Source organism: Scleropages formosus, chromosome 12 (assembly GCF_900964775.1).
Source record: "Scleropages formosus chromosome 12, fSclFor1.1, whole genome shotgun sequence".
In the NCBI taxonomy this organism is placed as follows: Eukaryota; Metazoa; Chordata; class Actinopteri; order Osteoglossiformes; family Osteoglossidae; genus Scleropages; species Scleropages formosus.
In genome coordinates, this window is record NC_041817.1 from 11,656,388 (window position 1) to 11,774,034 (window position 117,647).

Sequence of the window (117,647 nt, forward strand, 5' to 3'; positions counted from 1 at the left end):
CTGAATAAGCCTTGTGATGAGAAATATTAAGCTCCAATCTGTTATTTTAAGCTCTTCCTAAGATGCTACTGAAAGGAGAGGCAGACGACAGTGCGGTGCGGCTTTGATACCGGGTTTCTCACATGTCGCACATATGAAACGCTCCCACTAACCAAAGCAAGGCCCCAGTTACACAGAGAAAATTGGAACAATTTGCTTTCTCGCCTCTCCTTGTTCACCACAAAGAGCACTACCGTGGAGGAGGCGCAGAGCCTTATGTGCACCGACCAAATAACTGCGGGCACGTATTAGAGATGCCCTCGGTAATAAAAAGGGCTGCACGGCATTTCATGCGACCTTTCACTCCATCAAGGAGGTTTTTGTTCACGGAGCGGCCCGCAGTACCGAAATACAAACAGTTCTGTTTCGCAAACATTTTTTCCGACACGGTACAGTCAGCTGGGGGTTGGCGTGTAACTGCACCACTCTGAAATACAAATCAGGTGAACTGGGCCGGAGCGTCCATCAGGCAGGCCCCTCGTCCTCGCCGGCCGTCCCGGGCTGTACAATGGCGCAGTGTGCTCCGACCCGAGTGCCAGCCGCCCCCCTCCGCCATGTTATTCCTGTACATGATACCGTACGCTGGAGCAGGCACTGAAGGGCCGCCCGATTGCCTAAGGAAAGCAGAGGAAGCAGAGTGGTGGAACAGAGGGATGTTTATACAGCCCCGGTGAGGAAGGCTTCAAACACAACACCCCCTTCATAAACCCAGCCCCCCAAATCTCTCTCATCTGGAGCGCAGTTTCCATTTAAAATGTCACGTCCCAAACTGCACATTACATCAAATTGTACTTAATGGCATCCAGACAAACTTTTATGTCGGTCCAACATTCTTTTTTTTTTTTTCCTTCTTCCCCCTCTCCCCCTTCTCCTTTGGCTTCTTCCTTCACGGCTTATATAGCCGAAAGAGCGATCTTACTTGCTCCCCTTCGTTCCTTGCTGCACATCTGGACTCCATTCCAGGTGGAAAACAGAAAGAGGGAAGATGGCAGGCTGGGAAAAGGTGGAGGAGAGCTGCAGGAGATCTGGGGTAGATGGGGAGAGCAGTAAGAACGTCAGATTGCTCCAGAAGCTTCCCAAAGAAGGCACTTATCTCAGGGAAATGTTAGAGTTGGTGCACCACTATCACGCCCGAGGAGTCACAGGGGTCAAGGACGCGGTTATTTCGGCTCACCGGTGCCCCCCGGTTCGACAGTTGCCCCACAAGGAGAAACAATTGGATAAATCGGAACTGAAAGGTGAATCGCAACAGAGACAACCCAGAGCCCGGAGTGCAGAGTGCAGCACATTTCTGAACTTTGATTTGGCAAAAGGCGGGAAACTGCAAAGTGAGGGGACGCTTGAACGGAAGCGCCCTTCTCCCGCAACAGCACTGACATCTAGTGGACGTTTGTGTAACTGCAGGTGAGCCGACGCTGCGATTTACCTTCTGCACACGCGCCTGTTTGAAGTCGTCATTTTTCACACTCATGCTTGATCCTGTTGTAGTCATTGTTTCCCTTAAAATAATAAAATTAAACTTTTCTCCAGAGTGACTCACAATGTTAAGATACAATTATTTACCCATTTATGCAGTTTGGAAATTTTTGCTGGAGCAGTTAGTATGTTGGTGAGTTGTACTACAGCAGGGGGTGGGATTCAAACCTGTAACCCTTGGGTCCAAATATAGCAGCTATAACAACTACAGTAGTGGGGTTACCCTAGTATGGCACACTTCATACCTGTACCAGGGTGTACTATTTATTCATTGTGCAGGAAGACTCTCAATAACTTGTGTTTGAAAGGGATTTAAAACACAGGAACCCTTAAGTTCTACACATTTTGTGCTCTGTACCCACATAATGAATAAAAGCTTTATACATGTGCCTCAATTCATGAGTAAGGGTTGATATAAAAACAGTGTAATAAATCAAATGCTTTGAAAGTAAAATTACATTTGAGCTACATTAAAACTAATTTAAAAAGATGAAAATGAAAAGCAGTTATCTACAAACTCTGACCACTGACTGTTGATGGATTCCTTGCACAATGCAAGGCTTGTCATATTGATTTATTCATGAACACGACATTAGCTGTAAACACTGTGGAAGCAAGTTGAATTATGGGAGCCCCAAACTCTTAATTCTGTTCTGTGCATTTTAATGCAAACTAAGAGCAAAGCATGAAAATCCAGGTGACTTCTGCATCGCAACACATAGAAATTCTGCAAAATACCATGTTGCAGAAAATTAAAACTTGGGGGGAAATGTTCTCCAAAAACTTGTAGTTCAATTATTCATAAGAACAGGAACATTAGTGTTTTTTGTCCATGTCCTGAACAGTTTGTGTTAAAAATGATTATGAAAAAATACATTGTATTATGTGGGCTACCCTTGGTCTGTATGATAAGGTTTATATGGCAAACTGGTTCTACCCATTATGTTTTTGTGTGTCACTTTATCCACCCAGTCCTTAAATAAACTGTCTTACCATAGCAGAGATTTAATACATCATTATGCCAAGAGGGGGTGATGCGGTGGGTTTGGCCAGGTCCTGCTCTCTGCTGGGCCTGGGGTTCGAGTCCTGCTTGGGGTGGCTTGTGACGGACTGGTGTCCTGTCCTGGGTGTGTCCCCTCCCCCTCCAGCCTTGCACCTTGTGTTGCTGGGTTAGGCTCCGGCTTGCCACGACCCTGGTCGGGACAAGCAGTTTCAGTCAATGTCTGTGTGTTTACTGTGAGACATCCTTACTAAAACTTTTAATCTTTTCTCATGTTTTGCTTTATGTATGTATGTATGTGTTGCCGGGTTAGGCTCCGGTTTGCCGCGACCCTGCTTGGAACAAGCGGTTTCAGACAGTGCGTGTGCGCGCGCATTGTGCCAAGAAAAGGACTGAGTGATGAAGCATTGGAAATAAAACTTGTAACAGGAAACAGTTTCAGTGCACGTGCAGGACTTTGCTTCCTGCAGTAGGTCTTTACCAGATCAACAGGATATATTTACTACCGTACCTTCAGTTTGGCTTCCGATAATTAGTTGAAGGTTTGTGGACATTATTCACGATTATGTGGTTTTCAAAGGCAGTCAAAGCGTACGGTTTCCTTAAGATACCTGATCAAGTCCCACAATGCCACAGGTGACCCGGAGGACATAAAGATGAACCCTAAAGGCATTCCGCAAGAAGAATTTTTGCCTGAGGCCAAATCCGAGACACGCCAAAGCAGAGCGCGTCTCACGGCTTTCCCCGCTAAACCACGCTAATCCCAGTAAGAGAGAACAGCTTTGCTGCAGTTCTTTCAAAGCACAAGTGCTGCAGTAGGTGGAATATATCTTAACGCTGTATGGATCTCAAAACGATTGCAGCGCTGAGGCATTTAAACTGTACTTGTTCAAGTGACCACACCAACAGAAGTCCATCATAAGCACTTTATTAAAGTTTGCATAATTAACTTCTCATACTGTGAGTTACATACAGAATATATTTAAGTGTTCCTGCACTAAGGACTGTACAGAATGGACAGTATCAATCCCGTATTCACAATCAAACAAAAGGTGCAACTAACATGCAGTCCTGTACAAAAGAATTCCACTGGGCATTTAACTTACAGTTCCATCTGAAAAAGAATGTATATTTACAAAAGATATTTTATTGCTGCATTCAGTTGATATATTACCTTGCATAATATGCCAACAGAAAAAAAAACCTGGAAAACAAATGTTTACATCAATTTTGGGGGGGGGGGGGTGGGCAAAGGCTGTTTAAATTTGCAAAGATGAATTTAGGGGATATTAAGTTTCACTGCTATTATGTTTGGGGGGGGGGGACAAAAGAGCTTCAAAACTTCACAAAAAAAAAAAAGGAAAGGATCACACAAAGGAAAGGCTATGGTATAATGGCAATAAAGAAGGCATATGAAGACTACTGTTCTGCTGTAAATCAGAATAAATTTTAAACAAGACGTTCGTATTCAGAAGGAATACCATAGATCACACCACGGGGGTCCCAGTTCTCCCAACTCCAGACTTGTAAGTTGTTTCAGCAGTTTCCCCATCACAGCAGTTCTTTGGGAACAGTTAAGGAAGTTAACACCTTCCTGCAACCCTTAGAGAAGAAAAACAGCCTAATATGTGATATATGCACTGCAAATATCAGAACAGTAAGGCTTATTTACAACGATACGCCTGTCCTGCGTAAAGGAGATCACGCAAACCTTCGGAAAGCATCGTGTGCAAGTCTACAAAACATCCTCAGATTCCACCGTAAAGAAAAAGCAGAGCATAGAACGACCTCTCGAACCCAGCGTGTGGAAACCAGGTGAAGTAAAACAGTAACACGACAAAGAACGCGGTGTGGATAAGCTCTCCATCTTGCACGCCGCGATTCCCACGGCCCCGTCGCTCAGGATCCAAACCCGGGAAGCCCGTCCGCAGGGTCTGCGGGGGCGCGGCTTCAGTACGGGGGCGAGATGGGGGCTCGGTAATTGCAGCCCGGACCCTGGTACCGCTCGCGGGCGTGCTTCTCGCAGAACATGTCATCGCCCACCCAGAAGTGGCCGCGCATCTTGAGGTTGAGGCCGCACTCGGTGCAGGTGTAACACTCCGGGTGGCGGTAGTGGTCGTCTGTGATGCGCACGGACAGAGTGCTGTGGAGACAGGCACAGCTCACATGCACACTGAGCACCGGGAGACCTTGCACTTAGTTGTCCACCTTTGACCAAGGTATGAAACTAACAGTTTCGATAAAACATCTGGCTGAACACATGAGAACACAAATAAGCTCTCTCAGACACACACACCTGAAACCGCTTGTCCCACACAGGGTCGCGGGGAGCCGGAGCCTAACCCGGCAACGCGGGGCGCAAGGCTGGAGGAGGGGACACACCCAGGACGGGACAGCAGTCCATTGCAAGACACCCCAGCGGGACTCAAACCCCAGACCCACTGGAGAGCAGGACCCGGTCAAACCCACTGCGTCTTCGCAATCCCCACAATTATAAGCTACACTGGATAAATGTTTGTGCACCTGCACACACATGCATACAGTGCTGCTTGAAAGTCCTGAGGACTGCATGGATGATCTTCATTCTAGTATAAAGTATGGGGGGGAACCCACTTATGAAATGAATAAATGATTGATTTACACACCTCACTCGACTTACCTCCTTGGTTTCATCAACTCAACTTGGAGTTCTCTTATTTTCGCACCTGCACTACTTTTGCGTTTCTTCTAAAGCAACAAATGGAATTTACTTTCACACACCTGTCAGACAAGAAATACTACTTCATTTAATAATGCTTTAATGGCAAGACTAAGGGATAAAAGGACTTCACATACTTTCAAGCAGGACTGTACAAACGCGAGCGCACACACCTTCTCCGAAGGCCTCGGCATCATCGGAGCACACACCCAGATGCCTTCGAATGAAACTATTCTCTTAATGCAGAACACCAGGTACCCTTAAGGTAAAGCATCCCATAACATGAAATTCCAGTGCCTAATATGGTCCTTTAGACGTTTATTTGTCAGCTACTCAACGATGAGCAAAAATACTTCCTTAAAAAGGTGAGTGATGTGCAAGTGATGCGAAAGTAGCGCATGGCAACTTACACAATGCTGTTGCCACACTTCGCACAGGTGTGGAACTTCTGCACGCCAGCTACAGAAGGGGTGGGCTTGGCCGGGCTTGGCGACAGCTTCCCTGGGAAACGCAGAGCTGCCTCTGTGAGAAAAGACCGGATCACCTGTCAGCACAGCACAGCACTCCTTCCGGAAACCCGTTTATTGGACCTGCCTGAGACTCGCACCTATCCTTGCCGTACACGCCACTCTTATTCTTTAAAAGACCACCAATTAGACAAAAATTACCACCTTGTGTCAAGCCATTAAGCTCAATCTGTAGTGAATTATTCTGGCAAGCAGATGAGGGCGAGAGAACAGTAGGCGAAACATCCTAAAAATCACATGCAGTTATTGCGCTTGGCCTTTAAATGAGCATCCTGCTAATGCGAGCCCAGTCTGTCAAGTGCGCATTCAACAAAGGGTAAGCATCACTGCCAAAAAAGCAGACAGATGATGCGGTGGGATGTACAGTTCATATGCAGGTTCCCATTCTACTCATAAAATGGCCTGAGTTCGTAGTTCATAGGTGAGGTTTGGTGTAGGCCAGACCTGGGGTGCGTAAATCCGTGTTTGTGTGTGTACGCTCACCTTTCTCATCAGCCTCCAACACCTCCTGCAGCATACGAAAGGTGTTGGACTGACGGGGGGGTGTGCGGGATTCCTTGTTCTCCTGAATCATCTTATAGACCTCCGAATCGCGGTCGAATCGCTGCATGGCAAAGTCCGAGCTGGAGAACAAGAAGGACGGACAAGTCATGGAGCAACTCCAACTTCCTTCGCTTCGCAAACTGAAGGAATCAGGAATGCTGTGCCATTCCTAGAGGACACGACGTTTTATTAGACCCAGGCGCTTTATGGATTCTGTTTGGTTGTGTTAACCTGCTGTGGGAAAGAAAAAGAAGACTAGACAAGAGTGGTTTGGAAAGCGTCCCTTAACATAAATGAGAATTCAGGAGAAGTCAAACTCATAAGCCTTTACGTTTGCTGCTTGTGGCCATGAGTTTTGCGCTGGCAGAAAACAAGTCTACACCCCCGGCATAACCGCCACGCAGGGCCAGTCAAACGTGCTACTGCAAATAACATACGTCACTTTTGGCGTATGCATGCCCAACGACAATCGTGCGACTTGACCCCATGCTGCCAGTTTGAAGGGGTGGCAGAACCAGAACAGCCCGAGCCCTGAACTGGGACCCAAACGGCTCCTCTGCTACACTGTGGCTGTCACTGACTATATCGCCTGTAGTATTTTGTTTTTTTTTTTTTTTTAAATGCAGTTTGAGCGATTGATCTTCTGAACGTTTAGCTCGACCTAGACGGTCGATCTTGGGATAACCACAGTAACACGCTTCTCTCGTGCGATCGCGCCCATATGCTCTCAAAAGCTTCAATTTCCTAAAACAGCCCATTCTGAAAGTAGCTGTGGACAAAGATTATCAGCGACATAAAAGTTAACAACAATGCACCCAACCATTTCTCAGTCTTGGTTGAATTAACTCCCCCTATCCCTCAGAAATGCACATTCCCTCCCAGCATTTAGGAAGGGTGTCAAAAGTCGCCTCTTCCAGACCCGCTTCCCTTCCAAGCACCGGACACCTCCATAAGTCAATCCTTCACTCCCCGCTACGACAATAGTGGCCTTCGTTAAACAAGCTTCGGCAACCGCGGGCGGACGTACGTAAACCCACGGTATGTACGCCTGTTGCCGAAGCACCTCCGTTTACTCCGAGCTCTGCGTTGCTTTAGGAAAGCACCTGCGATTGTGGATTTTAATGGTTGCTTTGGTTGTGTGTATTATTGATAAAAGTTAAAAAATGCAGAGACGTAAACTGGAGGGAAATCTCTGCACTGCTGGGCTTATTCATCCACACATTCATTTTTTCCACAACCAGGTACTGTGTATGAGCTGTGCAGTATGGGAGGAAGACGAGGAAATCTGTACTTTTGCATTTGTCCATTCCACATGGGGGGGTGGGGGGGTGGAGACTGCGGTTACTCTTGCTGTAGGCATCCTTGCATGGAAAATTTACTGGGACGCAGCATTTCTGTGGTATGCGACAACTCCCCAGTGCCGTTTCACGGACGTTTCGTCCTCGGCGCGCGTCAGACATAGATAGCTATTCGCGAGGATTAAAAGCATTCCACTGGTGCGAGTCATTCAAATTGAGCCTCACCCCAATTACGCTGACTGACTAAGGTGGATCTCATTGCTTATCGTCACGTTTCTCTCCCTGAAACTCGGAGCAAAGGTTGTTCGAGAGCCGAGTAGCGATTCGGGAACTAGAAACTAAACACGCGCCGCGCTCCCTTCTCATCTTGCCCCCCCCCCCATTTCCACATGAACACAATCTCTAGCAATCGGGTTTGTTTACTTCTCGCTACGCAGAAGAACATGATTGGTAGAATCTTCCGGAAAACCCGTTTGTCCAGAACAAGCCTCTCGGTCTCCAGGTGCGGTCCGCCGCTCACCTGAAGCCGACCGGGCGAAACGTCTCGGCCCGGGAGGCCGCCAGCCAACAGGAATCACCCGGAGCGCGTACGGAACTGCAATATCACGCGGCATTTGCCAGCACCGCATAACTTTCACGGCGATGGTCACGGATACCCGCATTCCGAGTCTCCATTCATACGGGTTCTCGCCTTCAGATTTCAACCGGACAAAAATATCGGGGAAAAACGGAAAGGAAGCGTCCGACTTAAGGCCTGCCAGACGGCGGCCCTCGTCTTCACGCTCGCTGCGCTGGGCTACAGGAGCACGCCGAACGGAGCCGTCTGGGCTGTAGCCGAGGGGACCTTCACCAGCGGGGCGCATTCGCCTCTGGATCGGCGCAACCAGGGGGCCGGCGATAACTAACACGTGTGCGCTCGAGTCCCACGAGCAGCATTTGGAAGAGCTTTGCCTTCCTCCCCAACCCCTCCAAATGGGAGATGCCTGAAAGCAGAGATCACAAGAGACGCAATAAATCTCCGCAATGAAACCGATACGGGTTCCGCTCGCTGGGTCACGTGAAGGAAGAACACCGTTCAAATTAAAACCAGACCAAGGACGTACTTGCACGCCTACCTCTGGATAGGCGGTTCCACCCATCACCCCCAATTTCCTTTTATAATCGGTCACTCTTAGGGCTGTGAGCAGTCAACAATGGCTCAGACTCAAAGAAAAATGCATCAGGGCATAAGAACACGTGTGCCAAGCCCATCAGAACGCGTTTTTTTTTTTTTTTTTTTTTAAATATGTACAGCAAGAACAAACAAGAAAGTCATTTTCTAACTTAAGACCCTAAATTAAAACTAAACCCTTTCCAGGCGGCGCAACACATAATATCCTCAAGTTATGTTACATTTTGTGGTTTAAAGTACTAAGAATTAAGTGTAATTTTGGAAATATTTAATTAAATTGTAGGGTTTGTTGCTTTCAAATACAGATGGTCAAAAAGAGTGCAGAATAAATACTTTTACATGCAGCGAGATGGCTTTTCATACCTATTTGGCAGTTCGAAGCTATAATTATGATCTAGCAAAAACGCTCCTTTGAAAACGAGCATAAAACCGCAGGAGGCAGAAGAGCGAGTGCTGGATGACGTGACTGAATCGAAAAGGCTTCGCTATCACGTGGATCACATCCAAACGGCTGGATCCATACAGAAAATCAGAACTACGAGAAGCACGGCGGTGTGACCTTTGACAAACGGCTGTCGTGAGATCACAGAAACGACCTTTAGACCAACATTTGAAAGGTCTTACCTCGTTACCAGTGTCAGAACAAAGACAAATCCCAGTACAGCTATCCTTGAATTCCTGTGTCACCTGCCCTGGCAAACTTTCTAAATATGCATCCTCATGCAAACACATACTTTTGTGTGCTGCCTCACACCCACACCCCCACACACCCACACCCACAGAGCAGGGATGAGTTCGGCTGTAAGGCGTGTCCTTCAGCTGTTTCCCATTGGCTGGCAGAGAAAGGGGCGGGGCATGACAGATTGCACATTTCTGATTGGACAGGTGGGGTTAGGGGGCGTGCCGAAGGACTCTGTGTGCAGTGTCGGGAGGTTTGTCCAGGGCATGGGGGGCCAGGAGGGGTAGAGTACTGGAACAGTACATTTCTGCTCCGGACAAGAAGGGAGGCTGCACCCTTCAAGTGAGACATCAGCCCAGCGTAGAGAACCGGAGCGACACAAATTTACATTTATTCTTTTAGCGAACACTTTTCCCTAAAGCGACTTACAATGTTAAGGTTACAATTAATTTACCCATTTATACAGCTGGGTAAATTTACTGGAGCAATCTAGGGTGAGTACCTTGCCCAAAGGTACTACAGCTGGAGGTGGGGATCGAACCTGTGACCTTTAGATCCAAACACATTAGCTCTAACCACTACGCTACCAGCTGTCTGTTAAACCGCTTTACCCCCCCCACAAAACTTAGAATTATTTACCCGTTATTGTTTTAAGTACATTTGGCATTACTGAAATAATTCTTACCAATAAATATTAATTACCTATTAATCATTACTGAGACCATTTACCAGTACATTCCTTGGGGGGTTGGGTACTAAGTAGAATATGGGACATGAGCCTCTGACTTTTGGATCTAAATTTTCATCTAACTACTATGCAACCTGCTGCCCCAGCGTCTCTAACCATGCCTACGCCATCCTGGGGACGGACACACAGGAAAGGCTGACGGTGGCGACATTCGCTGGGGGGCATCATCTCCCACTTCACTTCTCCAGCAGCAGGAGCGGAATTGCAGAACCTGTTGGCCGCATTCCCATTGGCAGCCCTGCTTCCCGAGAGCCTGCTGGGAGCCAGAGTGGAGGCGGTAATGGAACTCACGTCTAAACTGCTCCCAGCCCCCCCCCCCGGGCCGGCGGGATTGTAACGCCACTGCTGGTCCTGACAGATCAGGCCAGGCTGGACTCTCCTCTCCAAGCAGAGACAAGGACAGCACTGTACTGAGATCGAGTGCAGGACCAGGGATGTGGGCAACTTACCTGCGCCTGGGGGACACGCAAGGCTCTCTGTCCACAGGGCTGTAGGGCACCTGCTGCCCTGGCGGCGTCGGGGTCCGGCTGGACCCGGAGTTGCTCCGGTAATCCGGCGAGAACTCCTGCCGAGAGAGGAACGGGAGAATCCGGGGGGGTCATCCTCTGACTCCTTAATCCATAACTCTGTTTTTACCATCAGGCACGACCTCCTGTTGAGTAAATCAGCAAGGGTCCAACGGGTCAAAGATCTCAGACTGACCGACTGTCAGAACCGTTTGCCATAGATAGATGGCTAATAACCAGCGAGTAGAAAAGCATGCCGCAGTGCTGCATTGCAACATCTTCCCAACGACGTGTAACACCTCTGGAAAAGCTGAGCGGCGTTTGTATCCTCTGCCTGCCAGCTTTTCATCCACGGGGACTTAAAACATGCTGGTGGTTTTAAAAGGGGAGAAAAAAAAAGTGGAATGGAGCGCACTTCCTGAAGGCGGGGGCGATCCAACTGGAAAGTGTGGCTAAAACCGAACTGGAACAGCAAGCGGGGGGGTGGGGGACTCCGTGGCCGAGCTAGGCGGCGCACACGGGGAGGAGGACGACGGCGAGCAGGGCGGATAAGGGAGACAAGGACACCGACACGGTACGACACCGTGGGTGCATCGGTGAGGATACACACACACCTCATGGGTTTGTCCTCACAACTACGACCCGCTGCTCACACGCTAGTCCCCGTTCCGCATTCATCGTCCACGTCCTTCATGCCACCCTCCCGCGAGACTCTTTGATGAAACAAGCCACACCTGTCCGTCCCTTCGGCTGCGACATCAAACCCCCAACAGAAACCGGCTCGGCCTCATCAGAATTGCGGTTGGAACTCTCGCTTGCTTTCGGAAACGTCACAGCGACAGCACGCCGCCGCCCGGGGCTCCGTGGGACCACGAAGGGGCTGCGGACGCTTCGGGCCTCGGTGGACAGAGACCGGGACAGTTGCACAAGAAAAGCACTTCCTCACTTTACGAGTATAAATGTCTACAAAGCTTCCTGTCAACGTTACGCAGTTGTGTCATGACTGTCAACCGCTATTAAGGTCGTTGCATTTCGGCCACATGGAGGCGCAGCAGTCGCACACATTGGGGGGGGATCTGGTGGTTCGACTGTAAAGCACCTCAAGGGGGGGGGAGAGAGAGAGAGAGAGAGAGAGAGAGAGAGAGAGAGAGAGAGAGAGAGAGAGAGAGAGAGCGCGAGACATCCTGTTTCCCTTCAGTGTACAAGACAAACAGTAAAATATAGACAAAACACCCAGCAGATTTAATAAGAATGTTACCTATACAGAGTTTTTGGCTCTTTGTAGTTAAGGCCATATGGAAATTTTCCACCCCTGGCCATTAACAAGAAAGCAGGGGAAGAATTCTCTCTCTCACACACACACAGAGCTTGAGGGTTCTTCTGAAAACAGTGCGAGTACCCACTATTGGGGGGGGGGGGGGGGTAAATAAATCACAAGACTAGGTGATTCAAATGACAGCCAATGATGTTGTGCTCAGCTTCTAGTGTATAAACTACTGTGTACAAAAGATTTCAGTAAGACATGGAGCCAGACTTCCAACCCAACAGCTGATCGTTAATATAGAACAGAAATAAATTTGGCTGTAGAATTTAAAAAAACACCCCACCTCGCATCACAAGTGCTCTCAAATTTGAGCGAGGAAGGGACAAGGGACCCGGGAAAGGCTAATAAGCACAGGAGCGGGTTGCCCTTTCCCTATAGCGCTGCACGCCGAGACCTCGCTGAACCCCCTCGAACCCTCTTAACACATCTGGCCCATGTCACATCCAGAGACTCCATCAGCCAGCCCCCCCTGCACAGAACCCCTTGTTATCCTTGTGCAGACAGCTAGAGATGCACTGGGACTCGGGACAAGGTGGCAGCAGCGTAAGCTTTGCATTTAAAATCGAGAACTTCTTGTTCCGTGGAGATGCGTCGGTTTCCCTTGGAACACGTGCGCTAATCACCGTGAGTGGCTGCTGTCCCCGGCCTTCTTCTCAACATTTCCATTCGGTTAAACCCCGAACTGCCGGCGACGATGTGCCCTTTGTCAACACGGCCTTCGCCGAGCTCTCCGCGATTCCCGAACGTCACGCGCCTCCCCTTTCGACACTGCTCTGATCAGCTGTTTACAGTTTAGGTTCCTCGAGCCTTTGATGCAAAGCGATGTTGGAAGCGTGCCGGAAATCAGTTCGCGGAGTAAATAAAAATCAAACCAATTCCTAACAAGCAGCGGGGGGGGGGGGGGGGGGGGGGGGGGGGAGAGAGAGAGAGAGAGAGAGAGAGAGAAGGTGCCCCCCCTCCACAGCTCAGCCTTAGGGTTTTGGCCGTGGCACGCAGCGCTGCGATAAAGCCGTGCGGCAGTTCCAGTGTTTTCCTTTTCTTTGTCTCTGAGCTCCTGGAGCACCGGCTCCCCCCACCCCCCCCCACCCCGCGCGCAAAGCCTCTGTTGCAACAATACCCTTTCTGCTTCTGCCCTAAGGGGCAGCGGGTCCGGTGACAAGGCCCACGGTCCGTCGGTGAGCCGAGCAGCCGGAGGAATGCGGCGGATGAGAGAACCATGAATCGGGCCATTTTTCCTGGTTCCTCTGGCTGGCGGAGAGGAAGCCCTGATTAGAGCCAAAGCAATCAGCAGCCCTGCGCTACCCCCCGGGTGTGTCCGCAAACTGCTTTGGATAGGGAGCTTTGAACGCGCTCGAAGACAGCAGCGTGTGCACCAGGCCACTGCCAAGGCAAAGTCCATTTCTCTCTCCCTCTCTCTCTCACACACACACACACACGCCGAGTACCCAGCATGGTTTTTCTGCACAGGACATCACGGGACAGGTGAAGAATGCGTATGCCCCGTTGTACGCACTTCTAAAAATCTTTAGACGCTTGTCAAATCATTTCTTTGAATGGATGTGGTCTCTATGTTATTCCTAATTTGAATGTCTGGCCTCTGCTTTTGACACAATAAGGGCGATAGAAAACAGGCAGCCCTGTAGATCACGCAAAGTCTGCTTTTCGTGCATGTTTGCATAATGGACACACACACACACGACCAGAGCGCAACCCATTTGATTACAGTATGCCATGTGAAATAAATATTAAATCAACAGTTCTTTAACATGCAGCACATGGGTTTTAAAAAAGGCAGGAACAGCAGGGTGTGGCTGTCATGTTCAGTTCAGTGCCCAAAGACTCCCTTGGAACACCTTGGACTGTGATGGAACTGCACAGAAGCTTTGACTTTCCAACTGTTTCTGCTGTCAGAGTAATGAAGCGGATGGGAACAACCTAAGTTTTGGACCCCTTCCCCACCGGGGCCATAGCAGGAGCTCACCGAAGGTAGTGGAAAGGTAAAAGTGCAGATTGTAAACTTGTCCGTCAGAACATCCACACTTTCTGGTGCCTTCGCAATGACCACAACCATCCTCCTCCTCCATTGGGGACTGGTTGTGCTCGTAGTTAGGAATGGGGGGGGGGGGGGGGGGGTTAGACATTATGATGTGGGACAGGAATCTACCAACACCAGGAACACGAACGCAGAGCCTCGAAATTCAGGGTGCGTTTTCAAACTGCAGGAGTAAAGCAAGCTGGTATTCGGGATGTGGCCGTTCCTAGCCGGCTCCAGCGAGCCAGCCAACGCACCACCATCACATCCCCATAGCTGGCCTCAATTATAGGGCACTGGGCAGCCAAGATACCCATTCAGTCATTTGGGGGTTATTTTTGGCAGGGCACGGGTCTGGCGATGCAGATATGAAAACTTGCCCCTCGAGACAACGGCATCTCTTAGTGGTTTCTGCCCCCAGTTCCAGTGACCCACTGCGGATGCTGATCCTTTACTAGATCGCATTAAGCTTAAGGCTGGATATGCGCCACACTTTCACAATACTTACGAATTGACAGATTTTATTGCTCTCATATCTTAAAAATAAGATACTGCACCTCGCCCTTTAAAACTTTGTTAAACTCAGTTTGATTAAATGTTAAATCTTTTCTATGCCAAAAGCAACCCCGGAAAAAGCATTTCTCCTCGACTAAGGCATCTGCAACCGTTTTCTTTCCTTAAAAGGACGCGTCGCTTACGATGCGCAAGAGAAGCGAGTCTAATTAGGAGGTGGGTTGGAATAAATGCAGCGCGCACGGTAAGCTCCACTGAGCCACATGCCTGCTGGGAGAGGCAGAAAAACCATACACCTGAAGTGACCAAGCTGACTTCTCACCAAACCGAAATCGCCCCATTTTCCTGTGCGATAGGATATGGGGACGGTGCTACCTGGACAGCCATAAGAGCCCTGGACAGGGGCCAGAAGTTCATGTTCTTTTGCAGCACGCAGCAGCACACGCCCCGCTCAGGTCGCCAGCGCTGAGCTTTCCAAATACTGGTTCTGAGCTACATTTTGTCTTCTGCCAGAGTGTCAGCCTTTAATCCTGCAAAGACAACAAGCAGATCATCCCACATCTTCCTGCGGGCACCGACAGCAGCGCCAGCCAAACACGACAAGTCGTACGGCCGGGCCAGCGGGCAAAATGACGAGCGGCCGAGGCCACCTCGTACAGATACTGCGTCTTACGGCAGGAGGTCCGTCCACCTTGACGCCGAGAGAGCCGAAGCGGACGGAACTTGGACCGGCCGTTTCGGCGAGAAAATGAGAAGAGCGGTGGAGAGCAGCAGCCAGGATGTGCCGCGGCCCCGCGCTATTCGCCCAGCCGTGCTTCCTAAGCACGGAGGGACACATTAAACCAACTAAACACTGATCTCATGCTACATTTAAACGTGCTGCATTCCCCCCGGTTTGTATAATGGAAACAAGAAAAAGGAGTTTTATTCCAGCACGTGAACGGTCTTCACTAATTGGTCAGTTTGGGCTTCATCGTGCATCTACGTGGTTGCGACATAAGCCAGCAAAGAGCTTGGGACTGAAGTTCTTTTCAGGATATGCAACTGGTTTTCTCACCGGCCCCAATCAGGGAAAACGGACGTATACCAGTCTTGGCTTTCAGCTCTCTGTGGCAATTATAGCCCTAGCTGGATAAGCAGTAATGCATGCAGTTTTTCTGCATGACCAATACAGAGGGAGCAGAGCTGCACACAATTTTGTTACCATGGAAATGGTCCATGTGATGCAGTAGGAACATCCACTCTTGTTCTTAGACATTTTAAAATGACAAGGGCTGAAAGACTCGAGAGGTCTTCAGTTAACGTTTAAGGTTACTTCCTTGACGGCTCGTTTTCTTGCACTCCAATTTTGACAGATTGCCACAGTAACCATCAATAAACCTCTAGACTGCCTTCCAGGGCCTCCTGAAAAACATGTCAGGGGTAATTCAGGTAGATTTTCATGAAATGTCTTATTGCCAAAAGAGACAAAATTAAACGTTACCTCGACAGAAATATTGACAAGAGTCTAGGCCAATTTCTCAAATGAAAAGTAATGATTTTTTTTGTGTCCTCGGGACAGAAAGGCCACATACCTTATAGAAGCAATAAGAATTGTGCTTTGGAGTACGGGGCTTGGAAGGGGATGCGGGGGGGACACAGCCTGGTTAGGGGGCCGCAGAGAACCCCGTTTTAAATCTGACGTGTCGGTGCGAGACGGGCCGACGCAGCCTGCTCCCAGCAAGCTCTCGGAGCAGCGGGAAAACAGGCCCCTCCTGTGCCGAGTCGGCCCGCTCAGAAGACGGCGTTTGCCGATGCTGCCAACCCAAACAGCGGTTCTGCTCACAGCAGCTCTGAAACAGCACAAGGGTCCCACACAGAGCTTCGCCATCTGTTTGCTTTGGGTAGTAGCACTGGAGGTGGAGCGGCTCAGGAGGGACTGCTCTTTCAGGTTGTTTTAGAGGATAGCTGTCATGTGTCCGCTCCTACATTCAATTTAAAAAGTTCAAGTGCACTTTATATTTTCTACTCTAACGCGCCAGCCCTACAGCTTCGTTTCATGGCAACGACCGCAGCTTCGCGCTCCAACTTGCCACAGCCCTAAACAGACTTTGGTTAAAGCTGCAGCCTACAGGAAGACTGCTGCCAGGGCGTCGAGTTGTTCACTGCAGGCCATCCCTCCACCCATCCAAGCTCCGCCTGCACTGCGGCAGGGGCTGGATGTTCCGGTCATTGAGAAGGCACCTCGGAACCCCTATGTGGCAGAAGACCCTAGTCTGGATATTTATACTTGCTGTGTGCCCAAACAGGATGAGGGAGCACGCGCGCCAAACCAGGCCTTAGGAAGCTCGAACAGAACTCAAACCATGCTTAGGAATGCTGGTCCCAACAGCGAGGAATTCTTGGTGAATGTGGGTTGGCTTTGGTACAGCTTTAGCCCAAATAGGGATGCACTGTTATACTTGCATCCCAATGTTAAAAACAAACCATCTTAGTTCCTGGAGGTGTTCAGCAGCCCAGCAAAGGCCCGATGACAGCTGGGCATCCCTGGGGGTCTCAGTATTTCCTGGGGAGCCATTCAGCCCAGAGACCAAGCCTATTCTCCAGGCTCCTCGTCTTGCCAACAGTGCTGCTGTTTTCAGTGCAAAGATGCAGTCAGATGAACTATCCAAATGCATTAGCCATCATATAAGACTGCAATTTAGAAAGAGTAAGCTATGGGGGTCTGGGTTTAGAGACTTCCAGGACCACCTAGTCTGTGTTATGGACTGGGTTAAATGAAAGTACATGTAATTTTTTTTTTTTTTTTTTTTAAAAAACATACACATTGCAAAACCTAGGGGAATGAAATGGAACTAACCCAAGAAGTTTTCCTAAAAGCCATTTCAAACTCACTGGACGAGAAGAAATGCAGATGCTGGGATATCATTTCCATGACCAGACACTTGGTGGCTGACAGCAGAGGAAACTACATTTTGCTTTCCATTTGGAAACATGATCCCACAGCCATTCTACTCATACAAGGTGAGGAGACAAGGCCTTGGACGTCTGCGCACAAATAGGTCTCACCAGTCCAGGGACAATGGTTAGCTCTGTGTACAGCCCGGGCGGGAGGCACGTCTTGAAGCGAGGTGGGGGGAGAGGCGCCTGAGAAAGCATGAGGGTCTCCTGCATCATCCCCCCCATCCCAACCATTGCACCCCACTGAAAGTCCCTGCCAACATCCCCATCACAACAGCAGGCCTTGTGAATGGAGAAAGCCAACACCAGCTTCCCAGAGTCCCTGCCATCAGAACCCCCATTGTACAGTGCGTTTTCTCAGGATATTCAACACCCCCGCCTCCTTCCCATATCCCCCACTAATGGCAGCATAAATGGGGACCCAGTCACGGATCCTGCTCTCCACACTGCGTGCCAGCAGACGGGAAAAACCCTTTTGGCACTTAAGAAGTGATGATCACCTGATATGGCAGCGAGCAGTCACCCCACCCTCCTTCGTAAGGACAGAGGACCTTGTCAGGAGAAGGTCTGCGTTCCCACCCACCGCCAAAGGACAACAAGGTGAGTGTGTGCACACAGGGCCTGCCTCTGCCCACCAAGAACGCTTATTTCACTCAACTCCCTCGTCTCCGTTAGCCCTGGGCTCTCTTCATCACTGCAAGCTCCACAACTCCTCAGCTAGCCTTGGTCCTGGCTGCAGACTTCCAGATGCTGCTCCATTAAATGAGCCATTTGTCAGCAGTGGCAATACCCTGTGCCAGACAAACTGAGCCCTGAAAACTTGGACTCTGTCAAACTTCAAATTATGGTGAGCATCGAGTCGAGCAGAGCCGAGCAGTCACGCTGCACATGAAGTCACCCAACAGGAGTAGAAATTGGACCAGATGGGAACAGCTTCCTGAAAACGCACGGCTCACCTCATTCTCAGCACAGGCTCCAGTGTTAAAAAAAAAAAAAAAAAAAGTCACCATCAGAATAGATCTATGTATGCTTAGAAAAATTAGCAGTACAAATCAATTCAAAAAACATACCTTGTTTACCTCATAGAACAAAGGGTGCATCACAAGTGGGGATGCAGAAGAGCGAGAGATGGGAACGCCAGAGTTACCAGCCCAGATGTAAAAACAGAAAACAAGTACTTCAAAATTTCATACTGGGGTGAGGGGGGCACAAAGATGGAAATGATAAACTTAATTTAGTTCCAACTACAAGGGTTTGGAGAAAAAGCAGCTTTGCTCGTCTTCCCTGCCTGGGGCCTTTTCAAAAGCTCTGCCTTCAAACCACCGCAGGCTTTCCAGCTGATATTTCAGACAGCAACCTGACATGGGAATATATCACTTAGAGCATTCCTTGGTTCCTGCTGATAAGAGCCCCAGGATCCAGACTGCAACCAATAAGTCACACAGAGGAAGGTTAATCATGGAAGTGTTTGCGGTGTCTGCAAATCACCACATACTACCTCACATGACTCGAGTTAACTATTGGACCTCTCCAACCCACTGGTCTTGGAAAACATTTTCCATGTGGCAACTCAACATGAAACACCACAGTCCACATATTATTGTCTCATTCCGAGGTTTCTCTACAGCCCGTGCACCTTTTCAGTAAAACTAAATTTAAATCCTAAACTTTACCATACAGCACCAATTTCACATTTACGGTTCGGCTCAACGTGCCTCCCATCTAGTCATTTGTTGAAGTAAGGACAGTGGCAGAGTGGAAAGTCCTGCCAGGGTCAAAGAACTACTCAGATCTGCCTGCTGGAGCTGAAATAAAGGGAAAAGCACATGCATTGCTCACAATTCCCAAGCAGAAAATGCTATACATTTCTCCAAAAAGTCTGAAACACTGGTTTGTGACTTTGCCTCCAAAGGGAATTGCTTCTTAAAGACCCAAATTGAACAAAATGGACAGTGCAAACACCTCAGTGTCTAGTTACTTATTTATTATCTAGTTAACTAATATTTGTTTAGCTGTCTATAGCAACTTACAATTATTAACCCATTTATACAGCAGGTTTTTCTTACTGCATATATTCAGGGTAATTGACTGGGGTATTACAGCTAGAGTGGTATTTGAACCAGAAACCTTTGGACTGCAGAGAAGAGCAATCTGACAATAGCTCAACCAATAATTTAGCTGCTGCCCCAGTGTTACTAGATTATGCAGAGTTCGAAATGCTTGCTGTTGAATCTACACAAGTTAATTGTTGAGTAACTGCAACATTAGACAGGGGATTACTTTGGAGTAGAGGATACAAGGAAGATGATTATGCCAAAGGATGCTCTGTTAACCCTGCAGAAGATCAGTTTCACCAAGTGCACCTTCAATGGCAAGACAATGTTGAACACATTCGGTCGTACCCACCTCTCCCCTTCCCTGTTACCAATCCAATGGTGCCCCAAAAGCTTAATCATCATCATCAATCATCATCTCTATACAAGTCTGGTTAAAAATGTAATCTTATCACAAGCAGCAGACTTCCAGTTATAGTTGCTTCCTACACGAGTCGAGTGCTCTCAAAATTCCTGACATTCCACTGTTGTTCCTTAAGTCAAGCTCTGGTATGTTTTTTCCTGTTCTGCCATCTCCCTTGTTGTGTCTTCTGGATCACTGCTGTTCAGCAACCCATGGACTCTGCATAGCCCAAATATCTCAGGATGAACTTTCCCACAGCATCCCCTTTCTTACATCTCAAGTCTTTCCATAGCCCTTTGCTTTTTGGTTGTCGCAGTCCCTGGAATAATAAACAAGCATAGCAAACCCCCACAGAAATGCTGGCAATTACTCCCAATCCCATATTTAACATCAAGCTTGCAATAAACAGACAACAAATTGAAATAATATTGCACTTCTTAAAAAGATCATATTTTCTGTCTTCCAAAGCATAAACACCACACCCAGTACCATGCTACTTTGGAGTAATCATTACCTGCTTGCATATCAAGTTAAATATTAAATACACTGAAATAAAACTCATTACGATTGACCTTTCAGTTTATATACACACACAACTCCGTTCAGGAGAACGCCTGGAAACATTTCATTTGTGTTCTCTAAGGTTGTTCAACAAGTTCTGGAAAATTAAGTCAGTTAAAATAATTCTGAAGGCCTGATTTTGACCATTATGTCTTAGGATGATATTTCTATCAGCTACAGACTGTAGTCCTGTTAAGGAACTGAACACCTGTGTGACCGTTGTTTCGTAGATGGCGGAACAGAAACTCAATTAAGCCACAACTAATGCATGCAGAGAGGTGCCCCATGAAATCCAAGAGACTTACCTGAGAGAGTGGTCTGGACAATCGGTGGCTGGATGTCTTCTCCACTGGAGACCAGGAACGCACCTGAAAGCTGAGTTAGGAGAAAGACCAATGTACCTTACATGCAGCAGTAGTGCATTTCTCACAAGGGTCAACAATTACTCAGTGCTCCGAACATCTACACCAGTAGGCACACCCAGGTCATCTACTCCCGGACAGTGCGTTCAGGGATCAATGCGAGGATATCAGGACCGCACTTATCTTCGCATTACAGCCATGCTGTACCCAACATTAAGAAAGATTTCAACAACTGGGAATTAAGTAAAACACCCTGCAGGGGCCAAACATACTTTTGCAGATTGTTATCAATTGGTCCACAATGACTTATGTGTGGTGCAGGAAGATCACAGTATATCATCAGCAGCCAGCCAGACAACATTCAAACAGTAAATCCCAAAGAGCCCAGTAAATCCAACAAGGGGAGGAAGGGGGGGAAAAAAATTTTAAAAAAATTAGAAAAATACATTCCAGGGGTCAGATTTGATTGATTGTATGTAAGCACCAAAAAAAAAAAAAAAAAAAAAAAAAAAAAAAAAAAGGTTGTGTCTGTATTTTGACAGAGGAACACAAGAAAAAGGCATGGGAGCAGAGCAGTGCAAAACAGCGACCCGGTTTGTGCAGAACGAAACCCAGCCCGGCCACATCCTATGCGACCCCCGGGGGAATTCCAGACGGTGGCCAGCGCATTGTAAGCATACATGAAAAAGGGGAATGTGATATCCACTGCACATCCTTTGTCTCACTAGTAGCTCTGGGTTTTCACCTTTCATCCTCATATCCAGCCGCAGCAGACTCTGCTGGGTGATGGGTGGCACATCACGTACCCTGCCACCAATACTGTTGGCCCACCAGCTGTAACTGGCTGACAACAGTTTCCAGTCACTCAGTTTTATATTTCTAAAAAAAGGTCACACTGCAGGTTCCTTTCAAGGTCAATAAGCAAATTTTTCAACCTTACATGAGCACAGCTACAAGCTATAAAGGAACATGCCTGTGGACTATACGATGCGACTACCCTCATTCCACATATGTCTTCTGCTCCGAGAGCTTTAGTGTGGAGATCGAGACCAATATAGAACTAGACCCTTTCAAAGCGGGTGATGCGTTATATCCTGAGCCAAAGAACCGGTTAACACAATGTCAAGTTCTGCTAGATGGGATGTGAAACGGAGATACCTCTTGGTGCTGGGGGAGAACTGTCTCTCTGTCTTTCTGTCTGGGCTAGAGGGTGACTCTGGAGAGTAGGGCCCTGGGGACAGAGAGGCTGGACTGGAGATTGAGTATTCTCTGTAGTTCTGGTTCTCATCTCTGCTAACCTGCAAAGCCTCCTAAAGGATGGCAGACCACAGAACAGGACACAAAGAAGAAAGAAGATGAAAATACACTAAAATGCAACCAGCACATGCTTGGATAAACTTTAGTACACAAAGTTGTTCATTAAAAAAAAAAAAAAAAAAGCTAAGGACTAATGAAGGAGCTGTGCTGTAAATTTGGAATAATAGGATGTTGAAGGATATAATTTGGGTCTTCATGCAGAGGCTATTCATTCGAAAATAATTACAAACGCAGTCCCCGAAAAGTGACAGAGCGGCACTATCATTTGCCATCCCTCTGGAGTTTTTGCTTTGGCCGTGCATTGCTGGGCTGCCATTCAACTCGACCGCCCAATGTACCACAGGGCAAAGGGCTTAAAAAGGGATAGTAAGCGACTCGAGAAATACTACAGCTTGTTGCATTAGCTCAATTAATAGCACACATCCAATTCTCACTGCCCCACGAATACTCATTAAATAGAAGTGGGAAGAAGGGAAAAAAAAATTTTTTTCAAAAAAAAAAAAAGAGCAATTGACTTCAAAACTAAAGATCTTGTTTCCAGGGAAAATCTGAAGTTACCCTAAATCTCCGCTTTAAACTTGGAAATGGTTGGACACTAGCCAATAAATCTTCCACCATTACTTAAATAAAGAGCAGAACAAATGCATTCAATACAATTTAAAATTAACAGTTTAAGTAATCCATGTTTTCCAATATACTGTGTGGCATTTGCTCCGTTCCTTTTAGCGTGTGACGTCAGGCCCAGTGAAAAGGGCTCTTGGCTCCAGCACCGCAGGTGGTCACTGACCTGGAAGCGAACGGAGAGCTGCTCAGTAGCGCTGATCCCATTGGTCTGCACAGGGCTCGTAGGCTCCGGCCTATGGGAAAAGGAGAAACGGTTGGGAAATTAAGTTTCATGCACAGACCCACTTAACACTTCTAGGAGAAAGGAAGTTGGAGGTGATGGGGGTAGGTTGTCTGAAGCATGGTGTGAAACAGTCTGCAGGTGTGAGGATCCAGCCCAGCTCAGGAGGAAAGTACCATTAACTCACTTTGGATTCACATGACCAGGTGCCAGCCATGGGGGGGGAGAAGAGATTAGAGACCCATGGCAGCATTTTTTCCCCAAACACACTGATCTTTCAAACTCAAACATGTCAGCCATCTTCATCTGCTGACTATTTACATTTATTCATTTAGCAGACAGACACTTTTCTCCAAAGAAACCAAGAACATTAGTTCACATGGTGGAAAGAAAAACTGCACTTAAGAATCACACGGCAGAATCTAAGCATCTCTTCCTGCTAACGTAATTCACAGTGTACTTTCTATATGTACGTCGCTTTCGAGAAAAGCCTCTGCTAACTAAACGTAAAGCTACGTACATATCACAGTAAAATGTAACTCGTATTGAACAGCAGTACAATGACAAAGTCTTCAATTCAGTTAGTGCATTATTTGACTTCTGTATTTTCTGGAGCTACGTGGAAAGATGAAACGTTTCAAGAACGCATTAGGGAACAAAATCTTTCAGAAGGTAAAAACGTCACACAAAGCACATGCCAGGTGAGATACAAGAAGCAAACTGCAAGCCTCTGGTTTCGGATGAAAGACCTGAGCTGCCCAGATGTAGCTGCCATTTCTCCCACGACGCACTCCCAGGAACCTGACAGCAGCAACCACGTATGAAGCTTGTTATATGACCCTGGATGCTGATTGTAATTTGCACATAAAGCCATTTCACAAAGATGAGATGGGAAAGGAGATATTGGCATGAACAAAAAACAGGGAGCTTCAGGAGAAGTCATGATGAAACTATAGAGCGTGAAGAACTGTCAGTTCTGTAGTTCTAAGGAGGTCCTCACTAGGAATGACATCATGTAGCATCCACATTTGGACTTGACTTAAGGTGTATTTAAAGAGTTTCGAAGGCCATGGATTTGTGGACATGGTGTAAAGAAAATACTTATCTGTCCTGCAAAGCCCTTCAGAGTGGTGCAGTAAGGGGGGTACTTGACTTTGATGCAAGTTTTCCATCCTCCCGTTCAAGTAGGACGGAGCAACAGGAATATGAGACCACAGGTCACTGCTACCGTTTTGTGAAGGGGACACAAATGACGCCGTTTAACAAGTGTGAGAACTAGAAACTAGGAGGACCCAGGGAATGGATAGTATGTCAAACGGCTTTCTGCGAGGAAAACCTGGAATCATGCAACAAGTCATGGCAAAAATGATTTTTTTCCCCCCTTTGGGGCTCGTTCCATGGAGATCTAGAATAAAGCAGGAGTCATGCAGCTACCCAAGACTGTCCAGTTTGCCAACAGGTATGATTTAGAATTTTGCTACGGGGGACCCCAAAAATCAATCAATTAATCAATGCATGTTGTGCCTGAAATCTGCTGGACATTTGAGGAGCAGTAATTAAAAACTCATGTTTTTTTTTTTTTTTATGCACAGACTAAAGAGCTCAAGCACAAACATGGCATTATGGTGCATCTGAGTTTTTAATGTCTTCTTCATGGCTCTCTGTGGTTGCAGTGATTTAGCAGTGCCGTTTTTGGATCAGAGGGACGCAGAACTTTAGAAACATCAATAGTCAGAGTGACAATGGACAATGAGAGCCCCAGAGGATGCTGGTACAAAGAGGGACTTGAAGCATTCTCAAGAGCATGCAAATTATACCACTGCCAATCTGCCACAAGGACACATGGAGACCGGCGTCTTCCCGCACTGCCCAGACCAGCACCCAACTGAGACGAACGCTGAACCAGCTACAAGTCTAGACTGTCGTGTCAAGGGGATGCTGTGGAAAACAGCCCCGGTTCAATGTGCTGAATCACGGGAATGGTCAGCTCTTTTCTGAGAAGCCAGATGTTTGATGCTCCAGTAGTAGAGATGTGCGAGGTGCAGCTGGGGCAGGCAGCACTTTGCATCTAGATGACAAGGAAAACAGGGTGTCGTCCTCTAGCTCTGCATCAAGTTTCGCATTGGAGATATTACATATAACTAGGTGAGCCTGAGGCACAGAACAAGGAAACCATGAATTATTCCTCATCACTGAGCAAGAAATGGACTAGGCTTCTTTTAAGCAGGAGTATAGGTTTCAACTAAAACCTTGAGGCCTAAAAAGCTGTAAAAAGTACAAACGTTTAGAAAGATTTTACCAGGACAACATATGCATTTGCTGCCAGCTCATGCCGCGTGCTCGGTTATATTAAGGCGAGAGACAAAGGCCAGAGTCTGCGTTGACAGAAGTGGGAAACATAGCGCGCCATCTGCGTTTCCACTGAAAACCAGCAGCAAGGGTCTGAGCGCTGCCTTTTAGCTCCAGCGAGGAGGCCATCTGGGCACACGGACCCTGGCCGGGTGAGGCCACGAGTGGAGATAGAGCACCATTGTCCCAGGAAGGGAGCTGCTGTGTTGTTTCTGGCCGGGCAGGAGACATGAGGTCAGCAGGGAAAAATCTGCACTCTCTCTGCTTCACGCACACATACTTCTCTGAAAAACTGTATGAGGTTCAAAAAAAATTTAAAAAAAAAATAGAATGAAAAAGCAAAAAATTACTGGGAAGGGGTTAGGAACTGCTTACTGAATTAAAGTAAATGTGAATTGCATTCGTCGCATAAACAAAAATGCATGTGTTTCAGAGATGGATAAGGAGAGGCAAAGGGAAAAGATAATGTGTATATTCTGAAAATATTTGATGTGATGAGAGAACCATACAATTAGAGCTCCAATAAAACAAGCCCTTTGCCTCAGGGCCAAGTCCATCTATTCAAGATCATAAATCCTAAATGAGACCACCCTCGATACGCCGTCAACAATATTAACATCATCTCGGGATGGTGAGGCAGAATCGTAATGATGGGCCACTTCCTGAAAGCTGGGACTTATTTGGTACTTGAAACAAACAGGAGGAGACTAGTAGTATGTAGGCACGGAAGATGATGGAGCAGCCGCAGCTGGAAAAAGGGTTGCGGTTGCGCTGGCGTGCGGCCCGGATGCCAGTCTGCACACGATCAGGCAGGGAGCGCCCATGGAGCACGAAGAAAGAGAGCACTTTTAATGGGAAGAGTGGACTGAGGAGCAAGTCCAGAGCGTATATGTGACACCCTTTAATTCCTTCCCCGTACTCCGTCACACACACCGTGCCAGGGTGAAGCCAAGGAACGAGTTGACCAAATGCGCTGTGGGAACCCGTGCCTTCTCATCACCGCATCTCTATACCGTACTCCACAACATGAATGCAACCGCACCAGGGCAGGAAAATTCCTGTCACCGAAAGCGATCAGTCTTCATCGTGTCTCAGCACTTAATTGCTTTAATGGAATAATTATGTGACTAGCGGAGGCCATTCCTGCCCAGTCATGCTCACCTTTCCACCAGCAGTTGAAGCTGCGTCTTCGAGTTCTTTATCTTGTTTTGCGCCTCCACGTTTAGCATCTCGGCCGTGTTCTCCCCATTGATCTCCACAATGACGTCCCCCGGAAGCAGGTTGGCCTGCTCCGCTTTGCTGTCTGGATTTACCTGCAATCACAAAACATGCACATTAGGAAGATGCCGTTCCCATTGTGTCCGACTGGCACGTATGCATTCGGTCTTCCATTTTTATCCAAGGACAAAAATCATGCTCAAGCCTTCAACCATTTACTCATCTTATAGGTCCAGCTCAACACCACAAACACCCAGACAGCACATGTCCCATGTAAACAACCTCAGTTTAATGAGGAGCTTTTTTAAAAAAAAAAAAAAAAAAAAAAAAAAGGGAAGAAGCTTGGAGACATTGTGCTTTTGATGACTGGGAAGGTTTGTCCCCCTCATGCGTTCCTCCAGCGAGAGCTTCAGTTGGTTGATCTAAGAATTCCAGTTTAATTAAGGAAAGCCTGGAGGCTCAAAGAAAGGGAAACATTTACAATCAAAAGCAGGATACGTTCAGCCCGGCCCTACAGTTGTGTCCTCGGTGGTCAGTACGCCTCAAAACAAAAAAAGGGTGGCAAGAGAAATAACCCCGGAGCTAGAAAAACACAAAGACCAAGCAACCACAGAACAAGAGGGAGACAAAGACGAAACCAATCAACGCGCAGCAGTCCAACCAGTCCCACAAAAATGGCATCACACACAAAAATGCTAGGCTAAATGGTTTTTCTCCACCCCCTTCTGCCAAAAGCGAAGGAAAAGGGCAAAAGGTGCCACGTCTGTGGGTTATTTGAGAGGCAATTAAGCGTTGCTGTGGAGACTCACAATGGCGGGTGCCTTGTTCAATCAGGGCATGCCTTGCTTCACAAAAGCAAAAGGGTGCCCCCCAATCCCTCGACGGGGACTGCGATCCAAAGAAGCTGGTCGACACCGAGAGAGGGCACCGAAGTGCGTTCAGGTCTAGCTCGATACCAGGCGGGCGCCACTTTAGACTCCAACTGTAAGCGATGGCAAGGCATGGGACCTACCAGTACTCAAAGCTTTTGAAACCATTTTAAAACAAGATCTCTAATTTCAGACCAAGAACTGGGAATGCCGTTTGAATTTCTTTGACAGTGTTTCTCAGTTTTTAAAAAAAAAAAAAAAAAAAAAAAAAAAAAAAAAAAAAAAGCTTGTTGACATGTGGGAAATGACACTTGAGATTTAGAAGAGCCACCGTGCAAAAACCTGATTTATGGAAGACTTCAACATACGTCAGGCAAGACTGAACTGTAGGGAAACATCTGCTCCTTCAATGGTGGGGCACCTTGCCCATTTGTGGTGATTTAAACTATAAGAATGCCCAGTTGCCTCCGAAAATAAATTTGGATTTAAATTCCCCGCAGCCAACGCCTCTTCTCAATGTGACAGTGGGAAACGCTGGAGACTGAAGGCTGGGGTGGATCTGTTAGCGGTTGGATGAGTCCAGCTGGCGAGACTTTCCATCTAATTTTTGGGCTTGTTTATAAAATGATGCTTTCCTTTACTCCTTGCATGCACAGGCCCCAACTCCCATCTTCCTGTTCCTCTGCCTCTAAAGCTTGGCAAAACAAAAAAAAAAAGACACACACAATGGCCAGTACTCTGAGATCACCAGCTTCCCTGTTACTGTAATCAGCAACTTCCTCCCAACAAAGGGTGCTGCAGGCGCGCCCTCCCATCACACCGAATGCAGTGGCAAACAGGTAGCAACCAGGAGGTGCAAACGGGGACAGGAGAAGGAGAGCAGATGTCTTGGCTTTTTTTGTAGTCACTGTCCCCCCACCATTCACTAGGCAGCACAACGAGTAGCGCTGCTGTCTCACAGCGCCTGGATGGTGCGAGAGAACGTGGGTTCGACCCCTGCTCAGTCTGCGTGGAGTTTGCATGTGTCTGCATGGGTCTCCTCTGGGTGCTCTGGTTCCCTCCCACAGTCCAAAGACATGTGGTTCAGTGTGTGAGTGATAGTGTGTGTGTTCCACTGATGTATGGATGAGTGACTGAGTGTAAGTAGTGTATCTAGCAGTGTAAATCACCATGGTGAATAAGGTGTGTTGGCTCATAACACTACATAGAGTTCACTGGAAGTCACTTTGGAGAAAAGCGTCTGCTAAGCGCATACATGTAAACGTAAACTGAAAAAGTCACTGAAACCACCACCTCGGACTGCTACAGAACTCATTAACTGCTCAAACAATGCGTTACCTTGGAGACCGTTATCGCCTTCTTGAAGTCCCTCCCACCGGATATCCTGAAGCCCCAAGGAGAAGGGCCAGTGAGGGTCACAGTCAACGCCATAGCGGGAGCACAGGCTGCTGTCCTCTGCCTTCGGGAAGCTCCTGCACCTGTGAAAGAGGCAAAAACAGACCCGCGACTGAGAATACGAATTACCGCAAAATAACTACTTCCACTACAGTTCCGTCTCCTTCCAACCCCACGAACTACGGATTTTCACAGATGCAGTCCGGCTGGGCCAGCATGGTGGCGCAGCGGGTAACGCTGCGGGCAGCACCTAGGCTGTGCTTCTGGGTATAGAAGCAGTGTCTGAATGTTCTCTCTGTTCATTTAAGTCTCCCCTTGCTGCTCTAGTTTCCTCCCACAGCCCAAGAAACATGTTAAGTGAACTGGGGAGTCTAAATTGCCCTTTGTGTGTGTGTGTGTGTGTGTGTGTGTTTTCCCCATGATGGACTGCCATCCCATCCAGGGTACTCCTTAGCCCAGACCCACTGCTTCCAGGTAGGTTCTGAAGGGCTGCAACCCCGCACCAGGACAAGCCATCATCAGTAGTTGGCGAGAGTACTCCAGGTGAAAAATACAAACCGAAATACATGAAGCGGTGGTACATTTAATAGGAGATTGAGCGAGTGAGGAGCAGTAAACTGCCCACTGTGCGTCTTTTTCTGGGTCATTTGCACCGTTCGCTATTAACACTTCCTATTCACAGCTCTCTCAGACTTTGACCACTGGTATGCATATTCCTTCTGTATATCATTCAGATATCATTAGTGCCAGTAAATTTAACTCTGATGAACAAGATCAATTCTGAGATCTACACTTCCCCCCCATCCATCACGGCTGATTATCATTTAAGAGCGTAAGCATAAAAGGAATTTGAAGCATTAACTCAAAATGTTGTGCGTTCCCAAAGTCTCCAGGAAAGGAACAATAAAGGGTTTAGGGAGCTACAACTCTTAATAAAAATGTTCCCATTTAAGCTACACTTCATTACATTACTTTTTCCCTTAGCAATGCTTATAATTTTACACTTAGACTAAATTCCTTCCAGCTGTACAAACAGGCCAGTTACTTTGCTCAGAGTTACAATAGGAAACCGAAGGTGCGGCGCTTTCGTCGGCACTCGAGTTCTTTAAGGCCCGAACCGCCGACTTCTGCAGTTCTACACTGTTGCAGATACAGGAGGGGGGGGGGGGGGGAAGAGGAGGAGGAAAAAAAAAAGTCAAGTTTCTCATTTGCTATCTCTGGCAAGGTCTTAAACGTCATCCTCTGGGTCTTATTTTCAGGACAGATTGGATACTGCTTTCAAACCCACAAGCATGTCAGCTCAGGCAGAGAGGAGCCCTGGTGCTTGTAAGCAGAAGAAAAAGACATTATTTGCTCATCCATGGGTTGCACAAATACAGAGACCTTCTCCAAAAGCTGTACACATCTACGTATGAGAAGTCCACCGCATTAAATTCGAAATTCAGAAGGCATTCGCTCCGTAAGGATTATGACACAGGAGGGCACCGCTGCAGATGTAAGTGCAAACATAAGCGAGTGTCTTCCAGATATTTAGTGGTGAAAGAAATCAGACAACTTAATACAGGAACATGGTGGTTTAAAATGCAGGGGCTTGCAAAAATTGAGAATACTTTAAAGCCAGTGAGAAATCAAATCCCCCCCCCCCCCAATGCCCTCAAGACACAAAAAGTTATGGAAGAGAGGTGTTTGTGGGGACAGTCAATGATGGTTATAGGTTCTAGCTCATGAGAACCTTGCCATCAGGCTTTGAACGATACATTAAACACTATGACCTATAACGACGGTTATATGGAAACATGTTAAATTGCAAATTACATTAATCGGTCTGGATAAAACCAAGTCCGCATACAGCAGCACAAAAAGAGGAGGGGGAAAAAAAAAAAAAAAAAAATCCAAAAAATCTGCTGTGAGCCATTACAATTAACTTCAACTGTTCCAGCAGATCAGCATCTGAACTTTGGTACATAACGCAAGGTAAATGGTAATGGTTTGGTTATCAGAGCCACGAGTGCTTCGCTGGACCCCACCGGTCACAATGTCACCCGGTTTCAAGAAACTAAGGACGAGGAACCAAAACACTTCATATCCAGCAACTGTTTTGTTCGCTACTGAAATCTGCCTGCACTGCAATTCATTTTGGAAGCTAAATATACAATTTGTGCAGTTCTGCCACAGATCCACTGCAATTTCGAGGAATTGAATCATGGGTTCCCTCTTATCGCTTGCAAGAAAGTCATTCGGTGTAGTTTTGTGCCTATATTGATCATTTCAGCACACTATGGTAAATCAATGAAAGGTGGGCTGTTACGCAGTAGTGTTTAAAAAAAAAGTACAGTTCAATAGCTTCAAAAAAAAAAAAATTTCCCCATTTAAAAGTATCACCTTAGCAACAATAGACATGGGTGAAAATAAATCTGTTGAAATCAGTCATGACAGCCACAGGAATGTAGAAAACCGAAGCGGCTGGATGGGAGCAGTAGCTGGTCAAACTTCTCAAAGCTCCAGTGTTGTTGTAGGAACTGGGAGTACTGGGTGACTTGACTGACACACACACACACACACACACACACACACACACGTCGTCATGTTTGACAACAGCTGCATGAAGCCACCAGGTCTGGAGCTGTCAGCAGGTCACAAGGAGGTCTCACCACTTTTTTTTTTTTTTTTAATTCACTCGTCTCTGCGTGACTGGGGTTCACCTATTTGTGACAAATTATTTAAATTGTTTCGAAGCTAAAAGGATAAAGATCATACTGAAGAAATTCCAGGCTGCAAACAGGTCTGTTTGACTTGTGGTTTCGCATTCTTTGTCTGCAATGGGCAAAGTTGATATTGTGTTGATGTTGCTTAGCGATGAAACTGCGAGACATACCTCATCCTGCAATGAGAGTTATGAAAGGCATGAGGACTATTAAGTTTGAATATCAGAATTATTCAGACAAGATGCCTCGGGTAGATCCATCTTTGCTTGAGAAGAGTCTCTTCCAAAAACGTTGCTAGTCACCCTCCCCCACAGAGCCACCTGAGAAGATCGGTTGAGCTTCAATAACCCTCAATCACAGCATGTCATTTAATGAGACGTGGAAGGAGTGTCATCATGTCGCCACACTTTGAAATGCTGAGAAGGATGTTGGGGAGGGTAGCCTGAAGAAAACTGACGCAACGGAACAAGAGCCACACCAACAAATACTTGTGAACCAGCTGCCTCCCTGTAACAGAATGAAACCAAGGGCCGGTCGGACTTGACCGACAACAGCCACATTCCCAGCACACACTGCGTGTCGCTTACACACACACACACACGGAGATGGCAGCAGTGAAGTCTCAAGAGCTTAAAAGCTCGACTTTGGCATCCAGTTTGCATGACCTCCACCCAAGACATGGAAAATGACCTGTTTATTATAGTCATGCGTGGATCAAAAGTAGTGGACGGCAATTTGGTTTAAAGAGACGCTTCCATGTGATCATTCATGGCCCTTTTTCTTTTTTTTGCTGGGACTCAAGTCCCTGTGATCGGGAGGCATCTACAGAAAGCAGGCAGTGGTTTAAGTCACCCATTTATAACCGTGAAGCTCGTACATTCAAAGCCTTGGAGAGCTTAATCGAGGCATAATAATTCCCATTAATAACTGCATAACTTTCTGGGTGGCTTACCACGGGATGTTTCCGCAAGACGAGGCGACCACCTCCCATAAATTTTCCAGAAATACATGGGAGCAAACAGACCTTTAGCAGAGTACGGATTCAGGGAAATAATCCTTCCCACCATCTATGTAACAGTAACGACGAGCTGGTGTCCTGACAAGCGGACGACTTAAAGCGATCCAGTTCGCTTTCCCTCGCTTCATCTTTTCTCCCTGCTGTCAAACGAAATAAGAGGGCAAAAGCGTTCAACGGCGCAGGTCGAACGTGCAAAAACAAGTTGGCGGAATAACGTGAAGTTTAGCCAAAGGAAACTGTTAGAACACATTCTCGCACCCTTGCATCAGTCTCGCTGGCGCACGGCACCCTCGGCGGCACTTCGAGAGCGGAACACCTCTTTCACCAACGTGCTCGAGAAATCGGGCTTCGCGGAACGTAGAGAGAAAATTACGAAACGCCGAACACTGGGCAGCACGGCGGTGCAGCGGGGCAGGCTGGCGCCTCAAACCCGCTGCGCTCCGGGTTTGAATTCGGCTTAAGACGCGGGTTCCGATCCGGCTCACTGTCTGTACGGATTGCACGTTCGCCCCACGGGTTTCCTCCCACAGTCAAAAGGTGGATTAAAAATTATTCCGAGACCAAGTTACCTGTAGCGCGTGCGCTTATCTGCAACGGACAGATGGCCCCATCACGGGCGTACCCTGCCTCATGATCCGTTTTTCCAGAACGGATTCCGGAGCAGGCTGCCCATAACAGATTCCGGCTAAATGTGGCATTTTAGAAGCCTGCTGTATGCATAATAATGAGGACAGCTTGAAAGAAAAGACTGGTCTCAGAGACCACTGAGGGAGAGGGAATCCTGGGAGTGCTGTGTCTTTCTTAGTGTGTGTGAGGGGCTGCCTTTGCAGCTGTGTTTTCCCCACTTCTGTTCAACCCTCCTATTGGAGATGCTTCCAGGGAGGAATGCAGGTATGTGGTCCCACCCAGCAGTCTCCCTCACATCAGCAGGCTGACTAATGCCTGCCATCACTAAGGCAATGAAACACACTGAACAACAACTGAGTCAATTGTAGCGCACAGGGAAGAGAAAAAAAAAAAAAATAAAAAAATAAAAACAATAAGGTCTGGTTTTGAAATGGGTGGATGAAGACAATACTAATAGATATGCTAACTATTCCGTGTGCATCAACTGTCTGGAGGTGGGGAAAAAAAAGGCACACGCACACTACAAACATCACGATACACAGGTATTTCAGAAGCATATCAGTCAGATTTAAAATATGCAGTTTTTTTTTTTTGCAATGTGTCCCCACCCAATTCTGTAGCTAAGCAGTCGCATGCCACGTATACCGAAAAGTATCGTTTTTTTTTTTTTTTTTTTTTTTTTTTTTTAAACGGAGCCACTCCGCTTATCAACAGAAACTGCAAACTATCCGGCAGTTCTGTTATCGGCCGCTGCAAAGTTCAGCGGTAGGTTTGCATGTGGCTGAGTCAAAAAAAAAAAAAAAACCAGCACCGAGGTTAAAAAGTAAGGACTATAAAAGCAACGGTAATTTTACGCAAAGTTTACGCACTTCTTGGCACAGGTGTAACAGCGGCCCGCACGCCCCGTCGAACGCTGGCAACCACCGCACGCCGCCACCACACGCTCTGCAAAAGCTGCCCCAGTTAGGAGAAAAGCAAGAACCGGAGGCGAGCGCGTCGACTCCATCCCCGCTGGCGCGTCGACACACCACATCCTCACGCGTGTCGTCAGGCTTCCGGAGTCACTGGCACCCAGCGTCCGCCGTGCCTCTTGCCGCAAGCCGTCTAGACTGCACACGGCCGAACATCCAACTCGACCTTTGAGATCTATTTCAAGTCCTGTAAAATGACGACACACCGGCACGGCTACTACACACCACGCTGGGAAGAATTTCTTGGGGGGGGGGGGCGGCATATTTTTAACATCGAAGTTGTTCTTGGACATTATTGCTCCAAGCTTTGATAATGAACAATGCCAAACACTTCCAGAAGTGTGAGACAACCATCTTTCCAGGGATTTGTGTCTTCACAAAGAAGTAAACGGGGTGGGGGGGGGGGGGGTCAGGGAAGCGCTGTGCCGCAGCAACACTCCTCAACAGACCGCCGGACAGGTGACACGTCCAGCTCGTTTCCGGAACCGTCCCGGCGCAGTCGTTCGGAGAACCCCTACGACCGAGCGCATTCGCGGGCCGCGGGCCGGTCCGAACGGGACGAGCGCGACTTGAGGTGCCCGCGGCTGTTCAGATGCCCTCGAAGAGATGTACTGCACACACCCTTAAGTAGCGACCGTGAACGATCTGACACTACATGACATCCCAGCACAACTAATGACTCATAAACACAGGGCTCTTCTGTGGACATTTCAACACATCACTCACTACCACCTCGAGAGCAGTTTTACCACACCCACATTGTTATCAGAGTACATCATTAGGTCTGGGTGAGCACCTTCAGGGTGCTTTTGAGCCACCACGGGGTTCAGATACGAGCAGAAGTAAAACGTCCCGCTCGGATGCGTGGGCAGCCCAAGAATAAACTACCATTAGAGCTGTAATAAGACGCAGTGCAGCGGACACTTTTACCTTTGAACGCGGTATACCTCATGTAAGTGAGAGTGACTGCTGCGCAAGACAAGGCACCGATATGTTATCATAAAAAAGAAAAATTAAAGCCTTCCCCTTTCGAGCAAGAACTGTAAAGCTGGACTGACACACGAGTCACACTTCCTTCCTCGCTAAAAAAACCAGAGCACCACTCCCCGGCTCCTCATCCTGTAAAAACGTCCTATAAGGCCGATAAAACCTAATCAACGTGACAAATTAAACCTGACAAAATATTGCACGAGTCCAGTAACGAACCTGCACACATTATTTCCATCATCATTATTCCTTCAGTCAGCTGACACCTTTGCCAAGGTATTTACAGAATTAGATAACCAACTTCACAGTGATTTACCCATTTGTACAACGGTGTCTTCTTACTATATCAATTCAGAGTTAACGCTCTGCAGCAGGAACGGGATTCGAACCAGAGACCTTCAGACTGCAGGACAACAGCCGTAAACACTGCAGGCATCTGGGTCATAAATAAAAGCTGCGGTCTAATGTTAAAAACATGTGTATTTCAAACTTGCTTATTTTCTTACAAGATGGAGCAGGGAAACCGCACAACGTCCATCTGCCCGAGCGGCTCCACCTGGAGCTCACGCGCCGCATACGTTCCTGCTCCGACCCCCCCCCCCAATGGGTGCAAATAAGGACCAGCTTTCATATCTGAATGGAAAAATCACAGTAAATGGAGAGTTCACCCAAAAAGTAGAAGCCGGGGGGGTCAGCTGGGATCCCCAGACTGGTCTGTACTGCTACCCGTTTGGGAGGGAGAAGCGTGACAGCGAGACACAGAAGCCAAGAGAAACACCCCGCGTCTTACAACGTGAAGGTTCTTGGTTCGAACCCCCGCGCTGCTGCAGCGCACTGATCATCAGGGTACTAAGTTACCCCGAATTACTACAGTGAGAACACCTGTTATACAGCGTGTCCTGTAAATTCCCGGGGGGTGGAAGAACTGCCAAACACACACACGCACGCAGGTGTCGGAGCGCAGACAGACACACAGCGGACAGCAGACGCCGGAAGAGACGCACTGCTGCCCACTGACCGCGGGCGGACCCCACGCGGATCGGACCCCACCCCAGGTGGACGGATGACGCCGGCAGATGTCCAGGTGTTCGCCGAAGTCTTACAGTCAAACTGCAAATGTTACATCACCACCAGTTCAAATGTGATTTTTTTATTACGCCTAATAACTGATCGATACTGACTGAACGTTATCCACCCAACGCCCTGCTCGCGCTCATTACGTTTTACTTTTTGTTGTAGTTCTCTCTTTTTTTTTTTTTTTTTAAAGCCCATCTCGTACAGAGAACTCACCTTCGGTCGCGGATCTCCGATGTTCGCCGAGCGGACACACAGACAGCTGCGGCTCGCGCACGCGAGGACTGCCGGGAACCCGAATGGGCTGCGCGCGCTCGGACCCTGACGTGCTGCAGCGAGCTGTCGGACGCGTACTTCGCGCTCCGACAGTTGCGTCCTCCTTTTATACCGCCCCTGCGCTCGAACCCCGGACACGAAGCTCCGCGAAGCCTCAGACGCGCTCCTCTCGCTAACACGCCGACGTCGTTTCCTTCGCCGCCTTGAAGCGAGACGCTGGAAGACGCGGGCGGACGGCTAAGCGCGCGCTCCAGGGTCCCCCCGCGACCACGGGGTTCGAGTTCACCCCACGTGCTCTCATCAAGGTAACAATTTGCAGCACGAGCTGCGTCGCGTCAGTCAGGGGGGCGTTTAATTGACGCGCGTGCTGCGCCCGAGGGCGATCGGCAGACCTTGTCCGATGGCGCCCCCTGCAGGTAGAAGAGCGCTTCTGCGACTCGAACGAACCCGTTTCCAGCAGGTGACTGATACACTGAGACACTGGGAAATTGGGGCACTGAGGCACTGGGACACTGGGAAACTGAGACACTGGGATACTGGGAAACTGAGACGCTGGGACACTGAAACACTGAGGCACTGGGACACTGGGACACTGAGACGCTGGGACACTGAGGCACTGAGACACTGGGAAACTGAGGCACTGAGACAATGGGAAACTGACACTGGGAAACTGAGGCACTGGGAAACTGAAACCCTGGGACACTGGGAAACTGAGGCACTGGGACACTGAGACGCTGGGACACTGAGACACTGGGAAACTGAGACGCTGGGACACTGAGACGCTGGGACACTGAGGCACTGAGACACTGGGAAACTGAGGCACTGAGACAATGGGAAACTGAAACACTGGGACACTGAGACGCTGGGACACTGAGGCACTGAGACACTGGGGCACTGAGACACTGGGAAACTGAGGCACTGGGACACTGAGACACTGGGAAACTGAGACGCTGGGACACTGAGGCACTGAGACACTGGGGCACTGAGACACTGGGAAACTGAGACGCTGGGACACTGAGACATTCGCGCCGAATTCCAATGTTTCGCTCCTTTACAACTTTTGGCTTTAATTCGGCATCTCGTAAAACCGTGAGCCGAAAAGCATTTTCATTACATGACAAACGGAGCGTTTGTTCCGTAAGAAATACTTCAGGCCTCCAGCCCTAACTCACACAGGACAAGTGGTCGGAAATATTGGTTGAAAATATTTTTATTTTCACCACAATGCTCGAGTACCTTACATTAGGATATACATTTGGTAGGTCATAAAATATATTACTTCTGTATTTTAGCAAAGGAATTACAATAGCAGTGTCTGTACTACATCATATCTGCTTTAGCTGACGTTATATTGCTCTTTTATTGAGTTGTAAAAAGAAAAGCAAAAAAATGGCCTTTTTATTATCTACCGGCCGTTCTGGTTTTGCTTGGCGTTTTCCCTTCTAATTTAAGTCTTTAGTAGGACAGTGACACATTCCGTGCTGTTCCACCTCTCGACAAACAAAACAGCTCAGTGGTGAGTATGACACAAGGAATGGGGCAGGTTGCGTTCCCCGCTCTCCACTGTGACGACTCGCGAGGGCCGAAGCCACCTCCTGTCGCTCGTGAGCTCTCCTCCTCTTTGGTTCACCACGTCTACTTGTCTGCTTGTGCTGGTTTGCAGGTGCCAAGGCGATGATCATTTTTCGGGTAGGCGTGAAGCAAAGAAATCAGTTCTTTCCATTTTTATTGCGCAGTGCAGAAATAAGTCCAGTGAAGTAAAACTGTGCGCGGAGCTACGCTCGAGTTTGACTGGAATCGCGTGCGGCGCGTGGAAGAAATGATCCGGCCTCCTCGTTAGGGAACTTTTCCGCTGTCGCCTGCTGGTCGCAGTGCAACACGATTAACAAGGTGTTCGATCACCGGCTGCCGACTTGCGCGTCAAAATTGTGGCAGATCAAGTAGCGTCACTTTAACTATCCCGTTGCGAGCGCCGAAACGTGGTAGAGGCTCCTCTAAAGTCGTACGAGTGATATTTCTCCACTCGATCGCCCTAACAAACTACACGGGGGTTTCTTTTCTGACCAACTTCCTCATTACTTTCCGTCCCAGTCTGGACCTGAGCACCGAGCTTTCTGTCTCCGATCCAACGCCACGGGTACTTCCTCCTTCGATGCATGTGAAGGCGATCGGCTTTCGCCGTCTCACCTTTGCAGTCATCGTTTTGCCCGATTCAGTCACCTTCCCTTATCCTACGGAGGGGATCCTCGCTCGCTGCGCTTCGGCGTGTGCGGCAAAGCAGGCTGTGCGAGACAAAGAGGCCTGCTGTATCGCCAGCCTGGAAAAATAGCTCCGTGGCCCCAAGCTAAATATCTAACGGTATGTACTTATATGTTAATGTTAATAAAATACTATTTTAGGTTTCTCATGTCTAAAAAAAAAAAAAAAAAAAGCTTAAAATCGCCTTTAAAGAAGCTGTGTTCCACCATTAGGTCCCATCATGTGCTTTTGTCTTAGGTGTCAGGAGGATGTCACAGATCTGAAATTGAAGGGAACAGAAACCTGGAACTCAGCTGCAGGCACTTTTCCGGCTGCGACGGGCAGCCGCTTTCTGTGCGTCGCTGTCACGCGTAGACAGATCTCTCAGATGCTGGCGATGCTTCGCTGAAACATGGTGCACGCTGAGCGTTTTGTACCGAAAAGGCACTTTGGTGACGGTGAGCGAAGCGTCAGGCCTCCGGCTGCAGCCGCTGGGCTGAAGGGACACGTGTTTCAGGACGAGGTTCGGCAGGAAGCACACGGGTGGGAGTGACAATCCCAGGACCCAGGCCTTCCACAAAACTGCCATTTTTTAAGCAAAATCCAGGGGAAACCTTTCACAGGACAGTGCTGGGGTGGTTTTACGTGGTGCGCAGTGCCCCTGGTGTCAGCCCTCTCTGGGGTCCTGTAAGTCCCCGAGCCACAAACTTTCATCCAAGCAGTGTGGGTGGTCTGGGGGGATACTTCAGGTCTGTAGCAACTAAGCCTGTTCCAAGAGCCCATCTAGGTTCAGCTGGTGTGCGTAAGCATGCAGGGTGATCGGTCGTGGCGTGAACGTGGGACAGTGCAGTCTGCAGCCTGACGCCTGTGTTCCGCGTGCCGCCGGAAATGGGTTTGTCTACAAAGTCAAACGTCTCAGTCCACGTTGAGCGCAAGCAGGCAGGCAGGCAGTCAGACGGGTGCAACATAGTTGCCTGGAAATGTCCCAAATGCATGTGTCCTCTCAGACGTACCTGCAGAGAGAAGAGCCGTTTCAAGGCATCGTGTCGCTAAAAGTAGAGCAGTTTCATCAATGCGTAAACAGTCTGTATTGTCATGGATGAGCAGCAGAGGGCAGAATCTCAATGGCCAACAAGAGAGTTCGGTTGGGCGCCGACGACCGTAAAAAGGCTCATTACCTACAAACCAGCCGTCATCACACTTCTCCATCACCTGTACAATGTCTCCCTCACGCAGCTCCAGCTCATCGCCATTCTGCGGCTTGTAGTTGTACACGGCTTTATACCTGCGGGGTCCAAGAGGCAGGCGGAATAATTCATGCGGAGCTGCTGACGATCCAGATCCAGCCTGCATGACCTACACATTCAGTCAAAGGAGCCGAAACTGGCAGAACTGCGTTGCAGTACCTTGTTTTTTCCTCTTTCTAAAACGTGACGTCGGACGTAGACTTACGGCTGCTGCTGGGCCAGTAAGGAGCTGGTCCCAGAAGGTGCCTGGGAAACTGGAGAAGCCTTTATGTGGCGCCTGGGCTGGGAGGGATTTGTGGGAAAGTCGTCCTTATGAGAGATGAAAGCAAATTAAACCTCACCAGAATTACTTAGAAAATTCATACCGCTAATTACACAACAGAAACGGCACAGTGCGAAACGAGCTGAACTATGATTTTCATCTCTGCGGATGAGCGATCGTAACGTTCTCAGCTGTTCTTAACTACTACAGAGGCGTAAAGAGGCTTCGGTTTCAGCTTTCGGAGGGAATCGGCACACCTGACTTCCGTAGACAGATTTCTTCGGACTTGAAGTCCACTGGGATGATGGGCGTGTTTGACCGGACCTCAGCGCGGCTGATGCTGCCTCCCTGTTGTGCGTCGCAGGCTGAGCTGCGCTCCAGTGGTTGGTCTGCTGGCTAGCGGGGGTGAAGCCGGGGCTCGGGTCGGGCCAGTGATTGAACACCTGGTTAGAAGGGCTGAACTGAGCGGGAGAACCGGACGCCCGCGTTTGGAAGGCCGTGGTCCCGCTGTGGGCCTGGGAGGATGACGGCTGACCCGCTTGCACCGGGGAAGTAGAGCATGGCTTCGAGGGTGAGGTCTGTGGGTTCGGGCTGAAGGGCCCAGGAGAGCGGGGGGAGTTCAGAGGCCGACCGGGACTCAGGGGCGAGGAGGGGCTCGCGGGATATTCCTCGCTGGACTTGGTGCGGGGCATCTTGACGACCTGGACATAGCTGATGGGGAAGATGCCGCTGCGTGCGGTGCCGGAAATCCTGCCCTCTAACCAGCTGTCATCTACTTGTCGCGTCACACAGATCCTTTCACCCTGGAGGAGGAAACCGCACAACTTCCCCGATGTGCCACCATCAAATGATACATAGTGACTGTACAAGCACCACCAGTGGATGCTTACTGGTCGTCAAAGGCTCTTGTCTCTTACACACACACACACACACACACACACACACACACACGTGCACTTTATGCCATGCAGACCTTGCGGAAGGACAGCTCCACAGGCAGGTCAGCAGAGAAGTTGAAGAGGGCCAGAGCCTCCCCATATTCCAGCACCTGGATGCTGGGTGGTTTGATAGGTGTGGGCTTCTCTGTGGGAGGGATCATCTGGAAACAAAAAGGCTGAATGAGATGCATGAAAGCCCCAGCAGGACCAGTATGGACCTGCTCTGCAGCCCCTGAAAAACTCACCTCCACATAGGTGGTTGGAAAGATGCCCACTCTGCCGTGATGCTCTCCTTCGAACCAGTTGGCATCCACCTGCCTGTGGATGTACACCACGTCACCCTTCTGCAGCATCAGCTCTCTGCAGGCGCAGGAATAGGAGGAGGGGCAGGAATCTCAGGCTCAGCTGGGCTATTTATGTTTGGGTTGACACTACCAAAAATGCTCAGTGAATTCACTCAATGGATCTGATGACATTTGACTCACTTGGGTGACTGTGCTTGGAAATTGAACTTAGCTCTCGCTGCTTTCATCTGCAAAACGACAACAAAAAAAAAACGGAGTTTGGCCAAAGGCTGCTCAGTACACATTTGTGCCCTACTTGTTGTTTGTAAAAATCTGAATTGGTTTAGGAGGGGGTGCAGTGGGTTTGACCAGGTCCTGATCTCCAGTGGGTCTAGGGTTCGAGTCCCACTGGGGGTGCCCTGCGACGGACTGGCATCCTATCCTGGGTGTGTCCCCTCCCCGTCTAGTCTTGTACCCTGTGTTGCCGGGTTAGGCTCCGGTTTGCCACGACCCCGCTTAGGACGAGTGGTTTCAGACTGTGTGTGCGTGATTTGGTTTACAGAAAGAGGGTGATTCCAAACAGGCCATCAATTAAACCTGACGAAGGAGAGCTCTCAGAACGGGACCAGTTCACAAACAATGCAGGCTATTAAGTCTTTTCTTCTTATTTTTGAAACTATCTTTCGCAGCGCACTCTATCAGGTGGGAGTGGGGCGACTGTGGCGATCCTACCTTCTTTTCATCCCTCTTGGGTGGGAACTCCATGACTTCGACTGCTGGGCCTCGGGTCCCTGAGAAAGAGAGACGGCAGAGTGCAGGATTGGTCACTGGGGAACCTTGGATGAGATCACTAGTGCTTTGGGGCCCCAATTTGTACAAAGACAGTTCTGGTTCCTTCTAGGAGGCCAATAAGTCGCTGCAGCGCGCCGTGGGAACGCAACAGTTTTCAAAATGCTGCCATACCAAAATGACTACTTTTTTCCCCACACGCTCAAGCGGCAGTGCAGGAGGACCAAGCGCTGACTGAAACGGTCCTTCGCTGGCAATCAGCACCCCGCATTCATCGCAGTGGGCTGTAGGAGGCACTGATGCAGCGAGGCAGGAGAGCACGGAGGAGGAAAACCTTCGCTGCCACGATGCTACATCCCCCTGCTGAACTGATGCGCGATTTGTGTGTAGTTTGGACTCGAACCTCTTTGTGCACTACAAGCCTGATCTTCATCACTACAGCTTTTATTTATTCATTTATAGGTGACACTTTTCTCTAAAGCAACTCGCGGTGTTAAGCAACTTGCAATTATTTGCCCATTCATACAGCTGGGTGACTTTTCTGGAGCAATTGGGTTAGGGTAAGTACCTTGCTGAAGGGGGGATTCAAACCTGCAACCTTTGGGTCCAAAAGCAGCAGGCCCAACCGCTACTCTATCAGCTGGTCTACAGCTCAGCACACAGCAAATGAAGGAGAATTTTGTTACTTTTGACTAAGAGACTAGGGGTTTGGCACCAGCCTGCAGAAGACCCTCTGCAATCGCTGTTGAAAGGAGACCTCGTGGAACCAAGAGCCAGACAGTAAATAGTGCTTTTACCGTATGTGGGACCGGGCGCTGTCCTTTGTGCCACGCCGGGGCCAGGGACGACCGGGTGACTGGCCGCCGCCGCACCGTGGGCCCTAGTCACAGGCTGCTTTGGGCCAGTTGAAGAGCTGGAAGGAGAAGAGGGGTGTGAGGGACCAGCATCCCGGACGACCGGCAGACTCACCTCCCATTCTGCTCTGGCCTCTGGGTGCTACCAAAGGAGACGGTCCGGTCCTGGTCCCACTTTGCGGGATGGAACGCGCAGCCCGTGAGGCCGCAGCAACACACGGCTGCGCTCTACAGAGGCTTGCCGTGTCTGTTGCGGCCGCTGGCTCGCATGACTAGCGCGCAGATGAGCAAAAAGCGGAGGAATGGGACAAAAGGCGTCCAAGGAATGCAGAGAAGGCCAGACAGGAAACACAGCAAATCCAGATGATATCCCCTTTGAGCGCTGGAAATTCACATCTGTAACCTTTAAAGACAAGTTTTTCTTACTGTCATCGTCGAGATTATTATTCACGCAGTATTCACACTTGTATTTCAAGTAATGATTCAGATTAGTGCAAATAAACCAGATGAAGGGGGAGCTGAAAGATCACGTGCATTTAACTACCAAAAATTTTGATTTTACTTCACCGTTTCGTTCTCGGTAAAGGTGAAACGCAGATTCCGAAACGGGGGCAAGAGCCGTATCATCAAAGCGCCGATCCGAACGCACGCCGTGTCTCGGTAAAGCGTGGTTCCCCCTCACAGGTAAGACCGGAAGGCCGTCACATCTCGGCACACCTGTACGCCGCATCGCCATGGCATCCAGCACACGCTTTACGTGGGTCCAGAGTCGGAATCCAGCCGGGCCCAAATCGGTCGGCCGGAAGCCAGACGTTAAGATAGCGGTTCCCTCAGTGACTGGCATCTGTGTTTGGTCCATACAGGTGGAATGTGTTCGACCCCGGAGGTTCATTTCACAGTGCAGCTCCAGCACGCAGCCAGCACCCAGGACCAAGTTCTAGAGCACTGGCGTTGTGCTCCCCGATCCCACGTGGCTCTCAGCACACACTTCCTTTTGCCTTTTAGGAAATCTGGTTTTGATCAGAACCGGCGTGCGACCCGAATCGGCGCATTCGGATGCAGCAGGTTGCCGCTAGGCCCGCGGTCGTGGATAACAAGGCTGGAGTATGACCGCAGGTCCCCGAATCGGGGCTTGGTGCCAGCCTTGCTGATACACGTAGTGGAAAGGGAGGCATACGCAACTGGATTATGAGGATTGCGGGGGAGGTTAAGGGAGGCCAGGTATGTGGGCTGCCAGCCAGAGGTTCAACCATTAACTTGCCCAAACAGCTCCGACACCGGCTTTGCTTGGGAGTGAAGCGAAGGAAGGTGTGCAGTGGCTTTAAGGATCCAAGAATGTGAGATTAAAGCTCAGGTGAGAAGAGATACCTTTACAATTGTCCTGCTGAACTGGTCAAATTCCTGCAGGACTAGTTTTTACACTTCACGGCGGCACTAAATTCATTTTTTTTCTGCTAGGAAGAAGTTGTGAAACTTACCCAAGTTAGAACCGAACACATCTACAAAATATGTCATGCACCGCTTTCTTCATTTCGGAACCAGTTTTATACATTTTCGGCATTTATAGTTGTTTTGCAAGTAGCCGGGGGGACAAAAAATAATCAGGCCATATCAATGTCACACAATACCAAATGAAAGGCATCAAGGTAGAAATTGAAATGCCAGTTTCCTGCCAATGTTTGTGGGCTTAGATGTAGAACTTGGCTACAAATAGACTAAACCACCTCCTGCCTTTGGAATCAGTTGTTCCTAATCATTATGAGACCCAGATGAAGCCCGTAGCTTTTACGGGATGAACATCCGATAAGAACAAGGGACGACACTTGACATTTGATTTGCACTACAGCTCCGGTGAAGCGCGGGATATCTGGACACGCTTCTGGAAGTTACTAGAAGGCGCTACGTGATCACACCTGTGCGAAACTGAAACCTTTTGACCCTGAGCCCTCGCCCTACGTATGTGGACACACTTGCTATTTCTCGGTGTACCGTCTCTCTGTGTGCTGTTTTGACCCTGTGCTGTGCAAAAACCAAAAAGAAAAACAAAAAAAAAAAAAAACGAGGGACACCAGGAGAGGTTGTTTTCCACTAATAAAGAATGCAGGATTGCAGCCCAGGGAGAGTTATATATTAAAAATGATGATCTGTTCAGTAGTGGGAGTTGACCTCCTGCGGCAAGACTGTAAACTCACAGCAAGGCAAAATGACCTTTAGATTTGTTAAAACAAAACAAGAATAACAAATGCTCGCCGACATCAATGGCCTTTCACATAAAATAATATCTATAAAGAAGTATAAATATTGCGTATGAAATGGCTCCTTTGTTATGAAACAAGCATTGTTTCCAGATCAGCCGGCAGATTTGACAGAATTGGGACAAATAGAAGGAATGCAGACTGGTCCCTAATGACTGTACAGTAAGACATGTCCGTTTACAGCAGGACATGGGGTCACAGCCAGGTGTCCCGCTACCTTCCTAGGTCAAAGCCGTAAACTTACGGTTCACGAGTGCTGTGTCAAACTCCCGCGTGGAAAAAAAGGCTTCGTTTCCTGGCCGGGGATGTGATTCTCCACTGAAACATGTGGTCGGTACAAGCACAATCCCTCCGACCCTCCCCCCAAACACACACACACACACACACACCTACGACATGCAGGGCATACACAGCCGACACAACCGCACCCACAACACGCTCACGTAATCGCACACAAACACGCTTCAGTAATTCACATGAATACAAACACATGCATGCGAAGGAAGAATTCGCAAACTCGGGTACTCACCAGCACCCCCCCTCCACACACACACACACACACACACACACACACACCTGCGTTCATACTACACAGCAGGCAAGCACAGGGAGGCTTACCTGGTGCCGTGTCCTCTCCCTGCTACCTGCGCTGCTGCTGGGACGGGACCCTGGGAAGCAGAAACCACACTGAAGGCTGGGCTGGCTGCTCGGCGGAGCCTGTCGCTCTCGCTAAACCACACGGGAAATATTAGAGGCATTCGGAGCGAGGAGGCGGGGCCACTGCACGCGGGGCCCCTCCGCATCCCTGGGTCCTACTCTCCACTGGATACCAATGCTTGCGCGCTGTCTCGGTGACAGATGGCGGGGTGGCGTCCCCTTTGAGAGTAACTAATCTTGAGGAGCTCTTAGGCAGTCTGTGAAAGTTAAAGTGCCGTAGCGAAGGTTTCCATCCTCTGTGAAAATCCCAGCCATGCAGGCTGCATCACTTGGGTTCGCGTCTCAAGCGGGCGGTCACACATGCACCGGCGCAGTCATGACCGCGTTCAGATTGCCGGTTCTCACGCTCAAGCCAAAGTGACAAGAAGCGGGGGGTGATCATTCGCGCTGTTGGGCTGTCGCTGGGAGGTGCTGATCTGCCGTGCAGCGGGGGCAACTCATACCTGGTGATGGAGTGGGTTGTACAAGCTCAGCTGATGCGGGCATGAGAGGTCACCTGACTCCTGACACTACTTTCCTTACAAGTGAGGCTCTCTGCACACTGTTAGCACTGCACACTCCCAAAGGGTGGGTCCAGATGGCCAGTAGGGGTCCATATGGGTGCCTAAAACTTTTAGCAGCCCGCTGTGGCTGAAGAGAAGTGATAACAGCGCAGTATAAAACCCCCAGAGAGAGCTGCTTGTGTTCCCTCCAGCCTTTTCAGAGCTTTCTCCTTCTATGAGTTAAGATCCGAACAAAGCTGCGTCAGGCGCGGCTCCTGCGTGCACCTTTCTCGCCGTCTTGATGGGATGGGCTGTGACAGGGTTAGGGTTCGAGTGCATTTCAGGGGAGTCACGGGGGGATCAGTACCTCACCCCGGGCTCTCCGGTGCTGTTTCTGAGACAGTCTCCGCTCCAGGCCCTGGATGTCCGAGTCCAGCTCAGCCTCGAAGCGACTCAACTCTGAGACCAACGTAGCCTGGCCCGGGTCACGGGGATAGGGGGACATAGGTTATGCAAGGCCCTCCAGAGTCGCACAGCACAGCAATAATGTTGCTCCCACTGTTCATGACAAACAGAAGATGATTTTAAAAGGGACCTTCTTGGGGTCAAATGTTCTCGCAATTATAAATCTAAACGTGTGAAGCAACTGAAATGCCACTGTACAGTTCTTAGGTAAAAGTCCCACAGGTCTAGCAGCTTCCACCGAGAAAACAAGTCAAGTCGACATCACCCTTGTGTTACTGCGGGCCACGCTGTCCCCCTCTAGATGGGTGGCCAGTAGCATGGCACGAGTCCATGTAGACCATGGCGGAGTCCATGTACAGAGTAGGTGCTGCCCTTGCTACCCCAGGACTTAGTGTGCTTGTATGAGGTCCGTGTCTATGTAGCTTCGGCCATCCCCCTCTTTCCGTTCTTATTCGACACACAAATCTTTGTTCACACACATCATGCACGTCTTGCTCTCTTTGTTGGGCACTCACCTCAATGGAGGGGGTATGGGCCTTTGCTGGGGGCCGGTAGGGATACCATTGATCCTAGAGGTGGGGAGAACAAAAACAAAGTCACACCATCAAGCAAATCCAACCATGCTACGGTCAAGCAGTACTCAATAAAAAAAACAAACAAAATAAAATATGGACATCTACTTATTGATATTTTATTTTCAGCATAAAACTTATGGCATGGTGGCACAGCAAGTAGCCCTGCTATCTCACAGTGCCTTCGTGGTGCGAGAGGACGTGGGTTTGATCCCCGTTCAGCCTGTGTGGAGTCTGCACGTTCTCCCCGTATCTGTGTGGGTTTCCTCCGAGTGCTCTGGTTTCCTCCCACACTCCAAAGACATGCTGCTCACATTTCCCCATAGTGTGTGAGTGACAGAGAGAGAGTGTGTGTGTGTGTTCCACTGATGTATGGATGAGTGACCCAGTGTAAGTAGTGTATCTAGGAGTGTAGGTCACCGTGGTGAATAAGGTGTGTTGGCTGGTAACACCACATAGAGTTCATTGGAGAAACGTGTCTACTAAATGAAGTAACGTAATAAAAGTCTTACGTTATGGTATCGTATTAATAGTAGCTACGTTACAAATATCCCGTGAAAAGCGTTATGCGAAACGCTGGGCTGCACGCAGCCTTCTGGCCACGCATTGGACACCCCTGGTTTAGGACATATTTTAGACTAAAAAGGATTTTCAGTGATTAATTCCAGTTGACACTGGAATTTAGTTCAAGATTAGCCTTAATCTGTGTCCGGAAAAGCAGTTCTAAATGGTTCATTATGGTATCTTCTTTAATTAATCTTGGGCTGAAACAGCTGAAAAAAAGGAACTGTTTATAACTTGTGTAGGTTCACAGAAAGTAAACTGCTCTAAAAGGGTATAAACCTGAAGTCATTGCATTTCCAGGCCTTTCTTACAAGTTGGTTGAAATACCTTTGGCAGCGTTAGACACTCCCAGTGCCAAAGCCAAACCCCGCAGCCAACATTCAACCTCCTCAGTCAAAACAGTGTAGATGGTGAGGTCATCCGTCTGAACAGCAGAGCCCGATATGGTCCGAGTGCTTCGCGGAGGGTTAGGCTTATGGCCGGATTGGGGTGTGATGCCTTAGCCGTTGTGCGGACGCACACAGAGTTAACAGCCCATATGGTGCTACAAGATGCCTCTTCACCACGCTGGTTATGCGGGGGTTTCCACGTGGGCAGGTAACAATGGCCTCCTTTCTTCCCCAACAGAGCCAGGATCCAGCAGGCGGACCCTCTGTTCGCAAGTCACGGTTCGCCTCCCATCCGCTTTGCTGGCAAATCAAGAGCCGCTCTCTCAGCCCAGGTACAACGTCTGCTTCGGGATGACATGCGTGTGGTGTTCCAGATGCCACCACATGAGATGGCTCCATGTGTTCATTCTTGGCCCTGATACCACATAGTCTGTGCATCTTTGAAGTCTGGAATTGTGTTTGAGTTGAGACCCCGCAGCATTTTACTTCACTTCAGTCAAATCGCTGCTTCAGGACCCACGTGCTGACTGAAGCTGCCTGTTCCGAGCAGGGTCGCGGCAAGCTGGAGCCTAACCCGGCAACACGGGGCGCAAGGCCGGAAGGGGAGGGGAGGGGACACACCCAGGACGGGACGCCAGTCCATTGCAAGGCACCCCAAGTAGGACTCGAACCCCGGACCCTCCAGAGACCCGGCAAAACCCGCTGCGCCCCCTGGCTCAGAACCCCACAGCTCAACAGCGGTCGCACGCACCTCCCAGGAGCTCACAAACGTTCCAGCGTTAGCTTTATCATCAAAGCCGCATCACACACATCTCAAGGGCGAGGGGACACCACGGAGCGTTTTCGAAATCAGGAAATGTGGTTTACGATCATCTGGTTTCGTTTCACACTTTCTCTCAGAAGCCAGTTCCGCTGAAGAAAAAGGTGACTGAAGATGTCACGAGAGCACTAGATATTGCAGGGAGACATGGCTGTCTGTGGCGCGTCCCCATCGGGCGTTTACGGAGTACGGTACAGGCAGCACCCAACTCCTAAAGAGAAGAGCAGGACCCACAGCAAACATCTGTACTTCCTGTGGGTTTTCGCTTAAAGCTACCTGGCCGTGCAAGCTGAGACACGCCCGGCAGTCAGATCCCCTCCGCACGCGACCGCGGCGGCCGTCCCTCGCCGCCGAGTCGGCCGCGGCACAAACGGCACAGCTGCGCTCTCCGCCGGTGGCGCTACACACTCTTTGTGAGGCAGAATAAAAGACGCCTGTTCAAGGCTGGTCCTTCCAGAGAGGATCTCCCAGTACACAACCTGTCTCACCGAGCACGTCACACGCCGGAGCCCGGCCTCGCAGATTGTCCGCGCTATCTAAGCATGGCTGGACAGTTCCGTAACTGTAAGCTTTTTAACAAATAAAGGCGACTCTGCACACCTGAGTTACCGAAATTTGGCAGTCACTCACGGAAGAAAAAATGCTTGAATACATATTTCTTTTGTCCGGGCATCTGAGGATGTGTTTCCGTTGCGCGTGCCGCTAGAGACGCTACTGCCGGAAACACCCAGCTACGCACGCAGAGGTGGCACAGTGGTGCTGCTGCCTCACAGCACCAAAGCTGTTTGGGTATAGGTTCGAATCTGGCTCAGCCTGTCTGGACTTTGCATGTTCTCCTCTTGTCTGCATGGAGTTCCTCCCACAGTCTGAAGACATGCAGTTCAGGCAGATTGGTGATGCTAAATAGCCTACAGTGTGTGAATGGGTGTGTTAGGGTGTGTGTGTGTGTGTGTGTGTGTGTGTGTGTGTGTGTGTGTGTCTAGTTAACCCTGCAATGGACTAGAATCCCATCCAGGGTATACCCCCCCCCCCCCCAAGTCTTGCACCCAGTGACTCCAGAATAAGCTCCAGACCAGGAAGAGCGGTTAACAACAATGGGTGAATAAAAGACGCAGAGCCAGGTTCCCAACCCACCTGTTTATGATGTGGTGGAGTGGTTTTGTGTGGCTTCATCGCACCACAAATGGGTCTCTCTTACCTGGGCATCGCCCTCCACGACGATGCTCCGCCCCGGGTCAAAGTCATATATGCTCTTGGGCTCTGGCTGTCGCCTCCTCCAGTCAGATCCTTTATCTCCATCGCCCAGTTGGGTCCTGAAACACCCAACCCCACAGACAGATACTTGGTCACGTTGTCTGTCGTGCTATTTTTTGCTTGGACAAAAATGCAGAGAAGGGCGAAAACAGGCAGCAAAACACAGGGCGACATTTTTCCTAACAAGTTAATTATCTACATTTGTGGTGTCTAATTATTGAACTTGCCCACAGTGAGGGGGAGGAGACAGGATGAACTTGACGGGAGAAAAAGAGAGCTGATGAACGTCCCAAGTAAAGTTCTGAAATATCCTCTGCTTCGGTAACCTGTAGACCGTGCCGTGTTTCACTCTGATATTTTTACACTCCTTTTGGTGTTTGATTTTTTTGTCACTAATTCAGTGTACTGTGATGGACTAGCATCTCATCCAGGGTAGGCTTTAGACTCCATCAACCCTGACCAGGACAAGTGGTTAAGAAAAGTGAGTAATTTAGTGCATTTTAACAAGTTCCCAGTGTCTTCACTGCCTGTGTTTCTAGATACGTAGCATCTTCGCCGCCTTTTTTCCGCTTTAACCGTGTTCATCGTCTTTCTGCCCGCCCCACAGTCACAGCCTTGTTACTGGGGAGTCTACTAGAGTGCGTCAATGGATCTTGGACCAGCTGCTCCACCTGGTCATATTTACACATGAGACTCAGAAAAGTAGCCAGCACTGGTGGCAGTAATCTGGCAGTAATGTGGCACACCAGTGGGGGCTGGTTGGGAGACCATCTCTCTCTTTCTCTCTCTCTCTCGTACCCACCAATCAGGCAGGGCTCCACGTGAGCTCAGGGTAAAGGCGTCAACCTCGGTTCTCCGGTTCTCTGCCGCATGTTTAGTGGGGGGTTGCTTACATGGAGCTGCATCACCTGGGAGAAAAAGCTGTCTCAATGGGAATTCTCCACATCTTGGTGCACGTTATACAGCAGTGACGTTCACTTACTCCAGTGCGTCTTATAAAACTTGGCAAGGTGAAGATACCACCATGCCTTCCTTCAAATCAGTGAAGAAAGCTTAGGCCTGTACCCACCATCTGTAGACCACAGCCCAGATTCAGCCACTTCCAGCTCTGCAATACAGGATGCTGGTGTGAGGCACAGGTACAAACAGAAGGTTTATCCCTTGTAATACAGAAATAAAGTAATACAATGTTTTCCAAGGTGGGTTCTTGAAACCAAAGCACTAGTGTAGCTTTGCCATTCGCTTGCAACAGATAGTTATTTGGCGCAGTCGTTCCAGCGCATCTTCATTCTACGTTCCATCATGATAGCCTTCGCAGCCTAACATTATGTACTCTCGGAACTTTAACGGCTGTATTTTCCCGCTGTGAATCATATCGACATCCGACAGGTCCTTCACGCTCAACCTTTGATCTAAATGGGGTGTTCGTGTGCCCGATAACCAGGAGAAACTATGCTGGGGGGATCTACGCATCCTAGCAGCTGGAAGACGACAGGCAAAGTGTCCTGGAAACACCTTCCAGGTAGGCCTGCATGAAGAACGGATGACTTCTGCCCTTCGCGACACTACTCCATGCGGTGACCGGTGTTCTCCCGACTATTCCAGCATAACCCTTGCAGAAGAAAACAGTCCTCCCGTTGCATGACTCTGTCAGACAGGAATCTCGGTGTAGGCAAGGGTGAGGTGGAGACTAGGCGGGGGCCTTACCTGCCGCCTTCTTGTGGATCTGCCTGAACATGCTCCTGTACCAGTCCTTGGGCTTGTTCACACTCTGTGGGGCCAACGCAGAGAGGCCAGTAAGCAGCTAAGCTGAGATATAAGGAGTATAATGCAGGAGGAATGAAGACCTATTTGTTCTGAATTACACAACACCGCAGGCTGCCAACATGGAAAATGGTGACGGTGAGCCTACCAGTTGAGATACACGGACAGACTGTTCTAGAACGCACAGATCCCGGGCATTGCCGTTAAAATGAAGGATGAGGAAAGGAGGACAAACAGATGGACTGCAGAGCGTACCCGTACATGATGCTTATATCATGCTGTATATTCACAGCCCCCACCCCTCAAACACACGCGATGCTGACCGATCTGGATGCGATGGGCATCCCCGTCTCATCCACAGGTCCGATGCCAGAGAACTTGACCAGCCGCTCCTCAGCCCTTGCAGACCTGGGCAACGTGGCGGCCGTCCCGCTCCAGTTCCCATTTGCTGGCGCGCCTGTGGGGGGAAGCAGCAGCAGGGTGTTTGCTCACTGCACACGGGGAGAGGCTGAGGCTGCACTGCAGCACATATGTTGGACAGACTATAAACAAGCTGGAATCTTTGTGTACAAATGTGGGATGAGAGCACATGGAAAATGACATCAGCTGCAAGACCAGTTCCCTTTTCACAAGTGCTTTTATCCACGGCTTTTATTACCGGCTCAACTGGCATGTAATCGTTCCTATTTCCTAATATGTTTAATGCAATTCGTTTATGATGCAGCTGCTATTTGCATCAATAATACATGAACGAGCTCCTGAATGAATGTTTTTCACAAATAATTCCTTAAAATACATGTTCAGAGTATAACTGTCAGTTCAAAACAAGCATCCTTTATTTTTACACCTTTTCTACCCCATTATTTCTGGCACTTCAGTCATTAGCCCTGCTGTGCAGTGTGAATGTGTTCTTTTAATTGTGCTTAATCCTGGTCTTGGTATGACTTTTTAATGTTTTAATTTGACCTATTGCCGAGTTAACGGGCTGGATATATCGTGTTACCCTTATTTCGTAAAATTTGGCTACCCACCATCAGTATGATTTCTCTGGCATTCCGCATCCTACTTCATTGTGTGTTGGATCTGGGTTGGAAAAGGTGTGCCCTGTGTTAACTGTGTGCCTGCTCTGCTCTTTGCAGAGTTTGAAATAAATGTGCTTGTGTTCTCCAAGTTATCCACTGCTATGGTATTTGAGAAAGACCAGTATTACAGTCATGAGAAAACTGCTGCTTTTGTTATCATGCATTTATTTATATTTTACACACACACACAGTCTGAAACCACTTGTTGCAAGCGGGTTACAGGGAGCTAGAGCCTAACCCGGCAACACAGGGCGTGGGGCTTGAGGGGGAGGGGACACACCCAAGACGGGACGCCAGTCCATCACAAGGCACTCCAAGCAGGACTCGAACCCCAGACCCACCAGCGAGCGGGACCCAGCCAAACCCGCTGCACCACTGCACCCCTTACTTTTTTATGTTAGGCTATTTTTATTTTATAGACATTTGTAAACATCACTGCTCTTTGCTGGGAAAATATGTATCGAACTATCAAGGTCTTTGTCTCTTACCGCAATGTCACAAATTCCCCCAATTCCTGCAGCTGTGAAAAAAAATTCTAAGATGACTGTAAAATTTTTCTTCAGTAAAAACGGAATTGTACCAGTACCACAAAATTATTCTTAATATGGGATTATACCCAGACTGTTTGTGCTGATAATTTGAAAGAGCCAATTGCGTTTAAATATTTCTTGACGCGATAAAAGCACATTGTCTTTGTTTCTTTTGTTTCCGCGTACACATGTAGCAGTTGGTTTATGCGCCCTTTACCTGACGACTGTGACTGGCCATAATAGGAGCCGAAGCTGAGGACAGGAGGGCCTCCGCCATTGACCTCTGAGGACTGAAGACAAAGGCAAGTGAATGAAAATAAAACCTTGTGTGGAAACAGCCGGTGTGGAAAGTAAGGACTGCAAGAAACAGCAAAGTATCATTATCCATGTAAACTGCACTGGATTGGACAGAATAACACATAAATCAGCCCATAGTAGGGATGGCTGGCAGCGTATTGGTTAGTGCTGCTGCCTTCAGATCCAGTGATCACAGGTTCGATTCCCACCTTTGGCTGTAGTACCCTTGAACAAGGTCCTTACCTTTAACTGCTCCAGTAAAATTACCCAGCTGTATAAAGAATTGAAACCTTAACAATGTGAGTTGCTTTGGAGAAAAGCATCAGCTAAATATGTAAATAGAAGGTATTTTCAATAGCACTGGTGTGATGCAAATAGTTTCCGCAGGGGGGCAGTAGGAGTAATAAAATCTCTGCAATGAATATTGCAGCTGAAACCACAGACATGCTGTGGTCGCTAGACCTACCCTCCTCTCTGCAGCGGACCGCCTGTGGCTGGGGCTACGTGGTGGTGTGGGAAGCCCGGGAGAAATCACCACCACATCCTGGGTCAGGTCCGCAGGGCTCTGGTGCCCAGGCCCGCCGGCGCCGGCGTCCGAGAAGACGATGCGTGAGCCGTTCAGGTGGTCCAGGACTTCCACGTGTCGCTGCTGCCGGAGACAGGGACAGCACCCTGGTAGACCTCCTTAACGGGACCTTCCTTCGGGTGAAGCCCCCGGCCTGGCACGGACCGCCGATTACCCTCCGCAGAGCAGGACCTCGTGCAAGAGCCCTAATTTATTTAAAGCAAATCCTGGAGGAAGTGCCAGTCTACCCTTTTCATCAACTCCCTCGCATCAGTCGGAGAGAGGGCCCATTCAGTGGAGTGAAATACGAGAGGCTCATTATGCGCCCATTGACTGGCCACTTAGAGAGGCCATTCCTTCGGAGACAGCAATGTATTACGGGGGCGGTGAAAGGGAAGGACAGGGGGACGAGCAAATGGCCGAGGAACATAACAGACCTGGCAGAGCAGCAGCGATGCTCTCTATCACTCTGCTATGTCTGCCAGCCTTGATTCTGTGGAAACCGCACCCCTCCTCCACATCCACACCACCACGACCACTCCTAACCTCTCTACTGCGGCTGGTTTATGGGCAAAAGGGGTGTTGAAGTTATCTTTGTGTGCACATCAGGGTCATGGGAAGCGCCGGGGTTTCTCACAGCCCGTGAAATTGTATCTAGATAAATCAGGGGTCGGCTTTTGTGCCGCAACAGACTGGGGTTATTTACATAGTAATTTGAGCCCATCCTTAGACCGTCTTCCCTCCCATTGTCTTTTTTGTCTGCGTCGTACGCTTGTGTTGTTGTTTCGCGCTTTTACGCTGGATCTTTCGAGGTTCGGCTCAGCCGAGATGTGCTCCACATAGATGCGGGCAGCAGCGTGGGGCTCAGAGCTCAGGAAGGAGTGTGAAGTGTTAGTGAGCGAGACCTGGACTTCCTCGCCAGCACAATGCAGCCCAGCCAAAGTCAGCCAGGAGCCGGGAGTGCACTTCAGACTCGAGTGTTTACCCCAGCGGGGCGCCGAGCCGAACGGGGGGGGCCGCAAAGAGCGCCTTGCGTTTGACAGCAAAGCCATGAGCGTTGCGTCCTGGTTTCATCCTGTTTTCTGCCTACCGCCGTGCCATCGGGGGTCATTCTACTTTCCCCGGTCGCTTCAGAGACCGCAGCTAGAATAAACCGACTAACCTATTACTACACCGTACCGTACCGTACCTGAGGCTGCATGTCATCGATCCCCGGTCACTCGTCTTTCTTGCTGAGCGTGCAGTCCTCTGTCCTCTGGTGGTGAAAACACAAACATTATTTGGAATCACAATATCTTAAACACTGGGCTCATACAGAGTCAGAGGTTCAACAAGTACAATGCTGTTCCAACATGAACCAAACTTCAAAGAGAAAAACATAACAAAATTAGTTTATTTTTAATGGGATGCCAGTCGGGTACAACAAAATGGGTAGCACAAGATTTGATGTTATTAAGGATACGAGTGGAAAAAGGAAAATATGACAAAGGCTTGAGCTCCTTCCTGCTCCTCAGGCAACGCGAAACAACAAAGCTCATTGTTCTGATGACACAGGTAATCAAATCAAGCTCTGAAAAGTACATTTCACTTGCTGCATGAAGCTAGCAATCATCCGCAGAAGCACAGTAATGAAAGTCACTCGCGATGTTCTGTCTATCTGCGCTAAATCTCTCTTGTAACATGAGCCCGCAACCCCGAAAGAAATCGAATTATTCCTGATATCGGCCGAGCGTCACGTGCAGAAATTAGACGTGAGATATGCTCAGTTCTGGCACGCTAATGCAAAAGATCAGTCTTGAAACTGCCAAAATTTCAGAGGTGGAAGCGTCTCTTTATTTGCGACAAACATTTATCTGAAGAAAAACCCTCTCCAGGTGCGTCCAGGAACAATACCTACCTGGTAGCCTCCTGCTTGCATTGTCCTTTCTTTCATCTGCATTGTGTCCTGTGTAATGCCTTACTGGCACAATACCACAGTACGCTATGGAGGCGTAGGGCGAGTCAGGATTCAAGGCCTGCAATGTGTTACAGAGAAAGCCGGGCTCTGCGGAACTCCATCGGCAGCACCCATCTAATGACCCTGAAATGGAAAGTTTGCTTCATCCAGCTCTCCGGATTGACCGCAGGAGGACAATCTGAAGCAGCACGGGTGAGTCAGCAGCTACGCCGTTTCTTCCATGACAGCAGTGCGAAGTGGGCCGGGGCAGCGGGGGGTGGCTGCTGAAGAACCGCATCGTTGGGCTGAGTTCACGTTCAAGATCGCAGCACCTTGGCTTGGCGAGCCAGATTACAAGCATTGACTGAACATGAAAGAGAAGCCAAACTGATGTCGGGGGTGGTGGGGGTGGATCACCTCCAGGAAAAATGAGAAGTGTTCAACGCAGCCACCAAGTAGGACTTCTCAAGACACTGGGGACTGTCGTCATGGAGACCGAGGACCCCCGCTCTCATAAATTGCTTACACGGGATTCCGGAGCTGATAAGTAACTCTAGGCCTTTCCCTTCCTGTTGACTAACCCTCACTTGGGTGCTGGCCAGTACTTTCCAAATCTCTTTCGCTTTGCGAGTTTTCCATGTGGCAAGCACCAGCTGGACATCAGCAACTGTAATCAATGCGATCAGAACTAAGGGAGACGGCACGGCCACCCCAAACACCCAGGGCCTGTGCCCGCCGGATTTTACTTCTCTTACTGCTTCCAGAGGATCGTGTCACCGTAAGTCAGCTGCCGTCAGTGAGTTACGTTGCATAACAAGGAAAATAATACATTGGGCGTCTAATCCAGCGCAATACCCACCCGGCGACCCTGAGGTGAGCTCGCTGTCATCAGCATTCGGGGTGGCATGTGCACTGTTTGCAGCAGCCCAAGACATAGTTTTTGTCATTGTCCCTCAAGCTCATTATTCACCGTGTACCATATTCCAAACTAATTCGCTTGTCATTTGGCACCCCGCCACTCGCTTACGCTCACGGCAATAGGGCCACTGTGAATGCTTGAAGGTCAAGTGCTGCGGGAAATGACACTGAACATTAGCCCACATTCTGAGAGCAGCAGCATGCACTCCATACCCACTGGCAGAGCTGACATTTCCTACACAGACTCTTTAATTCAGTATGGAACGAGCAAACAATTAGCCTCCTTCTTTGCCACTACACTGTCACCATTCATGGGTTCACATCCCTCGCTGCAATCTTTTCTAGGCCTTCTACTCCATTCCTTTTCCCATTTCATTGAGAAATGCACTCTACTGAAGTTTCGGGACGTCCGTACAGCATACTATCAGTATTATTATTATTATGCTGCTTACCTACAGGTGTAGTCCAAAGCAGTTCCCAGTTAAACCAATTTAAAGACCGATATAGCGCCTTGAGACAAGAGAACTTCTCCTGGGATCTGAACCCTTCGCTGTGATAGCCCCCGTTTCCCAACTAACCTTACATTTCTGACTTCACTGGCAGACTTCCGCTTCACGGTTGTAAAGGAAGCTGTGACAATTTGCATAATCTGTTCTCTTGTTCGCCATTGTCCTTTTCTGCAGATACCCTGTAACTTGAGATAATCCAGTTCCAACTTCCCCTGAGCATTCAGGAAGAGAAGCAAAACTGTAGAGGAAAAACAAAAGCCCAAGTGAAAAGAAGTACTGTACCTCAAACCCCAGATGACTAAGGAGGAGGCTGGACCATGCTTTACCTCCCCCCCCCCCATGCTCCATACCTAAAAGAGAACTTCTGATTCATGCTTTTCTTGTAAGACACACACATCAGGCAAGCCCTGCTCAACGGCAACAACAAAATCCAACCTAATAAGGTAAAATCAGTTCCAGTGTGAGGTGAAAAGGTTTCCTTGGAACCTCTCGACCCCTGGGCTGTGTTTACGTGAAGCATGTTCTCTGGAGTCATGAATCCCAGCCGCTGCGTCAGGTGGGATTCCCTCCAAGAGCTCCCAGCGTGTTTGTTTGCTGCATGGGATTAATGGGAACGTTGTCCTTCTTGCGAGGTGTGAGCTTTGCCAAGCAACCCGGCCACATATTTATAGATGCTTTTTCCCTAATATGGGCCTGAGATCCCAAGGCTGGACCAACAGACCCTGCTGACTGATTGCTGGGGCGTACAATGCCCTGTCAATGGCCATGTAAACTTGGCTGTAACATCAGAGATGATTCCAGTGACCTGGAGGCTGTCACCAGGCAGCGGAGGGCCAGCCTGTGGACACGAAATGCACCACAAACACTCCCGCGGCGACAACGGAGCTGTTGTTTCAGCTTTCGCTTGAACCGTTTTCTCACCGGGGCATCCGACGCACACCGCCATAAACGAAACACCTCTTTGCACGAGAAAAAAATCTCTAAGGATAAATATAAATCCAGAACTTCTGTGCCGTCTTCTGGCATCCCACTGACTGCCAGAGAAGGAATGAATGGAGGAGTTAACATTCTCCGAGGAGTTATGGGAGGATTCCGTGGACTCTGCTAAACAGGGGTCTTTCAGGGAACCTCCTCTCTGCGCTCCCAGCGCTGTGAACAGTATCACGCTCGCAACATAACTATTAACCCTATGCAAATTGTTTCGAAGCAGATCTAATTCCATAGCAGGAACCATGCTGAGCACTTACTTTTCTTTCAGCGTGGAAATTCAGGTGTGAATAGCACACCTCGGGTCACCTCGGATCGGAAGGGTCAGTGCCGATAGGAGTGTCCTACATGGAGCCAGTGAATAATTACAAGGTCATTGTGGATAAGAGCATCTGCCAATAAACAAAAGCAACATAAATAGTGTCAGCATCAAGTAAGCCTGGGACCCCTGTTAGCAGCCCCCCCCTCCAGTGTTATTACATTATTTTCTCAACTGTAACTTTTTTCTAAAGCAATTTCAAATTTAACCCATTTATGCATGGGATATTTTTTATATTCTGCTGCAATAATCCAGGATATGTACATTTCAGCAGGGCTCCTCCTGAGACACAAACCAGCAACGGTCCGGTTTCAAGCCGGTGCCCTTAACAGCGAGGCTGCCTGCTTCCATCTCCCTGCTGCTTTTCAGGGCTGCCCATCAAGCTGCTGTTGAATCATTTCAATCACAATTAGCAATTCTTCATCACCCTCCAACAGACCGGTGTCTCATCCAGGGTATATCCTGACCAGCTCCCGGGGCTTTCGGGATAGGCACCGGACCGCAGTGACCACGTCTTAGGGTAAGTGCTTTTGAATAGTGAGTGAGTAAGTGAATTCTCTGTGATATGTTCCTTGTCAGACAAGGTTTCATTTCCAAGTGCTGAAGAGCAGCAGTGCCTTCACAACACCGCTGATGGAGTGTTATCAGCGTGCATGAACATCTGCTTGAACTTCTCTTCATAAAGTAACTTGCTGAGGTCCTTGCGATTCATGTCCCCCTGCCTTTACTCACTGTAAAACTACCATTTCCACCAATGCCCTGAAAAATCCAGAGCAGAAGACAATCTGAAAGGGGGCGTAGCTTTGGAGTTACACCGCACTGGAAATGTACGCACATAAATTCCCACACATACCAGGAAGCTTCCGTACCCACATCTCATGTCAGTCACACAGCTTAAGGCTCCGAGCGCTTTGCCGAAGGACTCCTTACAGAAATGCTGCCTTTCGTGTTTCCTCTATTGCTGCACCTAGACCGCCTCCAGCGATAGCAAACCTGGACCAGCGCACACCGCTGTTTCCCAAGCGGCTCTCGGCGCGCAGGCTGGCATGCTGCTCGACAAGTGCTGAGAGCAGCTACCTAACAAAATCAGATGGCTCCGGAAAATAAGTGCTCCGAAAGAAAGAAGAGTTGGACATAATTTTTAGGGAACCTTTCCCCCGATGAAAAGCCTGTTTCGCAGCCTCTGTGGAACACAAAACAAAGGCCATACAAGGATGTGGAGTTGCTCTGCTTATAATATCTCTTGAGTAAGAGATACACACATGGCTCGTGAGCAGAATCGCTCCGTCTCCTTGTATGGTCGCTTCGCTCTGTGTGCAGGTCTGCAGCCAGGGAAGGGCTCTGGCCCCACCTTACTCTCCATGTTAATGAAGAGCTTCATCCGCTCCTTCCGACAGATATTCATTATGTAATTATCCGCTTCCAGCAGCAGACAGCTGGACTCTGGAAACAGGCATACAGTTTACCGTGCTCTAGATGCTGAGGACGGCGCTCACCTCCTCCCTAGTCGTCACCCCGTTTGTCCACGCAGTCTGTGGTCCAGACCGCTACTTCCGATTTACACCTCCGCCGTCGACACGCACATAATCCCGCTTCGCACCTATTCCTCGACCGAGACGCCCTACCTTTGAAACCCGGTCACAAAAAAACCCAACAGGTATCCACCTCGGTCGTAGCGTAACAACAAGTTAAGATATTGCCTTCACGCACGGTTTTTGTGGGCATATATTTTATTCTATTTGGATAAATGCAAAACATGTCGAGTCCCGCACAGAGGAAACTGCTGGCCGAACGAAGTACAGTTGCTCTTCGGCATCAGATGCTGCCCCGATTATTCCGGACTTTCACATCCTCTTTAGTAAGGAGAATATGCGTGCAGCGGATAGCAACAATACGGCTCAAGCCGAGGCTTATAAGCGTGTCCGACAGGTACGAGGAGCTGCAAGCGTGAGGAGGTGAAGCTTCGTACAGAACCAGATCTGGGGGCCACATTTCCTTTCGTCAACCGCAGAAAAAAAAAATCAACGCGACAGCACCATCCGCTTTGATCCACATCGCAGAGGAAAGCCGCTCCTCGCCAACCTGAACTGCCCCCGCCCCGACAGTGTGGCCTAAACCATGAGAAACACCCTCTGCTACTTCCAGTGTCTAACCCTAACCCAGCACACAGCAGTGAACACAGCTGCTATTCTGAGCGTCCGGAAAGCTCCATCAACACATTGCAAATGCAGCCCGGTGATCCTAAGAAGAAAATCTTAAACAGAAGCAAAATTCAAACACATCCTCGCATGATACGTGAGTGAGATGAAATCAGGCTCACTATGTAGTTCCCTTTCCCGGTGACCTGCTGAGGCCGGCGAGAGCGATAAAGAGCCCTTTGGAAAGTCACAGCTCAACAGGACCTCCGGGAAAATTTCCGCTCCGAGAGCCCAAGGACGGCGCAACACGTGCCGGACGGACACACAAACGTTGAGCGCAAGCCCAGCTGAAACCCAAACCCCGTGGTCCGTCATCAGCGCTCACTCTCACTGTGGCACTGACCTAAGTCCTCGCATTGTGGTGAGACCCAGCGCTGCCATCTCCCACCAAAACATCACTCACCAAGCCACGCGGAGAGTCCTGAAGAGCGGCTCCTTCGTACGTCCAGCCCCGCCAACTGAGAGGTGCCTGCAAGCCCTCTGCCCTCCAGCAAGTCCCTCCTCCTGCTACCCTATCCCTCTCTCCCTCTCTCCCTCTCGCTCGCTCATTCACTGAACTCGCTCTCTCTGAGAAGGACTTCCCGGTTGACAAGTGTCACCATGGCAACCTCCCAGCCTTGTTCAAAAGACACGGTCCTCCTGCCTGCCAGTGCTGGGCCCGCTCGATGAGGGAAGCTCTTTGTTGCGGCAAGGTGATATTTCACAGCACAGGGTTAAGGACGGGGGAACAAACTGTTCGCAGACTACACCTCCGCCCCTCCGGCCCCCTTAACCCCTGTCTACATAAAAAGGGTGGTGGCTCCAGAAGACCCTGTCAAAGCTTTCTGCCAAGTTCTGGAGGGTTAGCAGACTCCTGAGAGCTTCAGGTGGCACTCTACTTTCAGCCTGCTTTTAGCCCCCCTGCCCACCTTGTAAGACCACTGTGTGTGGGCACCACCCCAGCTTCTCTACAGGGCATCATTCAACTCACATTTCTGCCATCAAAGCAAGGCACAAGGTAACTGTTGGACAGGACAGGAAGCGCACACGTTTGGCTCTTTGAGGAGTAGTGCATTCGGATGATACCACGAATGGCTGAATGACACCAATCCTACAAATCATCCATGACCGCTCCAGAAACTCGCTCTTCCAGTTGGCCCAAAACATCTCCAAGTCAAGAAGCAAGAGGTGAAAACCTGCAGTTTCACTCACTGAGATAATAGTTTCATCTAGGAAACAGGTTAGGAGCATAGTGGTTCTAGCTGCTGCCTTTGGACCTAAAGATTGCAGGTTTGATTCCTACCTCTAGCTGTACTACTTACCCTAAATTACTCCACTGAAGTTGTCTGTAAGTAGCTTAACGCTGTGAGTTGGGGAAAAGTATCATCTGTAAAGACCGATTACTTAGTAATAAATGTTTCAGCAGTCGCAGGCGTGTCGCACGGCGATACGCCACGTCTGCTTCTCTCCCAGCAGCCCCATGGCCAGCTTCAGATCAGAATTGGTTGCATCAGCTGATTTTTTATTTCTTTCATAAGTCTGTGGTTGGTAGGCTGGCTGGAACTTGAGCGGCTCGAACAAATATGGAGCGCTGTCACCAGGCCCGCCTGCCCCTGATCCAAATAGTTTTTGGCGAATGTTGAGGCCCAACAAATAAAACTGGGAAAAAAACGGGTAGGTTGTCTGCTGAGAGAAGCGGGCGCTCCCGCTGTGCCTGCATTGCGCGCCCTGTCACTCCCATGTGCTGGAATGGAGACCTGATGGCAGACCTGGCACCTCTGCCCCTGGGTCTTTGTGGGGAAAAAGGACACAAACAGCAGGCCCCACCTATCGTCTGTCAGCCGTCATCCATCAGACATCACCGCTCCTGACCCCCTTCATCACAAAAGATCGACATCACTGTCCTACCTGCAGAAGCTCCGTCGTAACAGTACCGGTAGCAATAGAAAAACATGGCTCTCTGTATCTCTGCTTCTGATTCCCAAAGTACGTGGCAAGTTTACACACTGTGCCGTCTCGGGTATTTTCTGTCCTCTTCACCGGACGTCCTCCCATCTCTCAGCCTAATTCTCATCAGTGTTCTCAGCATCCCCTGCGCACACGCAACAATTTACCAACTGCCAAGTGACAGCCCTAAGGACACGCTCAAAAATGATGAAAATTAATACTTAATGCTCAAAGATGGCACAGCCTGTTATCGTTAGATTTATTATAATTTCAAAAAAAGGCATGAGGGGTTTAATTTCACACCAATAAAGAATGAATCACCAATGACCTTTATGTGTGAGAAGCGTGAGGAAACTAACATTAACGGGTCCAATTTTCTGATAAATAGTCAAAGATTTTCATTGTCAGCTACGTATAAATACAAATACACATGAAATTAATAAATCCTAAGTTGTCTTTCATGTTTAAAGATTTGCCAATCTCTTAATCTTTCTAGGACTGGTAAAAAAAAAAAAAAAACCTCTGAGTAGACCAGCAGTTGTTGGTACCATGGTTTCGAACCACATTTGAGTATCTTTAATAGTATCTCTGTCAGAGGACACCACTTGCCACTGGATGCTAAGCCCATCTGAGGTTATTCGCTGCGATACTATTTGAAGATGAGATGTTTCACATGGGCGTTAGTTCAATGGACTTTAACAGGTGTCGAAGACGCCGTAGATGATGCTCTTACAGTTCTGCTCTTCTCAGCTCTGCAGGACCTGTGTGTAGATCTGATAACAGCCCTGACTTTCAGTCAGTTCCTGTGCAGAGGAGGAGGTCTGTGGGCACATTATTCTGGTGACAAAGAGCCATCTCTGGCTGGAATAATACCACTGAAGAACACCCACTAGAAATGATTTCAGGGGAGAGGAACTCTGAGGAAACCTCCCCCTCCCACCTCCACTCTTATAAAGATGACTGAACAACGGGAACTGAAAAGGGGTGTTTCTGCTAGGCATCCCTACCGAAACAGGAACAGCCCAGACCCCAGCTGCTTATTACGTAGGAGGTAAGGTGTCCCGTGAAGAGAGGCAGCGATTCTGTCCCGAAGACACAAGGCTATGTTGTGATGGAGCAGGCTGGGTGAACACCTGGAAGCCCCTGAAGACATGATGGAGAGGGTTTGGTGTGTACTGAGAACTGGTCCCCTAAAATAAGAGCCTGACATCTCCAGCCCAGGCCATGAGAGCAACACCTGAATGGTTTGTAACCAATGGAGCTTCCCAGCATTCAGTGAGAAAGTAACTCTTGTTGAAGCAGTTGACGGTAGGACACCCTCCTTTCTCCCAGCCTTCGTTCTCGAGAAACCGAGAGGAGTGAAAACAAACATTGACTGGCTGCGCTGAGAGGGAACTCTGAGATTAGCACCGTGAGCATCCAGTGGGTACGGGTCCGTACCCGGTAGCACCCACGCACAGAATCAAAGCCAAGAGCGTGGCATACACGGCGCTTTCTGACACTCGAACCCAAAACGCTCAGAGACAGCAGCGTGCACATCTGTACCATCCCCTATCCTTGTCAAAAAGCCTTCTCTGTGTCTGTGAGAGCCACGAGCAAAAGTGCGGCCGGAGGAGCGTGAGAGTCTGGTACTTACAGGGTGGGGCGGAGAAGCTGCGCTGCTGCCGCTACCGCTTCTGCTGGTGGCGCTACTGTGTCTCCGGGCAAAGGCTGGACTTTGACACACTCTCTATCTTGGTGTACTTGTGTGAGAGTGTGACTGGTGGTGTGCATGAGCACGGGGGGGGGCAGCACCCACCCACTCCAGCCCTACAGTACATGGGGTTCTGTAATAGTTTCCACACACAGCTGGAAATAATAGAAATTCCCATGCAGGCACTGGTGCAGTGGCACCGCCCTTCTGTGTTTCACAAGCAGGAAGAGAAAGGCCCGGGGCCCCCCTTCCGTGCTGGACCTGTCGCCTTATCCCGCGAACACAGCCGCCCGAAACACACGTCGCGCAGCCTTCCCCTTCCGTGCTCCGCACAAACGCAGCCCTCGAGCATCAATTTTGGACGGTACGACGTTTCGAAACGTACGCGACGCTCGGAGAATTAGCCGAGAATTAGATGCTGCCAGCATCAGGATAGAAATCAAACAGACCTCATGAAATCTCATCTCTTCAGCGCACACACTTGGATGCACTAGAGGAAATAAAGGCTCTCACTGACTGGGACTCGCACATGTGCACGCGCGCACACACACACACACACATTCCCACAGCTGGAATAGATTGTCCACCAACAGGACTCAGTGTTTCCACAATGAGCTCCAAACACAGCCAGACATGGGGGGGGGGGGCGTCACTGAGGCACAAATGGAAGGATGGAACAAGGAGTTGCAGTTTGACTACGGTATCCATACTGGGTCTTCACCTTCACACTTCGGTTAAGGTTCCATTTGACTTGTTTGACTTTGTTTCGCTCTTTTACTGGGCATCACCTGATCAGCCTCCCTCCCCGACTTGGCTCAGTGTGGCAAATGCAGTCCCAAAGACAAGAGGAGCCCTTAGCGGTGTTCTTAGTGGTGTTCCGGGTTCTTCGGTGGTGACCCTTTCCTGCGGAACTTTGCCCACAACTCGATCAACAGCACCTGACTCCAGTTCAGCACCTACCCTTTAAAAGACATTCCGCAACTCCCAGACCTTTGCGGAATCTCGTCAGGGACAACCGTCCCCCGTGACACTTCGTTCACAAGCATCGCTAGCTCTTTGTTCACGTCCTCCGGTTTTTGACTCTTCGCTTCGTTTCCCGACCACATCCACGGATCCTCGTTCCTGTCCCGTTCGCCGTTCGACCGACCCCTCGCTAAGTCCCCCGACCTCGTCCATGGATCTTCGCTCTGACCCCGACCGCCGATAGGCCGACCCTTCGCCTGTCCCCGACACCGAGAACTCGCCTCATCCCTCGTCTCCGGTCGAACGACGCCGCACTTGGGTCCGGCCGTCCCAGGCCCCTATGTTTCGCGTGACACTCTCCTTTGTTTCGGGACAAAGTGCCTATGAAATTAATTTTACGTGCTTCGTCAGTAATCTTTTTTTGCAGTTTTTTTTTCACCCCGAGGCTAATTTATGGCATCAGTGTGATTATCTCACCATTATTCACTTACTTCAGAATAAATATGTTTAAATATTAACTATTATTAAATGCTAGCAAGATAAAGGTGTGAAGGATAAGGAATTTACGTTACTGTAGCTTTCAGTTTTCTGGGAACCGCCGTTGATGTGTCCGAACACTTTTTTATCCAAACACTTTTTTATCCTCTCACACAAAGGATTTGAAGGAAGGGAATTAATTCGGTCAGGAGCGAGAAGATACTTGTCAGACGAAGGAAAGTTTGACTCTTCACAAGACTGACTAGCGATTAAGGATGTAACAGAGCGCAGCACTGGTGCGCATGCAGAGCCGGTACACCTCATGCAGATTTGCAATAATAACCCAAATAAAGCTCTGTTTTTTTTTTTTATAACTAGCTGATGTTTTTTAGACACCAGCAGAGGCTCCACCTTGTTGAACTTCCTTTAAATATCTTTTAACATATAAATGCTCTGTGATCTTTGCTGAGACAGGAGAAACCTTTATGTGTGTAAATAAAATTTTCTATTTAAAAATACAATTATAAAAACCCGAGTGCCAGTAGAGTTAATAATTCCTTGACATTACCCTGTAGTGTCCTCTGCTCTGTCCCAAAGTTCAGCCGTGTTTCTCTCCACAACAGTGTCAAATGTAGGATAGCTTTCCTTTCTGTCTCTGTATCCACGTTGCATCACCCAAAATAAAAAATAACAATACGGCACCAGGACAGACGGTGAAAGGACACAAGTCCCACATGACGATGTGATCGAGCCAACATTTGCTATTGATGCCTCTTGCTGGTGGAAATATTTCTTCACCACTATTAACTTATAAAAGGAATGAATGATTATGATTTACTCACTGGATTCTACTTACCTACTTGGTTTAACCAATGCAGCAGTTCCCAACTTGGGGTTCACTTCTTTTTGTACCTTCACTGTTTCAGTTTTTCTGCTACACACACAATTTCCTGTAAAGCAACATATGGAACCGGTCTTTACACACCTATTGTGTCAGATGAGAAATCCTGCTTCTCGTTAAATAACCATTTTGTGGTAAAAGTAAGGGATACAAGGGCTTCACAGACTTTAAAGCACCATATATCACTCAAAGCAACGTGCTTCGAAATCATATGTTTTGTTGACAAAAAAATACCTTGCAATTACCATTGTCAAACTATGTATTCTGATGTATCTTGGAGGCAGAACTAGACCAAAAGGAGCTTTTCAAAAAGCACAGCACGTCCTGAATCGGGACTGCAAATCACATACAGGCTGAACAGTGTAAAAAAAGAGCGGTGGCCCAGCCAGCAGCACAGCAGGTAGTGCTGGTAGTGCAGATGTGCAAGTTGAGCTCTGCTGCGGGGACAGGCTCTGAAGGGCTCCGCTCGGCCTTCCTCCCCTATGGGGTTCACTTTTATGATGCTGCCACCTAGCGGCTCCAAACTGCTCACTCATCATTACTGATCCCTTACGTACGGCTGCAGGGAAAGTGCAGTGTCAGTTGACACATGTACTGACAGGTTCGCTTTACAAACCATAGAGATGCGGCACCTTAATGCACAAAACAATAATAGTATGTATAATAAAACATTTCATTCATTATCAATAACAGCTTGTTTGATGCAGGGTCGTGGTGGCATGGAGCCTATCTGGGAAGCATGGGGATGAGACAGGGTACACCCTGGACGGAATGCCAGTTCATTATAGTCCATCACAATCCATCACAGGGCCATCACGCACACTCATTCACACATTTTCTCATACACACACATTGACTCATACAGTCACACACACTGATAAAGCAATTTAGAGTCACCAGTTCACCTGAAACACATGTCTTCGGACTGTGGGAGGAAACCAGAGCACCCAGAAGAAACCTATGTGAACACAGGGATGAACGTGCAAACTCCATCTATACAAGCTGAGCTATATTCGAACCCATATCCAAACCGCCAGCTCAGGAGTTGTGAGGTACCAGTAGTACCTGCATCTTTGATAATGAACATTTAAATGAAAAACACACTGCACTCATTCATGAAAATAAGAACCTTTAAAAAGAGGGGTGAGACACGAGAGGAGGCCTGAGGCTGAGGCTCCCTAGTGAGCTCAGCAGCTTTTCATGGGCAGAAATTCATCTTCAATCCATAATCGTTTCTTTTTCCAGGAGACACCCGCATAAAGCTGACAGCATGTACACCGAGCACATGTAAGATGCAACTGCACTGTGAAGAGCGGAAGTTACGTTCATCTCTTTAAAAACCCACATTACACAGGTCAGTGTCTCAATTCTGATTGTTTCAAGTTCTGGCGGAAAGGAACTGAAAATCGGAAACTCTGGGCAGTTATCCATGGAATAAAAACAGCTGAAGTTGTGTCAACGGAATAATAATGATGTGAAATAAGATGCAGGCACCATGGAACTCACAGGCGCTGAAAGGACCAGGCTGGCATAGAGCGTAGAGGAATGGGTTTGTACTTCCAAATTAAAACCATCCCAGAGCAGCATCGGACATACAATGTGTCTGCAAATGAGAATAAATGAATAACAAGACAAATAAAAAAAGGATTGATTTATTTGATTCAATTTCAAATATTAATAATCATCTGTGCCTTTCCGGAATGGCCAGTCCAGTCGTCCATCAATTACTGAAAATGTAGTGCTCAGTTACACACACACTTTCAGAACCGCTTGTCCCATACGGGGTCGCTGGGAACCGGAGCCTACCCGGCAACACAGGGCGAAAGGCCGGAGGGGGAGGGGACACACCCAGGACAGGACGCCAGTCCATCGCAAGGCACCCCAAGCGGGACTCGAACCCCAGACCCACCGGAAAGCAGGACTGTGGTCCAACCCACTGCGCCACTGCACCCCCCTGCTCAGTTATATAAAATGTTAAATAAAATTATTTAAAATAACAAGCAAAAATAAAGATTAAAAATGTAATTAACATTATTTATTTTAAAAAAGTTCTGGAAAGGACATTCCACTTGAGTTTTTGAAGAGTAAATCTGTAAAAACTTAATTTTTAGTAGTAATGTTCACAAAAATCATTTTCCAGAAATATAGAATCTTATTCAGCAGTCACAAGTTCGCCAGTATTATGACATGTAGAGGGAGTGCAGCTATAAGCCAGGAGAGGTAGAGAAACTTGAGTAAATCAAAGCAGTTGTCCTGCTATTTAGTGTTTTTAAACACATCTTATAAACTTTATAATAAAGTGCAAATATGTACAGCAGTCACATTTAGTGGGCACCACGTGGCACAGATTTTTACAACAAAGAGGAATTTGAAGAAAAATTAGGGGCCCCTGCATAGAGCCACTGAGCCCTAATAAATCAGAATCTCTGCAGTAAAAAACATCCGGCGAGATACATGCACTAAATAAAAATTCTTTGGCATAAGAACTCTGCTAAGCAGCAAACAGCAAAACTGCTGGCTCAGTTGAAACGTGTGGAGTTTTTGCAAAGTCCAACAGATCACTGCGACCGTCACAGCTACGTGCTCTCCTTATCCGTCCCAACACACTTTCGTGCGCAGGTGTTGGCGGGCTCCCGCACCGTGAGGCCTTCCACTGTTTGACGGCAGAGAGGACACTTCTTGCACTCGAGGGACACCCTGACCGCACAGCGAAGGCAGAGGCACTGATGTCCACACCACAGCAGGATCTGGGCCTTCCGTTCCAAGCACACGACACAGTCTTCATCCGGATCTGAGGGCAGGAACACAAGGAGAGATTCTCACACTCAAGTGGACCAACAGCGTGCCAAACATGCACCAACACGTATGCCGTATGAACAAACACATCTCCTCCTGCTGCTACACACAGCAAGGATTCTAGGAACAGTGGAACAGCTGGTAGTGCAGTGGCTAGAGCTGCTGCCATGGGACCCAAAGGTCACAGGTTTGAATCCCACCCCTAAAGGTAGTTCCTATGAGCAAGGTAGTTACCCTAAACTGCTCCAGTAAAACTACACTGCTATAAATGGATTATAATTACAAGCAGCTTTGGAGAAAAGCATCTGGTAAATGTATAACGGCCTGTACGTTTCATACACTGCAGTGTGGGTGCAGAGTCATCATTTGTAATATTTCTCAGAATTTGTGAAGGGTGTGGATATATATTTAGGTTTGGGGCTTCAGAAATGTGCGATAAATGATATTTTGTATTGAAAACATGAAACTCCCTTTCATTTCTAGGTTCTCTGCCTGCGTAGCAAACATACCCATGCGTGTAACCTTTGCTGTTGGGCTTTGCTGGCAACCTATACGCTGTCATGCTGCAGCTGACTAGCAGTTGAACAGAAGAGTTCCAGGAATTTACTGAGACACCAAGGACATGTTGGACCACACAGTCCGATCTAAAGGCCAGGGCATTTTTGCCTGACTTCAGCACAAAGTTCTCCACAGAGCCTGAATGAAGGTTCCGCCTAGAGTGTAGTCCACTGCCACCTGAGCGGAGACACACATATAGTCCCGTGACCAGACGGGAGAGTGTAATATTGAATAGATGTCACCTGTCTGACATTGTTTCTAGAGCTGAAGTTTCACTATGGCATTTTAAGCCAAATCTTAAACCCCTGCTTCTTAGTGGCTACTGTTATATGGCATACAGTATATCAGCATGGTTGGGTGGTGGGATCCGGTCACAGGATGCAGTGTAGAAGGACACAAACTTCTGATACAACGCCACACGATACTCACCTGATATCTGCACGCTGTCGTACGACACGGACAAATGGACCAGCTGCACTTCTAGAAGCTTGGCCGGACAGAGGCTGCTTTGGTCGGCGCACAGACAGCTGTCCACGGGAGACACAGGAGGCGGCGGTGGGGTAGGACAGGACTTCTTAATGCAAAAAATGGACTTCTTCACTGTGCCTAGGACCAAATGGAGAGTAACAAGCATTGTCAGATCCAAACATTCCAGCCTCCATCCTAAGCGGTTGTCATCCTATGTCACCCTAATACTGAAAATATATACTATTTTTTATTATAATAAATATATCATATTTATTAATATATACTTTAAGTATTCTTTTTATTACTATTTTAATAAAGGCATTTTACTGATCATTCTCATCAGGGGTTCCCTTCTGACTTATTATCATAGATGTACTGTTTCCTGTAAAGCCCATGGAACAATGACTTAATTGTGTAGTAACAAGTTTTGCCACACCTACAAAACCAAGTTTTGCTACAAAAAATATTGCTATCATGACTGCCTACAAGGTTTTACACACACAGCTTACATCACCAGTACCCAGTACTCCCCACAAGTCCCTGGTGCAAGACCGGATGTAAAATACATACCGAGCAGAAGCACGGCAGAGCTCTGTCCATACACATCGATCATGGCCCACAAAGGCCCGGTCACATCGATCCCCTCCTGCAGACAGATCTGTGTTCTTCCCAGCACCTCCAGCATCAGTCTCCCACATGAAGTCACCCAGAACTGCAACTCGGAGCCCAGGAAGGCGTGAGCTGTGGGCACCAGACCCGCCCAGTACCCTGGTTTGTTGGTAAGGTCAGGTATGGCGAAAGGAGGCAGGGGCTGGCAGGTGGGCTTGAAGGCTGTGAATCCGACCCGGAGGGCACCGTGCCAGTGCTGGGTGGAGCGGTCCACCCGCAGGCATACCCTCTCCTTAACCAGTAGGGGCCGACTGCTAAACACCAGCCCGTTCTTGAAGGTGTTTCCGACTCGCTCGGCACGTCTGTCCCCCAGGCTCAGAGAGACTTTGGTGCCCTTGGCCGCCGCGTGGAAGGTGATGGGTCCCAGGCAGGTCGGCCCACAGACATGCACAGATTTCATCTCTGGGGGAGTAATATTGCCATACTGGTGTAAATATTGTTCATACTGTTATCTGTTTTTTATTGCTCTGTTCACATACTCTGCAAGGGCAGAAAGAGATTACCAACAATTTTCAGCTGTGTCTGCAGTGTTACATTTTTACATAAAACATGATTAAAAATGAAACTGAAAATACATTCCTACAAGTTGTTTTTATGTATAGCACGTGCGTGGTCCTTGGTTGGTTCTGTTTAATAGATTATATTGAGCGCTACATTACCAATTAAACAATAAACAACTGCATGCACTCCAAGAATAATTTAGCATAATCATTTTGCAACAGATTAACCTAAACTGGGACTGTGCCAAGAATACTATGTGATATATTAATAACATGGGGGGCCTGTGGTGCAGTGGGTTTGGCAGGGTCTTGCTCTCTGGCAGGTCTGGGGTTCAAGTCCTGCTTGGGGTGCCTTGTGATGGACTGGTGTCCTGTCCTGGGTGTGTCCCCTACCCCTCCAGCCTTGCACCCTGTGTTGCCGGGTTAGGCCCTGCTTAGGACAAGCAGTTGTAGACATTGTGCGTGCGTGCGTGCGTGCGTGCATTAACTGTGTTACACTTGGTACTAGTGTCCCAGTTCAACCACATGTAGCAACCTCACCAGTAAGACATGGAATCAGAAGTTGTGCCTGAAATGGAAGGGTAAATGGTGGTCATGTATGAGTTTGTCAACTTGTGACCCACAGCACAGGGTTATAGCCTGTTCAGGACTATTGTATCCCGCTGGTGAACAACATGATGCTTGCAAGCACTGCTGAGTGAACAATATAAAAAACCTACACACTGTTATCTACAACCCAATTATCTCTCTTTCTGTGTCCTTTCACTCTCATTTTCAACCTGTAGCAAGTGTCCAGAGTGCGCCAACACTTCCTCCTGACCTCTGTCCAGAGCTGAGATAATAGTACTCAATAGACACGTCGTTCAGTCTTGGCTGGATTTGAGCAGGATCTCCTCCTAAAGCGATCCGCTTAACACATTTTGCAATGTTTGTCAATCCCTGGCTATACCAAAAAAGCAGCTGGGTCAACACTTTTGATATTATCAAGTCTCCAGAGCAAAGAATGGTTTAAAAGAGGGGGAACAGATAAATGCCTCCCTGAACAGTATTCATCTCCAATATGAGAAAAAATAAAATAATTTTAGGGGACCGTACATTTGGCTCCTGACAACCACTTTTGTGGCTTTCGTTGTAAGACAAGGTACAGAAGCAGATTGCCATTGCTTTCTTCCACACTTGTCCTTAGATTGTGAGCACAGAAAACAAGTCAGCTTCACACAACCCGAGTCAGATTCCAAAGTAAACCCAAACTGTGCAACACCAGTGTTACTGTTGCACCACCATGCTGCTCTATGCATAAATATCTTATACTGTATTTATACATAAGATAAAAAATAATAATTAGAAAAATGGCAAAACACATTAAAAATTCCTGGAAATTAATTTTGTTTCTTTGCAAAACATCTAATTGTACACTCCAAAAAAACTTTAAAGCATTCTCTCTTGCTCTACATTCAAAATGACTGATGGTTTCATTATCATTTCTTTACTGAGCATGATTGTCATCTATTCCAAAGTTCAGTAACTGAAGAAAATGCCAAAATCCTGCATCCACATATCTATTTATAGAATTTTCCAGCTGAAACATTATGTGTCAGATAAGCTATAGAAACCCAAGCTGATTCATATTCACACACGTCTGAATGCAACCTTCACAGTGTTTATTATAACTCTACAGGAAAAAGTGCTAATAAACAGTAATTTAACATTGTACGACTGAAACCCTGCTCACTCTAATCTGTCAAATTGAATAAAGGCTGAATATAAGGTGCTGTGTAAAAATTAACTGAACTGCATAGACAGCATAATACTTAGATGTTTCTTAAGATGCTTCTTTTTCAGTGTTTAAAATCTCTAAAAGTAAGCTGTAAAGCCTGGTTGACTTACATTTATTCACTGAGCTGATGCTTTTCCCCCAAAGTGACTTACAGTGTTAAGGTTACAGTTATTGACCCATTTATTTATACAGCTGGGTACTTTTACAGGAGCAGTTTAGGGTAAGTACCTTGCTCAAGGCAAGCAAAGGGACTACAGCTGGAGGTTGGGATCGAACCTGCAACCTTTGGATCCAAAGGCAGCAGCTGTAACCTCTACCAGTTCAGTTGTCGTCCCCATGCATGTACCCACTGTAATTTACAGTGTAAATGTAAATTACTTCCTATTTTTCAGATGTGAACCCAACGCCTAGTAGAGTTTCTGCCAAAACTGTCTGAGAAATCAGAGGGAAAGGAGACGGTCGCGTGGGACCATCAGTCTTATTATTATTATTATTTCCCCATGACACATTCAATTGGACAGTTTTTAAACATGCCTATTCAATCATTGCAGTCACTGTCTGGACATATTTCAAAAGAAACCACAGAGTAACTCGTTCGGCAGCATTAAGTTAATAACCGTAACGTGCTCCGACCAGGAAATAAAGTGAGTGCATCACATAAACAAATTCGCGAATAACCAGGAGAACCGCATAGCATATCAATCATAATCATTAAATTAATTAATATCAGCGTACATTGTTTCCCGGAGACATCGCTGAGTGCTGTATAATAATAATAACGGATTTCGTGAAACGAGCGCAGAAACGCAGTCAGTCAGTAGGTCAGTCAGTGCGGCCGAAATAAACAAACTAAGGCTAAGCAGCCTGCCTGAGAAGAAGTCGAAAACGAAAGTGTCGAGTAGCCACGTACCGCAGAGCTCGCGCTTCCCGCGCTTCCCGCGCTTCAGCATTTCCACCCAGAAGGCGCGCGCCGCTCTCCAACAGCTCATGGATGCGCCGAAAGGGAGGCAGCGCTTCTTATACCTGCCGCCCATGTGCTTCAGTTTACCAACAGAACCGGCGGAGCGAGCCAAGTGTGCGTGGGTGGGTGGGTGGGTACGTGTGTGAGTGAGGTCGTGAGGGCGGAGCTACGCGCTGGAAAAGTACCTCAGAGTTACCACCCCACCCCGCGAAGGCTGCCATTCTGTCTCTGGATAAATATTCTTTGGTGCGACGTTTTTCCCGCATGCTGTCTCACATGTGATGAAAAGATTAGATTACTGAATAACATTCATTGTCAGTCCCGAAGATGGAACCACTGAAAGCAAATTTCAAAAATTACATAAACAGGAAGGGGTGTATTAGGCTGAAACAGACATATTAGTTAAGTATTTTCACTTTTAAACACCCATCACAGGCTGAAACTGCTTGTCCCGGCGAACCGGGAACAGGGCGTAACCTGGCAACATGGGGCGCAGGGCTGGAGGGGGAGCGGACACACCCAGGATGGGACGCCGGTCCATCACTAGGCACCCCAAGCGGGACTTGAACCCCAGACCCATCAGAGAGCGGGACCCGGCCAAGCCCCCTGCTTTTAAAAACAAAACAACAGTTATTTATTTAGTTATTTATTTAGAGTGGGGCAGACAGGTATGTGTGTTGGGGGCAAAAGGCTGATTTTTAACATGCCTTTTCTTTGCACCATGTGCCAGGTTATCTGAGAAAGTGAAGCCACGTCTGCAGAGATCAGGGTTCTGCAGCAAATATAACAAACATGCTCAGGCTGTATTGTCACAAGTTTCATTCCAGCCCTTCTGTATTCTTGTTGAAGCACAACCCGGATTGTGCTCTTTCATGAAGATGTTGAGGGAAGATTTATCACTGTGATGCATTTGGCAGGGAAACCTATTTTATTGCTAAGGCCCTGACCACAGCTTCCATCTACATTTATGTAGAGTACAGGAGTAGCAGCTGTGTAAAAGCTTATCTGGGGATGATCATAAAGTTACAGGTGTATGAACATTTACATCTTACGTGAGTTGGAGATATCTTGGGCAAAGTGAATCCAGAAGATGTGAGTTTTCAGAGCTTTCTTAAATTTGGACAGAGTTTCAGCAGTTCTGAGTGAGAGGGGAAGGTCATTCCACCACAACGGAGCTAGAAACAAGAACCTCCGTGCTTTACCTTTTGTGCACAGGACCACCAAGCGAGCAGAAGTAGACGAGAGAAGGGGTCTGGCTGGGGTGTCGTGGTTGATCAAGACCTGTAAATAGCTGGGAGCAGTTCTATTGATACATTTGTAGACAATAACCAGTGTCTTGAATTTGATTTGGGCAGCTATAGGAAGCCAGTGCAGAGAAATGAGTAGAGGAGATACATGGGAGTGCTTTGGCAAATAAAACACAACTCGTGCAGCAGCATTCTGTAGAAGCTGCAGAGGTTTGATAGCATTAGCAGGAAGGCCACACAAGAGGGAGTTGCAACAGTCCAGGTGGGAAGTCGCCATGGCCTGGACAAGTAGCTGGGCAGAGTCAGTTGTGAGGTAGGGACAGATCCTACGAATATTATGCAGGATGTACCTGCAGGACCGGGTTGTGGCTTCGATGTGCTGAGAGAGAGAGAAAGAGAGAAAGAGAGAAAGAAAGAAAGAAAGAAAGAAAGATAGATAGATAGATAGATAGATAGATAGATAGATAGATAGATAGATAGATAGATAGATAGATAGATAGACTCTATCCCAAGAAGAGGGTGCAGTGGTGCAATGGGTTGGACCGGGTCCTGCGTTCCAGTGGGTCTGGGGTTCGAATCCGGCTTGGGGTGCCTTGCGATGGACTGGCATCCTGTCCTGGGTGTATCCCCTTCTCCTCCAGCCTTACCCCCTGTGTTGCTGGGTTAGGCTCTGGTTCCCCGCGACCCTGTATGGGACAAGCGGTTCAGAAAGTGTGTGTGTGTATATATCTACACCAAGTTGGGTGACTCAAAGGTTCCCTGTTCTTTACATTTACACCTTTAATAATTTAATTTAATAATAATAATTCTATTGAATTCTGGAAGGTTATGGCACCTTTTAGTAAATTCTCGTGTAGTGCTGCATGACCCTCCCCGTTAAATTTGATCACCTTTCCCTTGCGCTGTAGAACGCATCTCTCTCTGTCTTTGCATGATTTGTTCGGGACACTGATTCTGACCCTGCGCTGCTGTGGCCCAGTTCTGCTCAGTTATTAAAAAGCACAGCAACAGCTGCGCTCACATACTGGCTGTAAGGTAGCGGCTGGACTTGATCACTGCGGGATTTTCTCACTTTCCGCACCGAAAAGCACAGGATGTCACCAGTTTCCCTCCTCGCACACACAGCGCTGACTTGAGCTGCTCAGCTACTGCGGGAAAAAAAAAAAAAAAAAAAAAAAACACGGTGACACGCACGGTGACAGCGAGTCCTGTGGATTGTCAACTTCAGCTGTTCCCGTTACTCACCGCGCCGCGCTGCTCAATTTCCATTCTTAGATGAAACAGGACGATAATATATAATAATTTCCTCTGCTGAGGACCTCGGGAGTCTCCACGTTAGTGTGATTGCATTTTAGGGGATTTTTAAGATACAGAAGTGAAATATCAGGGAGTTTTAAAAGAAACGGAGGTGACGAATCATGGAGATGTTGTAATGCGCTCTCGGACCCACCGCACCGGGCACCAAATTATTATAGTGTTGCTCCCGTTGTCTTGCTCCGCCGGGCTGTTCTGTTTTTCTGTTATGATCCCATAACTAAACTATGCAATTTTTCTGCTATTTATTTGACACATTTGCAGAGCACTGAGTCACACATTAAAATATTTGTCCACGCACGACACTCAACACTGATCGAATCCCGTGACACCGAGTCCTGGGGGTTGTGACCTTTTTAGCTGCTCATTCTTAGACAAAACGAAACAATATTATAATCATATAATCAGTTCCTCTGCTGAAAACGCGGAGTCTCCCACTTTTACTGTGATTGCACCTTTAACCCAGAGGTTCATAAACCACAGAACTGAAAGTGAGCGGTGTCTAATTTAACGAAAAAAAAAAAAAAAGGCGTGTAGAACGATAGATGAAAGGGCTGTACTGATTCGGGTTTACAAATCTATCTGTGAAAGATATCGAACTACAATAAAAGCCCGTTTTCAGCGACTCATTAATTCAATGATTACAACAGAGCGACAGCAGGGCTGCGCTGGGACGGTCACATGATTACGCACAGTATCCCGTGGAAAACTACCGCAGGCGTGGGGAGAAGGACGAGAGGGGTCACGTGCATCCCTTTCCCGTAAATGTTAGGCTTGGCGTTACTTAACTTTCATAACTGTAAAGGTGCCTTATTGTACTGTATCTATAATTTATCTAATGATCCGGGTCGCATTAATTAATAAGACCCTGCATTTGCAAGCCATTCGGGTGATCGCTGTACGATACATGACCTGGTTTTTACTAGAGTCTAGTTCACATTCAGTGAATGGAATTTGAAAGAATCGAAAAGCAGAGCGCTGCGCTCAGCGAGAGCACGACTGAAAGTTGGAAGATGGGCGTGGACAACTCAACTGTTCCGATGTGCGGGAATACTTTAAATTCCCCGCCGAAAAAAAAAATCACAGTATGAGTATAACACTGGAGTCTTAAGTACAACGAGGCACGAGCATTTACGAGAAGACGATCCCATTTACAGTAAACGGGACGAGCTTCTACTGATGACCAGTGTACAAAGTGAAATTGTTTGTTCTTATTATTGATCCACTTCGCTCTGCTGTCCTACACACTTACTTAGTAAGTGTGTGTGCCACTGACTGACATTTTTTAGTCCGGCTTCAACGTTCTCCAATTTCTTATTGGATTAACAGATTGTTTCGACATTGAGAAAGGATATTACTTAACATCACAGCAAATCACTCCCACAAAACCACTTTTTGACCGATTTTATCTCAAAAAGTTGCGCTAACTGTACACAAATGGTGGACAGATTTACTTCACATTTTTCACCGAAAAACGCGCAAGAAACGCCTTTAATCGCGAATGGAAGTTTTTGCGGTAATATGAACGCTGTATAAAACTGCGTACTGCCTGTGTGTGTTCTCGTGTATAATATATGGTCATTAATAAAAAGTACTGTAATATAAGACAGTAAGTAAATGCCGCAATAGCAATGGGATTTGAGGCAAACACAGGCGATTCCGCTCCCTACCACTAGGTGTCGCGCTCGTTCCCATCAAATGTGCTGCGAAATGAACGCGACTGAGGATTTCAGCGGTCTGAGGATTAAAGGACATGAAAATAAAACTTAGGACTGGAAACACGGCCTTGTTAAACTGTACTTCAACCATTTCAATGAATCGAGTATGACGCATGCATTTGTTTATCAAATATACATAGAAAAACTGTGGTGAAATTGTCATGAATGTTTTACATGTTGCATACAATCCAATACACAATGTGGAGAGAAGATATTTAAAGCAATCATGTTACCTTAGAACCCATACACAGTGATGCAAGGAGGCAATAGTTAAGGAAGTGTATGTGTGGAACCAGACAAGGTATTGCAGTAACCTAATCTGTGATTGAGTCATTTTAGAATTCATTTACACAGCCCAGTAGGCTATATCTGTGACTTGCCATTGTTTGTGAAATACGTGCCTGAAAGTCTTGGTGAACCCAGGCAAACGTACACAGCCGGCAAAAGTTAAGGTGTCGACCGGTGTGACTGCCGTCATCCTTCACTCAGGATAGTTTTTCATGCTGTGACATTACCCTAGACTGACCCCTGGGCTGTACTCCTCACTGAGAGCAGCGTTTTTCTCCTCGCTTGCGTCTCTCCCACTTCGTGATGTGCGAACAGATGAAACTTCAGTCACTATCATGCGTAAAGAGTGTGTCACAAGAATAACATTGCACGACTGCCACCTTTTGTGTAATGAACATTTAAAGAAGGATGTAAACTATATGACGCTTTGCACAAATATGAAAATGACAAAAAGGTGCACGGACCAATGATATGGGCAGAACACAAGTGTTACATTTATTTGTTTAGCTGACGGCTTTGTCCGAGGCCACCTACAATGCTAGGCATACTATACAACGCTACTTACAGCTATTTTTCCATATATGCACTGGGTATTTCAAGGATAAGTACCTTGGTTAAGGGCAGTGCAGCAAGAAGGGGTGCCAAACATGTGCCCTTCAATTGCAAGGCGACAGCTCGAACCGCCGCACTGCCTGCCGCTTATAACCACATGCAAGGACTGAAAGAGCAAACACAAGGACACATCTAGACATGCAATGACTCATCCAAAACATAGGAAAAGTATGACTGCACAACCACAGAACACCCGGTATTGCGTAATTTTACCCAGGTCCCAAGGCCTTTGAGGGAGCAGCGAGACAAGGCGTCCAAGTTCCCCAAACGGACCGGAGCTCTGTGCAAGTCCTGTCCGTACGCGCCGTGTCTCGGTCCCCTGCCTGCGCTTTGGCAGGCCATCAAAAAACAACTTATTCCCACACTACCTTTTCAAAAAACGATTAATCTGCTGCCACCCAATAAGAGGCCCGTCCTCTACCGAACAACCAATTAGAGAGGGGCTGATCGCTGCGCCCCCAACCAATCCCGGTCTGCATTATAATATGGCTTGTCTTTATCAAGAAGGTGTCAGTCCTTCGCAAGGTACTTCTTATTTATTATTTCAAGAGGAAGTTCCATAAGAAGACGTTTGCTTCAAGGTGTAATGCGAGTGCCGCTTTTTGGGTGATCCGACACCTGGTTTTTAACTCGGGATTGTTATAAAATGATGCAAAGTAGGTAAAGAGGAAAGCGCTGGAATTTCCACCATAAACCTGGGAGCCACTGACACTGGCATCCGACTGGCTGGCTGCAGCATCTTCTAAACGTCGCTTCACCGCCAGGGTCCGAGGGACATATAGGAGCAGGGAAGAAGCGGCGCCACTAGCACCTTGGACCTCGCCCTTGCGGCAGCAGGAAGATCTCCCCAGCGCCCATCAGGCGAAACGGGGCATTTCATGTTGGGTGGGAGCTGAGCGGGCGGCTGGAGAAAGCTGGAGGACCAGGCTCTCCCCATGGATCCCAACATTACGGGGTCTTTCCTGTTCAACAACAGCCTGAATCAGTACCCCACAGATATGAAGGCGCCCGTGTGCCAATACTCAGTGCAAAACTCCTTTTACAAGCTTGGCCCAGGCCTCAACAACCAGCTGCCGTCCGGCACACCCCACGGCATCAGCGACATCCTCAGCCGCTCTGTCATCGGCGCCCCCAGCAGCACCCTGCTTTCGAGCTACCCTCCCGTGGGGGGCTTTGGGACCGTTGCAGCCCCTGGCGTCTACTACAATCGGGACTACAACTCTCCACTGGGGAGCTTCTCCAAGCCTACTGCTGAGTGTCCGGTGAAGGGCCGCAGCAGCGGCACCTGGGCCGAACCTGGGTACGAGTGGAGAGGAGGGAGACAGCAGTGCAGCAGCAGTGAGTTCCTTCAGCCCGACAGCAGCAGAGGAACACAGCCGCAAAGGACCTTAGACAAACTTATTGACTTTGGAGTGCCACTGAGACCTCATCGCATCAGTTTTACACTTTTGCATGAGTGTCTATGGCAGCAAATTCAATAATCTAATTTCTTACTTTGTTTTTTGCTCATTGTGGCTTCAAAAGACCTTCAGAATAATGAATTAATTTCTCTTCTCCCGTATTCATTCTTACAGATTCAGTATACAAGAATTACGCTTCATTCAGTTTATAGCGTACAGCATTGCTCACATGTTGGATAAACTAACCCGTTAAAAATATCAGGAGTAGGAGTACAGTGCTGCTTGAAAGCATGCAAAGTCCTTGTGTCCCTTCGTTTTACCACATTATTTAATGAGAGGATGTCTTTGTCATCTGACATAATAGCTGTGTAATGATCAATTTCATATGTTGCTTTAGAGGAAATCATGTGTGTAGTAGAAAAACTGAAACAGTGTAGATATAAAAATAAGTGAACCTCAAGTTACATTGGTTCAACCAAGTAGGTAAGTAAAATCCAGTGTGTAAATCATACTCATTTATGCATTTTATATATTTATTTTAATATTTTATACAGGGGGGTGCGGTGGTGCAATGGGTTGGACCGGGTCTTGCTCTCTGGCAGGTCTAGGGTTCAAGTCCTGTTTTATAAATTATATCGAGCACTACATTACCAATTAAACAATAAACAACTGCATGCACTCCAAGAATAATTTAGCATAATCATTTTGCAACAGATTAACTTGAACTGGGACTGTGCCAAGAATACTATGTGATATATTAATAACATGGGGGGCCTGTGGTGCAGTGGGTTTGGCAGGGTCTTGCTCTCTGGCAGGTCTGGGGTTCAAGTCCCGCTTGGGGTGCCTTGCGATGGACTGGCATCCCGTCCTGGGTGTGTCCCCTCCCCTTCCAGGGTTAGGCTCTGGCTCCCCGCGACCCCGTATGGGACAAGCGGTTCAGACGATGTGTGTGTGCATATTTTATACAGTAATAATGACCATCCTTATGGGGTTCACATACTTTCAGCAACATGGATCACAAATGATGGGCAAAACATTAAGCAATTTTTTAAAAAGTTCACAAATTAGAGCAGGAAATCAGTGTCAGCTGATCAGTGCTGTGATGTTCATATTACTAAAAGCAGGAAATTTTGTGAAACCGCTGAAGTTCTTTGTAATGACTGATGATATGAATATGTTTCATAATTTAAGAAATGCTGTACAAAGAAGTGGTTGCGTATGTATTGTGCAGCGGCTCAGGGAAAACCACATTGGTTAAATTTGTAACTTGTTTTCATTTATTCTAGTTGTACAGGAAAATTACCTCAACTTTATTTTGGTCCTGTAAAGCCTAACTATAGCAAGTATAGCAGTTTGTAAACCTAGACTCTGGTAACTATCAATGGAACATAAACACTATACATTCATTATAATTGAGTAAATAATCGTCTTGTTAATTTGTATCAGTCGAATATTACAAAAAGTAATCCAAAAAGCATATGGAAAGGCTGTAGCACTTTTTTTCGGCATTCATTCATTTAGCTGTTGCTTTTCTCTAAAGTGCCTTGTAATGTTAACTACTGAGTGATTTAGCTGTTTATACAGCTGGGTACTTTTTTACTGGAGAAAATGATGGCTTAGTGGAGCTGGTAGTGCGACCATGAACTTGTGAGCGACTCGGAGGAAGGAACTGGGCTGAGAAACGGCAAGTTGTGCTTTGAACGGTACGGACATGTGACATGTCGTTCCGCTTTTCCCAGACAGCGGGCACCTTGGTGATGTGGCTGGCAGGAAGAAACACACGAGGCCCACCTTCAGCGGGCACCAGATCTTCGCTCTGGAGAAGACATTTGAGCAGACCAAGTACCTGGCCGGACCAGAGAGGGCAAGGCTAGCGTACTCGCTGGGCATGACGGAGTCCCAGGTCAAGGTAAGGCTGCTGTGTTTCTCTCACATACACACACAGATTTTTTTTTTTTTTAATTAACTTTATTTAGTAAAGCTATCAATAATACACAACCAAAACAACACATTAAAATCTACAATCCAACAAACCCAATACCATTTCCTACAGTTGGTCAGCAAAGTTGCTAAGCAACCATTACATAAAACACATTGTCAAGACAAAATCTTTCCCATGACACTCCCTTTCTGACATCAAAAAAAAAAAAAAATATATATATAACTGACCCATGTCTTCCCCACCACAACATACCCAAAAGGACTGTCCCCCAATAGCAGCTCAGCTGAGATCATCATCTTAATACATGCTTCTTTCAAAACACATAAAATACTTCTAAATTACAAAATAAAACTTGGCCATACCCCTAAAACCGGACAAATAAATACAAAACAAACATGCACATAAATAATCAATATAAAACTCAGTGCACAAAAACACATAAGACGAAGCCATTAAAATCTATAAGTAACACTTATACAAATAACCCATATAAGTTAAAATTATTAGTTAAAAGTGCACAAACCCAAACCACTAAAATCTGTGAATACTGCACAACTAAAAAAAACACACAGATACGCTAGCTGAAGCCACTTGTCCCAAGGGGGTCGGGGCAAGCCGGAGCCTAACCTGGCAACACAGGGCGCAGGGTTGGAGGAGGAGGGAACACACCCAGGGTGGGACGCCAGTCCATCGCAAGGCACCCTAAGCAGGACTTGAACCCCAGACCCGCCAGAGAGCAGGACCCGGCCAAACCCGTTGTGCCACCGCACCCCCGCTGCGAAAAGTCGAATATACATTTTCGCAGACACACACACGCTCGCGCTCTGACATGTCACAGCTATACACATTTATTACTGGGTTGCATCTGCATAGAAATTTCTCTCTAAATAACTGAAGCAGTTGAGGCCTGAGTTGACATTTGAACTTCAAGCCATATTCCAACACATAAGCTTTCTTGATGTCATGTATGATGGAAAGGAAGGTAGTGTTAAAAACAGAATGTAAAAGCTGACAGAACTACTTAGAAAGGAGACTAACTGCATCTGAGCGAAACCGAAAGGAAGCTGAAGGTTTCCAGCAATGGGATGGGTGCTGCCGGCATCCGGCAGCTTGGTCACGTTCTGCAGTGAGAGAAGCAGAAAGACGTCCCCGTGGGCCATCGCATAAGCATCCGCGATAACACACAGGGGGGAGCACTAACCCCGGAGGACCACGGTTCGATCTGTCTCTGCAGGTGTGGTTCCAGAACCGGAGGACCAAGTGGCGGAAGAAGAGCGCATCGGAGCCCAGCTCCACGCAGGCGGCGCGAGGGGAACAGGGCGGCAACGCATCAGAGAACGAGGTCGAGGACGAAGAGTACAACAAGCCCCTGGACCCCGACTCGGATGATGAGAAAATTCGGCTGCTGCTGCGCAAACACCGCCGAGCGTTCTCTGTGCTCCGACTCGGCCCACACCAGGTGTGACATACACTCTTACGCACCGTAAATCATTTGTTTTCTTATCATTGTGACAATTTAACACTTATTCCAATTTTAATGCAATAAACAAGCCCTAACATCACCAGTAAAGCTTCAAAACATATAACACTTGATACATTTTAAGGAGTTTTTCCACTTTCAGGTTTTGGTTTTAAAAAAAAAAAAAAAAAAAAAAAAAAAAAAAATCAAATCTCATTTTGATTTATTGGTACAAAATTCCTAAAGATAAAAAAAGCCCATAGAAGATGAACACAACACGGCCCAAGTCACATTCATACAAACTCATGCATAGACTCTAATATATTTCTACTGTTTTATAAACAGCATATCATGGCCCTTTGGGCAGCACTCGCACATATAATCATTAGGATATCATCCTGTGCTGGTGTAAATAGCACCCTAAATACTGGTGTAACAATGTAACTAAGTGGTCATATCGAGTAGCTGTCATGCATCCACAATTAAATGTCCTCAGTGCTGTACATGTAAGCACTTTTAACGTAAAACATGATGAATTGGCTGGGTGATCCGTGGCTTTCGACGACACATTTCCCGCAATAAGTCCCTCGAACAAGAATGACACACGGACACGCACTACGCTGCAAAGTCGTACAAAGCGGTTTCCTTTAACGTACGGTAGAAAGAAACAGAAAATGCACGATGGCTCCACAGTATCTCCTAGTTGAGTGTAAGACCATGAAGCTGAGCATGTCGCCGATCTCCACTCAACAACTGTAACCGAGCAAATTGAAGCAGACCGAGACTTTTGTTGGCAAAACTGGCCTTGTATGCATTATTTGTAATTTATGGTAAATCTGTGATAATCGTAATGATGATGATGATGATGATGATAAACCACCATGTTCACAGTTTCCTGTGACCTGATTTTCACAAATGTATATATGGTATCTCTGGAATAAATTTATTATCGTGTTATTTATTATACGTGGCTCACATTTATTCATTTAGCTGGCACTTTTTTCCGAAGCAAATTAATGATTTTCCCATTTAGACAGATGGGTAATTTTTACCCTCAAAACAGAAATTCAAGCTTAACTGGCTGGTGATATAATATCCTTCACTGGTTAAAAAAAAAAAAAATTTTATTCCCATTTAAGCTGTAAAAATCAATTGAGAAGCTATATAATAAAATGCTATTTATTATTAAGCTGTAGTGATTGTTATTGTGTCAAACTATTCTTTTAACGGTGAAAATCCACACAACATTTTCATATGAGAATATATTCAAGGACTTTGACAAAAGAAGCAAAATTTATGCAGCACTTCTACCTCCTCATATGATATGTTTTACACTGTAATATTTGTTACAAGACGGGGGGTGCAGTGGCGCAGTGGGTTGGACCGGGTCCTGCTCTCCAGTGGGTCTGGGTGGTGCCTTGCAACAGACTGGCATCCCGTCCTGGGTGTGTTCCCTTCCCCTCCAGCCTTTCGTCCTGTGTTGCCAGGTTAGGCTCCAGCTTCCTGCGACCCCATATGGGACAAGCAGTTTCGGATGGTGTGTGTGTGTGACAAGTCTTTTTTTTTTTTTTTAAAGCTGAGATATACAGCAGGATGATGTGCCACTTGCAATTTCTTGGAAAAGCAGAGCAAAGAGTATTGTGATTCACTGTAATTTTTAGTGATATTAATAATACGACACAAAAAGTGTAGGTGTTCTCTTAAGATCCGAGTTAAGCACTGGGGTTCTGTAACAAATTAAACGTGAATGTTAGGTAACAGAAACGCTTAAGAATAAACAGTGCACAAGCTGAATCAAAACTTTTTTTTAATTCCTTTATGATGTACCTGTATCAGGTAAACACATCAATGTACTACCTTCACCTTAAAGAAAGTAGAAATGAAAGCACATGAATATAATTATAACTTCATCACCATTACCATGTCCAAAGGTCAACATACAACTGAGGAGAAGTAAAATCCCAAAGCAGAGATTACATTACACTGAACATACAACATCTGAGCTGGCACAACAGAAATGTTTTCATGCTATATAATCGAGGTATCATCCAGTACTTTTGCAGAAACCTGGTCAAGAGGATATCATCTGTTTAATGCTGGACTATTTAGTCATCAGTAACATTCGGAGACCAAAAACACTGGATATGTTGCGTTTAGGAAGGTAGTCATACATATTTTTAATGTAATGCTACACTAAAAATTTGGTTCACAACGAAGATCAAAGATACGAGGAACTAAATTTAGTTAAAAACAAAACTTGGTTCTTGCTATCATAATACAGCTTTAACACAGATGTATGTATCATTGTGGAAAACACTTGAACACAAAACTGGAACCAGTTCTGACCCTTCTTCATGACAGTGTTATTTTGTAGACCGAATCATTTCAGAGCGAGACCGAGGAATATGCTGTGGTTCCCTTTGTACCAGGCTAACAAACGGGTGGTGTGTGGTTTGCAGATGAATTTGTGGCTGAGTACTATCAGAGAACTATTGCTCCTGGCCTTTGATCCAACAATAGCCACGATCCCTTTCGGAGAAACATAATTCCGGCATGCTTTTTCTGTCCTACTAGATATTGATCTGGTCAATGGAGCAGAACACCCATCCCATTTCACCTTGAGGAGGCACGTTTCATATCTCGTCTGTTTCAGTCTCCACTGCTTTTGATGGGTCATCTTATACTGCATTGTACAACATTACCAGTAGGTTGGAAACCCTGAGCTGTGTTTGCTCCAAACTACAGCTTTCAAACCTGAAATTAAAAATTTCAGTGGGTCAAATGACTGCTAAATCCAAGGAAAAAAAACAAAGGGATCATTGGTAACCATGGAATCCAATCAACAATAATGTCCATCATACACATAAGCAATGACACATATGAACCAGAGGAGAAAGGTTAAACGACCTTTTTTCCTGTATCTGGGAAGAGCTTAGCAGTTCTCAAACCAGCATTCCATTATTGAACAAGATCATTTTCCCAGCACTTTAGCGATTCAGACAGATAATACGAGAACAGAGAACACTCAAAGACTTAAAAAAGTATAAATGCGGAGACTCAGGGACTGTTAAAGCAAAACTTACCAATATTTCATACACAGCATTTTACATTGGTGGTGAAATGGTCTAAATTTTTTTTCTTTTATGTAGTGTTTCAGAGAACTCCAGCTACATCAGTGTTTTCCTATTTGCTGGTATCACACTCATGTGAACTGTAGAGCACAGGCACTCTCAAGGCACAACCGCACAAGGGACTCGTACTGCTCATTCGCACATCTTAGCACACATAAACACATTAATGACAATTTGAGGACACAGGTTATTGAGCGTCAACACATTTCAGAGTCATGAGAACATGTCGTGTAATTGATATATACCTGTAGCTGCACTAAACAATGACTTCTTTTCCATTCAGCTTTCAATCATTCTAAGACTTCTCTGGCAGATAAATCATAGCCGGTGATTCAAATATGAAGTACAAAGGATCTCCACTGGTTTGTTACAAAGGCTGGGAGAAAGTTATGAGGCTTGAGAATGAATGTGCCAGAGTTCATCATTTGTAAAGCATTAAACAACCTAGAAAAGCAATAAAAATTATATCATTTTCAAAGTATGTACACATTTGACTAAGCTTAAATTCACTTTAATCTCGAAATTAGTAACAGCCTCTATGGATTCACACAATTAGTGTGTGTGAGAGCAAATAAAAACCACTGTTAAAATTCCGGAGCATAATATAATTAAATATGAAATGCAAATATGAGAAATAATGTCAATATAATAGCAATGCCAATTATACCTGCGCCTTAAAATAAGCCATTGTGTGTCTGTACACTTATGTATGAACACCTTTTTTTTTTATCTAAGGAACCTCAGATAACTGATCATTCTAATACCATTCAATAAGCTGCATAAAATGATAAACATACATTTCTGGCTTGGCAGGGAAGCAATTCAACAATCACACCTGAGACGACAATGCCTGAAACAACATGCACATTGGGAACAACGAGTGACTAAGCTTCTGCTGATGGCACCAAGCCATTAACCAAAAACCATCATAGATTGCTGTGACAGTAACCAAATGGGACAAATTTGTCTCCATATCAGTGGGGAACAATTGCTTTCATTTGGACAAAGCCAAAACACAATAGCTTCAGATTTCGCAAAAAGACTGACATAAAATCTTTTTTTGCAACCCAGTGTTCAAGCCCATTTTTGGTGAAAGATCTCTATGATTATCTGACGAGTTAAGATCTTACTGTCAATAGCAAAATGGGTTTCACATGCAAAAAAGAACAGGATGCAGACATCCAAACTGGTATGGATCCTCCTCTCACTAGGTGATCCGTCAGTGCAGTCGAGCGGAGGACTGGTGAATGAGCTGTACTGTCAGACAAAGCTTTCTGTTACAAGGCAGAAGAAGTGCGCAGCACAGCAGATCAGCCGCAGCTGGCTACCTGTCACAGCTCTGGGAATTAGCAATGTATAGCTTAGGAGTTTTTTAAATCCACACCAGCCCATTTCTCTAGAGCTGTACCCACGTGGCCCAATTTAAAGATACACTTTGGTCACTAGCGATTTCTGAGTTAAGCTATGGAATCCCACCATAGATTCGGAATCAATCCACCTATCAGCACTAGGTACGAGGTACTGGGGTTCACCAATACAGCTCATATTAATCACTCTAAATGTCCACAGACTACAGTGGATTTCCATGGTCAAGGCCACCCTAATGGGTTCAAAAACTGTCTCCAGCCATGAAACAATTTAATTTGTTCCATTAAAGTGTGGAGGGGAGATGCAATGTGCTTTTGGAGTTTAGTATACTACTGACAGCATCTCTACTATTATACAATATGGTATATGCTGTTGAAACGATGCATACATGTGTGGCCTGTGTGAAGTAAAATTTCAGGGAAACTAAATCATATGGAGCCTGTGCAGTGAAGGAAACACTTAAGATCAGCTGAGAACATGACACATTGCAGAGGTGAAGTCCCAGTTACTCTGAATGCACCAATTACACTTCACTTCGGAGGAAGCCTGGCACTAGTGAGGCGGGCAAAGCGCTCCCATGGTGTTCATCCATTCAAGAGGCTCCTGCTGTGTTTCATTTGTCATTGTCATGCTTGCATTTTAGTTTAAACAATGCAAAAATATACAGAGTAAAATCAGAAAGGGGAAAAACTTGTACTGTAACAGGCTTTTTGCTACGAAGTGCACCCTTACATCAAGATTGCGAGACTGTGCAGATACAGCTGGGAACTCTGGAGCATCTGCTGCTGTGGAGGGGAAGACTGTTGGCATTTTTTCTGTTTTGACAGGCAGCATGTAGCATTGGGGTTAATAACCAGCAACCAAAAGGCAGCAGGCTCAAGTCCAAGAAGCAGTCCTGAAGTTGTTCCCCTGAGAAACCGAGTGCTGTTTGGGACAGGAAATTTGCATGTACATCTGACCTGAGACCAACATGATTTAGCCAAATCTGACCTGACCACAAAAAGATTTTTCAGTCTCAGGTTTGAGCGAAAAAAGCTTGATGACAGTTGCAACATCCACAAAAAGCTGAAGCCAGTAAAGCTGGTTATCAGTAAAGTAACACAAAGCATGTGGCTAGTACAGGGAAGTCAGCCTGGTTACTAAGCAAACTATAACTCTTTTGTTGTTCACATCGAGACTGACCCAAGCCCGATGCGAGCCAGAACAAAAAAAAAGTCCCATCTGGACCTACAGTACGACAGTCAATTATCCACCCTGTACTGAGAAAGGTACTTGACGCATACTGTGGCAGTGAGAATTCAGCTGAACGAATCGGAGAAACAGTAATATTTTAAGTTCCACGTGTAGTTTTGGACAAAGCCTGACAAGGCATCCAGGACTGTGTCTCAGGCTAGGTGTCAACACATGGACACATGACCAAACAGTGACTGGGCATTTTGTCTGTTCTTGTAGATGTCCTATGCATCCAGGACTGAATCCATGGGGTATCACAGTGCTGAGTATAATGACATTCACCTTCTCTCATGAACTGAGGTGCGACTCAAACAGATGCGCTGGGCTTAATGCTACTGCTATACAGTGCATACTCTTCTGGTCACACACGCTCGTTGCACCACCGGAGGGGCGCCAAAGCTGGGGGAGGTCAGGTTGGCAGTGTCCATTATTGTTAACCGTCACGCACAGCTGGGAACAACACAAAGGTTGTGTGTGTTGTAGGGGGTCAGTGCTGGTCAGCCAACTTTCAGGATGACATTTGTGAATGTGACAGAGATCCCCAAACTCCTGGTCTGACTGATGGATCCTCATTGCCTAAAAATGACAAAAAAAAAAATTACTTTTCATTTTGCAGCAACCTCTCAACTAAAGTTAATCTACATTAAGATGACAGTGGAGTGAATCTCAGCTATACAATTTATGGTTAATACAATTAATGTGACTATAAATATTTGATAATAATACGCACGAATGCAACGGACCAGAATGTTTTCACTTCATAAGCCAGTGGCTTTGTGTGCCGGACACCTTAAATTAAAAGCCGATTGGCAAGACTTGAACTCTATGCATGACAAACATATTTTCATCATTGTTAGATTGTGAACACGATTGATCTTAATAAAGGAGGAGCGTACTCCACGGAAAGGCCATAAAGCCGGCAGCAAAACAAAATCTCAGCGGTAAAAATGCCAATATGTGATGGCGCACAATAAATTCCCGCCTGGCCGGTGAAGCAGAGTGTCATTAATCGGCAGTGTTCCACTGACATGGTGCTCTGAGTAGCCGGCAGCGCACTGCAGCCACAGCGGGGGAGGGGGACTCAACGGGCACCCTTCCGTGAGAGAACTGGGGTCTGCACTTCATCTTGGTTTCATGTTGCCCGGATCCCCAGCCACTGGGGATACACGGAACGTAGGGGAGTGCTGTTGATCACCTTGTGCAGGTCGAGGGATCCCCATGAACATCAAGTTTTGTGTCCCCACAGAGCAGGACAACAGCCGGAAAACATGTCATTGCACAAGCAGCGAGTGGGGTGCTTTGGCACTCGGCGGGTTCAGCTTTTCACACCACTCACCTTCTGGAAAGCCTTGCAGCTTCAGTTCAGTGTCCATTTGTCTTCAGTGCAAAGAACAAGAAAACGGGCTGAGGAAGGAGAAGAAACCATGAGCTCTGGTTCTGTGCAGATCATACATTCTGAATAAGCTCAAAACATCAGGTTTAAAAAGAACCCTTCGGGCATTACCTTATGATCCCCCATGCAGACAGTGGGGCCGAGTGTATTGTAAACTACGCTGCTCTCCCCTTCTTCCTGTTACACAAGATTATTGTATATGATCTTTTAATCGTCAGACATAACTAAAACACTATCATACGCACATAAAGGAGAGCAATTAGCCCACCAGCACCAGTGCTGTTTGATGGCAGGAACTCACCCTGTGAATGATGAGGCGGGCCGAGTGGGACATGAGGATCCGGTCACACCAGGATGGGCAGCGCGTGTTCATGTACTGTATGGGCTTGGTGTAGTCCTCGCTGTAGGGGTAACTGAGGGGAGGGGGTATTAGGTGTTCAGGAAAAGCAAGCAACACAAGAAATCAGGGGCTGAGGACACAGAGAGGTGCACACCTGGGAGGGAAAGTGATTTCTTCCTCTGTGATGACATCGTGGAAGGCAGCCACCTCCTTATCGTACTTCAAAAGCTGCGAAAAGGAAAAAAGCTGCCTAACTATCCATTTATCCATCCTTTTTCAAAACGTCTTGTGAGGACCACGGTGGCAATGAACTGAAAACAGCAGGTCGCAAGTCCTGATCCACAGCTACAGTCTTTAAGTCTTCCAGAAAGCTGCCCAATAAACAATATACTGTATGTAGTGCAGCAGAGATATGGGTGGGTGAGCAGGAGGACAACAAGTCCCTACTCACCGCTCTGCCATTGTCGTCTCGAAAGATTGCCTGGTTCAGGTAGGCAAAATGCTTGGTCTCAATATGGAGGAGCACCTGAAAAGCATGATGGTAGAGTGAAATTTCTGTAGACCTCAAACATGTGTCAGGCAGGATAACTGATCTCTGCTCTGGACAGACTACCTTGGGTACCTTGTGGTCATTGTCCTTGTCTTCACAGATGATCTTCTCAACCTCATTACTGCTGTCCTTCACCATCTGAATGTCTGCCGATCTTGACAGGTTCTGACACAATGCACATGAGCAGAAAGTGTCAGTGGCATGGCAGAAGATGCCAGAGGCGGAAGAATGCTCTTTCTTGCACGCATACTGCATGATGGGACGAAAAGTCTGAAATACCTGAACCAGACTGAGCGTGTCCAGTCGGAAGTTAAAATCTCCAAATAAGAAGAATGGGAGAGGAATGTAGCTGCTATCTGATATTCTGATAAAAAACAAAGCAAAACAAGTTACTGAATTCAAGCTTTTATATTAGCAAATAGATTCTGTGATTAAGTATCTTGTCAAGTGGGCTGATAAATTTTCCTGGGCAGCATAAAGGGTGGCTGCTTGTGTGGCAATCTCTGGCCGTAGGACAAGATGGTTGAAGCTGGCAACCAGCTGCTCATGTTCAGACATCATAACCATAAATTACAGGTGAAGAACAGGATGCAGAGCACCGTTTTTACATTTGTTGATGAAACCAGTTTGGTCAGTTTTAATGCTGTTTCCTAGTGACTCTTGCAGGAACCAATGGGTGAGAGCCAACCTGTTGATGACGTATCGCAAGGCCTTTTTGCGGTTGCCGGAGTAGATGGAAGGGCTTTCATTGCAGGCGATGAGGTTGGAGGCATCGTGAAAGAGATGGACATTGACCAGGTCGAACCCCCTGTGGGAGGGATGCTGTAAGATCACCTGTTCCCTGAAACCTGAGCAACCCTGCAGTACTGCCCACTACAACCAGTGTCAGACAGCTGCTGGAGATTCTTAAATCACTACAAAACAGCATATCCGGAATAACTGTTAAACAAAAATAACCTTGACCATTACAAAAAGTGATTTATTTTATCCTTTGAATCTAGTGACTCTGCAGTTATTTCATGTAATAAATATGTCTAACTTCAACTTCTTAAATACAGAAATATTGTGGTACATTTCATTACACAATGCAGAGAACAATGCTCAGAAATTACGCGAGATGTAAACGAGTAACGCTGCGTTCCTGATACTAGTGTGTTTGCCCACTCTCTTCCACTGCTTGTAACTCCGATGGCAATAAAGCACAACCGAGGCAAGAGAGCGAGACGCACGAACACACAGGTGGGTGCTGTCATGCTCTCTTCCTCCGGCACCTGGTCACAGTTAATGTACATCCAAAAGGCGTGCCGTGTTGACGCACTGTAACCCCTCGGCACTCTGGGAATGGGCTGCTTTTGTCTCAAGGGATAGTGGAAGCAACAAGGGAAAGCAAACAGTAACCATTGTTCACGCGAGAGCAGAGTGTTTGCTGACATGTGTTCCTGACATGTTTGTCACAGAGCGCAACGCCGTAGAGGATCGAAAAGGCTTTACTGCTATCTAAATTATGTGTGATCAAGCGAGGAGATAGGAAAAAACAGGCTAGGAGGCAACAGATGGCAACAGAAAATGCAGGACTACTACGCAAGGTGGAAGGTCTCTAACCGTACTGCATTCTCACTTTAGTGTACACCTGCCAGCACAGGTTTTACTGAATGTCTCTCAGTTGTTTAAACAGACTTACGAAGTTGTGAAAACTCTATACAAAAATCAGAAAAACACACAAATGAGCATTTAGGTGGTGCCCATACTTACTGATTATGAATGATCCAGCGAGTCCTCATGTACCCTTTCCTGGACCACTTGAACTGAAATTCAGGATTCAGGATGTTGTAAGTACTGTCTCGTCAAGAAGGTTTTTCAGTAATAAAATACTAATCGCAGAATATGCGAAAAACTCTATAAACAAAATAGGCTATTTTCTTCCTGCCCATTGCTTCTGTGGAATCAATATTTCTTTTTGTCCTTGTAGATAGATAAGCCCTAAGTTCTCTGGGACCTGTAATAATTCAGTTACGTTTGACAGTTTTTCCCCAGATTAATAAAAGTCAATGTTAATGTGAAATTCAGAGGGCTCCAAACTTGGATATTCCCCAGCTCTTGTAGCCCATGTTGGAAAATGTGCGGTTAAATGATGGTGCAGGGCTGGACCCAGACACCCAAATACCCCTCTGGTCCCACTGACAGCCTCCCACCACCCCTCTGCACTCACATCAGGCCAGAAATTCTTTGGGAATTTTTCTTTCTCCACTGTGGTCACCCCGTCCAGCGTGCCAACATATTTGTTATGTCCCGAGACAGCTTTGAAATCCTTCACTGTAGGTTGAGGGGGGGGGGGCAGGGGTAAAAGAGTAAGAAAACATGCAAACACCAATCAATAGACTAATGCTGGACTCATCCCAGCCGCATACATGATGAGCAGATCTATAATCAGTCCATTAGCCTGTGTTTGGGGGGCTGATCAGGCTGTGCTACAAGCAGAACAGCACAGATGGGTGCTTTATGGCTCTTCCATTGCCCCATTAGTTGAGGATGTTTGTTAACAGTGATGTGACCAGACTGCACATCAGCACCACCAGCCATTTGCTTAAAGCCAAGTTTTTCAGTCTATCCTGCAGTCGCAAACATCTTGCCACTTCGAGAACTAAGAAGGACTTTGATCTAAAGACCGCAAAGGAGTAGAACACCTAAACTGGGGACTGAAACCCAGACAGGTGGACGTATTTTGTTGCACATTTGTTAGTTAAATCACTAATTGGTTATAAGTAGCATTGTAGTTACTGGTGGTGCCTTGTAATCCAAGGACCAGGTGGAACCTCAGCTCCTGCTGTACTATCCTTGAGAAAGGTCCTTACCCTGATTTGCTCCAGTAGTAATTACCCAGCTGTATAAAACTTCCATTTAAGACACTAACCCACCAGGGCAGAGATAACCACATGCTAAGTATTTAGATTCACCAGTTCACCCCAGACACATCTTTAGACTATGGAAGGAACCCAAAGAAGTAGGAGAAAACCCACATGAACACAGAGAAGACATGCAAATTCCCTAGAGACTGAGCAGGGATCCAAACCCCATTGAATCACACTCTCTAGCTGCTGTGCCACCGTGCCAAACTAACACAAGTTACTGAAATGACCTAAGACCTCAACTGCTAAAAGAAGCCTAAAGGAATTCCTGTTGCTGTGTTGTTGATGTAACATATTCACAGATGAGAAGAGCCTGTTTCATTCTGCATATCCTACCAAAACATTTCTGTATGAGAATATGGAGATTATTTTTGGAATTGCAGTGTCTCTGTCCTTGTCCGTGGTCTATGGAGAAGCATTCGGGAAGAATTTCATGATACATGTACATGGTACTGTATCTACGACAATAAACTTGAAACTTGAACTTTTCACAAGTTGCTTTACTGTCCTGTTCTTTTTTTTTTTTTTTGCATTAAAGGTTGAAGCAATACAAAAAAATTGAGTATCACTGAGTATCATGTATTTATGCTCTGTTTGTGAACATTGGCTGTGTAACAGCTACAAGACAGCTGAATGAGTGCCGGTAGACAGTCATACACTATTATAGAGTAATTAATGAAAGCCAACTGTCTTGTTATGTTGTGCTGTGATACTAGCAGCTACTGAAGCAATTCTATCCATTTTAATGGAATTTGGTGATTTTAGCATAAATGGGTCATATAATTTTATTTCCTATTTAAACTAACAGTAATTACATCTTCGATTTATGAGACTTCACCTTACAAAGGCTTTTTCAGGAGCACCTTACCTTCATAATATTGATGCTAATCAAAAATGACCAGTGACAATGTCTAAAGGCTTGCTTATCGTACTTTGATAACTAAAAATCCATGTGCCAATGAAAACAGCAATGGATCAGAAACACAATCTGATGCAAACATAAGAAACCAACGTACTTGTAAGATTGATGAGAACAATATTATTATTCTTGGTACGGTGCTGTATTTTTCCACAGTGGCCAGGCAAGTCACCATGGATAAGAGCCTCAGCTAAATGAATAAAAGGTAAATATCTCTCTGGCCCACAAACGGGAGGGACGACTCTGTTCAGAGAGGCTGCCAACGCAGAACTGCAGTCTCTGCGCACCCTGCTGACAGGTCCCAACCACAACCTCACCAACACCTTATCTCCAGGTATTTGCCTGAAAAGAGTAACAACTGGGTGTAACCAGGGTCACTTTCTTTTATTCTCAGTTTAATTGTTAACAGCCCTTTAGTGGTCCCGTTGTTTCGACGGCGAAGCAGCCGCAAAGACGCATTCCTACTTACCGCTAAAATCATACTGGTGGATGTTCTTCAGGGACTTGTGGATAAAGTACATGCTTCCCAGGGCCTGATTCAAAATACAAGCAGAAATTCACAAAAGTCACGTTACGGTTATAGCGGCACACACATCCGTATTTTCACATATTTGACTAATCAATAACAACTACAGCCTCGCCGTATTAATGTCAGAAAAAAAAATGCGGCATTGTATTTTACGATGGTGCAAACACTGGTCATTGACCATGATAAGCTGGCATTTGTGCCTTGATAAATTACCAAAAAGTCTACTTTTTTCCAATTGAAACAACACAGCTAGGTCATGATTCCAGTGCCCATCTTCTCCTTAACAGAGAAAGAAGTGAGAGTAGGGCTAAGTAGCCTGTAGTGGGGAGGTAAGCACCACAAGTGAAACCAGGAGAGAACCACAACTGTCCATTAGCTCCAACTTGGTCTGAATGCTGACTAGACTGAATTAAGGCTGAGGTCAAGGGCCAGTGTTCAGGGTTGATTTTAAAAAGAAATAATTTGCTTGTATATAACTCTACTTGGCAACATGACGGACCTAAACCGCCCCACCACCGACCTCTTCCTCGAGACGCACCCCCCACGCACCCCCCTGCCCCCCCAAAACCTGCTGGCTCCCATCCCCACCTCACTTGCGCGCTCACACCCACACATCACCCAAACATCATCTCTGACGTGGCCTGACAATTTTTAATGTACTGAGTGCCTGCTTCACTGATCTGATTAATCGTGCCCCGCGAGATCAATAGAAACAGAAAATTAAAACCATTTAAAAGGGATTAAGCAGCAGGGCTGCTGTCGGTAGCTGTGGGCTGGAGTCAGAAGAAAAATCAGCTGGTGTCCAGGGGGTCTTAGGCGTGACGCCACGTCGCACCCCCTTCTACCTACAGCGGCATGAAATATATCCCCCCAAAGAGGCGATTAATCTCCAGGTCAAAGTGATCCTCATTTAATGTGACAGAGCTGTCCCCTTGACCAGCCCAGGGCACACGGTGATTACAGACGAAGCTGTCTGCGCTGGAGGGGGGGAAAATGCCTTAAAGGGCCAGCTGTAACAAGCCACACAGCGGCGTTATGAGCTCTCCTGGCCTGCAGATCTACAACGTTCAACTAGCAACAACAGGAATCCTCAGTCATCCATATCAAAACAAGAAAACAGTCCTTCGCGTTGGCATTACCACCAACAGCAGGCACCTGAAGGCCTGCTAGTAAAACTGATAAGCGCACCTTTTTCCTCCACGGTGGAGTAGGGCATCAAACTGCGGCTAGTGTATGAATAGAAATTCCATTTATAAACAATAATCTTAACCCCTCTTCAGTACTGTCATAAGAGGTCTCTCAAAATCTATACCAGAAGGGCTATGAAGTTATTTACAGTGCCTTAAGTGGCTTAGTTTGGTTAAGGTGGTTTTTGTATCTCAACCTTTTGCTCAGAACGAGTATGTTACACCTTTCCACATACTATTGTCAGCTTGGCAATTACTGTCTTTTTTTTTTTTTTTTTTTTTTTTTAAACTCAATTTACAGAAGAATGGCACTAGTTCACACCATGAAAAAACAAGCCGCCCCCCCCAATTTGCCACAACTTTGCTGAGTCATTGAGTCTCTTAGCTTGCGTTGCATTTGCAACCCTGAAGCAACAAAACAAGATGTGCCCAGGACGTTCCCTATTCACACTTCACAACCTTGCCATGAGAAACTGAAAAAAATGTTTAATTTTCTTACATGCCAAAATATGTATCTCTCTGTACTACTAGTAAAAAGAGAAATATCCAAAACATAACACCGCTAACTGTAATGACCAAAACAAGATTTCGAAAATCTGCAAGTGGTCCTCCTACAATGGAGACAACTGGGTTATACCCTCAGACCCCCCCCAGCCACTCCACAAACACTAGTCACACACCACTAGATCCTAGAGCACACTCTCACCCATCTTCATCAATCAGTCCGCAGAACAGTTTAATAAAAATTTATTGACTTACAAGCGATTTTTTATCAAATCACCATTTATACAAGGGTGCGCGAGTACCCCTCCAGTCAGCGCCCCCCCAGAGCCCACACCCTGCGAGGGCACCGATCTGAAGCAGAAGGGAAACAAATTGAAAATCAATGTGGGCAGCATGGGCGAAATGAGAATGAGGAGAGGGACTAGCCACCACCGTGAGGGGGGACATTGTCCCACCTGTCCAGCACTCTTCCGCCCTCCTTATTTATTGTTTACAAATGTGAGGGACAATCAATAGTTTTAATCTAGAGTTAAATTTATTAACTTGGCCCGCCCCCGTCCATGTTCGCTCTTCGAAGGGAGATGCACTGACTCCCGGTGCGACTTCTTGCCCCCTGCCCATTGGAGGTCTTGGTTTTCCTGCGAAGTTGGCGCAGTGGGAACCAGTTGGTCTCATATGCGAAACCAGGACAGGCTCATAAAAAAAGAGTATACCGTTTGTCTTAAAAAAAATTCAACCTGCACAAGCTCCCAGGAACATGTGACAATCAAAGCTAAACACTCAAGGCTGTCTAAACTCTGGCCTCAACATGAGAGAAATGATGCCATAAGACAGCTGACTCACTTAGGATGAAATAGCCAAATAGCACGTGAAGCAAGTTAAAACCCTGGATCCAACAGCATCAGTGATGGCTAAACACAAACAGAGCACCGGCACTGAGAGATAGTGAGGCTGGAAAATTACTAACTAGGAAGAAAATTCCAACAGGGAGGAAACAGGATGTGACGGGAGGGAGGAAAAGAACTAATGAGGAAAACATGTGCTGAGATACAGGGAAAGTGACAGATATACCAAAGAATGCACATTAAACACAACATACTAAAACGGCACGAAGAACACAACGCTTGCTTGCTTTTGCAGTTATTCATTTAACTGATCACTTTTTCCAAGGCAGTATACAATGTTATGGTTTGTGCAGTAAGCTATTTTCTAATTTTTTTGCAGCTGGATCATTTTTACTGGAACACCTCTGGTATAGTAAACTGATCAAGGGTAGTACAGCAGAGCATGATTTTAACTGCAGCATTTGATTGTAGGGCAAGAACCCCAATTGCTACACTACCAGCTGCCTACCCACCAAGCAGCATATCAAGTACAGATTGTGGATGTGTACAGTAGTGGAATCCACCAGTTTGTGGACATATTGCTTTATCAGCAAGCTGAAATCCAGATTTTTACCATGTACACTGAATTACAATGTTGACCAACAAAATTTAAATACAGTTTTGTCAGACTTGCAATGCTGCTTTAGTTTTAGGTGTTGAACATACTGCACATATTTAGGTGACACGGAGATAGAGAGCACCAGATAGCATCCAACAGCACTGGTACTACACAGCTTCTACCCTGTTACCTCAAACCCGGTTCAGCGTGTACAACGTTTGCACGCTCTCCCCATGCGTATGTGGATTTCATCCTGGTGCTCTAGTTTCTTCCCACAGTCCAAAGACATGCTCCAGCTGGACTGGTGGCTCTAAACTGCCCCTAATGTATGTACGCATCCAGTGTTGGCTCCAAAAAACTCTGGAGCTTAACTGGCAAGAAATTTTTGGTAAGGGATGAATGGGTAGATGGAAGCATTTATTTATACCAGAATGGCCAGGAGAGGAAGGCAGCCACTGATACATGGACCCCCTAAGTTTCAATGTTCTCCAGTTTCACTGCTTTGGAAGTTTCCCTCTTCTTAGGTGCCGGTTTGCTTTCTTTCACAGTGTGTCCCTATATGTGCTTATATATAATATATATATATATAGCACTTTTTATACTCTAGGCTTATTATTTAGCACAAGGGCATTTTGCCAGTTCATTGCTCTGTAACACTCCACTGAGAAGAGCACTTTATAAAAATAAACTGAAAATGAATTTCAGACCATCCACATATTAAATTCATGCTAAATGATTATTTTTAAAGTCTAGCCTACTAATACCACATAATTTCAGAAAAATTGCTAGAAAATATTGTGCAAAAATTTATGTATAGAATGATGCATATTTGGATGCTGTTAAATTATCAGAAAGGAAAACATGTTCTTAGGTAGACAATCACAACAAATGTTCGCTTTCTCGGGGCTTTGCCAGAGCAGTCTCAGTGAAAGCGTAAGAGGCTCCTATCTTGCTTGCAGAGAGAAGGCAGAACTTCTACCATGAATTGACAGATGAACGAAAAACAAAGGGAACACAAGAGAGTGAACTTTTATTTCAAAGACTGAAAAGAAAGACCTGTCATGAACACAGCACGCAGAGAGCACAAGTAATCCAGAAGACACCAACAAACGGCCTTTTGTATGTACTGGACATGGGAAGGGGTGGACATCAAATACTGCTCAGACCAAATGAGCAGGCGAGTCCAGAACACACAGACCAAGAATCAAAATGCCAAAGGGACTCAATGTGCTGAGCTGTGTGTGACACTGAGATCCAATAGAGCAGAAACTGTGAGCAAACACATGGGGCAGGGCAAACAATGCATGAGAAGCATTTTAATTGTGTGCAGCTGTCACCAGGTAACTGCTCACAACTGAACATGACAGCAAAGATGCCTTACAAAACAGTAATATCAAACAGCTTCGTGGCATCACTATTCATTGAAAATCAGGATCTAATGCCGAGTGACCTGTAATAAATGTATACTGTTTCTATTGCTGGACATCAAATTCATTTAAAAATCACACTGACCAGTTTCCCCTCTGTATAAACGGAGGAATGCGTCCATGGCTTAAACACAGGAAAATAAATTCTTCAGATTTGTAGAAATCTACACTGTACTGCCCATTGCATGTAGTGCTGGGGTGTGTTGAAAAAGTTTTGGAGTGGCAACAACCAAAGATGGCAGGGTCTGCAAGGACCAACTGTGTTACCTGAAGCCATCATTTATTTTGTCAAAACTCAAATTTGACAATGAAATTGCTCGTGGGTAAAGGCAAAACTAATTTACAGGTGAATTAAAATAAAATAAAAAAAAAAAAGAAGAAATTTTCAAAATCCAGGGAGTGAACCTGGACTGTTCTGTTACAAGGTGGTTCCTCACGTAGACAAGATTCCTTTAAACAGCATAAGCAACGTTAGCTGAAATAAGCAAATTAATGTCTTAAAAAGACAGCTCATACTGCACTTCAACACCTTCAGGCTGATGAATTCTAGTAAAGATCCAATTTACAAGTAAGATGCCATTCTTTTTCATTAAGTTTTGTCTTCTTGTAATTTCAGAAACCAAAGCCCACAATAGACTGCAGGCTCCCTCTAGCGGCGGGAATGTGGAGAATCATTTCTGCAGCACGAGCGCTTCACCTGTAAGTGTCTAGGTTGTCACAGGTGTTCACACAGATTTTGCATCAAGCCAGGTTTGAGATCTACTAAACACTTAGTCAAAAACATCTCGTCTTTTCTTTTGTGAAAGAAGTCTCCGGTTAGTCCCTTACTAAGAACTTTTCAGCCTCTGCAAATCTTGGTAAACCGCCATTCAGAGAGGTTTAAGAAAAGTCCAGTAAAGCTGAAAATTATAATTCCTTTGTCTGTGTGCACTATTGACTTTAAATCCACCAGGATACATTTTGGTTGTTTCCTTGCATTTCATAAGGCTATTTAAATCCTTAGTGTATTTAATGAATCAATTAAAATTATAGAAAATGTCAGTTTATGCTATTTAAAAAGGGGATGAATGTGGATTCCCTGGAAACACTCACAGTGAAGCTGTCTGCAGCTTTAAAGTTGTTGTCCATGTAGATACAGGCTCTATCAAAGTCTCTCATCTCCTCACTTGACTCGATTTTCCTGAAAGACAAGATGTAAACATTGTCAGTGCTACCACTTTCATTCAAGAAAACTCAGTTACTATAAATACAGTTAATGAGTTGGGCAGTGTATTTGTAAACTTGTTAAAGCCATTTTAACCGGCACATCTTGTGCCCATTTCCAATAAGTCATCGTGCACATTTTAAATTAGCACATTTCTGCAAGTTTGCTTTATATATTATATACACATTGAGCCGCTTGTCCCATACAGGGTCGCGGGGAGCCGGAGACTAACCCGGCAACTCAGGGCGCAAGGCTGGAGGGGGAGGGGACACACCCAGGACGGGACGCCAGTCCATCACAAGGCACCCCAAGCAAGACTTGAACCCCAGACCCACTGGAGAGCAGGACCCGGTCCAACCCACTGTGCCACCGCGCCCCCCATATATTATATATAAACAATATCTGTACATTTACTGCTCTTTACCGTTCTTACTGAAAAAAAACGAGTGCAATGAGTCTGAAGAAGGTGTCAAGCAGAACATTCTCCAAAGCTGTAGACCCCTTCAGTAGCCTATTGTTTTGTCTGAACAGGGTGTGCTCTGCAAGGTCTTACCAAAGAAAGTTCTCAGCATGGCTCATGTTGATCATGTAATCCTTCCCTCCCACCTCCTGGAAGTGCAGGGCCACAAAGCGTGGCTTGTGGGCTTGTACCGTCTGGAGGGGAAAAGCAGGTTAGGGTCAGCACAACCTCAGGCATAGTACCATCAATGGCTTTCCTGAACTTCCATGATCTGCAAGACACTGACACTGGCACTCCTACACTAATCATATGGCCCACAGGTGGCTTCATCCTACGTCATTTATTCAGTTTTACCTGCGTACATGATGTGATTTGTAATGGAATGGTAACAATTCCTAATGCTCCACTCAAAAATATTTACATGTACATACAATATACATTCTGTGGAAACGAAGAAATAAGAACAACACACAGACATGGATTTCACCAAAACAATTTCCCAGCTGCAACGGTCAACCTTCCACAGTGAAGGAAGCCAATGCATTTTGCAGCTGCAATGAAACTAAATTAACATTCAGGAAGGGAGTACACACATATTTAACAAAGAAAATACAACCATGGAAAACGTCAATTTGACTATACTAGCTCCTCCACTTAAAAATATAGTTTTGACCAGAAGCCTGTAACTCTTTGTTCATAACTCCAAAGTCACTTAGTCATTAATATCTACACAATGCAGATGCCTCTCCATTCACAGACAAGGTATGTTCTAAAAAGACAAAACACAGCTATATTAAATAATATATACTCAAACAGTTCCACATCAATAACTGCTTCAGGACTGCCACAACCAATCCTAGAAGCACACGGTGTGAAGGAAGGTAAACCCTGGACAGGACACCAGTATATCCCAGTGTAAAAGTTCTGTTCTGTTTTTTTTTGTTGTTTTTTTTTTAAACTTGTTAAAACTCATTTAAAATTACTGTAGAAAATAATGCAATATCCAGAACCTCCCATTCAATTAGGACCCTGTACAAAAAACCCAAAACAGGTTCTACAAAATATATAGCACTTTTTATACTCTAGGCTTATTATTTAGCACAAGGGCATTTTGCCAGTTCAACTGGAACTTTACTATAGAAATCTTATATATGACTGTAACAGTAGATTCAATACTGTTCTTGTTACTCATTCAGCTGATGCTGTTCTAAGAAACTGACAACGTTAAGTTACTTACAATTTTTTGCCCATTTATCCAGCAGCTTCATTTATACTAGAGGAATTCAGGGCAAGTACCTTACTCAAGGGTATTACAGCAAGGGTGGGAGTCTGAATGTTTATAGAACTGAACTATAAATGTATAGCCATTACCTCACTTATTCAAACGATATGAACAGCTTTAATAACAAGAATACCCTTACATTAGTGAGTTAATATTGTATAGTTCTGGGACAGGCTCCAGTCCACTGTAACTCTGAACTGGTTATAAATAATGGATGAATTCTGCTCTTCTTTCATTGCTGCAATTTTTTAAAATGTTATTTTTATTTTGTTCCAATTTTATTATATTTTAAATGCTTGAAGTTATTGTAAATTTCATCTTTATTGTAAAGCAAACTTTAAATACCACTCCATTTTCACTATATTGTTAAATATGGGATAGTGGTGATTATTATTACAACAGCACTACCTAGCCAGTCAATGTAATTAGTGTTGACACTTTCTGCTGGGCTATTCATAAAGGATTTGTAATAAACGCGATCCCCGCTCAGTCTGTGTGACGTTTGCATGTTCTCCCCGTGTCTACGTGGGTTTCCTCCGGGTGCTCCGTTTTCCTCCCACAGTCCAAAGACATGCTGTTAAGTTTTCCCCATAGTGTGTGAGTGACACAGAAAGAGAGTGTTTCGCTGATGTATGAATGAGTGATTCATTGTAGTAGTGTATCTAGCAGTATAAGTCACCTTGGTGAATAAAGTGTGTGGGCTAGTAACACTAAATAGTATCCATTGTAAGTCGCTTTAGAGAAAAGCATCTAAGTATACACACACACACACACACACACACACACACACTTCCTGAACCGCTTGTCCCATACAGGGTCACAGGGAACAGGAGCCTAACCCGGCAACTCAGGGCGTAAGGCCGGAGGGGGAGGGGACACACCAAGGACAGGACGCCAGTCCGTCGCAAGGCACCCCAAGTGGGACTCGAACCCCAGACCCACCGGAGAACAGGACCCGGTCCAACCCACTGCGCCACCGCGCGCCCCCCCAGTATCTAAGTAAAAAATAAAGAAATAAATAAATAAATAAATAAATAAATAATTTAAATGACTACTAAATCAAATCACAAGTTATTTATAATGATATTGTTTTTCAAGGAAATTCTATTTTTGAAGTTTGAAACTGATAAGCTTTTCCGAAAAGTTGAAAAAGCAAAGCACTCTAAAACTGTCTCCATCTTATTGATACGTTAAATGAGTGACAAAATTGAGATCCGTACACAGCTACGAAACAACACAGAGGAGGAGGCTAAATTGAGGTACAAGCCACATTTACTCCAAACCATTTGCTCCGAAACAGAGGGTTCATTATGAAATTAAGCCAATAATTTTCGCTGCTGAGTCATTAAACCCTTTATTAAAAATGTCTGGAGATTAAACCACACGCCACACTAGAAAGATGAGAATGAAATGTATAGTGAAGGTTTAAACCACAAAAAGAAATATTCAAGAACACAGGAGAAGCAGAGTTCACTGAAGGGGGGGAGAGGAAGGAAGAAAGAAAAAAAAAAAAAAGCACTACCTTGGTGAAATGTAGGAAAAGGTGCCCTCTGCTGGACATGATTCAAACTAGAGCAGCTTTTCATTCACACACAAACACCATTACTGATGCCCGCGCTGAGATTGTACTCCTCGGCATTTCTTGGACAACGGCAGCAACCAAGGAGATGCCCGACTCACCGTGAGAAGCTCACGCAGCCACTGGTTCTCAATTTCACCCACCTGAAAAACAAAGACAGGCACTTAAAGGTCAGTTAATAATTATGTGACTAATTAAAGCCTGGAACTCCAATTCAATACGCAAGTTAAATTTCACCTAATTTTGCTGCTTTACCTTTGCACATTAGAAATGTACTATACAGTGACACTTTCCTCACAGGACATATTTTTCCCCACACATATGAATAAATAGATACTTCTCCACAAACAAGCATGTGAATATGTGGAGTCTCAAACAAACCTACCAAAATGTACTAGATAATCAAGCAACGTGGCAATGGCTGATATGCTGTGCAGGAGGTGTTAAGCCATAATAATACAAATCAGTCACTAAAACTGAGGAGTCATGAGATAAAAAATGCCAATGGGGGATGAAACCTAGCTGGATTTTTCTAAAGTTTCAAAAAAAAAAAAAAAAAGAAAAAAGAAAAAACACACTTTTGAAGTTTTTTGCCAGCACAATTAAAAGGCTTGCATCTATAGCTGGGTTGCAATGCTGTGGCAAGGTGTTGAAAATAAACGTAACGGAATCAGGAGCCATCCATGTCCAAAAAAAAAAAAAAAAAAAATTAAAAATTTAAGAAATTAGGGCTGTAAACCGAGTGGGATGAGATAAAACAGTATATGAAAATACATTTTGTACCAAGCATAACCCTCTTTGCTGCCTTGTCTGAGGAACATTAATGTGTTTTGTTCAAGGGTCAAGGCAGCAGGCAAGAGCACAAGGGAGGCTGGAACCACAGGCTTCACATACAGTCTTAGAAAAGCCTGGGCCTTTGAATGAGTCGACAGGGTTTGGCAGGGAGCTCAGAGGAAGGCCCATCTTCAGCTTCCTGCACACCCTGTCACGCAGAGCACACCAGAGCATTGCCAGTTTACTACACTTAAGATGTCCCACTCTTGTACCAATGGACTCGCCACCCCCCACAGACTCTTAATATGAGTGTTTCTAAAGCAATAACAGAAAATCTGAAAAAGCTACATAAACACACCAGCCACAAAAAACAAAAACTTAAACAATGCGAGGAGGACAGATGAAAACATCAGCTCATGTCAAACAAGGATAAACCGGGTGGAGAAAAGTGAAACAGTGGACACAAGTTAAATCTCCGACACAGGGAGCGATGGATTGCAGTCTTACCAGGATACCTCAAAAACAACCTGACATTACCATTGAATGTGTCGACGCCCTCTTGACCCAGTCAACAGAAAGCACATCTTGCAACTTACACAAAGCTGGTGCATGTTGAGAAACCTTTAGTATCAAAAGTCAAAGCACAAAAACCTTTTTTAAAATCTTTTTCATGCACCTGTAATCGTGTGGGGAAAATATGCTGTTGGGTCAGATGACTATGGATTCCCATATAGCAAGCAATCAATATGAAGGCATTTCAGATGGCCACGTTGACCCTCTGATGCAAATATTGGTTCCTCATGGTGTTTTCACATTCCAAGACACTACTCCCCAATGCACAATGCTGAAGGGGAGGGTTCTACAAACTAGAGGAAGAACTGAAATGCTTTGCACGAACTCCCCAAACTTACCTGAAGAACTGCAGTCTTTCTTGAAGACCAGTGTAATATGTAGTGAAAGACGCGTATGACAGTATTCTAAGGACCGAAGCCATTCTGAAAGCATGGCGCAGCCCTTTCCCATATTCATTACTTGTCATTTCCACTTTGTAATTTTTCATAGAAGAAGCCTTTATAAACTAGGGGGGATGACTCCCCAAAAATGTGAAAAGTGAAAGACAAAATCACAAAGTCCAACTTCTTCATTCTTTTTTTTTTTCCTTGGTTTGTACTTTTGGAATAGCATGAACTTTTTCCAAATTATGTAGTAGTACAGGAATTCACTTTCCCACAGCCAAAATATTTCTAGGGCCAAAGAATCCCAAGCCTCCTAGAAATGCCCCTTCATGAAAAAGATGTTCCCATGTCTTTAAATCATTTTCTTCAACATTTTTGAGATTTGAAAAACAACAGATGCTTTAGTTTTAACCAATGAGGAGATAGGGGAACATATGCTGCTAAAAGCATAAGAGTAATTAGGCCAAAACGGTTAGGAATAAAGAACTTAGAGGAACAAGGGTTAGACAAGGGCTCCCAGCCATGGACCTGACTGCTGACAAAAGAACCTTCTTCAGCCCAGGTCCCGAAAGGAGAATGAGGTGATGCAATAGGGCTCTTCACACGTGGCTTCGCACTTCGTCCTCGGAAAACAAACGTACACATGCTCTATCCTCATTCATGGCGGGTGGTGCTTTGCATAAGCCGTTTGCATGGCCGCAAGGACGTGTTGAGGCCACCAGACATACAGGGAACCAGAATGTAGGGGGTTTGACACTCTGGCACAAAGGGAACTGGAGTACATGCAGGCTGCTTGCAAGTGGACACCGACAGCACCCAGGTGTAACACTGTTTTGCTTACCTTCCCCCACATACTGACCGCCACTTTTTTTTCCATTCTCCTAGCAGGCTATCGGACGGGACAGGCAGAACGAATGCTGCTTAATGCATTCAGATGACACAAAAACCAAGACATCCAGGACTCAGAGGCTATTTAGCACACAAACCAAATTAGAGAAGAGGGTCCTGTCACAGAGACTTCACAACAGATCAGCCAATCAAGTGTCCAAGGGCTGCAACCCAGACATTCTCCATGGCAACAATCTGCACACCATTTTGGTGATGCATAATTTCCTTATCCCTGAGGTTTGCTACTGTTGAAGAATGGTTTTGTAGAAGGTGAAGCAATGTTGAAATGCTCACAGATACTGACTCAAATGTGGATCACTCCCAGATTAATGAAGCCAATACCTTTGATGGTGTAGAAGATGTAAACATTTACATTTATTTAGCTGACACTGTTCTACAAAGCAACTTATGTTAAGGTATTGACAATTATTTACCAGTTTATACAGCTGAGTAATTTTTACTGGAGCAATTTCAGGGTAAGTATATTGCTTAAGGGTACTTCAGTTAGAGGGGTGAATCAAACCTACAACCTTTAGGTCCCAAGGCAGCAACTCTAACCACTATGCTACCAGCTGTCCCCATGTAAGTGTGAAACCGTGCAGAATATGTGAAGGGCTACAAGCTGTGAGAACACATTTCCCCCATTACAAACACAGCGCTATACATCCATGCTGAATATAAGCCTTTATAAAACACTGATAGGCAGACTTCCACAAGATGTGGCACCTGAGCGCATTAATATTAATTCAGCTGATGCCTTTGTCCAAAGTAACTTACATCACATCTGCAGCAGGGCAACAAGTAGTGTAGTGGTTAGAGCTGTATCTGTGGACCCAGAGGCTGCAGGTTTCAATCCAAACTTGCTGCAGTACTGCTAAACAAGGCACTTACCCTGAATTGCTCCAGTAGAAATTACCCAGTTGTATGAATGGATAAGTCACTGTAAGTTGCTTTGGAGAAAAGTACATTTATTAATTTAGCTGATAAAGTGACTTAAAATATTAGTTTTGAATGGTAAACTACTTACAGTGATATACCCACACAATGATTTTACTGTAGCAATTAAGAGTAGGTACCATACTCAAGGGGATTACAGGAGGAGCATGGATTTGAATCCAGGACCAGATGCAAGATCACAGCTCTAGCCACCAGTGGTTAAGATGATGGTGAAGCTGTTGAATTAAATGACTTGGGGACAGCAGTAAAAACTATACACAAAAATACCTTTAATATGGAGTTATAAGAACAACAAGGGACTATGAATGCATTCATAACAATTTGAAACCCTCTTGCAGTATTTCTCATTGTTTGAACTTTACAACTCAGACACACCTTGGTACTACTGTCAGGCTGCACTGTGTCTGGGAAACGGTAAAAACAAGCCACTTGTCCACCATATTTGGAAGCATGTACAAGCAGGCCTTACCCCTCCCCTGAGTGTTTTTCTTTCCAGGAGTCTTACACCCACACTAGGATCTGGCACAACTTAATTCCAGATATGAAAACAGGAAAATGAAAGGAATTTCCACAAGCAACTTCTTAGAAGAAAATTACAGTACCAGGCTTTGAACAAGTCCTACAGAAAAGAAAAACAATAAAGATAAACTGTAAAAAACTGCACTAAAGAGTTCATCAAAAAAAAAAAAAAAAGCCCCCTCATCAACAGTTCATCAGGGTCAACAGCAGAAGCCTACAGTCTTGTACATTAAAATGAACCTCATGTCTGTGTAGTCTCCAGCAGACACATTGGGAGGAGCATGGACTGTTTGTTTACAACCTCATAAATGACTGCAAAAACTTAACCAGCCTCTTAAACAATGCCTGTCCTACTGTTTTTAGCAATAGGATCATTAAATGAAACTAGTACTGCTGGTATTGCAGAGCTCCTGAGCCCTGGGTGCAAATCCAGCTCAGTCAACGTGGAGTTTGCATGGGTTTCCTGAAGCTGTCCCAGTTTCCTCCCACAGTCTAAAGACATGTACTGTAACTTCAGGTTTACATTTACATTTATTAATTTAGCAGAAGATTTTGTCCAAAGTGACGTACATCTCAGCAAGAGTACAATTTATGCATTACATTGAGAGAAAGAGACATAGCTGCAGACATGTGACTCAAGTAAACCTAGTTTGTTCCCTACCACTTGCATAAGACACAGGATAGACAAATCCTGATATCCTCCCACCATTTTTTTTTTTTTTTTTTAAATATTATAAATATTTAAAAAAGGTTAACTGGTGAATTTAAATTAGCATTTAAGTGTAAATCTGAGCAAATATGTGTGTGGGATTGCCTTGTGTGGACTAGTATCCTGTCCAGGGTATACCTTTACTCATACCCTATGCTACCTCTACACCAACACCACTGTTAACCTCCATGCAACTGCAACTCTAGACTTAGAAAGCAGTTAATGAAAATGGAGGGATAAGCCATTGTGGCTTTATCCTAGACAGCACATTGTCGCCAGGCATTAACATGAACATACTGTAAGATTTCTTGGAGTGCCTTATAGTTTCTGTCCACACAACACCACCTTTTATGCTTTAAGTGTGTCAACGAAGGGGGGCGCGGGAGCACAGTGGGTTGGACCGGGTCCTGCTCTCCGGTGGGTCTGGGGTTCGAGTCCCGCTTGGGGTGCCTTGCGACGGACTGGCGTCCCGTCCTGGGTGTGTCCCCTCCCCCTCCGGCCTTACGCCCTGAGTTGCCGGGTAGACTCCGGTTCCCCGCGACCCCGTATGGGACAAGCGGTTCAGACGGTGGGTGTGTGTGTGTGTGTGTGTGTGTCTCAATGAGTCAGTTATCACAACTGATGTGGCAGTCACAAATTACTCCTAAATTAGACTATTACATCACAATCTAGCAAATACATGGATTGACTATAATTAGTTCACCCAACAACCTTAACTAGATCTACATACATTACCAACATACACGTGACACAGTGCTCAACACCTCAGTGAAGGACATCTTTCTCCATTTTAAACAAGAGTGTTAGACACAGATCAATGCTGTACCTCCCAAAGCTCCTTAGCAACTCAAGCTGCTTTCTGAGCTAATGGTGGCACAGCAAGTACCACTGCTGTCTCACAGAGGCTGGGTGGTGTGAGAGAACGTTGGTTCGATCCCTGCTCAGTCTGTGTGGAGTTTGCATGTTCTCCTCGCGTCTGTGTAGGTTTCCTCCCACAGTCCAAAGACATGCTGTTCAGGTTCCCCCATAATGTGTGAGTGACAGAGAGAGTGTGTTCCACTGATGTATGGATGAGTGACCCATTGTAAGTAGTGTATCTAGCAGTGTATCTAGCAGTGTAAGTCACCCTGGTGAATAAGGTGTGTGGGCTCATAACACTGCATAGCATTCACTGGAAGTTGCTTTGGGAAAAAGGGTCTACTAAATAAAGAAATGTAAACATAACAGCAAAGGGCCTGGAAAGTACTTAACCTGGTTTTTAATCAATCTAAACATTTAGGGTGTAATGAGTTATTGTAAGGTTTTTTCATGGCCTGTCCATAAAGTCTTTACAAATCAGCTGTGTTAAAAAAAAAAAAAAAAAAAAACAAACTCAAATTTAAAACACTTGTGAGAAAAATTTCTAAACAGCTATAACACAGTAGTGGACTAAATATTGCTCACTTGCTGCCAAAACAGTCATAAAACATCTGCCAAAGCAAACTTATATGAAACCCAAACAGATATGATTTAAGGCAACATATGCACCCTTCTTTCCCATCTGTGTTCAACTAGCTTCAATAAAATAGAGAAAACTAAAGGTCCAAAAACACTGTGGTTTTGTATTCAGTTAAAAGCCACCTTTTCTACACTAAGCAGAAACATTCTAATGCTGTAAAGGATTTCAGACAATCTTTTGTTCATCTTACTTTATGCTTTCCATTACCAGCGCTAAGTGCTGTGTGACAACATTCTGCGACATTTATCTTTACCAAGAAATATATCACGATGCTCTTTGCTGTATACTTCTCTTTTTGTCATAAGGCAGAGAGAAACTGTCAGAAACTTAGTGGAACATTCCATTTTGTAAATCCTGTCATTAAGGGAAACCTGGTAAAATTAATTAAAATTAGTGTACTGCACAGCTCAGGGTGGGGAGGCCAGCCATAAAATTTCTATAAAGACTTGATTTAGTCTCCAGTACCTCAGTTACAATCTAGAACTAAAGAAACTTCACAGAAAGAATAGTATGCATAAAACTTTACACCTATACTGCACAAAGTAGGCACTGTTTCATATATTAAATATTAATGTCATGCCAAAAAAACATGCCGAGCAAAATAAATGTATTTTAACGGACGTGGCCATTCACAGGAAACAAGAGTTCAGGATATTTTATCATTTCTAAGCCTCCATTTCTGCAAAATTAAAGCAGCAAACAAGCAAATGGGTTGAGATTGCAAGAAAAAAAAAAGCATCTAATCCTTAACCCTCAGTGAGTAAACAACAAGGGACAGTATAGATGCTGGTGGAGGGCCAAGAAAAAAAAAACCAGCTGAAAAATAATTTTCTTGTTCAAAATTAACTGCTAAATTGTGATGCTCACACAGAACTGTGAATGTTTTAAAGAGAGCAAGAACTGTCTTCAGATTACTTGCTTTTGTATATTCAGTTAAAAAAAAAAACTTCACAACTTGCAAGCTGATGGTAATCAAAACAGCTAGTTGCCATTTAACTAAGCAAGGAGATTATGCATATACTGATACTCTACTAACTCAAGACACCTTAAATATATTTTTTAGAAATCCATAGTTCCTCCCTGATAATTTTGTTTGCACTAAATGTATACTTTGCCTGACAATTGTGTTATCAGTACAAAAAAATAACATATTACTGTTTATACTGAAAATAACCTGTCCATGAACCTCAGCCAACTAATACTGTACTCATAAAATGCATTGCAAAGGATGGGTGTTGTTACAATTTTAACAATACATGTTCAAAGGAAAAAAAAAAAAAAAAAAAAAGCATCAGATTTTACTTTTCAGTTTGATCTCTTAAATAGCTGAATACTGGAGAGATTGCTGGTGACATAAGATGACCTGCTGTTGCCAATAGCATTTTGAAATTATGCATTTATTGTACTGCACTGATATGAAAATATAGAGTTCATTTAATCATTTTAATGATTTTTAAAGTACCAAGCTTGAACTCTGTAGCTTGACATATAAAATGATGCATTTAAATTATAGGTGTAACAAGGAAATGCGTATAATTCATTCGGCACTACTGATATTTTTCTGGTCCCCCAATATCTGAAAAGTCCCCAAATATACAGCAGAATTTGTTCTTGAGTCAATTTATGCGTAAAACTGGTTCAAAGAGACATTTTATTCTCTTACAAGGCAAGCAACTGTCATTATTGCCAAGACATGAGAGGAACGGAGACATTAGAAAAATGTTACAGGAGGCACGGATAAGTTAAGTAATTATGGAGTGGGATGGAGAAGCTCAGCAATGATTCTCCCAGTGGAATCGAGGAAGGTTTTTCCAGGCTGTATGCTTTCTGTGCCACTAATGCCTGGTGTTTTGTACGAAGGTTATGAGGATTCATTTATCCTGCATTTTATGCACCTACTCCAGCATGAACATTGGTGCATCAAGGAGACAGTAAACTAGGTTTACTTAATCAATGTCTGCAGCTATGTCTCTTTTTCCCCTAATGTAATGTACAAATTGTATTTTCTCTGTTCCGTACGTGGACCAGAGTTCTGCCCTTTGTCCCTGTATTCAATACTGTATTGGTTCTTTATTTTCGCTTATTCGCAACTGGCACCGCCTAATTTGGAAAGAATGGATACGAGCTTTACGTGTTTTCCAGGTAAGTCGCTGGCTTTGAGCCAAGAAATCAGGCAGGAGTTGGTGGGGGAGGAAGAGTTCCGATGAGGACAGCGGGGGTGCTGCTGGTGCTCTCCCAGTCCTCCTCTGTGTGTGTGTGTGAGTGTGAGAGAGAGACTCCAGCTCGCCTAAAACATTTACGTTTATTCATTTTAGCAGACATTTTTTCCTCCAAAGCGGCGTCCAGTTTGGAGAACAGAGTAAAAGCAGAGCTCGTGCTTCGTACTGAAAATTTTGACGCAATCATCGATGCCACAATTAATGAATTATGCACATGATTAAAACGAGGTGAAAGAGCTTTCACTTCTTACAAACGATTGCGTTTCTTTCTTAAATTTTATTTCGCGTACTAGTTGCTCGTCCACACGTTTTCCCGCAAAAAAAAAAAAAAAAAAAAAAAAAAAAAAAAAACTTACTGCCGACAGACTCGTCTCGCGACCGGGCCGTTTGGCGCCCTTATTATGTCGCGCGGAGCGTTTCAACACGGCCGCGTGCCCGGCGCCGTAGTTGTGCAGGGCGCTGAGGCGGCTGCTGTTGGGATTCTCTCTCTGGAAAAGAGAGTTCCAGAGCCACAGGACGCGCTGCGGTGTGAGAGTCTGACTGTCGCTGTGTGTATGCGGAGGGGCGGCTGCTGCCGCTTGGTTTCCTGTTTCATTTGAACAGAGAGAGCGATACACACACAGGGCGGATAAACACAGCCCTGCTGCAGTCGGGGGAGAAACGACTTCACACCGCGGGCTAAGATTCAAAACAGGCCCGTTTCGGAAACACGGCCGTTTCTCCTCGTTTACACACGTCTCCAAGTATGCAGCCGCTTTAGAAGGAGCTATAAGTTCAAAGGTCGGCTTAAAATAGTGTTGCAACACACTGTGTGTGTTTGCGTAAAACTAAAAGCCGAAAGGGCAGCCCCAGTCAGCGTCGTATTACAAGCGCGTCCTTGCTAGTTGATGCTTTCCTCTACATTTTATACACGAAGCAAAGTGGCCCTGCTGACAGCCACTGTAAAAGAAGTGCCTCACTCATTTGACAGGTGGCAGCGCCGTTTCACACACAGGTCAGGTGCATCAGTAACACCGTTTCTAACAGAGTAAACACGTCCTCGCGATGCGTCTCCTCCTTCACTCACTGCCCATTATTTACACACAGTTTTACGGTTAAGATTATCATGACGAAGGTGGCTGCACACAGGTACTCACATGGTCAAAGAGCGAGCCGACGTTGGCGGTGACCAGCAGGACGGCAGTGTGTGTCCCCATCATAAAGATCAAACTGTCCAACACAAAAGATCGCGGCACAGTCGTGCTGAGCGTCCACAGTGCAGCGTTACACACACTCACTCGGGATCAGCAGAAAATTATTATACATACATTATCTAACACATGTAAGGCAAATAAAAACAGATGGCGGTCGGGACGGGATCGGATATCTACATGGTCGTAGATGTTTCATTTATGCTACTACTACTACTAGCCCAGGTCCTCCGTGCTACTGCACTGTCTTGGTAATCGGTTCCAGTCATTCAGTTTCATCTCTTCTGTGTGGGGAGCACCGCACACACATCGTCAACCCCCCTCATGTCGCTCGGACACGGAGGGGATCTTCGCGTGACGCTCGAGTAGTTCCTGTCCCGCCGGCCCAGAACACTCGCTCTCGCTGCGTGACGTCGCTGGAGCCGCGTGGCCCCGCCCACAAGCGCCCGTTCGGTGTGTTTATTCAAATTGCGCGCTTCCGCGAGAAAGAGGCTGCTCGTGCCCGGGCCGAAAGCCAAGGTCGTTCTCGAGAATACTTAACAGAATTAGTTAATAGATTAGTTCGAAATTTCTTAGCTGTGAAACAAGTGGCAATATATATATATTCACGAGAATGGCGGTCTCAAACCGTGATATCACGGAGCTCTACTAAGTTATATTAAAAACAGGAAGTTGTAAGCTCAAAAAACCTTTAATTTTTTTTGTATTGTGACATAGCTACTTTTCTTATTTTTGGAAGCCACTGTCTCACGGAGAGAGCTTTTTGTATCGGAAATAATGAGAAATGTCCTGAAACAGCATTAAAGTTTTTGCTGCTCGGCTCTTAGCAAAAGGCAAAAAAATGTCTGCCAGTGAAAGGATTGCTGGCTGGACAAGCAGTTTAAAAAAGCAGTCGCCTCATAGTTCCATTTACAAAGAATCTGTTGAAGGAAGGTCTCTTAGTTCTCATAAACACTTTGCGCCCTCAAAGCCAACCCTGTACATGATGAATTTATAAGTGAGGCACCTTGCCAGAATCCTTGGGCGGCTTGAGCAAATGTCATCATTGGCATGA

General features: G+C 46.4%; 5 protein-coding genes and 1 long non-coding RNA gene across 7 annotated transcripts; 1 reads left to right on the forward strand and 5 right to left on the reverse strand.

Annotated features, from left to right (window-relative positions):
* Window positions 1–3,756: 3,756 nt before the first annotated feature.
* On the reverse strand, window positions 3,757–36,761 carry pdlim2 (PDZ and LIM domain 2 (mystique)). The gene is made up of 10 exons (XM_018744109.2): window positions 36,465–36,761; window positions 28,810–28,949; window positions 26,546–26,697; window positions 22,979–23,048; window positions 22,033–22,184; window positions 20,818–20,887; window positions 10,629–10,744; window positions 6,224–6,363; window positions 5,624–5,735; window positions 3,757–4,658 (listed from the first exon to the last, which is right to left on the reverse strand). The coding sequence occupies exons 2-10, from the start codon at window positions 28,900–28,902 to the stop codon at window positions 4,466–4,468; spliced, it is 1,098 nt and encodes a 365-aa protein (XP_018599625.2). The 5' UTR covers window positions 28,903–28,949; window positions 36,465–36,761; the 3' UTR covers window positions 3,757–4,465.
* LOC108929523 (uncharacterized) lies at window positions 6,881–9,863 on the reverse strand. Its single transcript, XR_003798035.1, has 2 exons — window positions 9,377–9,863; window positions 6,881–8,564 (listed from the first exon to the last, which is right to left on the reverse strand). It is a non-coding gene; the product is annotated as an uncharacterized LOC108929523 (long non-coding RNA).
* Window positions 36,762–37,729: 968 nt separating the features above from the next.
* On the reverse strand, window positions 37,730–65,433 carry sorbs3 (sorbin and SH3 domain containing 3). Its single transcript, XM_029256905.1, has 21 exons — window positions 65,322–65,433; window positions 56,082–56,147; window positions 54,794–54,976; window positions 54,248–54,320; window positions 52,742–52,875; window positions 52,362–52,425; window positions 51,724–51,762; window positions 51,457–51,562; window positions 50,599–50,713; window positions 47,571–47,624; window positions 46,963–47,065; window positions 45,980–46,059; window positions 43,080–43,278; window positions 42,226–42,284; window positions 41,695–41,741; window positions 41,455–41,569; window positions 41,245–41,370; window positions 40,529–41,074; window positions 40,215–40,318; window positions 39,941–40,047; window positions 37,730–39,775 (listed from the first exon to the last, which is right to left on the reverse strand). The coding sequence occupies exons 2-21, from the start codon at window positions 56,091–56,093 to the stop codon at window positions 39,714–39,716; spliced, it is 2,328 nt and encodes a 775-aa protein (XP_029112738.1). The 5' UTR covers window positions 56,094–56,147; window positions 65,322–65,433; the 3' UTR covers window positions 37,730–39,713.
* Window positions 65,434–69,884: 4,451 nt separating this feature from the next.
* LOC108929500 (E3 ubiquitin-protein ligase NEURL3) lies at window positions 69,885–75,543 on the reverse strand. The gene is made up of 4 exons (XM_018744049.2): window positions 75,398–75,543; window positions 72,112–72,612; window positions 71,503–71,679; window positions 69,885–70,510 (listed from the first exon to the last, which is right to left on the reverse strand). Exons 1-4 carry the CDS (start codon window positions 75,519–75,521, stop codon window positions 70,296–70,298), a joined length of 1,017 nt encoding a protein of 338 aa, XP_018599565.2. The 5' UTR covers window positions 75,522–75,543; the 3' UTR covers window positions 69,885–70,295.
* A 6,019-nt stretch (window positions 75,544–81,562) lies between these two features.
* Window positions 81,563–85,491, forward strand: nkx6.3 (NK6 homeobox 3). The gene is made up of 3 exons (XM_029257044.1): window positions 81,563–81,969; window positions 83,771–83,936; window positions 85,204–85,491. The coding sequence occupies exons 1-3, from the start codon at window positions 81,563–81,565 to the stop codon at window positions 85,432–85,434; spliced, it is 804 nt and encodes a 267-aa protein (XP_029112877.1). The 3' UTR covers window positions 85,435–85,491.
* Window positions 85,492–87,322: 1,831 nt separating this feature from the next.
* Window positions 87,323–116,979, reverse strand: inpp5l (inositol polyphosphate-5-phosphatase L). Of its 2 annotated transcripts, none has more exons than XM_018744176.2 (16): window positions 116,540–116,979; window positions 106,985–107,026; window positions 104,116–104,216; window positions 103,451–103,538; window positions 97,738–97,801; window positions 95,653–95,756; window positions 95,196–95,248; window positions 94,132–94,251; window positions 93,723–93,807; window positions 93,516–93,608; window positions 93,345–93,419; window positions 93,048–93,121; window positions 92,855–92,966; window positions 92,665–92,730; window positions 92,497–92,564; window positions 87,323–91,736 (listed from the first exon to the last, which is right to left on the reverse strand). In XM_018744176.2, the coding sequence occupies exons 1-15, from the start codon at window positions 116,600–116,602 to the stop codon at window positions 92,523–92,525; spliced, it is 1,182 nt and encodes a 393-aa protein (XP_018599692.1). In that variant the 5' UTR covers window positions 116,603–116,979; the 3' UTR covers window positions 87,323–91,736; window positions 92,497–92,522. The 2 variants fall into 2 exon arrangements, with proteins under 2 accessions (XP_018599692.1, XP_018599691.1); XM_018744175.2 differs by having other exon boundaries at window positions 93,507–93,608.
* Window positions 116,980–117,647: the final 668 nt, after the last annotated feature.

Coding starts and splice junctions, on each gene's coding strand:
- pdlim2 (XM_018744109.2), bottom strand. CDS start 28,902: ATGGCGTTGACTGTGACCCTCACTGGCCCTTCTCCTTGGGGCTTCAGG. Junction 26,698..28,809: donor AGGCGATAACGGTCTCCAAG/GTAACGCATTGT, acceptor TTGTGATTGCAG/GTAAATCCAGACAGCAAAGC. Junction 4,659..5,623: donor AAGTGTGGCAACAGCATTGT/GTAAGTTGCCAT, acceptor CTGTCTCCACAG/CACTCTGTCCGTGCGCATCA.
- sorbs3 (XM_029256905.1), bottom strand. Junction 42,285..43,079: donor AGCGCCCGGTCCCACATACG/GTAAAAGCACTA, acceptor TCTCTTTCTCAG/GGACCCGAGGCCCAGCAGTC. Junction 40,048..40,214: donor TTACTGGCCCAGCAGCAGCC/GTAAGTCTACGT, acceptor TGGACCCCGCAG/GTATAAAGCCGTGTACAACT.
- LOC108929500 (XM_018744049.2), bottom strand. CDS start 75,521: ATGGGCGGCAGGTATAAGAAGCGCTGCCTCCCTTTCGGCGCATCCATG. Junction 72,613..75,397: donor CGGGAAGCGCGAGCTCTGCG/GTACGTGGCTAC, acceptor TTACTCCCCCAG/AGATGAAATCTGTGCATGTC. Junction 70,511..71,502: donor CGACAGCGTGCAGATATCAG/GTGAGTATCGTG, acceptor TCCTGCCCTCAG/ATCCGGATGAAGACTGTGTC.
- nkx6.3 (XM_029257044.1), top strand. CDS start 81,563: ATGGATCCCAACATTACGGGGTCTTTCCTGTTCAACAACAGCCTGAAT. Junction 81,970..83,770: donor CAGCAGTGCAGCAGCAGTGA/GTTCCTTCAGCC, acceptor TTTCCCAGACAG/CGGGCACCTTGGTGATGTGG. Junction 83,937..85,203: donor TGACGGAGTCCCAGGTCAAG/GTAAGGCTGCTG, acceptor CTGTCTCTGCAG/GTGTGGTTCCAGAACCGGAG.
- inpp5l (XM_018744175.2), bottom strand. CDS start 116,602: ATGATGGGGACACACACTGCCGTCCTGCTGGTCACCGCCAACGTCGGC. Junction 95,249..95,652: donor CAAAGAATTTCTGGCCTGAT/GTGAGTGCAGAG, acceptor CCTGAATTTCAG/TTCAAGTGGTCCAGGAAAGG. Junction 94,252..95,195: donor CGCTGGATCATTCATAATCA/GTAAGTATGGGC, acceptor TCCCTCCCACAG/GGGGTTCGACCTGGTCAATG.